This window comes from Bubalus kerabau, chromosome 4 (genome assembly GCF_029407905.1).
Source record: "Bubalus kerabau isolate K-KA32 ecotype Philippines breed swamp buffalo chromosome 4, PCC_UOA_SB_1v2, whole genome shotgun sequence".
Lineage (NCBI taxonomy): Eukaryota > Metazoa > Chordata > Mammalia > Artiodactyla > Bovidae > Bubalus > Bubalus kerabau.
In genome coordinates, this window is record NC_073627.1 from 78,502,298 (window position 1) to 78,646,476 (window position 144,179).

A 144,179-nucleotide genomic window follows, 5' to 3' on the forward strand; every position below is an offset into this window, starting at 1 on the left:
TGAATTAAACTAATTCCAGCCAAGTTTGACAACTATATTATAAAGCTTCTATATCATGTGTGTGTTTAAAAGTGATATGACGAAAGAATAACATCTGTGTTTAGATTTAGAATGCACAACACAGGATAAGCTTTTTATATTTTCAATCAACAGTAGAATATTTCCTGTACTATTTATATTGACAAAACTAAGCATTGCAAATTGTTTTTATTTCTGACCCTTAACTCACCAGTCTGGGAAATAAGTCTGGGTTGAAACATACAGAACTGGAGGAAAGTCAGGACGAAGAAAATACAGAGCTCAGCTTTGTGCTATGGGAACAAGTAGCATGCTATAAAAGCATTTTTACTTGAAAATAAAACATACTGAAAATGCCAACTACTGAATGAAATATTTAGCAACAATATTTTTTAAAAATTTCTGGTTAGAGTGCAAATGATGAAACCACTTGGAAAAACTGCTTCTCAAGTTCTCATTTGTTTTTACATATATTTATTCTAACTCTATATTTATACTCTTAAAATATATCTAAAAAGTGTGCTTAAGTGCATAAAACATTTTGTGCAAAAATGTTTATAGCAGTTTTATTTTTCATATTCAAGTCAAAAAAAAATAAACAATTCCATGTACTTTTCAGTGGGGGAATAAATACAATGTGATATGTCAGTATAACGCAGCACTACATGGCAATCACAGCAAGCAAATTTCTGGTACAATGACAGTGCAGATAGGTCACAAAAGCATGTTGAGTGGAACAGATAGAAACAGGAATGCAAACACTGTGGATTCGCTAACATGTAACCTGAGACCCGAACACATTAATTTATAATAAAACAAGTATGAACAAGATTACCTCTGTGAGGAGGGCACTGACTCAGAAAAGACACAAGAAAACCATCAAGAGGGTACGCAAATGCTCATTATTGATTTGATTAGAACTGTGGTGTTGGAGAAGACTCCTGAGAGTCCCTTGGACTGCAAGGAGATCCAACCAGTCCATTCTAAAGGAGATCAGCCCTGGGATTTCTTTGGAAGGAATGATGCTAAAGCTGAAACTCCAGTACTTTGGCCACCTCATGTGAACAGTTGACTCATTGGAAAAGACTCTGATGCTGGGAGGGATTGGGAGCAGGAGGAGAAGGGGACGACAGAGGATGAGATGGCTGGATGGCATCATGACTCGATGGACGTCAGTCTGAGTGAATTCCGGGAGTTGGTGATGGACAGGATGGCCTGGTGTGCTGCGGTTCATGGGGTCACAAAGAGTCAGACACAACTGAGTGACTGAACTGAACTGAACTGAAGCATATTGATATGAAAAATGTTAAAAAAAAATGAACTGATTCAAATCATAATTAAAATATTTTCAAATACATGGTAGCACATATTCCATTGAAATACCTAAGTCTTCATTTGTTTTCTCACTGATTTATTCTCTCAACAGACATTAAATATTTGTGAAGGATCTAGTAGGTACCAACTAAACTCAACGATAGGAATTTGAAATGAGTAAAATATTAACTCTGCTTTCAAGAACCTCCCAGTCTAGTAAATAAAATGAGCACAAGAATCCATAATATATGAATAAATTCTTCCTCTATCAAGTTATTTAATTGCATGTTGTATATGAGATATATGATTATTGTGAGGAGGCACCTGAAAAAGCTAGGAAGCATACCTAAAATATTCCATCATTAGTCGTATGTTAATGTAATTACCATTACCAAAAATGCTCTCCCACCCCACATGCAAAGCACAAATAAGAACAAGCAATTTGGCTCATCAATCATGTGCTTAGCAGTTCGATTCCTTTTGTCTTAACCAATAGTCTCAAAATTAATCGCAGTTCATTTTAGGTGTACGGGGCTTCCGTGGTGGCTCAGATGGTGGAGATTGTGCCTGCAATGCAGGAGGCTAGCATTCGATCCCTGGGTTGGGAAGATCCCTGGAGAAGGGACTGGACACCTCAGGCTGAAGGGCTACCCACTCCAGAATTCTTGCCTGGAGAATTCTATGGACAGAGGAACCTGGCGGGCTACCTTCCATGGGGTCACAAAGTGTCAGACACAACTGAGCAACTAACACACACTAATTCTAACTCCAGCCACCAGGAAAGATGAGTTGCTATAGAATGGAAATTAGTGAAACTTTGTTTTTAGATCCATCATCCCAAATTCTTCATTGGAAATATTAAAAGGACATATAATGAAAAACATCCCCAACTGAGTTGTAACTTGAAAATTTAAGAGAAACTTGCATAAAAATTATCTAAAAAAATTTTTTTTCGTTTCATACATGATATTTTACATGTTTCAATGCCATTCTCCCAAATCTTCCCACCCTCTCCCTCTCCTACAGAATCCATAAGACTGTTCTATACATCAGTGTCTCTTTTGCTGTCTCGTACACAGGGGTATTGTTACCATCTTTCTAAATTCCATATATATGCCTTAGTATATTGTATTGGTGTTTTTCTTTCTGGCTTACTTCACTCTGTATAATAGGCTCCAGTTTCATCCACCTCATTAGAACTGATTCAAATGTATTCTTTTTAATGGCTGAGTAATACTCCATTGTGTATATGTACCACTGCTTTCTTATCCATTCATCTGCTGATGGGCATCTAGGTTGCTTCCATGTCCTGGCTATTATAAACAATGCTGCGATGAACATTGGGGTACACCTGTCTCTTTCCCTTCTGGTTTCCTCAGTGTGTATGCCCAGCAGTGGGATTGCTGGCTCAAAAGGCAGTTTTATTTCCAGTTTTTTAAGGAATCTCCACACAGTTCTCCATAGTGGCTGTACTAGTTTGCATTCCCACCAACAGTGTAAGAGGGTTCCCTTTTCTCCACACCCTCTCCAGCATTTATTACTTGTAGACTTTTGGATCACAGCCATTCTGACTGGTGTGAAATGGTACCTCATAGTGGTTTTGATTAGCATTTATCTGATAATGAGTGATGTTGAGCATCTTTTCATGTGTTTGTTAGCCATCTGTATGTCTTCTTTGGAGAAATGTCTATTTAGTTCTTTGGCCCATTTTTTGATTGGGTCATTTATTTTTCTGGAGTTGAGCTGTAGGAGTTGCTTGTATGTTTTTGAGATTAGTTGTTTGTCAGTTGCTTCATTTGCTATTATTTTCTCCCATTCTGAAGGCTGTCTTTTCACCTTGCTAATAGTTTCCTTTGATGTGCAGAAGCTTTTAAGTTTAATTAGGTCCCATTTGTTTATTTTTGTTTTTATTTCCAATATTCTGGGAGGTGGGTCATAGAGGATCCTGCTGTGATGTATGTCAGAGAGTGTTTTGCCTATGTTCTCCTCTAGGAGTTTTATAGTTTCTGGTCTTACATTGAGATCTTTAATCCATTTTGAGTTTATTTTTGTATATGGTGTTAGAAAGTGTTCTAGTTTCATTCATTTACAAGTGGTTGACCAGTTTTCCCAGCACCACTTGTTAAAGAGATTGTCTTTAATCCATTGTATATTCTTGCTTCCTTTGTCAAAGATAAGGTGTCCATATGTGCATGGATTTATCTATGGGCTTTCTATTTTGTTCCATTGATCTGTATTTCTGTCTTTGTGCCAGTACCATACTGTCTTGATGACTGTGGCTTTGTAGTAGAGCCTGAAGTCAGGTAGGTTGATTCCTCCAGTTCCATTCTTCTTTCTCAAGATCGCTTTGGCTATTCGAAGTTTTTTGTATTTCCATACAAATTGTGAAATTATTTGTTCTAGCTCTGTGAAGAATACTGTTGGTAGCTTGATAGGGATTGCATTGAATCTATAAATTGCTTTGGGTAGTATACTCATTTTCACTATATTGATTCTTCCAATCCATGAACATGGTATATTTCTCCATCTGTTAGTGTCCTCTTTGATTTCTTTCACCAGTGTTTTATAGTTTTCTATATATAGGTCTTTAGTTTCTTTAGGTAGATATATTCCTAAGTATTTTATTCTTTCCGTTGCAATGGTGAATGGAATTGTTTCCTTAATTTCTCTTTCTGTTTTCTCATTATTAGTGTATAGGAATGCAAGGGATTTCTGTGTGTTGATTTTATATCCTGCAACTTTACTATAGTCATTGATTAGTTGTAGTAATTTTCTGGTGGAGTCTTTAGGGTTTTCTATGTAGAGGATCATGTCATCTGCAAATAATGAGAGCTTTACTTCTTCTTTTCCAATTTGGATTCCTTTTATTTCTTTTTCTGCTCTGATTGCTGTGGCCAAAACTTCCAAAACTATGTTGAATAGTAATGGTGAACGTAGGCAGCCTTGTCTTGTTCCTGACTTTAGAGGAAATGCTTTCAATTTTTCACCATTGAGGATAATGTTTGCTGTGGGTTTGTCATATATAGCTTTGATTATGTTGAGGTATGTTCCTTCTATTCCTGCTTTCTGGAGAGTTGTGATCATAAATGGATGTTGAATTTTGTCAAAGGCTTTCTCTGCATCTATTGAGATAATCATATGGTTTTTATTTTTCAATTTGTTAATGTGGTGTATTACATTGATTGATTTGCGGATTTTGAAGAATCCTTGCATCCCTGGGATAAAGCCCACTTGGTCATGGTGTATGATCTTTTTAATGTGTTGTTGGATTCTGATTGCTAGAATTTTGTTAAGGATTTTTGCATCTATGTTCATCAGTGATATTGGCCTGTAGTTTTCTTTTTTTGTGGGATCTTTGTCAGCTTTTGGTATTAGGGTGATGGTGGCCTCATAGAATGAGTTTGGAAGTTTACCTTCCTAAAGGTATCTAAAATTTTGATGTAACTTTTATACCTTGAGAAACTGTCCCTTCCTGGCCTCTGAAGAAAGGTTTCTTTCTTGAGCTTGTATTTCTTCTTTCCAATCTAGAGTATAAAGCCCACCTTAAAATTGTTTTCTGTCCTACCCTCTACTAAAAGCACCCACTTAGTCTATTCTTCTCTTCTTAACGTAGACTTCTTCCATGCATATTGCTCTTATTTAATTATTTTCAATCCCAATAGTAGTTCCCTCATACTGAGTTATCGGAGAAGGCGATGGCACTCCACTCCAGTACTCTTGCCTGGAAAATCCCATGGATGGAGGAGCTGGTAGGCTGCAGTCCATGGGGTCCCTAAGAGTCGGAAACGACTGAGCGACTTCACTTTCACTTTTCACTTTCAAGCATTGGAGAAGGAAATGGCAACCCACTCCAGTGTTCTTGCCTGGAGAATCCCAGGGACGGGGAGCCTGGTGGGCTGCCATCTCTGGGGTCGCACAGAGTCGGACACGACTGAAGCGACTTAGCGGCAGCAGCAGCAGCATACTGAGTTATAGTGAAAGCTGGCTGGGTGCAAACCTGAATATTTCATGGGTCCTTTCCAACCTACCTATGAAATATGTGTAATATTTTCCATTTATTTTCCAAAAAGTAGTTTTAATGCTATATTGTTTTGAAATAAAATGAGAATAAGTTGTTTATGCAAACTATGAGCTCCTTCTGTTTAATTGCAGCATCAATAGCTTCCATGAAAAATCATTGAGCTTAGAATTCTAGCAGAGTAAGGGTTAGGCATTATTTTGAAATTTCTTTCTTAAAAGTCCAAAGCATTAAATTGCATGGTTATAAACTCACAGCTCAAATTAAAAAAATCAAGTCATGCAAAGCAAATATTATTCCTATTAAAAAAATGTCACATAAATAGAGAAAAGCTGAATCAAGTGGAAAGCTTGGCAAATACATAAATATGATAACAAAAGTATTTCCTCAGCAAAGCCAGATTGATGCTTCCTGTTCTTATAAAACAAATCATATTACCTCCTAGAAATCTCAAGCTTTATAAAAATGTATGGTTTAAGAAAGAATGATCTAGGTAAATGCACATGATGTAACATATGCTGAACTTTACCTAGTGATAAAAATTGAAAACTGTAAAATCAACAACGGTGGATTTGATAGAGTCTTTAGAAACAGTGCTGAGTAGGTTCTCTTTATATTGCTGTCATCACACGTACCAAGAAAACCAGATTCTGCAGAAACTACCACTCCTTCTCCCACCAGAATCTTTCATAGGCATACACACCTATAACTTGTCAGGAAGCAATTCCTGTAAAGGTGTGCATGAGTGATGGAACTTAAACACAACTCAAGAAGGGGCTCATCTCTCAAATTGTTCTTTTGGAAGAGGATGTAAATTAGCACGTTACATATGGGCAGGGATGCAAAGTTGATCATAACTGTAGACCACTACATTCTGTCTTTGGGACATTATTGTGGGAATAAAGCCCTCAACCTGAAGTGTTTGTTTTACCTTGGTCTTCTATTTTAAATTGAAGTATAGTTAATTTAAAAAGTATAGTTAGTTTTATGTAAAGTTTAAAAATAAAATAAAATAAAAAAAATAAAGTTAAACCAATCATCAAAAAAAAAAAAGTATAGTTAATTTATGCTAGTTTCTGGTGTACAGCAAAGTGATTCAGTCATGTTTTTGTTCTGTCGCTAAGTCATGTCTGAGTCTTTGTAACTCCATGGACTGCAGCATGCCAGGCTTCCTGAACTTTGTTATGTCCCAAAGTTTGCTTTAATTCATTTCCATTGAGTCAGTGATGCTGTTTAACCATTTCAAACTCTTCCATCCTCTTCTCCGTTTGCTTTTTTTTTTTTTTAATTTTATTTTATTTTTAAACTTTATATAATTGTATTCTTTCCCAGCATATATACACATACAGACACACACACACACACACACACACACACACACATATATATATACACACATATACATACACACACACACATATATATATATATTATTTTTCAGATTCTTTTCCATTATAGGTTATTTTGAGATATCAAATATATTTCCCATCTTATACAACAGGACCTTGTTGTTTATTTATTTCATATATGTGTATCTGTTACTCCCAAACTCCTAATGTATTCTTCCTCTACTTTTTCCCTTTGGTAGCCATAAGTTTGTTTTCTATGTCTGTGAGTCTGTTTCTGATTGTAAATAAGTTCATCTGTATCATTTTTCTTAGATTCCATGTATAAATAATATATGGTATCTGTCTTTGCTGACTTCATTTATATGATAACCTCTAAGTCCATCCATGTTGCTACAGATGACATTATTTCATTCTTTTCTATGGTTAAGTAACACTCATGTGTGTATGTGTGTGTGTGTATCTTCATAGAGTAGACACTAGACACTTAGATTGCTTCCATGTCTTAGGTTTTCTCTTTTGTTCATCATTCAGTCACTAAGTCATGTATGACACTTTGCAACCCCATGGACTGAAGCATGCCCAGGCTTCCCCATTCTTCACTATCTCCCAGAATTTCCTCAGAAACGTGTCCATTGAGTCAGTGATGCTATGTAATGTTTTCATCTTCTGCTGTTCCATTCTCCTCTTGCCCTCAATCTATCCCAGGATCAGATATTTTTCCAATGAGTCAGCTCTTACCATCAGATAGCCGAAGTATATTGGAGCTTCAGTGTCAACATCAGTCCTTCCAATGAACATTCAGGGTCAATTTCCTTTAGGATTGACTGGTTTGATCTCCTTGCTGTCCAAGGGACTCTGAAGAGTCTTCTCCAGCACTGCAATTCGAAAGCAACACTTCTTCAGTGCTCAGCCTCTTTTATAGTCCAATTCTCACATGCATGACTATTGGAAAGAAACATAGCTTTGCTTATAAGGACCTTTTTCAGCAAAGTGACACCTGTGCTTTTTAACACACTGTCTAGATTATTCATTTCTTTCATTTTTCATTCTTCTTTCTTTCTTTTCTTTCAAGGAGCAAATGTCTTTTAATTTCATGGGTACAGTCACCATCCGAAGAGATTTGGGAGCCCAAGAAAATAAAATCTATCCCTTTTTCTATTTTTTCCTCATCTATTTGCCATGAAGTGATGGGTCTAGATGCTATGATTTTAGTTTTATGAATGTTGAGTTTTAAGCCAGCTTTTACACTCTTGTCTTTCACCCTCATCAAGAGGCTCTTTAATTCTTCTTCACTTTCTGCCATTAGAGTAGTATCATCTGTGTGTCTGAGGTTGTTGATATTTCTCCCAACAATCTTGATTCCAACATGTGGTTCATCCAGCCTGGCATTTTGCATGATGTGCTCCACATAGAATACATGCAAGGTGACAATATATGGCCTTGATGTACTTCTTTCCCAATTTCCAACCAGTCCATTGTTCCATTTTCTGTTCTAACTGTTGCTTCTTCTCCTGCATACAGGTTTCTCAGGAGACATCTAAGGTGGTCTGGTATTCCCATCTCTTTAGGAATTTTCCACATTTTGCCATGATACACACAGTCAAAGGCTTTTTTATAGTCAATGAAGTAGCAGTAGATAATTTTTGGAATTATCTTGCTTTATCTATGATCCAACAAATATTCACAATTTGATATCTGCTTCCTCTGCCTTTTCTAAATCCAGCTTGTGCATCTGGAGGTTCATGGTTCACATACAATTGAAGCCTAGCTTGAAGGATTTTGAGCATTACCTTGCTAGCATGTGAAATGTGTGGAATCGTGTGGTAGTTTGAGAATTCTTTGGCATTGGAATGGCAGCTGACTTTTTCCAGTACTATACCCACTGCTGAGTTTTCCAAATTTGCTGGCATATTGAGTGCATCACTTTAACTGCATTAACTTTTAGTATTAAAAATAGCTCAGGTGGAATTCTGTCACCTCCACCAGCTTTGTTCATAGTAAAGCTTCCTAAGGCCCACTTGACTTCATGCTCTAGAATATCTGACTCTAGGTGAGGAGTTACACCATTATGCTTACCTGGGTCATTATGTTCTTTTTGTGTAATTCTCGACACCTCTTTTTATTCTTTTCTGCTTCTGTTACATCTTTGCTTTTTCTGTCCTTTATTGTGCCCATCTTTGCATGAAATATTCCCTTGGTATCTCCAATTTTATTGAAGGGATCCTTAGTCTTTCCCATTGTATTGTTTTCCTCTGTTTCTTTGTATTGTTCACTTAAGAAGCCTTTCTATGTCTCCTTGCTATTCCTGGGAACTCTGCATTCAGATGGGTATATCTTTCCCTTTATCCTTTGCCTTTCATTTCTCTTCTTTTCTCAGCTATTTGTAAGCCCTGCTCAGACAACCACTTTTCCTTCTTGCTTTTCTTTTTCTTGGGGATGGTTTTGGTCACCGCCTCCTGTACGATGTTATGAACCTCTGTCCATAGTTCTTCAGGCAGTCTATCAAATCTAATCCCTTGAATGCATTTGTCACTTCTACTGTGTAACCATAAGGGATTTGATTTATGTCATACCCAAATGGCCTAGTGGTTTTCCCTACTTTCTTCAATTTAATTCTGAATTTTTCAGTAATGAGCTCATGATCTGAGCCACAGTCAGCTTCGGGTCTTATTTTTGCTAACTGTATAGAGCTTCTCCATCTTCGGTTGCAAAACATATAATCAATCTGATTTCAGTATTGACCATCTGGTGATTTCCATGTGTAGAGTCATCTCTAGTGTTGTTGGAAGAGGATGTTTGCTATGACCAGTGCATTCTCTTGGCTTAGGTTTTAACTCTTTCTTAAAGAGAAAACATTCAGTTTTTTCCCACCATCCACATATACAGGCCGATCTACTGACTTTGACTGGGATGGTGATATCTTTGTAATCAATGTGGGTGAATTTATAGGAGGATTAGCATGAGGATATGGAGGTTTTTGTTTTTCCATTTGTTGCCTGCTTCTCTAGAAGTGAAGAAAGCTGTTCCAATGATTTCTTAACACAAAGAAGCAACAGGTAATATCTCACTGATACTGAATTAATTCTTAACATTAAAGAAATTTTCTAAACATTGAAAGAAAGGGCCTTTCTTTCAAATTAATTACCTTTTTATCCTGGGGAAAGCTTCTTTCATTTGACAGTATGGAATAAAAGGATAGGCCCTGGAATGAAAGTGAGGGCCAGGAATTTTCTCATCTTCTTCCATCTTATCTAGTCAAAATACTTCCTTTTACCTTAGCAGTCTCAGAGAAGGAATGGATGGAAGCGCCCATTTGGCCTTTTTCAAATAAACACACAACATGGTATAACTCTTAAATATAAAAAGCAAAGTTTGTGTCCTCGCCAATACCCTTATCATTGTAGCACACATTAACATTAAAGCAAAAGCTTTCACTAAGGTTTCAAATCTACTCCATTTATTTTCTTATCTCAGGAGACTTTCTTTTTTCTCTTTCTTCAACTCTCTGCTGAAAAATTTCACTTCCGAAGAAAACAAATTTATACCGCAGCAGTGAAATACTGCTGTAATTCAGGCTGTCCTTTTGCCATGACAGGCCAAGGTTCTCTTTAAAATGTGTTATTAGGGAGGGTATGGGGAGGGAGGAGGGTTCAGGATGGGGAGCACGGGTATACCTGTGGCGGATTCATTTCGATGTTTGGCAAAACGAATACAATATTGTAAAGTTTAAAAATAAAATAAAATTTAAAAAAATAAATAAATAAAAAATAAAATAAAATGTGTTATTAAAACTGACCATCAAGTAATTACTTTTCCTATGTTCAATTTAGTAGAAATTATAAACTCTTTCACTTACTTTCAGTATAAGTATTATCTGTATTTCTTCAGTATCGCTTACATAAATATTTATTCTTTCTTTATTTTAATATTTTCTCTTCCCGTTTTAGATGTTTTTTTTTTTTTTGCCTTGAAAGCAGAAGTTTCCTGATAAGCTACAGATTCATCCTTCTTTATCATCTCTTGTACTTAATAAAAAGATAATATTTAAAATTACTTCAAGCATGAATAGTAATTACTCTGACTTTTAAGGATGTGTGTTGATATTCTAAATCTATTAAATATTCTTTTTTTAATCATATAACTATTTCAAATAGATTATTTTCATGAGAGTAGCTAGGTGTTTCATTGGCTTCCATCTACTGAATTTTGGTATAGTTGGACAATAAAATTGGTGATATTTCCAAATCAGTGTGCATAACTATCATACATTATTAAGTAGGGACAGTACTAAAATTAGAGACTTGGTTAGAATTTTTTTTAATAAGAAATGGCTGGGGGAATCATTATATGACTGCTAAGTTTGGATGAAATACCAATAAACACTAAAATCTATAACTTAAATCATTGATCTCAGCGCATTACCTTCTCTCTTTTAACTGTTGATTTTTAGCATGAATTGATGTGTATATCATTTCTTTTTTTTCCTAGATGAGTAGAAAATCCATTACTTCTAAATTTATAAATTCCAGCATTATTTACTACATTTCTCCCTTCAAATCACTTATTTGTCATTGACCCTGCAAATCCATAAGTAAATTTCTATCCATAAGTGCATTTCCCATTTTGATCCTTTTCCTGTTTTTCTAGTATATAGTCAGTACTTCATCATTATAAGTGCTCTTTTCCAAAATCCCCCATCTCTCTTCTCTGTTTATCCTGACATATTTTCCTAATTTAGCAGCACATTTGTTTTCTCTGTATGTTCAGTCATGCAGTTGAGCATTGATGTGTAAAATTCCACCACTGCAAAAATTGACAATTAGGGTAAGAGTCATAAATAAAATGCAACAGGCAAACAAGTGTCTGCCCATCTTACTAACATTAATATGACTCTCCGGATTACAAAGAAGATTACTTGGCATTTTTTTATATCTAAATCTCATAGTTACCTTTTTTTAGCCAGTTCTAGCCTTACAATTTTATATACAGTATAGAAGTTATCAGGTTTAGTCTCCCCATTCTTTCCATCAGTGATCCCAAACTTTCCAGGAACAATGCCATGCTAATTAAAACATAACCCTTTCATTTCTTGAGAACTCCATAACTTTCTACCCTGTGCATTTGGAGGCCAGAAGTTTGCTAGACACCTTGAATTCGAAAACAAAACACAATAATGGAGGGTCTGCTAGTGTTAAAATCAAACTAGTGTCAGAATCAAACTATGAGGTCTACAGTGGAAGAGACAATAGATGTTTGTTGAATGAATAAATGAATGAATGACTCCCATGATTAATGAAGGTTCAAGTCATAGTGAGAGTTTACAAAACTGTTGAAGAAATATGATCATGCTACAGTAACATGAGTTACTAATTTATGTCTATTTACCCTTACAGATTACTCATTGATCTTTATTCATTTTTAATAAAAACAAGGTACTTTAATCAATTACACAGTTAAATGAAAATTTTGACATATTTTTCACTTAATGAGGAGCTACATAAAGAATTAAGCCATCAATAAAACCAAGAGCTATATTTCTATTATTTACTATATTTTATTATTATTATGTTTTACTTAAGTGTTTACTTGATGTCTAGAACTATGCTAAGTGTTTTAGAAGTATTATTAAATCTTTACTCCACTTTAAGTTGGTCACTCTCATTAAAATTAAACATTACACCACCATTTTAGAATTGAAATAGCTGATGCTTACAGGCAGTATGCAATGTCAGATTTCTATTTCCTGAATTCAGGGCCTTAGAATCCAGAGTCCAAATTATTGGCAATCAGAGTCTTCCTTACCTAGTAATCAAATCTGAAAAATATCACTTCAATCACATGGAGAAAGAAGTTTGCACTTTTATGTCATATGGAAAAGACTTACACTCAGGTTAGATAGCAATGACCACTATCTAACATCAGTTGATATATTCTTAATATATCCCATGAAAGTTACTGCTTAAATACTACTTTAAATAATCTATTGTCCTAAGACAAAAAAAAAAGTCTAAACACAAATATCCACGTTCAGTGTTATCACAATGGATAGATTTCATTTTAATCTGCTTCATTTATCTATTAAATACCTAGGGATCCCTGTCTCAGTCAATAATCTGCTCTGCTCTGTTCAAAATAAATTAACCTCCTTTAGGGAGATTGTATGATAAAAATAATTTAAATAGCTTAGACAGTTTGGGTTCATTTCCCTTCCTAGTTAGAATCCTTTAAAATAAGTGCCTTTTTTTAATTTTGCAATTGAATTACTGATAACTGTTGACATTGCAGTAAATGACTAAATACTAAAATTAGAAAAACTATTTATATAGTTACCTTTCTTTTTTAAATTAATATTTGTTCCTTAAGGATTCCTAGTGATTTTTTTATCCTATCTTTACTTACCATTTTACTACATTTACTTCAAATTTTGTAAAGTCATGTTCTAAATAAAATATTGCAAATTAAATCCTATTTATAGTTTACCACATTTTGATTGATATTTGAAATTCTCTTGAACTCTTTCCAGAAGTGGAAAATACCTTATTATAAAAATAATTATCACCTGTAGGTGGTAAACTCAGATATCCTGGTTTAGTTAGTTGAGACTATGTCAGATTTCTATTTCCTGGATTCACTTAAATAAAGACAATTTAATTTATTTAATGTCAAATGACAGAATAGTAATGGATGCAGTTTTTTTTCTCTTTCACCAAAAATTTTTACAATTAGCTTTTAATTATAAAAATGTTAGATGAGTAATATTGAAAGGAAGCTCATCATGAGAACAGATATAATTAGAGGGAAATAATTCCTGTCTAGATATGACTCACTAATAGCTTTGCTCCAGAGTATTATTTCTGCTGTTTAACACTGGCCATCAAGGAAAGAATTGCTGGTTTGAAACAAAAGCACGAAAACATGCGGAAATTATATATGTGCACAAATTAAATTTGGGAATGAATTGTATGTTAAAGACTTAGATTGTGTTAAAGATTAAATTGGCTTTGTGCAGTTACTCATGTATCCCTTTAATGGATATATAAATAAATAATTTGTTTCAATTAAAACTTGCAGTTCAGTTCATTTACTAATCTATTTCCCAAGAAAGGAATACTCCAATGAACAATTGAACTCTTAACATATTGACTCATATGTCACAAATCCTTTCTTATTACAAAAAATAACTCTAAATGAATATCAGTATAAACTATAATATTATTTCCTACTTAAATCTTGAAGGTTATACTTTAGAGCAAATGCAAATCTCTATAATTATACTAGGATAAATTGAATTAATAAAACTATCACTATTTGTCTTAAAATTTAGCAGTGCTTTTGAATCTTTAAACTATGGATATGGATGATTATGAACATACATTTCTTATAAATACATAATAATTGGATACTTTCTACTGAATTAACTGTGATCTCCCACATGAATTTTGCAGTTGATTAAAAAATTTTGAAATAGACTATCTCTGAAGGAAGAAACTTCAATTTCAAGATGATTATATTTACCTTATTTTATGTGTTTTATTATGTCTCTCTGAGCAAGGTGTGTGTGTGTGTGTGTTTTAAGCCAAAACTTTGGATTATCAAATTGATATATACTTGTTTTTTTTTTTTCCTGTATAGTCCAGTAAATGGGCAACACAGACAGTAGTAAATTTGTGCCCAACCTAAAGGAGTTGTTGATTTTCCATCCATTTAGTAGGTAATTGAAAGAAAGTGAAAGTCATTCAGTCCGGTCAGACCCTTTGCGACCCAGGGCAGAATACTGGAGTAGGTAGCCTTTCCCTTCTCGGGATCTTCCCAAACAAGGGATCAAACCCAGGTCTCCAGCATTGCAGGCAGATTCTTTACGAGCTGAGCCACAAGGGAACCCCAGAATACTGGAGTGGGTAGCCTATCCCTTCTCCAGCGGATCTTCCCTACCCAGGAATAGCACTGGGGTCTCCTGCACTGCAGGCAGATTCTTAACCAACTGAGCTATTTAAATCCTCAGGAATTTTTTTTAATGAGTTTGTAAACTGGCTTTTTGTAAGAAATAAGAAAACAAACCCATTATAATCTAGAAATGTGTCATCATGTTTACTAAATAATTATTTTTACCAAAAAATAAATCACATGTATTCCCTCATATTTGTATGGCTTAGTCCTACTGATATACTTTCTAATTTCTGTTGAATCTCTCCCTTCCTTTTATTCCCACTGTTATTGCCTCAGTTTATGATCCCATCACAAATGTCGCTGTCCATTGTATTTTGTACTGACTTCTTTCTCTAAATTAGAATTCTCTGTCCTTTATTTCTCTTCTGTTCCATTCTCCTATTCATCTTTGTAACAGTCTTTTAAAAACACCATTCTTTGTGAGGAAAATATAAGAACAAAAATCTGCCCTGGCTTAAATTCTTATACAGTTGACCTCTTTTTAGTTCCTTTAGTTCCTCAATTCCCATAACTCAAAAAGATCATGGGAGAACAAGATGGCAAAGGAGTAGGTGAATGTGGAGTACATCTCTCTCCATGGATACATCAGTAATATACCTTCAGACACAGAAGTGCATGCAGAACACCAGCTAACAGTGGAGAGGAGGGCCTGACCAGTGGAAAAGAATGTATACAACCATACAAAAGTCGGTAGAATGAAGGAACTAGGGGGAAAAACAGGAGTGTTAGTAGGACTGGACCTGCCCTCTGCAGGTGGGGGAACTGAAGCAGGGGTCCAATCCCCACAGCGGGATAATTGTCTGAGTCAGAGGAGAAACATTTAAGGCTGAGAGTGAAACAGCTGACCTGTGGCAGCCTAAAGGGAATGAAAATCAGACAGTCCTTGCTGCAGCCATACACATGCCAGAAAGGAACGTGGGTCTCCCAGAAGGGGCAGCGGCTGGGAGCTGGAGTTTAGGGATTGTGGAGCAGTCCCAATGCGAGGGCTGCTGTTGACCGCAGAGAAATGGATCAAGGGGATATGAGGGAGATCGTGGTGGGAAATGCCTGTAGAGGGAAGTCAGGCAGCTATGGAAGCAAGGCAATACTGCTGAGTAACGCATAGAGGTGGAGCCTTTACCATTGCCTCTCTCCACATGCCAGCATCCGCAGCTGAACAATAGAGAGGCTGGCCCATCAAAGGACCTGAGGCACTGAACTACAGAGTAGGACCCACCCAGGGTGCCCCTTTAAGTGCCTGAATCACTGATCTACAGAGTAGGACCCCACCCAGGGTGCCCCTTTAAGTGCCTGAATCACTGATCTACAGACTAGGACCCCAGTCAGGGGCGTCTTCTATGTACCTGACGCGCTGAACAACAGAGAAGGACCCCAGGCAACGGATCCCTCTAAGTGTCTGAATGGGTACAGCTATGGAGAAAGACTGGCCAAAGAGGACATCTGATCGTCAGCTACAAGATGTTCGAAAAAGGTTATGATAGGGCCATAACTCTTGACAGGAAAGAAGTTTTTGTCCCTGAACACTTGGCGCCGCCAGGGTCCCCGCAAGCCAAGCAGCTTCACCACCTTCATGCTCAGCTGTCACTGCAGCAGAGCTGCCACAGGCAAAAAAACAAAAGTCCTCTGTTTCTGTGCTCAGGGTCACATTTGTCCTGGCCTCTTCGTGACCCTGTAGACTGTGGCCCGTCAGGCTTATCTGTCTGAGAAGGGGTTCTCCAGGCAAGAATACTGGAGTGTATTGACCAATACTGGTTGCCATACTCTTCTAGAGCACTATATTTCCTACTACCCTAGCTGCCACCCCCTTGAGTAACTGGTGCTGCCAGAATCCTTGTGACCCAAGAAGCTGCAGCACTTCCACACCTGGCCCTCACATGGACAAATCCAAGCCCTCCACAGCAGCCTCAGGAGCTAAACCCCAGTGAACACCCCACATGTACAGGTAGAAATAAAACCACAATTGAAACCCAGGGGCAGTGTGGCTAAGAAAGAAGACCCAAAACCGTTCCACCAGCTGTACAAGCTGCAGATTAAATCTACACAGTCGACTAAGCAGACTCTGTGTCTATGGACTATATAAAAGGCCATTGAGAGCATGCACAAAGAAAACACAGTAGCTCTGATAGCTGTGGACAGTGGAGGCAAGAAAACACAGGAATAGGACCAGATTAGAATCTGAGCTGCTCCCACAGCAGGTCCAGAGATCAGTACAGTGTTGGAGGACATCTTAGGGATCTAAGGTGGACTGTGATTCCCAGCGTGGGAAAGGATTCTAACAGCAGTGACTCAAGAAAAACATTTATTGTTCTTATCTCTTGACTTGTTCCAAAGCCGTTGACTGTGTGGATCACAATAAACTGTGGAAAATTCTGAAAGAGATGGGAATACCAGACCACCTGACCTGTCTCTTGAGAAAACTGTATGCAGGTCAGGAAGCAACAGTTAGAACTGGACATGGAACAACAGACTGGTTCCAAATAGGACAAGGAGTACGTCAAGGCTGTGTATTGTCACCCTGCTTATTTAACTTACGTGCAGAGTACATCATGAGAAACGCTGGGCTGGAAGAAGCACAAGCTGGAATCAAGACTGCAGGGAGAAATATCAATAACCTCAGATATGCAGATGCCATCACCCTTATGGCAGAAAGTGAAGAGGAACTAAAAAGCCTCTTGATGAAAGTGAAAATGGAGAGTGAAAAAGTTGGCTTAAAGCTCAACATTCAGAAAATGAAGATCATGGCATCTGGTCCCATCACTTCATGGGAAATAGATGGGGAAACAGTGGAAACAGTGTCAGACTTTATTTGTTTGGGCTCCAAAATCACTGCAGATGGTGACTGCAGCCATGAAATTAAAAGACGCTTACTCCTTGGAAGGAAAGTTATGACCAACCTAGATAGCATATTGAAAAGCAGAGCCATTACTTTGCCAACAAAGTCCATCTAGTCAAGGCTACAGTTTTTCCAGTGGTCATGTATGGATGTGAGAGTTGGTCTGTGAAGAAAGCTGAGCGCTGAAGAATTGATGCTTTTGAACTGTGGTGTTGGAGAAAACTCTTGAGAGTCCCTTGGACTGCAAGGAGATCCAACCAGTCCATTCTGAAGGAGATCAGCCCTGGGATTTCTTTGGAAGAAATGATTTTAAAGCTGAAACTCCAGTACTTTGGCCACCTCATGTGAAGAGTTGACTCATTGGAAAAGACTCTGATGCTGGGAGGGATTGGAGGCAGGAGGAGAAGGGGACGACAGAGGATGAGATGGCTGGATGGCATCAGTGACTCTATGGACATGAGTCTTAGTGAACTCCGGGAGTTGGTGATGGACAGGGAGGCCTGGCATGCTGCGATTCATGGAGTCGCAAAGAGTTGGACAGGACTGAGTGACTGAACTGAACTGAACTTGACTTGTTCTGTAGATTCTTTGTGATTTTTTTCTTTTTTCCTTTTTTCTCCCTCTGTTGTAGTTGTTGATTTTATTGGCACTATGAAATCCAATTAAGCTATTGAGTTTTTTTTTTTTTTCTTTTTCCTCAGTCACATTTTTTATTGTTGACATAAACCGCTGTCTCTACATTGGGCTTTTGTGTTCCATGGAGTTTTCCTCTTTTTTTCTTTTCTGTTTTTAATTTTAATTTTTTAAACCTATTATTATTTTTATACATTTATTCCTTTTATTTTTGTATAATTTTCCTTTGTTTTTCATACTCTTCTTTTCCTCTTGCAGTTTATCTTTCACATATATAAATCTTCTTTATCTACCTCTTTTTAACTTTGCATAGCTATTCTTTCTTTTTTATTTCTCTCCTTTCCTCTCAACAAATATGTTGAGAGGACTACTGTACCCAGCAAGGATCTCATTCAAAATTGATGGATAAGTAAAAAGCTTTTCAGACAAGCAAAAGTTAAGAGAATTCAATACCACCAAACCAGCTTGACAACAAGTGTTAAACGGACTTATATAGTCAAGAAATTAAACAGAAGAAAAAATATCTACAAAATCAACCCCAAACAATTAGAAAATGGCAATAGGAACATATATATCAATAATTACTTTAAATGTAAATGGATTAAATGCTCCAACCAAAAGACATAGACTGGCTGAATGGATACAAAAACAAGACCCATACATATGCTGTCTACAAGAAACCCTCTTCTGACCTCAAGACACATATAGACTGAAAGTGAGAGGATGGAAAAATATATTTCATGCAAATGGGAAGCAAAAGAAAGCTGGAGTAGCAATCCTCATCTCAGACAAAATAGACCTTAAACTAAAGAAGATTACAAGAGATAAGGAAGGACACTACAGAATGATCAAGGGATCAGTCCAAGAGGAAGGCATAATGATTGTAAATATCTATGCACCCAGCATAGAAGCAACTCAATACATAAGACAAACACTAACACACATGAAAGGAGAAACTGACAGTAATACAATCATGGTAGGAGACGTTAACACCCCCTCATACCAATGGACAGATCATTCAAACAGAAAATTAATAAGGAAACACAAGTCTTAAATGATACATTAGATGACATGGAGCTTATTGCTATCTTCAGGACATTCCATCCAAATGCAAAAGAATACACCTTTTCAAGTGCACATGGAACATTCTCCAGGATAGACCACATCTTGGGTCACAAGTCAAACCTCAGTAAATTTAAGAAAATTGAAATTGTATCAAGCATCTTCTCTGACCACAATGCTATGAGACTAGATATCAATTATAAGGAAAAAAGTATAAGAAACACAAACACGTGGAGATAAAACAACACATTTCTAAATAATCAACAGGATACTGAAGAACTCAAAGGGGAAGTCAGAAAATTTCTAGAAACAAACACAATGAAAACACGACAACTGAAAACCTACTACTGCAGCAAAAGCAGTTCTAAGAGGGAAGTTTATAGCAATACAATCCTACCTCAAGAAACAAGAAAAACATCGAATAGACAACCTAACTTTACACCTAAAGCAACTGGAAATAGAAGAAGAAAAAAAAACAAAATTAATTGAAAGAAAGAGATCATAAAGTTCCAAGCAGAAATAAATGAAAAAGAAATGAAAGAAACAATAGTAAAGATAGTAAAGATTAACAAAACTAAAAGCTGGCTCTTTGAGAAGATAAATAAACTTGACAAAACCTTAGTCAGATTCATCAAGAAAAAACGAGAGAAGAATCAAATCAACAAAATTAGAAATGAAAAAGGAGAGGTTACAACAGACAATGCAGAAATACAAAGGATTGTAAGATACTATTATGAACAACTATATGACATAAAAATAGATAACCTGGAAGAAATGGACAAATCTTAGAAAATTTCAATCTTCCAAGACTGAACCAAGAAAAAATAGAAATTATGAATAACGCAAATACAAGCTTTGAGATTAAAGCTATGATCAAAAATTTCCCAAAAAACAAAAGTCGAGGACCTGATGGTTTCACAGGAGTATTCTATCAAACATTTCAGTTCAGTTTAGTTCAGTCGCTCAGTCGTGTCCGACTCTGCCACCCCATGAATTGAAGCACGCCAGGCCTCCCTGTCCATCACCAGCTCCTGGAGTTTACCCAAACTCATCTCCATTGAGTCGGTGATGCCATCCAGCCATCTCATCCTCTGTCGTCCCCTTCTCCTCCTGCCCCCAATCCCTCCCAGCATCAGAGTCTTTTCCAATGAGTCAACTCTTCGCATGAGATGGCCAAAGTATTGGAGTTTCAGCCTTAGCATCAGTCCTTCCAATGAACACCCAGGGCTGATCTCCTTTAGAATGGACTGGTTGGATCTCCTTGCAGTCCAAGGGACTCTCCAGAGTCCTCTCCAACACCATAGTTCAAAAGCATCAATTCTTCTGTGCTCAGCTTTCCTCACAGTCCAACTCTCACAGACGGACCTTTGTTGGCAAAGTAATGTCTCTGCTTTTGAATACGCTATCTAGGTTTATAGAAGAGCTAATGACTATCCTTCTAAAACTCTTTCAAAAAATTGCAGAGTAAGGAACACTTCCAAACTAATTCTATAAGGCCATAGACCAAAGACAACACACAAAAAGAAAACTACAGGCCAATATCACTGATGAACATAGATGCAAAAATCAACAAAATTTTAGCAAACAGGATTCAACAACACATCAAAAAGTTCATACACCATGATCAAATTTGGTTTATTCCAGGAGTGCAAGTATTCTTCAATATACAGAAATCAATCAATGTGATTCACCATATTCACAAATTGAAAGATAAAAAAACATATTATCATCTCAATAAATGCAGGAAAAGCCTTTGACAAATTCAGCACCTATTTATGATTAAAACGCTTCAAAAATTGGGCATACAAGGAATCTACCTCAACATAGTAAAGGCCATATATTATAAGCCTACAGCAAACATTTTTCTCAATGGTGAAAAACTGAAAGGATTCTACTTAAGATCAGGAACAAGACAAGGGTGTTCACTCTTGCTGATATTATTCAACATAGTTCTGGAAGTCCTAGCTACAACAATCAGAGAAGAAAAAGGAATAAAAGGAATCTAGATTGGAAAAGAAGTAAAGTTCTCACTGTTTGCAGAAAATATGATACTATACATAGAAAGCCCTAAAGATGGTATCAGAAAATTACTAGAGCTAATCAGTGAATTTAGCAAAGCTGCAGGATACAAAGTCAATACACAGAAATCACTGGCATTCCTATATACTAACAATGAAAATTCATAAAGAGAAAATAAGGAATCGGTCCCATTCACCACTGCCACAAAAGGAATTAAATATCTAGGAATAAACTTACCTAAAGAGACAAAAGAATTGTACACAGACGATTATAAAACACTAATGAAAGAAAGATGACATAAACAAATGGAGAGATATTCCATGTTCCTTGGTGGAAGAATCAATATTGAGAAAATGATTATACTACCAAATGCAATCTATGGATTTAATGCAATCCCTATCAAATTACCAATGGCATTTTTCACAGAACTAGAACAAAAAGTTTCACAATTCATATGGAAACACAAAAGAACCCAAATAGCCAAAGTATTGTTGAGAAAGAAGAATGGAGCTGGAGGAATCAAGCTTCCTGACTAGGTTATACTACAAAGCTACAGTCATTAAGACAGTATGGTACTGGCACAAACAGAAATATGGACCAGTGGAACAAGGTGAAAAACTCAGAAATAAACCCGTGCACCTATATGTACCTTATAATTGACAAAGGAGGCAAGAATATACAATGGGGCAAAGGGAGCCTCTTCAATACATGGTGCTAGGAAAACTGGACAGCTACATGTAAAAGAATGAAATTAGAATACTTCCTAACCCTGTACACAAAGATAAACTTAAAATGAATTAAAGACCTAAATGTAAGATCAGAAACTATAAAACTCTTGGAGGAAAACATAGGCAGAACATTCAACGACATAAATCAAAGCAAGATCCTCTATGACCCACCTCGTAGAGTAATGGAAATAGAAACAAAAGTAAACAAGTGGGACCTGAATAAACTTAAAAGCTTTTGCACAGCAAAGGAAATTATAAGCAGGATGAAATGACAACCCTCAGAATGGGAGAAAATAATAGCAAATGAAACAACTGATAAAGGATTAATTTCCAAAATATACAAGCAACTCAGGCAATTCAATACCAGAAAAACAAGCAACCCAATCAAAAAGTTGGGCGGGTGGGGAAGATCTAAACAGACATTTCACCAGAGAAGACATACAGATGGCTAACAAACACATCAAAAGATGCTTAGCATCGCCCTTTATTGGGGAAATGCAAATCAAAACTTCAGTGAGATATCACCTCACACTGGTCAGAATGGCCCTCATGAAAATGTCTACAAAGAGTAAATTCTGGAAAGGGTATGGAGAAAAGGAACACTCTTGCACTGTTGGTGGGAATGTAAATTGATACAGCCACTATGGAAGACGGTATGGAGATTCCTTAAAAAACTAGAAATAAAACCACCATATGACCCAGCAATCCCACTCCTAGGCACATACCCAGAGGAAATCAAAATTGAAAGAGACACATGTATCCAATTGTTCATTGCAGCACTATTTACGATAGTTAGAATATGGAAGCAACCTAGATGTCCATCGACAGATGAATAGATAAAGAAGTTGTGGAATATATACACAATCATATATTAGTCATCCATAAAAATGAACACATTTGAGTCAGTTTTAATGAGGTGGATGAACCTAGAACCTATTATAGAGAGTGAAGTGAGTCAGAAAGAGAAAGTTAAATAAGTATTCTAATACATCTATATGAAATCTAGAGAAATGGTACTGAAGAATTTATTTACAGGGTAACTATGGAGAAACAGACATAAAGAATTAGGCTTATGGACATGGGGAGAGGGGAGGAGAGAATGAGATGTATGGAAAGAGTAACATGGAAATGTACAGTACCATATGTAAAATAGATAGCCAATGGGAATTTGCTGTATAGCTCAGGAAACTTAAACAGGGGCTCTGTATCAATCTGGAGGGGATGGTATGGGAGGGAAATGGAAGAGAGTTTCAAAAGGAAGGGGATATATGTATACCTATGGCTGATTCATGTTGAGGTTTGATAGAAAACAGCAAAATTCTGTAAAGCAATTATCCTTCAATAAAAAAATAATAAAAAAAAGAATGGAGGACCCCCACCCCAAAAAAGATCATACTATTTTATTTGATATTCCCCAAATATACCTCTATATGTTTTAATGTCTTGCCCCTTTTTCAGAAAAGTCTTTCCCCTTTATGTAGATAACAAACACTCTTTTAGATACTTCTTACCTTACATTTTTCTGGAAAACTTTTCTAGTGACTGTTCCCCTAATAAGAACATTCTCTGAGTTTCAGCAACCTTTGCACATTACTCTGTTGTGTTGACTATGATGTGAAAGAATATTTTGTCTGGTATCTTCATCACTATATCTGCAACAAAGTACATTGAACCCATGGTCTTAAGTATTGAAAAATATTTTCAGAATGAAAGATTTTAATAAAACTATGTTGACATATCTGTCTACTTTATTAGTGTGAGTTCTTTGAGGATTAGTGCCAAATCTTATTCACCATTACCAGTGATAAATCTTAAAATAAAAGATGGTCATTTTCTCTAACTTAAGCAATATATAATTATTTAGCTTAGCAGTAAAAATACTCCATTTTCCCAATTTAGTTTCGTTCAACTTCTCTATCACTTACTCAATCATCATCAGAAATAATTTCTATTAACAGGTGGCAGATCATTCTGAAGTCTTCTCTCCTTTTTCAAATCAATATTTATGTGCATATGTAAATAAGGTATTTGACTTATTTAAAATATTATATATATGTGTATATGTGTATATGTATACAGATTCAAATATATATGCATGTGTATAATTTTGTAGCACACACCTTAAACTTATGTTTTTATTATTGTTATTTAATGATGCTGGATATATTTTTGCCATTCTATGCAAATCTACCTCATTTTCAGTGGCTTTCTTGCATTGTATTTGGATATGCCACATTGTACTTGACCTGAGTGATGATGGGGATCAAACAGTTTTTCAATCATTTCTTTAAGATTGTTGGATTCAAGTTTATTTGAAGTTTTTTTTTTTCTTTTTTTTTATCATTTTATTTTATTTTTTTTAATTTTAATTTTATTTTTAAACTTTACAATATTGTATTGGTTTTGCCAAATATCGAAATGAATCCGCCACAGGTATACAAGTTATTTTTTAAAATGTGTTTTAAAGTTAGATCATATCACATGGATACCAAAATGAAAGATCAAATCATTATTGTTTCATATTTTTCTCTACCTTCTGTTTATCATAATGTATAGTATTCAATTTAATTTGCAGCCATAATCTCTGACAGTTTTGTTTTTTTTTTTTTTTTAATTTACCCAATGCTCCTTTTATTCCCTTCTGGTAAGAAATTACTTATAGGTTTAATTTCACCACTACGTACATTCAGTTCGGTTCAGTCACTCAGTCGTGTCCGACTCTCTATGACCCCATGAATCGCAGCACGCCAGGCCTCCGGGTCCATCACCAACTCCCGGAGTTCACCCAGACTCATGCCCATTGAGTCAGTGATGCCATCCAGCCATCTCATCCTCTGTCGTCCCCTTCTCCTCCTGCCCACAATCCCTCCCAGCATCAGAGTCTCTTCCAATGAGTCAACTCTTCGCATGAGGTGGTCCCAGGGCTGATCTCCTTCAGAATGGACTAGTTGGATCTCCTTGCAGTCTAAGGGACTCTCAAGAGTCTTCTCCAACACCACAGATCAAAAGCATCAATTCTTCGGTGCTCAGCCTTCTTCACAGTCCAACTCTCACATCCATACATTAGACAAGAACATTCCATGCGTATATTCAGGTTTGGAAGCATCTCCCCATTATAACAACCTTCTTCAGGCTTGTTGCAATATATATAGGTCATATTTTCATCCTCCAGAACTTACCAAAATGATTTAATTGTGTTTAACCTTTGAATAATGCTTATATCAGAGGCCAACCCCATAAGTTGTTTGACAAACTGGATGACTAAAAAATCTTTTCCTTATTCAAATGTGACTTCATCCAAAGCACATACAGCATGAAACTAAGGGAAAATAAGTTTCAATTTAATTGATTAACGGTATATCACCTAGATCTAACATTTTATATTCAGTGAGTTAAGACCTGTGTCTTTTTCCACTGACTTTCACTGTGACGTATAAAGAGAGGTTGGTGTGGCTTTAGGTGTTAGAGGAATTGGACTAAGTAAAAATTCAGTTTGTTTTAGTTTTAGTGATTTGTGTGTGTGTGTGTGTGTGTGTGTGATTCATGGTCATTGTTATAAGTAGGTAAATTATTTTCATCTATCCTGGTGTCAAAGTCACTTTCAAGAATAACCCTACTTCTTTTTGTGCTACTAATTAGCCATCAAGCATTAAAATATAGATGCAATGATCATGGTACATTTGAGTATGTTCCATGGCACCCAGCAACCAAATTACAGAGTGAGAAAAAAAGCAGCTTGAAAAGTGTGGAGCTAGAAGCTACACCATGGAAGATCAAATGCTGAAGCGAGGAGCTACAAACGTGAATAGAAGTTTTCCTGAAATTGCCAACAAATGCTAAAAATATACATGATATTATTAATAGCATGTTTTAAAGCTGAAATACATTATCTAAAGTCTAAATATTAAATAGTAACCTATACTAAAGGAAATAATTACCATTATGTCTCTTTGAGAAAACTAAGCAAAAAACAAAGAAAACAAAGCAAAAACTCTTTGATACAGTTCCTTATCAAAAGCAATGAAAATTGTAAGTGTAAAACAGTTTATAATGATGAAGTTAATTAATGGAAATATACTTTGTTTTTCTTACTAGTCAATAAAATTGAATTTGTAATTTGCTGTGTTTTTTTTCCTTACAATTTATTATACTCTCATACTTAATTTTGTATTTAAAATCTTGTATTATTTTTCTTGGAAGGAGACACTGAATTTAATAAGATTTAAGTCAGCCCCCATCTATGTCTTTATATCTTTCATGCTGTTTTCCATTTTAAGGTTTGACTCTACAATAAAGACACACTTTTTCTTTCACTTCAGTGAAATTTTAAGTCTTTCTAACACTCTGATTTTTGTTTAATGTAGTGGGTCCTCTGCTTTGGGAATTACTTTTACGGTCTTTTCCCTTCACATATTTTTATTTTTCTCTTAAGTGCATTTGCTATATGTTTCTTACATGAGTTTATCGTGTTATATCTATTTTTTCCTCTGTGTCAGATACTGAATATTTCACCATTTCTAATATAATCCCAGGCAGTATTGCCAAATCAATGACTCCAGGAAGCACAAAAAAATTGGTAAACTTTACCGGATCTCTTGCTTTAGCTCAAGCTTTGTTGTTTTGCTACCCAAGACTGTAAACAACGTTACCTCTAATTAAAATATGTCAATGGGAATCTCAGAATTTTATTGTCTTACTTTCTTTTTTAAGAACACCTTTGTGGTATCCAGGAAGATGTTAGAAACTTGTTATGCCAGAATTTGTTTCTCATATGGCCACCCATCTTCCAGTTTTAAAAAGTACATTGTTTAGGGTTTTTGTGTATGTGTGTTTTAGGTTATTAAGAAATAGAAAGTTATTGATGACATTAGACTTCATTGGTAGCGTTAATATTTTGATGATGTTGTTCAGTTGCCCAGTCATGTCCAACTCTTTGCGACCCCATGGCAGGCCTCTCTGTCCCTCATCATCTCACAAAGTTTGCCCATTCATGTCCATTATCTTGATAAAAAGCAATTATTTTCACTGTTAGTGGGACAATATAACCTCCTTGTCAAATGGTTAGTTATATTTTAACAGTTAATAACTTTAATCCCCAAAGACATTGAGGTTAACTGTTTGATTAATATCTAAAGTTTCATAGTAAAGTAAATGTGTGAATTTACTGATCATAAACATTTGCCATGGTACATGGAGGATGCATAAATAAGTGTTGTGATTTCACAGTAGACCAAAAAGAAAACAGAAAATATTTGGTAAAAATATATTCCATGAAAAAAATTTTGGTTGTTTTTTGTTTGTTACCTTTTTCATGTGTTTATGTTATCATATAACTATATAGAATGTATTTCATGTGTATGGATTAGTGTAAAGGAAAATCCAGAAAATAAAATTGTTAAGTTTACTTAATTAGCCAATTTGTGAGTTTTCTGTGTTGTTGTTCATTAGCTAAGTTGTATCTGACTCTTTGCAACCTCATGGACTGCAGCGCACCAGGGTTCTCTGTCCTTCATTATTTCCCAGAGTTTGCTCAAACTCACATACCTTGTGTCCATGATGCTATCCAATCATCTCATCATCTGTTGCCCGCTTCTTCTCCTGACCACAATCTTTCCCAGCATCAGTGTCTTTTCCAACAAGTTGGCTCTTTGCATCAGGTGGCCAAAGGATTGGAGCTCCAGCATCAGTCCTTCCAATGAATATTCAGAGTTATTTTCCTTTAGGATTGACTGGTTTGATCTTCTTTCTGTCCAAGGGACACTCAAGAGTCTTCTCCAGCACTACAATTCCAAAGCGTCAATTCTTCAGTGCTCAGCCTTCTTTATGGTCCAACTCTCACATCCATACATGACTACTGGGAAAACCATAGCTCTGATTATATGAACTGTTGTCAACAAAGTGATGTCTCTGCATTTTAATATGCTGTCTAGGTAGTCATAGCTTTTTATTCCAAAGAGCAAGTATATTTAATTTTATGTCCAGAGTGATTTTGGAACCCCAAAATAAAATCTTTCACTGTTTCCACTTTTCTATCTATTTACTGTGAAGTGATCAGACCAGATGCCATGATCTTAGTTTTGTGAATGTTGAGAGTCAAGCCAGCTTTTTCCTCTCTCCTCTTTTACCATCATCAAGAGGCTCTTTCGTCCCTCTTCTCTTTCTGTCATTAAGAGTGGTATCATCTGTGCAGATGGTTTTTGACAATGCTGAGGTTGTTATTTCACCCAGTTCTTGATTCCACCTGGGGATTCATCCAGCCTGGCATTTCTCACGATGTACTCTGCATAGAAGTTAAACAAGCAATGTGACGTACTCCTTTCCCGATTTTGAGCCATTCTGTTGTTGTTTCATGTCTGGGTATAACTCTTGCTTCATGACCTTTGCGTAAGTTTCTCAGAAGACAGGAAAGGTGGTCTGGTTTTCCCATCTTTAAGAATTTTCCAGTTTCTTGTGATCCATACAGTCAAAGGCTTTAGTGTATCCCATGAAACAGTAGTAGATTTTTTTTTTTTTAATCCCTTGCTTTTTCTATGATCCAATGGATGTTGGCAAGTTGATTTCTGGTCCTATTCCTTTTCTAAATCCAGCTTGTACATCTAGAAGTTCCTGGTTGACACACTGCTGAAGCCTAACTTCAAGGGTTTTGAGCATTTACAATGTTTTTAGTATTTTTTATCTTTCAAATATAAAAGCACATTAAACACATATGGAAGATTCTGCCCCTATTTTTCCAATAGTTATATATGTTCTTTTTTCTTCTTATCTTAGTACATAGGTAAAAAGAGTGATATTTCAAGTATTTTCTAGTAAGCCCATGGGTGAGAAGGTGATGGAGCTTTAGATTCATGTGCTTATTAAATCCAAAGCAGTCTTATGTCTGTGTGATTCACCTGTTACTTTTCTGCAAACAGTTTAATGTGACACAAGTATTAAGCTATTGAATTGTGTATTTATCATAAAGTAAATTAAAAAATGATCTAAACAGTAGGTTCACAGCAAGTATTTTCTTTTCCATCTATGTAATTAGCATACATGTCAGATACCTCTGTATTTTTTTTAAATCTTATTCTTGATTTGTTTTCTTTACAATAATTTTCATATACAATTATTTTTACTCTGGTTCATGAACTCTTTTAAATGACCTGAATTCAGTTTAATGACAAGGAGGGCACTAAATGCTTATATTGCATGTTTATTGGTATGAAATTTTAATCAAACACATATAAAATAAACAATTATGAGTAAGCAACTGTCTTCCATTATGAGCATATATCCTTCATGTTTCCCAAATTAAAATCCCTCCTGCTATTTAGTTAGAATATATTTCTAATATTCTCTGCTTGAAAAATTATAATTTTCTGTACTTATTATTGACAGGAAACATTTTACTTATAGTTTAGCTCTTTGTCTGTTATAAGTAAGACCAGTCCAGTCTCAGTTGGTAGCAACTTCCATATTATCGAAGATGCCCTTTGAAATATGTGGAAACTGAGTACCTAGTGTTATACAGAGGTTGAGTTGGTCAAACAACCATTATGTGATGTGTTTAGTGAATTAACTTTATTATTTCAACTCTGTAATGTGGTGGCTTTCAATGGCAGATACAGTTCACTACTGGTAGCTTTTTTGACCTAGGGTTTTTGTATGCTCATTTTGAAGGAAAGTTTTCAACATTCTGATTTTCTTCACTTATCTTCTGTAATTTTAGAGAAATAAATTGCCTCAGTAGGTTTTATGAGATCGTTTTGGTGTCTGCATTATTTGAAAGACTTAATGGTTCACCGAAAATCAGAGATACATTTTGTGTTTCTGAATTTAAAATATTCACTCCATTGGAAATGAGGCCAGAGAGAAACTGAGATCTTATTATATTAGTGACAACAGTAACTGTGATAGTATAATTTAGATTCATTAATGTATCAGTTATATAAGACATTTACTGAGAGCATACCATTTTGTCAGGCATTTGAAGTAACGTAGTGAACAAGTAGATGAAAACACATATCCTGCTATAATGTTATAATGGAGACTGTATTTTATAAAATGAATACAAACTCTGTGTTTGTGTGTGTGTGTGTGTGTGTGTGAACACACTGTGTTCATGCATTGGGTGAGGGTACAATAAGTGCTGTAGGAATAAAAATGAAGTAGGGAAATGAAGAGTCTTTATTGCAGAAGGAAGTTCATGTTTAAATAGGTTATTTAGGGAGATCTCACTGAAAAAGCTAGAGTGGAATACAAACGAATAACATGAATGAGGTAGCAGTGAAGGTACGTGATAGAAATTCCAGCCAAAGTGAACAGTCAATTCAAAAACAATGACATTGCAATACATTGGGGAAATGCCTTTCAAATTATTACAAATGCAATGGAGAAAGTTAGGAAAAAATAGGGGGATCTGATTGTGTGTGTCTTGAAAAAAATAAAAGCAGTGGCATAATATGAATCACTGTTTGCTGATGTGGTAAAAAATTGACTGATACAGATAAGAACCAAAGTAAGGAGATGAGTTAGGAGATTATCTTAATAATCCAGGAAAGAAACATGAGGCTTAGATCATCAGCTTTGTTTTAATAATGTTATTGAGAAGTCCTTGGATTCTATATATTTTAAAGTTAGTCAAAATAATTTCTGGGAGATTCAATATGAGATTTCTCAGAGAGGGATCAGAGATGACTCCAAGAATATTTTAATAAGAGTAACTAAGAGCTGTAAGAACTTCAACAGAAAAAGGTTTTTAGGTTCCATTTGTCTAATTTTGCTTTTATTTATTTAACCTTAAATTTAAAAACTTTTGCATAGCAAAAGAAGTCATTGATGAAACAAAAAGACAATTAATTTAATGGTAGAAAATATTTGCAAATAATATAACTGATAAAAGATTAATATCCAAAATAGCAACATTATCTACAATAGTCAAGATATGGAAGCAACTAAGTACACATCAACAGATGAATGAATAGAGAAGATGTGATATATATCTAATCTCACAGTGGAATATTACTCAGCCATAAAAAAGGAAATTTCCCTATTTGCAACAACATGGATAGATCCAGTGGGTATTATGCTTAGTGATATAAGCCTGACAAAGAAAGACACATACTGTATGTGATGATGTTAAAAAAAACTTATCGATACATGCATCATCATGGAAGTATCAAAAGTATTTTGAAAGTGAAAGAAGGCAAACAAAAGATCACATGTTACACTTGGCCTTTGAATAACACAGGGGGTTAGGAATGTTGACCCTCCATGTAATTGAATATCCAGGTAAAGCTTTATATTTGCTCTCTGTCTCCATAGTTCTCCATGCACAGATTCAACCAATCACAAATTGTGTGGTAACTTAGTACACATTTTTTGGAATAAAATCTGCATATAATGGATCCATGCAATCCCATTCCATGTTTTTCAAGGCCAACCATTTCTTTTAAATTCTGTAAAGGGCACAATTATCATAAAAGAAAGCAGATTAAGCATTTCATGAAGCAAAGAGATAGACCATGGGCTTCCCTGGTACCTCAGCTGGTAAAGACTCCACCTGCAATGTAGGAGACCCTAGTTTGATTCCTAGCTTGGAAAGATCTGGTAGAGAAGGGATAGGCTACCAACTCCAGTATTTTGGGGCTACCCACTCCAGTGTTTTTGGGCTTCCCTGGTGGCTCAGCTGATAAAGAATCCATCTGCAATGTGGAAGACTCAATTCGATCCCTGGCTTGGAAAGATCCCCTGGAGAAGTGAACAACTACTCACTCCAGTATTCTGGCCTGGAGAATTCCTTGGAATACCAACTGAATATGGTACAATTTCTTTTAAATTCTAGAAAGGGCAATATTATAATAAAAGAAAGCAGATTAAGAGTTTCATGGAGTAAAGAGATAGATCAAGGTAGTTGCCTGCAAAAAGTTATGAGAACAATATTTGGGGCAGTGGGAACATTCTGTATTTTCATTGTGGTTGTGCCTATATGACTGTATATATTTTAAAATACCCATCAGTGGATTTTGAATGTTTATAAACTATTTCTCATATAAACTATTTCTCATTTTTGCCCTTGGTCAAAAATGTAGTACACTGTATATTTAAAATGGATGAAATGCATTATATGAAATTAATCATCACTATTACTGTTTAAAATAAAGACAGTAAAATACATAATGAACAAGCTTATGTCATAATTGGCAGTTTGCATAAAATGGATAAAATCCATAGAAAACACGATTAACCAAAAATAACTCATGAGGAAATAGAGAAATCTAAATAATCTTATACCTCCTGAGAAAGCTGAATTCTAAACAAAGCTTTCCAACAGAAAACCTACAATCTTAAATACTTCATAGATGAGGTTGCACAAATTATTAAGGTAGAAATATTGGTAACCTCACACAAATTCAAATATAACAAAGAGGAATACTTGCCAACTCATTTTATGAGAACAACATAGTCTTGATACCAAGACTTGACAAACTCTGCGGAAAAATTACAGGATAATTACTAAATAGACAATCCTATAAATTGAATCAAATAATTGGTCATTCAGAATCTGTCTCATTCAACAAACCATTAAATATCCTCCATTATAAAGTGAGTCAGATACTCTGAATGTTGATGATCAGCAGAGGGAAAGAGGTGAAGGTCAGCAGGTGGCACCAGTGGTGAAGTGTTCGCTTGCCAATGCAGGAGACACAAGAGGCATGGCTTCCCTCCCTGAGTCAGGAAGCTACCATGGAGGAGGAAATGGCAACTAACTCCAGTATTCTTGCCAGGAGAATTCCATGGAGCCTAGAGGCTACAGTCCATGGAGTTGCAAAGAATTGGACAGACCAAGTGTCTGAGCACACTTAGCACAGAGGAAATTAAGCCTCAGGATTCCAGGTTCGTGTAATTGAACAAATATTCAGTGAGTTCTTAAGTATGTGTGCTAGGATATATGGGATTCCCTGGTGGCTCAGACAGTAAATAATCTGCCTGTAATGTGGGAGACCTGAGTTTGATCCCTGGTTTTGGAAGATCCCTTGGAGGAGGGAATGGCAACCCATGCCAGTGTTCTTGCCTGGAGAATCCCCATGGACAGATGAACCTGGCTGGCTACAGTCCATGGGATCACAAAGAGTCAGACATGATATATAAAGGAGAAATAAGATTTATTGTCTTCAAGGCATTTACACTCTAGTGTGGAGAATATTCACAAGTATAATTACTGTAAATTGTGACTTTTGTAGTTACCATAGTTGAAGCAAAATCATGGTTTCAGAGGATTGCTGAGAAGGGAGGAGGCAATTACCTCCAGATTTTCTCTCAAGGGGAAATCTCATGAAGTAAAGAGGGTTTATGAAAACTGAGAGAGGAAGGGAAGGAGTGTGGAAAGTGCTGCTCTTCCTTTGATAACAGTGCTGACTTCACTGTTTCTATTTCACTGTAAGCATCCCTTCCCTGATGCATTTTGCTTTGTTAAGTAAATGTGATTAGTAAGAAAGAAAGTCTGAAATCAGGTGGAAAAAATTACTAATGGTAGACTTGGGGTGTAACCCAAATCTTTATTGCCATTGGAAAATTGTACTATCCATGAATGCCATATTAATCCTAATCAGGCAAAATAAACTCTGGACTATTCGTTTTACCTGGGAACATTTTTTTTTTTCAAACTCAATGGGAAAAAACAGCCAGATAAAGGCTGAAAGCCAATTCATAGAAAAAGTCTTTTCTTGTTAAGTTAAAAAACCTTTTTGACCTAAAATTCCCCAGTTTTTTTTGACAGAATTAGTGTAACATAGGAAAATTTGCATATTTGCATAATTTATTGCATAATTTATTAATATGATACTGAACATATTCAAAACTGTGTCCAAAGCAAACAATGCTAAAATGTGTCACCTCTCAGCATCTCAGCTGAGTGTGTCAGTTTTTTAAATCACCACATTTAGAGCATGATTGCTTGGTTGGATTAAACAATCCCAAGATATAAAATTATGTTGAGTGTAGTAACATCATCTGTATTATTCTGATATGTCAGGGACTTGACAAGCTAATTTACAGATTGGAAGATTGGAGAGGTACTGCAGCCAATCTTTTACAACCATATCTCATTAGAGATTAGGGAATTGAGTAGCAGGGAAATTAAATTACTTTCTCAGAGATGTAGAGATAGTCATGTAGCCAGCCTTATATCTTTTAATATCAGTGTCATTTCACCATACCTCAGGTTTAGATGTATTGTGTTTTATCATAAACCTAACTAGTTACAGGGCATCTCTGGGAGGTGAACTCTGACTCAAATGGCTTGGAGAAGTTCTGTATTTTGTAGTGCTCCCAATATCTTCCCTGATGGCTCAGATGGTAAAGTGTTTGCCTACAATACAGGAGACCAGGGTTCGATCCCTGGGTTGGGAAGATCCCCTGGAGAAAGAAATGGCAACCCATTCCAGTACTCTTGCCTGGAAAATCCCATAGATGGAGGAGCCTGGTGGTCTACAATCCATGGGGTCACAAAGAGTTGGACACAACTGAGTGACTTCACTTTCACTTTCAGGATCTTCAGGCCCATGTCTGTCCTCTAGATTGGAAGAAAATTATTCCAGAATATTTCTATACCTCATAAAAAGAGAAAGCAATCTCAGAGTTCACCATACCAATTTGGATTGAAATATTTTATGCCTATGTATTTAAAAGACGGATGACCATAGTTTGTACTTTCTCAAGCATATGTGCATAATTTTATGCATGACTCTTTAGTGTAGAAAATGCTAACATGTAATGGCCTTGCTTTTGTGGGGCAAAATGACATTTTGGACTTTCAAAGAGCAACCAAGGCTTGGCCTACCAAGGCATGGAAATATGACTATGCTATGCCATCTTAGCTCTGACCTTTATTTTGAACACTGTGGAAAATGATGAAATTATATATGTTAGTTGAGCTCTTAGTGTTTTAGGAAACAGAAACTTATTTCCTTCAAGGATAAGGGCTCATTGCAAGTATATGCAAACACTATGGCCTGACCAAGAAGTGAAATATAACTTATCAGATCAGATCAGATCAGATCAGTCGCTCAGTCATGTCCGACTCTTTGTGACCCCATGAATCGCAAGCACGCCAGGCCTCCCTGTCCATCACCAACTCCCTGAGTTCACTGAGACTCATATTAAGAATTAAATAATAGATCTGATGGGCTAACATTATCTTTAGTTACTCTCATCTCTTATCATCTCCTCTGAAATAGGTATTAATTCCTTTATACTCTCTTAACTTATCTGATGTATGTTTCAGCTTCTCATTCTGCTTTTCTTCCTGTTTCGGTAAGTCTAACTTTGCTGCACTCTCTATGTGAATGTTACTCTTCAAACCCTTGGGACACTGAGGCTGGCTAGAGTGTCACCATGTTTTTGGGAAGATTCATTTTCCTAGACACCTTAGTAAAAACAGAGATTATTTCCCTAGTCTGTTTTGGTTGTCTTTAGATTGATGATGGTTTCTGGTTTCCAATCCCATATGGCAGAGATAACAGGACTAAATTATAGCCAAATAAAATAACTATGGTGATAGTAATGATGATAGCTAAATGTTATTAAATGCTTACTATATGACAGCCACTTTTCCATTTTTATATATCTGTGCATATCAGCTTAATGACATATTTGTGAATTTGGAACTATTATATTACCCAGTTTTTGAATTAAGCAGTATGAGTTTAAACAATTTATATAAGATGACATAAATAGTAAGGAATTACTTTTGATTTATTCTTTTACTTTTAAACAGGAAGTTGGAACACACTGTGTATTTAGTGTTCTCCTAAATTCTCAAGTATATAAGGCCAATTAAATCACTGAAAATTAAGTGATATTTTAATGTAGTTTATTAGTAGTAGTACAGTGCTGCTGTGCTGTGCTTAGTCAATCAGTAGTGCCGACTCTTTGCAACGCTATGGACTGTAGCCCACGAGGCTTCTCTGTCCACGGGGATTCTCCAGGCAAGATTACTGGAGCGGGTAACCTGTTCCTTTCCCAGGAGAACTTCCTGACCCAGGAATAGAAGGGGGTCTCCTGCATTGCAGGTGGATTCTTTACCAGCTGTCAGTTCAGTCAATCAGTTCAGTCACTCAGTCATGTCCGACTCTTTGCGACCCCATGACGCAGCACACCAGGCCACCCTGTCCATCACCAACTCCCAGAGTTCACTCAGACTCACATCCATCAAGTCAGGGATGCCATCCAGCCATCTCATCCTCTGTCGTCCCCTTCTCCTCCTGCCCCAAATGCCTCCCAGCATCAGAGTCTTTTCCAATGAGTCAGCTCTTCACATGAGGTGGCCAAAGTACTGGAGTTTCAGCTTTAACATCATTCCTTCCAAAGAAATCCCAGGGCTGATCTCCTTCAAAATGGACTGGTTGGATCTCCTTGCAGTCCAAGGGATTCTCAAGAGTCTTCTCCAACACCACAGTTCAAAAGCATCAATTCTTTGGTGCTCAGCTTTCTTCACAGTCTAAATCTCACATCCATACATGACCACTGGAAAAACCATAGCCTTGACTAGACGGACCTTTGTTGGCAAAATAATGTCTCTGCTTTTCAATATGCTATCTAGGTTGGTCATAACTTTCCTTCCAAGGAGTAAGCATCTTTTAATTTCATGGCTGCAGTCACCATCTGCAGTGATTTTGGAGCCCAGAAAAATAAAGTCTGACACTGTTTCCACTGTTTCCCCATCTATTTCCCATGAAGTGATGGAACCAGATGCCATGATCTTCATCTTCTGAATGTTGAGCTTTAAGCCAACTTTTTCACTCTCCACTTTCACTTTCATCAAGAGGCTCTTTATTTCCTCTTCACTTTCTGCCATAAGGGTGGTGTCATCTGCATATCTGAGCTACCAGGTAAGCCCAGCATCATGTTACTCTACTGCTAATATATGCTTTCCTAAATTGTTTATTATCTGTGATCACACAGCTGCTGAGAACTTCTAATAGAGAAAAATAGTAAGAAAATTTGGAGATATAATGGCTATCCATTGCTTTATTTCCTTGTATCTCTTCTCTTTTCTATACTCCACAGCACTACTTGTAAAGAATAATCTATATACTGTCCAGTGTGGTCTTGTTACACTGAAACTTACATAGCTACAGTAATCGTCTTGTAATCCCATCCTTGACAATGACATTGTTTAATTGTTTTCAGTACCATAATATAAAATGCAAAGTTACAGAGTAAAGAATCATTTGTTCAGTCATTCTTTCACTTAGATGGTGTCTCATGCAGTTGTGAAGAACAATGAACATTTAAACAGATGTGCTACAAAAGAAACTATTACTAAAAAACACAACTCATACATACCAGTCAGCTAACTAATAATGGGATATCAAGAAAATGCATATGCACCTAGGATTTGTGAAGTAGGACTACAAAATAATGCAAAGTATCTTTCTGATTCTCAATGAAGCATTTCAAGTAGTTTTTTTCCTCTCCAGTGTTTTATCATAAAGAACAATCTTATCTAATTAGTGTTCATTTACTGTGTAAAAGCCAATAACCATCTATGGAACTGGGATTAAAGGAATCCCTAGATTCATTTCCAGAGTACATGATCAAAGAATACAAAGATGGGAATTTGAGAATTCCTCTTCTTGGAAAATGAAACTTTATCGTATGTAACTCATCCACCAGAAGCTCATACCCCTAAGCCCTTGACGGATTAAATGTTTATTGTCTAAAATTGATTGGGCCTGCTTTGAAAATTTAATCTAAATCATCTTCTAATTTGATTTTAGAAACACTGGGTTTTGTTATATTTTTCTTAATTTCAGGATATGACATATTTAGTTCCCAATAGTATTTTTTCAGAGATATCAATAAGTGCCATATGATGGAATGGAATATATTAAGCCTGGTCCTTTAAGTTAGAATAAATGGAGTCTTTCCCATTTTTATTATGTTAACCCTTTTATAGTAATAAAGAAATAGATATTGTTGAAAAATAATCATCATAAGTTTGTCAGATCAGGAATCAGTTAACTCCAGTTGATAATCTTGATCCCAAACTTGCCGTAGCATATGGCATATTTTTTACAAATATTTTTCCCTCCTGTGAAAATCTACACATGAACCAATGATTACTAAAGTCAATGACTTTAGTTTTCAAATGAAATGATAAAAAAAACATGTAGCCGTTGTTTACATGGAGCTTTGCATCAATCAAATATTCACTGACGTGTTTGCTTTGAAATGAGTTTCACATTTACTCCTATGCCCAAGGGTTTGTCATAAATCCATTTTTATTCATGTAAATGTAGGTTACCTCTCTGCTTTCTTGGCAACAACACCAATCAATACTGCCAACTCTTGATTGTTTGTGTTAATGAAGTGTAATATTAATGCAGATAATCCAAAACAGTGTAAAAATATCATGCAGAATGCTTTGGAAGCCTATTCCCACAGTATTTCTCTCATGGATCCTACTTCACACAGATGATTATATAAATTAAGCTACATTCCCTTGACATAGAGCAATGGCATGTAATATTAGGAATGCTCCGTATAATTAAGACATTCCATATGAAATTGCAGTGTTTGCATACATATTTGTTAAAAAAGTAAAACATTAAGATGTCCCATTTCTATATGATAAACTTGGCATAAAATGTAAACTTTTTGCAGTATGTGCCGCAAAAGAAAGAGGAAGCCATGTAGAGTGCTGAACTGCTTGACCTTTTCAGTACATCTCTGTTATATCCCTGTGATGGTCTAGGGCTCCAGAACACCTGTATCTAAGCATTTACTCACTGTGAACTGTCTTGCCCTAGAAACCCAGATTGCATTAAATACCAGCATAATACACATAATTCTCTGCTACAAGAGTACTATTTATATTTTATTAAAACTGACACTCTCAACAGGCCTACAGTTGGGGATGAATACAGAAGTGCTACTCCATATGAGTGTCCCTTATTGTATTTCTGCCATGTTTAGGAGAGAGACTGTTCTCGTCCCCAGTTGGCCACCTACCGAAAAATAATTGGAATTTATTGCTCAGATATGCATTGCCTCCTTGTGTCCTGTAACAGGCAAATGTTTGAGATTAATGTGCCTGAGTCTGTGGCAAATTATCAACTGAATTCGACTCTGAGGGTAGCTGGTGAGCTGGTTATCCTTCCTCAGTTAGCACCTGTCTCTAAATGTATGATATACCTGTTGCACTGAGAGTTTGAAGTACTATATAAATTAATCATGCTGTTATGCATTTTATTTTGTACTGAGAAGGAACATAAAATATCAAAGCATTTAAAATTAATTTCCCTTAAAATTATACTATATAACATGGAATTAGTCTTTCTTTGCATATAATTGACCTTCTACAAGTAATTCAGAGTCATGGGCATTTGAGAATTTAGATAATTCAAATTATACTACAAGCTATTTATCACAGTGTAAATCAGTATCTTCATAATGAACAGCTTAAGAATACCTATGCTTTTTGGCCATTTAATCTTTAGATAGTAATTTTTAGGGGAAAAAGTATATAGAGTGATTTATCTATAAGAATGTTGATGCTTGGGGCTGGTGCGCTGGGACAACCCAGAGGGATGGTACAGGGAGGAGGGAGGAGGGCTCAGGATGGGGATCACGTGTATATCTGTGGCGGATTCATGTTGATATATGGCAAAACCAATACAATACTGTAAAGTTAAAAAATAAAATAAAAAAAAAACAGAATTCTAAAAAAAAAAAAAAGAATGTTCAACATAGTAAAGTTTAAAATAACAAAATTTTAGGAAAAAAAATACTGTTCATCAAAAAAATCTGGATTGAATAAATTGTGGTTCAAGGAAATACTTTTAACAATGTTTTTGCTCAGTCACTAAATTTATGACCCGATTAACTGCAGCATGCCAGGCTTCTCTGTCTTCCACTATCTCCCTGAGTTTGCTCATATTGAGTCAGTAATGCCATCTAACAATGTCATCCTCTGTCGTCCTCGTCTCCTCTTTCCCTCAATCTTTCTCAGCATCAGGGTCTTTTCCAATAAGCCAGATCTTTGCATCAGGTAGCCAAAGTATTGGAGCTTCAGCTTCAGCATCAGTTCTTCCAATGAATCTTCAGGGTTGATTTCCTTTAGTATTGACAGGTTTGATTTCCTTGCTGTCCAAGGGACTCTCAAAAGTCTTCTTCAGCACCACAGTTCAATGGCCTCAATTCTTTGGCCATCAACCTTCTTTATGTCCAGATCTCACGTCCATACATGACTACCGGAAAAGCCATAGCTTTTACTATACAGACCTTTGTCAGAAAAGTGATGCCTGCTTTTTAATACACTGCCTAGGTTTGTCAAAACTGTTCTTCCAAGGAGCAAGAATCTTTGAATTTTGTGGCTGCAGTCACTGTCTGCATTGTTTTGGAGCCCAAGGAAATGAAATCTGACATTGTTTCCACATTTTCCCCATCTGTTTGCCATTAAGTGATAGCACCAGATGCCACGATCTTCATTTTTTGAATGCTGAGTTATAAGTTAGCTTTTTCACTCTCCTCTTTCATCAAGAGGCTCTTTAATTCCTCTTTACTTCCTGACATTAGAGTGGTATCAACTGCATATCTGAAGTTGTTGATATTTTTGCCAGCGATCTTGATTCCAGCTTGTGATTCATCCAGCCCAGCATTTCGCATGATGTACTCTGCACATAAGTAAAGCAGGTAACAATATACAACACTGATGTACTCCTCTCCCAATTTTGAACCAGTCCATTCTTCTATGTCTAGTTCTTTCTTGACCTGTTGCTTCTTGACCTGCATCAAATTTTCTCAGGAGGCATATAATATGGTCTGGTATTATCATCTCATTAAGAATATTCCACAGTTTGTTGTGATCTACACAATATTTAATAATAAAATAATGAAATTAAATTGTTATACATTTTTGTATATGAAATATAATTTGATATTTAATAATGAGTTTCCAAAAGTAATTTTGGAAACAGTGTATATGTTGTGGACTGGTTCTATATAAGGTATGAATATGTACATAAAAAGTTCAAGAATGAAAAATAATGTAATGAATGATCATTTCTAGATGCTATCTTTCATTTTAGTTATTTAATGTTTGTATAATGTGTGTTTTTGATTTTTTTAAAATGGAACCACACTGCATCTGCATTTAACTAAAATACATTTGTTATACTTATCCCTCCAAGATGGTCTAATTTCCACTTTTGAACTGAGCCTGTCACAGTATAAATCTTAACCAAAGTTGACTTGCTAAATCTACCACCCTTGACATCCGTTTACCATTGCAGTACTAGTTATATGAAGTAACATGTATTCTGAAACCTGGGGCAGGGGGTGAGATATAGCTGTTCAAGTGAAGGACAATATGGGTACTGTGAACTAGGGGATGTTATGTGTAAGACCAGTCAGGTGATAAGGGGCTTGGCCCTTTCAGTAGCTGGAAGAAAATTTCAGAACAGCAGCATATAAAATAAGTCAAGTTGGAGTCCTTACAAGGTGGCAGATTCTACAGGACTACAGCATGCACGTTAAGCACTTCAGTCATGTTCAAGTGTTTGAACCCCATGGACTGTAGCCCACCAGGCTCCTCTGTCAATGGGATTCTCCAGGCAAGAATACTGGAGTGGGTCACCATGCCCTCCTAAATGGGATCTTCCTGACCTAGGAACCAAACCTGCATCTCTTATGTCTCCTTCCTTGGCAGGTGGGTTCTTTACCACTAGCACCACCTGGGAAGCCCCACATGGCTACAGAGACAAAGTTAATTAATTGGGCTTTTACTCCAAAGAGAATCTAAAACTTCAAAATGGTTTTTAAAAATGGAGACCAAAAGCGAGATGGATTAATTGAATATGTTTTTGCTCCCTTCTATGTAGAAAATGAATTGGAAAACAAGACAGTATATGCAGCAAGAGACATTTTCTGTGGTATAAACAGGAGACAATGCTGAAGCAAAAAAAAAAAAAAAAATTGGTACTATGAGTGATTTGGATACATGGCTAGATTTGAGATATATGTAGAAAGAAGAATGTAATTAGAGATATTTTATTATAGTATTTTAATATATAACATTTCAACTTATCAAAATCATATTCTCAATCAAAAGGTTATTTCAAACAAGTGCCAAAAATCTGTGTTAGCCAGTATACTTGAGTTTACAATTTTGAGTTCGGATTCAAAACAGAGTTTGTTTTATCATTCATTTATTAAAATTTACTAAGTAGGCTTTGGGATATAGATTCAGTAATCTAGTAAATTCAAAGCTTTATAATATTTTAAATCTATGATAAGTTACATGTTTTAATTCTTTATTTCTATCTATTGTTATGTGAGATTGCTAATTTAATCTAGAAGATTTCTGCTATGTAATAGAGGCATTGGTATTCATTTAAGTTTTCTTCTTTGAAAGTTAGATTGATAAATGTTTTCAAGGTGATTGTCACTTAAGAATTGTCTTCCACCTCTGTCTGAGTAAATTTAACTGAAGTTCAGTATATAGAATGTGGGGTAGTAATATTTTCTGAGTTTTTCTTTGATTATAAAAGAATAAATATAACATGGACATATTATGTTAGGCTTCAATTAGTTATATTGCATGGCATAGCCAGATGCATTTTTCCTAGACTGTGAATATGATTAGAAGGTTGCCAGGTGACGTGACTGGCTGACTCTGTGATGGTTGCCATTGTCCTGACTCTTGATGTCCTTACTCTTGTATCAGTTCCTTCCTTTAAGGATGTGGGAGTCCTGTGGTTTACCTCTAACCAGTAGATGACAGTATATATGTGAATATATCTATATGATTATGGGAGTAAATTACATGAGATTGTAGCACTCATTTTTCTGGAGTCTCCTACTCTCCTTTGGTTAATTAGAAAGGAAGTGATCCTGTTGGGAACTCCAGTGTGGAAAGGAGCTGTGTGGGTTGTATGTAGTACCTGAATGAATTCTAGGCCAAAACCAGTCAAAAAGTGGGGTAGATGGGGGCTAGTGGTTCAGACAATAAAGAATCTGCTGCAATGCGGGAGACCTGGGTTCAATCCCTGGGTCAGGAAGATCCCCTGGACCTTGGAGAAGGGAATGGCAACCCACTTCATCCTTGTCATGGACAGAGGAGCCTCTTGGGCTAAAGTCCATGGGGTCACAAAGAGTTGGATATGACTGAGTGACTAATATTTTCACTTCACTTTCCTTAAGTACCCATAAGGAAATGGGGAAATGTATTTTGCCAACATCCTGTGTGAACTTGGAAGCAGATCTTCTCTCAGTTGAGTTTCAGATGAAACTACATCCTGACCAACACCTTGAGTACAGATTTTCGTTAACTTATGACTCAGCTAGGCTGGGCTCAGACTCTTGACCCACAGAAACTATGAGGAATAAAGATGAGTTGCCTTAAGCAGTTAAATTGGGGACAATGTTTTGCACTGTAATGGAAACCAATAGAGATGGCTTGTGAATTTCCTCAAGAACAGTGAATATAATGGTAATCTGTCCTCCAGCCCAGTGAATCTACCTGACAACAAGATAACATTAGGCTGCCAGGTTGGAGAACACGTCAAACTTGCCAATTTAGCATCACCAAAGAAAATGTTGTTGCCAGTTATTTTTTATTATAATTACTTACAAGGAAAGAAGAAAAATATATAAGTGTAGGCAGATGAGAATACTCTTTTTTTGGTAACATTTCAGCTTGCACTGAGAAGAAAAGTAAATCTAGCATATGAAATCAATAGGAAACCCTGTGCCATGTGTTAATTGTAGCTTGTTCGTTATGTCTGTGTGTTCAGAAATATCTTCTCTCTTTCCTTTATTTGTATGTTTTCTCATTTGACTCGGATAATCAGAATGCAACCCATGCTTCTTGGGTTTGGCATCTAGTTCCTCTTGTTATCACACTGAAACAGAGCCCTTTAACTGATTACTGACACCTAAAATGGATAATAAGCATTAGATTGATGTCATTACATAGTCAAGGCAGGGAGCAAGTCTGTGCTAATCCCTACAGTACAGAAGGCAGCATAAGATTTTAGGACACACAGGGCAGGCATATTTATCAAATACTGGAGAATAGGTGGGCTGTGTGAAGAGCTTAAGGAAGTATGATGTATGGTACTTTGTTTGCAAACACCTTTGTTCTCTTAAACATGCTCTTTTCTGCTTCCGGGAATCCTTTCTGCTCAGTAATTCATCTGATAAACAGATTAAAAAATTAAAGAAGTTTTTGGGAAGATCACCTGGAGAAGGGAATGACAGCCTACTCTAGTATTCTTGCCTGGAGAATCCCATGGACAAGGGAACCTGGTGGGCTATAGTCCATGGGGTCGAAAACAGTTGGACATGACTGAATGACTAAGACTTTCACTTTCCTGTTGTAATCAGGTATAGTTCATATGTGATGTCTTGGGTATCCACAGAACTTTAAACCTAAACTCATTCCAATATTTGTAAGAAAATTGCTGCTTTGTCTCCCTTTAGTGTAGGGAATAGGAAGCTTCATGATTTTTTAATTCTCTGCTTTTAACATGGTACCTGACACTCAGTAGACAGGCAATAGATACTTCTTTAAAAGTTATTATTATTGCTGATTGGAAATCTGCAGTGCAGGAAGCTTGAGTTCCTAGTAACTCAGACTCGGCCATATCATATTAGGTATTCTTGAAAGAAATAAATATTTAATACTTATGTATACACACGCACATAAACACACACACACACGCACACATTATTGCACCCTTCATTATATATTCAAATTGGTACTTTAAAAAATCATTTTTCAAAGCCACATGGTTACATGCAATTTTTTTTAAACTGACTTTCTTTGAAAATTAAAAGGAACATTGAATTTTTTAAAAATGCTGGGAGGATCATTAAGAAGTAAATAAAGTCCCTATCACTAATTCTTGGTAACAGAAAAAGATTTCCTCAGGGAAATCAACATAGTAAACCAATGTTTTTTAAAAAAGTTGCTAACAAAAGGAAAAATATTAAACTATAGCTTACTTATGCTTCTGAAAAATAAGCAAAATTAGATTTTTTCAGCCCTATCCCTGGTGTAGAAGTGCATACCCATTTACTAATTGTATACTAAGATTATTTTATTTGATTTTAAGATAAAATAATGTTTGCATTTTCTCATTATCAGTAAAATCCATACTTAGTTCAAATTTTTGAAAATATATAGAATAATTTTAAAAAGCAAAAGAAAAGTTCCGTAACCCATGGATACACCATCTAGATATAAATGTTGTTACATTCTCTTGTATTATTTTCATATATCATCTGATCACATGCCTTTAAGTAGTACAGATAATATTAACAAACATTGCTTCTGTATATTACAATATACTGTGAATATTTACCTATCATTTAATTAAAATATTATATTTACTTATTATATAATTTAGATATTACCTGTGTAGTAATAGATTTAAATTATATTGTTTTCTAGGGGATTGCCTTTTTTTAATCTCAAAATGTTACAACAATTTAAAAAAACACCATACATGCATAAAGATAAAGAAATGATATAAATGACAAATGTGTGGGAAAATATGCTTATACATTTTATTAATTATGACTATTTATATAACTAAAAATGATAATCAATGTATACAGAATCTTAAAGTATATTGCTAAATTTTCATAGATCTCAATATTTGTTTTCATTTTTTCTTATCATATGAATTCCTAGTTAGTATACCATTTATATCACAATAATATATATATGTATGTATGTATATATATGGGATTTCCCTGGTAGCTCAGACGGTAAAGCATCTGCCTGCAATGCAGGAGACCTGGGTTCAATCCCTGGGTCAGGAAGATCCCCTTGAGAAGGAAATGGCAACCCACTCCAGTATTCTTGCCTGGAGAATTCCATGGACAGGGAAGCCTGGTAGGTTACAGTCCATGGGATCGCAAAGAGTCGGACACAACTGAGCGACTTCACTTCACTTCATTTCACATGTATATATATATATATATACATATATATATATATACACACACACACATGCATATATATATTTATAAAGGATTACTTATCATCAGTAATCAAATTTTGGATTACTTGCCTATGACAAGATTGATTTATATTAAAACATTACTCTAAGTCAGTTTTTTCCTTAATATTTTAAAATATGTTTATTTACGTATTCAGTTAAAAATTGTCCTGGTATGCCTGAGACTGAGGACATGAGAATTTCAGTGTTAAGATCAAGACAGTCTCAGGAAAAATGGATCTGTGGATCAACTTATTCTTATATGAATGCTTTATTCTTCTCAATGTGTTGTGGCAGAGACTGTTTCTTATTCTGTCACTTCCTGTTTCCTCTCCTGTCACTTCCTGTTTCCTCCCCCTGCTGGTCACAGTACTAGAAAATTTTTCCTGGTTCCGGTGTAGTTAAATGCAACCATGTGTGCAATGTAAGTGGAAGTACCTGTATTCAGGCCTGGCCCATCGAAACCTCTCACACATGCTCTGTAAGTCATGTTTTCCTCTTGGCTGACAGGGGTGAGCAAGGCCATGACAACCTTGAAGTCACATGCTGAGTAGCACCCAAGTCACCCTGGTTCCTTAATGACCATGTGGAACAGAGCCTTCCTTGACAGGAACACCTACTCTGGAGTGTGAAATATGAGGAATAAACTTTTAGGTTTATACCAGTATCAATTCTGAGTCAAAATATTATGGTCTGAAAGTGTTAGTCGCTCAGTTGTGTCCAGCTTTGTGACCCCACAGACCGGGGCCTGCCAGGCTCCTCTGTCCATGGGATTTTTCAAGCAAGAATACTGGAATGGGTAGCCATTCCCTTCTCCAGAGGATCTTCCTGACCCAGGGATTGAACCAGCTTCTCTGGCATTGCTGGCAGATTCTTTAACATCTAAGTCATCTGGATTTAAAATGTTTCTCAATCTGGAGTTTCACTGTTTCACTATTTACTCGGTTACAAAGAATATCACTGAGCTCTTTGTGAGGTTTACGTCTGGGGAAAGATGATCTGAGATTGTCATAGCAATTTTTGGACTTTTATCTTTTTAAAGAAATCACAGTATATTGAAAAAGTAGTAAATAGAATGGAAAAGAATCTAGTTAAATAATTGGAATTAGGCCAGAATCCCAAGGTTAAGAGCTCAGGTCATCTATGGAAGAGAGAGGAAAAAAATAAAAAATTACAAGTGAGTTTTTGATTAGTAGTTCTAAGAATAAGAGCAATTTAATAGCCAGAAATCATCAGGGTCTCAGATTTATATATTTAGTTTAAGATCACCCTTCACCATTCCATCTGTACATTTTACAACTTAGCTATAAAATTAGATTTAAATTCAGTCATTCAAAAGAGAAATTCACTTTTTTAGTCTGTTGCTAAAAGTAAAAGCTTGTTCTCAAAGGCCATTGCTGAATACCACAGCCATACTATAGCCATGGAAATAGGAAGTTCAGAGAAAAAACTGCTTTCAGAAAGGCATATCCAAGATGGATGAATCAGAAAGTTTATTTTCACATTATTGGTAGAAAATATTGTCTTAAGATAAATCAATAGGATATTTATCAATTAAGATGAACAATCCAGATATAATTAATTTATTCCACATGAAATTAAAGGAATGGAGGAAGTGGCTATTTTGTGTTAACCTTCCATCTTTACTCTTCATTAAATACAAGATACAAAATTAACATTTAAGGATATAACTTCAAAATTAAGTAAAATTTACTGTATTTAAGAATAATAATTTCAAAAGCAGCTCAATAAATTAAACTGATATTTTATACTATGTTTTCAGTAGTGTCAATTTTCCTATAAATCTTTAATTTAATGATGATTAGAAGTATACATTTATGATTAAAAGTATAAATTTAACTTTTACTTTAATATCCTTTGAAAGTACAATATTTGCTATTATGTACTTCTGTGTATTAGCAATCCAGTGGGATTAGTTTCTGAAAGATTCTTCTATTTTATTTTTATTTCTCTCACTCCAAGGGTGTAACTCTTTTCCTACATGGTTCATCACCAAATCTTAATTCCAAAAACTTGTGAAAAATAAAAAAAGGAGGAAAGGATCATTCAAAGGTAAACAAAAATCACAATTTGATATTTGCAAAATAAGTATTTGGATATTTGTTTCTTCATTTAAAATGAATGAGCAACAAAAAGAATAATAAAGCAAATGAAAATTATACTGTAGCAGAGTTCATGGTGCACTAGGGAAAACCACTAGATCTAGGAAAAATTTAAGAAACTAATACCTCTGGATAAGAACTGAGACGGAAAATAAAAAGTTTTAAGAGAAGGTCTGCTTTAAATTCCCAAAGTATCCAAGGTGATATTGCTTCTATAAAAATAAAACTATGTAACATAGGAAGAAAACAAGCAGAAATGCAAAGATATAAATCTAAGAAGCAGGTTACAAAAAGAAAAGGAACTCAATTAAGAACACAGTGCAGAGAAGTGAAAATGCAATAAAGATTATAATTCTCATTGGAGGCCATAAAATCTTAAATGAAGATTGAAGAAATGGGAATAGAAATTTTAGAAGGTAAAGTTTATTAATTCCCTTAGAATTCATTACAGTAAGAAAAGAGACAAAAAGGGGAAACTAAACAAAACCAAGGATTAGTAAGAAAAGATCCTAAGGACACAAAATAACCTAATAAATGCATAAAACATAAAATAAACGAAAGCTAAAAGTAAAATTAAAGTATCTATATCCTAATTTAAATCTGAAGGTATAGGTTTAAATTGCTCATCTTATTCTTGGTAAAATTCATACACATTAATGGACTTTAGAAAGATGCTTAAGTTTTAACAAATAGTTTAACAAATAGTTTAAATTTTGTTTAAGAAATAGTTTCAAATAATCACTCAAGCAGAAAGAGATTTAACAAACTAACCAAAATATAATAAAATTAATTGCTCTTTTTCTATAAAATACCAAATGCCAGTCATTAATATCCATGAAAGCTGCTTTTAAAGTTTGTTTACAAGATATGGACACTCAAATATAGATATCTAGCTGTGACTTCTACCTTACCTCTGTTGTCCAAGTGCTCCCTATGTTTAGCAATACTGAATTCCATGTAGTTGAACATGCCAGGCATCTTCTTCTTGCATTATCTTTGAGCCTTTTTTTTTTTCTTTTTCTTTTAAGCTGAGTTATTCTTCCAACAAATAGGCATATGGTTCATTTGGGCCAATCATTCAAATCTCAGCGTAAATGTCATGTTTTGGAGAAGTTTTCCAAGAATATCTGTCTAAAGAATATTTAGATTCACTCAACATCCATTAACTCTGGTTTCTTTTTCTTCTTAGTACTTCTTAACTACTATTCTATTTAATACAGTATTTATTTCTGTCTTTTGCAGACACAGACTTTGAATGTTCACCATTATATCACCAACACATAAAACATACATTGGGAAATACTAGGCTTCAAAAAATCTTGGCTGAATAAATAACTGAACAAGAAAGTCATGTCCGACTCTTTGCAACCCCATGGACTGTAGCCCACAAGGCTCCTCCATCCATGGGATTCTCCAGGCAAGAATACTGGAGTGGGTTGCCATTTCCTTCTCCAGGGGATCTTCCTGACCCAGGAATCAAACACAGATCTCCCACAATGCAGGCAGACACTTTAACCTCTGAACCACCAGGGAAGCCCCCCAATATAGATGGGAGAATAAAGCAAATGGTTTTAAACACACTTTGACTCATAAGATTTCTGTTTTACATAAAGAGCAAACAGATGACTTTAAATTATGCCAGCATGCAGAATAAAAACTAGTAAAGAACTAGTAGAATTGTGAATAAAAGTGCAAATCTGGAATAAACCATTGTGCTAGCACCGTAATGAGAAACGTGAAGAAGATTGAAATGAAGTGAAAGTAGGAAAACTAGGGGTTAAATGGTCTTTAAAGCAAGATCAAACTCTGAGACCTTGAGGTTCTAATGAAATATATTCAGTTCAGTTCAGTTCAGTCACTCAGTCATATCTAACTCATTGCAACCCCGTGGACTGCAGCACACCAGGCTTCCCGGTCCATCACCAACTCCTGGAGCTTGCTCAAACTCATGACCATCCAGTCGGTGATGCCATCCAACCAACTCATCCTCTGTCGTCCCCTTTTCTCCTGCCTTCAATCTTTCCCACTATCAGGGTCTTTTCCAGTGAGTCAGTTTTTCACATCAGGTGGCCAAAATATTGGAGTTTCAACTTCAGCATCAGTCCTTCCAGTGAACATTCAGGACTGATTTCCTTTAGGATGGACTGGTTGGATCTCCTTGCAGTCCAAGGAACTCTCAAGAGTCTTCTCCAACACCACAGTTCAAAAGCATCAATTCTTCGACACTCAGCTTTCTTTATAGTCTAACTCTCACATCCATACATGACCACTGGAAAAACCATAGCTTTTATTTCTCTTCTAATAACAATGCTGCATAGAAATGACAGATCCTGGAATTCTTTGAAATAGTATTGACTATAGTGAAAGGGAAAAGCTTAATTATTTCAACATTATGTGTGACGTATGTGTAGATTTATTTTAAATGCTATGTTTTTTAAGTTGGAAACAATACCCACTGCTTTTTTTTTTAATGTGAGGTTAGAATTGCATTTTAAAATTTCTATTATAGTTAAGATTGAAATGAAGTGAAAGTAGGAAAACTAGGGTTAAATGACCTTCAAAACAAGGTCAAACTCTGAGACCTTGAGGTTCTACTGAAATATGTTCAGATCAAATCAGCTCATTCACTCAGTCGTGCCTGACTCTTTGTGATACTTAAACATTGATTTTCATACAGACAACATTTTCTGAATGAAGGCAAATAGATTCATTTTTAAAGCAACTGAAAAATATATTTTTGAAACTTAAAATTGCAATTCTAGCCTCAAATGAAAAACCATATTGGAAATTAAGTATTAAAGATGAATAATAATTAAAGCATTATATAAATGTCTAAGAGGTAAAGTTGTATTCAGAAATATATAGCTTTCCTTTGAGACAAAATATAAAATATTCAATGGAGACTACAATGATATTAATTAAAGGAAAATAGAATAAAATCAAGAGTGTCAAAAGAAGGAAATGTCAAAGATGGGATCTATAATTAATGAAATTGTAAGGAAAAGAAATCAACAAAGCCAAAACAGTTTCTCTGAAATGCATAATAACATGAACCTGTATTTCTTCAGGCTCACTGAAATCAAAAGAGAAAGCAAAGATAAACAATAATATAAATGGAAAAAGGAGACAGAGCCACACAGCTAATAAAAAATATAATTTTATGAAGACATTTAGGCCAATAAGTTTGAACTTTTCAAAAATAAGTGCTTTGAAAAATAAGACCTCCTGAAAATGGAGATAGTAACAAAATGAGATGCTATATAGCCATTAAATAAAAAAGTATGAATTAAAAGTCTTCCTATAACAAAATGCTAGTTTCAGCATTTTCACAGGAAAATTTTATATTTTTTATCAAATAATAAATGTTTTCTGTCTCTCTTTAGTACAGTAGTTTTGTTAGTTTTTAATGAGCGGATTTTTAATTTCATCAATTTTTTTCTGCATCTATTTATATGCTTACATGACTTTTATCTTTATACTGTTAACATTGTTCATTATTTGTCTTTGTTTTCTATTTTAAAACTCTTTCGTTAAGTAGTAAAGGTGAACATTTGATTCAGTAATAGCACTTTGAAATATATCTTGGAAAATGATTGTATATCTGTCCCTGAAGATGTGAACAGAAATGTTCACTGCAGTATTGGTCATAATTACTCCCCCCACCAAACTGGAAAACAATTCATCATCTGTCAAAATCACAATAGGAAACCATAATGTTGCTGTACAATGAAACACTAAAAATGTATGAACTTCTGCTCTATATGTAGAAATGGAGAAACTGCAAAAACATTAAGCTTAGGAAATCACTGAAGAATATATATATATATATACTGTAATTCCCAGCATAATTTTTAACAGTAGTTAGGTTAACTGGGTAGTAAAATTATGAAGAGATTCAATAGAATTAGCAAACTGTTTGTGACAGCTATTAGCATTGGGGAGGTAGGGGAGGGAGGCTTTGGGGGCAGCACACAGAGGAGCCAACACCTGTATTCATGATATGCTACTTCTTAAGCTGGATGTACAAGTGTTAATTTTATCATAAATCTTTTAAGTTTTCTTATAATTATACACTTTTGTGTATTAATGATAATATCAAAAAATACTTTAAAATTATAAATATATTAATAGATAGCTGACTAAACCATGGTAAATTTGTACCTCTATTAGAATATGTGGAAACAGACACTGTAGAAAACATTTTAAAATATATATACATCCTCTCTGAAATAATTCACTCTTTTTCTCTGACATTACAGATTTTCATTATGTCTTATTTATTTTTAACTTGCTTTTGCTGGTCTTGTCCCCTGATTTTGGACTCTTTGATGGCAAAGAACCCAACTGTTATTCAATCAAGTATACACTGCCTATTTTATTTTGCCTGGCAAACAATCTTTGCTGACTATATATTTGTGACTGCAGCCATGAAATTAAAATATGCTTGCTCCTTTGATGGAAAGCTATGGAAAAATAAGTTCTGCTTTTTATGCACATTAAAAAGCAGAGACATCACTTTGCTGATAAAGATCCATACAGTCAAAGCTATGGTTTTTCCATTAGTTATGTATGGATGTCAGAGTTGGACCATAAAGAAGGCTGAGCACCAAAGAATTGATGCTTTTGAACTGTAGTGCTGGATAAGACTCTTGAGAGTCCCTTGGACAGCAAGAAGATCAAACCAGTCAATCCTCAAGGAAATCAACCGTGAATATTCACTGGAAGGACTAATGCTGAAGCTGAAGCTCCAATACTTTGGCCACTGATGTGAAGAGCCAATTCACTGAAAAAGACCCTGATTGAAGACAAAATAAGGGGACAGCAGAGGATGAGCTGGTTAGATAGCATCACTGACTCAATGGATATGAATTTGAGCAAACTCTGGGAGACAGTGATGGACAGGGAAACCTGGTGTGCTGCAGTCAGTGGGGTTGCAAAGAGTCAGACATGACTTAGTGACTGAAAATTATTTTTACATCAGTGAATGGGCTAACGCCTAAAAAATAGTGAAAACAAGTGGAAAAGTTACCAAATATCAACTTGCTCTCTTTATGTTGAGCCTTACACCTCATTTTTTAGGGATGCTAATTTTTCTCTAAGGACTCTAATGATATAAACAAATTCTAAGATTTGTGACTACAGCATCCTATAGCCACAAAATGAGCCACAAAAACAAAAATCAAGAATACTATACGGATAAACTAGAAAGTATAGACTTAGTTATTTGGCTGACTTTTTGCAGCTGCATTTCATAGTTCTATTTGAATTATAGCCTAATTTAAAGGAGACATTAGCTTTCTGCAATGTCTGCAAAAATGTCTTTCTGCCATAAAACATTAAAGCATCCCACATTTTCCTGGGGGAAATATTATTTCTCAATTTGTTATTGCAATAATGGAGACCATAGCAGTGAGTGATAATCTCAGAATGGGGAATAAAATTACTGATACTTTTTTTCTTGCAGTGATAAATGCCTCACCACTAGAGTGGTTTTATCCCCTTTCAACAGAAGCATCAACTCGATTCATAGCTTATCTTTGTCAGAGATATTCATATGCCCTCTGAACATGTACTATAATTTCTGTTTAGATCCTCAGTAAAAAACTTGAAACTTTATTTAGTTCTTCCAGTGCTTAAACAGCAATAATACAATTTCAGATTGTTATCTCACAATGTGTTCTTTAGTTTTGCATTGGGGTTCTTCATTCCTGCTCATTAATTCTGTAAAGTAGAAACCACTGCCTCGTATACTTTCAACCTTCCTCTGCGCCTTATATCATATAGTGAATTTAGGCGTAGGGCGCTGGCTTGCCAAAAGTTGTAAAGTGTGTGCAACTGCTACATTAATATCAATGTTGTTAAAAATAAAGATGGAACCACACTATGCTAATTATGTATATCCTGAATATACTAAAAAGTTGGAGTTATGTTAGTACTTTTATATTTCAACGGAATGCCTACAAGTTGAAACCCACCTTTAGGAAATACAGATAAAGTTAAGGCCACAGTTGATAATACTAGGAATTGAGTGGTGACCAAGGAAGTGGATAATGGACATCTAATGAACTGGTAATGCACAGTCCCTCCTCCCCTAGTCATCTCTTGCTTCTGTTGACACAATGTATAAATTTGCAAGTATGTTTTGAGACAAGGAAGGAGAGCATGGGGGAAGCATGTTTCTAAGTAACTGTTTCTTCTGTTTCTAAGCAACTCATCAAAATATGTCTTGACTGTGTAAATAAAGGCTGAGAGAGCTTTTAGTAAAAGAAGAGAATTGGAGAGTCCAGTGGGTAGGATGAAGAGAACTCAGTAACAGCTCAGCATTCTGAAGGGTTTTCTTTCTTTCTTTTTTTTTTTAGGGTTTTCTATTTTTGGCTCACCTAAGTAAATACTGACATTTCCCCCCAATTGCTTCAAAGGTATCTTACAACAATAACAAAATGGTCAGAGACAGAAAGAGGACAAGAGCAAACTTTGCCTGGGAGTTTCTATGATGTCAACATGGAGCCTCCCGAGAAATAGCTACTGTGGTAGGCATCATGCATACCTGGTTAGAACCACAGATCTTGGATAAGTAAGATAGGAGTTAGTAACTTTGAGCATTGGCAATTAAATGAGCTCTTTGTACCCACAACTTGCAATGGTTTAAGGAAGTTTGTGTTGTACTTTATTGTTTTTTACCATATTCATATTCAAATATTGTAAATTCAGGCTATTGTCATTTAAATTGTAGAATAATGGATTACAGTTAAACTTTAAATATATTGTTTCTCTAAATTATACAGATTGATAATGCAATTCAAATTTTGTTGGTTGTTAGAATTTAAGCAAATTTCCCTCATCACACTCAACATTTCATTTTATTTTTTTTAATAAATTGCAAATCTTTTATTATGGAGTCATTATACATTTCTAATACATTTCATTTTATTTTATACATTTTGAAAATTCTAGCATATTTCAAACATAAAGAAGAACAGAAAATATTTTTTAAGAAATCTATGCTCTCAAATATACAATTTTGAAAATATTTGTTTATATGTGTGTGTGTGTATTACCTCTATTTTTAAAACAAAAAAATAGGAATTCAGTTAAAGCAAATACAATCCTCCCCTCCATCATTTCTCCCCATAGTACCTACTATATTAAAATTAGTAAGTTTCTTTGTGGTCTGTGTTTTTATGCAATCCATATTCCAAGGGATGATATACAGATGATATACAGTACTGCCAGATACTTTTACATTTTTTACCTAGATGATATATACATTTATCTTCCTGCTTTTTAATCTGAAGACATTTTTTGTCTATGAGAAAGCACTCTCTTCATCTATTGAGAGAATATCACTCAGTTATATCTGACTCTTTGCGACCCCAGGCTTCTCTGTCAGTGGAATTCTCCAGACAACAATACTAGAGTGGGTAGCCTTTCCCTTCTCCAGGGGATCTTTCCAACCCAGGGATCAAACCTGGGTCTCCTGCACTGCAGACAGGTTCTTTATTATCTGAGCCACCTGGAAAGCCCCAGTTCATCCATAATAGGCCAGAAATACTGAGTAATTAATATCCATGGACAACCTTAAACAAGTGAGAGATTGCTAGAAAATAGATTAATGCCTCTGATAGGGATATCATGGTCATTATGGCTCAACAGTAGAGTAATTAGTGAATCGGTTTAAAGAAAAAATTTAAGTGAATAATGTACCGGAAGATCACACTTCTGGGAAAGCTCACAAAGGTGGCCAGTATGCAAAATCTAGGAGTCCAAGAAGGAGTGTGAGATTTGAAGGGGAAACCTGGCTGTCACCCACATGCCTATTTCTTTGCTGATGTTAATACCTCTTGCCTGAAATTCCATTTTATCACTGTACTTGAAGGCCTACTGCTCCTTCAAGATTCTGCTCAAAACTTTAGCTTTTCCTAAAACTTACCCTTGACACCTCAAGTTGAATTACTAGCTCTTCAAAAATATTTATAACACTTTTCCAATTTTAGGACTCTCCACAGTGTTTTACTCAATATACTGTCGCTCTTATTGACATATCTGTGCTTCCCAGTCAGTTTGTGAATTCCCTGGTAGCATGAGCTTTGCCTTGGTGCTACCACATTGTAAACTTTGTTTGTTTGTTTTCATATGTTAATATCAGAATCTGTTTAGTAAACCAGTGAGATTAAATGAGTTTTAAATATTTTAAAAATAATTTTATAAGCTATATTTCTTACTAAATGGACCTACAAAATACATTGTAATTAAAGTTTATAACTTTGTCACTTTTCTTAATTCTGGAAAAGTGCTAAAATGTAAATCATATTGTCTACATAGCAGCTAAGTATGGTATTGGTTTGGCCAAAAAGTGCATTGGGATTTTTGCATAAAGCTTACAGAAAACGCAAATGAACTTTTTGGCCAACTTGATATATTGAAAATTTGTTTGCAATTATTCAACTTTTTGTAAACTTTTTATTTTCTGTTGGGTATAGCCCATTAACCTTGTTGAGATAGTTTCAGATGAACAGCGAAGGGACTCAGCTCTACATATGCATGTACCTATTCTCCCCCAAACTACCCCCCCATCAATGCTGTCATATATTACTGCTCACAGTCCAATGTGCTATACAATAGGACCTTATTGATTATCCATTTTAAATATAGCAGTGTGTACATGTCCATCCTAAATTCCCTAACTATCATTTCTCCCCTTCCTTACCCCTGGCAACTATCAGTTTGTTTTCAAAGTCTGTGAATCTTTTGATCTTTACCAATATTTACACTGTTTTTGCTTTATGATGTAGAGAACAGTCTCTCCCATCCCTAGACTGTGAGTTTAGCTGTGTTATGTGCTTTGGACAAAGAAGTGCTTAGTCGCTTACTCGGCACCAATTCATATGGCCCCATGTACTACAGCCTGCCAGGCTCCTCTGTCCATGGAGATTCTCCAGATGAGAATACTGGATATAGGTTTCCATGCCCTCTTCCAGGGCATCTTCCCAAACCAGGGATCAAACCAGTTTTCCTGCATTGCAGGAAATTCTTTACCGTTTGAGCCATCAGAAAAGCTTGGACAATGATATATCTATGAAAATGATAGTAACGTAGTTACAGGTTAAGGCCATTAGGAGGCTCACATGATTCTGTTTTGCTCCTGTGTAGACCTAGATAGCATATTGAAAAGCAGAGACATTACTTTGCCAACAAAGGTCCGTCTAATCAAGGCTATGGTTTTTCCAGTGGTCATGTATGGATGTGAGAGTTGGACTGTGAAGAAAGCTGAGCGCTGAAGAATTGATGCTTTTGAACTGTGGTGTTGAAGAAGACTCTTGAGAGTCCCTTGGACTGCAAGGAGATTCAACCAGTCCATTCTGAAGGAGATCAGCCCTGGGATTTCTTTGGAAGGAATGATGCTGAAGCTGAAACTCCAGTACTTTGGCCACCTCACGCGAAGAGTTGACTCATTGGAAAAGACTCTGATGCTGGGAGGGATTGAGGGCAGGAGAAGAAGGGGACGATAGAGGATGAGATGGCTGGATGGCATCACTGACTCGATGGACGTGGGTTTGAGTGAACTCTGGGAGTTAGTGATGGACAGGGAGGCCTGGCGTGCTGCGATTCATGGGGTCGCAAAGAGTCGGACATGACTGAGCTACTGAACTGAACTGAATTGAACTGATGCCTCTAACACTGCCATGCAACACAGTCCCTTGGGGAATGACTATCCCCTCTACCCCATCCCCAGGATGACACAGATGGAGACCAAAGCCATCTAGAAGGGAAATCTCTATTGAGAACGGAATATGACACTTTTCCTCCAATAGAAATTCTAAGAGAATGTTCTGTCATGTAAAACAAAGCATGATACACTAAGTTCATTATTAATGCCACTTTTCATAATTTTTTTTACCAATTTTGCTTGTTTAATTAAATTATATAGGTTCAAGTAAGTGCCAGCCATGTCATGTTTTTGCATAGAAATTCCAAAAAAAAAAAAAAAAAATGAATGGTTAGTTTTAATAGCCTCACCTTATAATTAAAATCAACAATATTAAAAAAAATCTTAAGATATTAGAAGAGAGAATATCAATTATTTTCCATCAACTCATGGTTAGAGGTTTATCAAGTAACTGGCTATATCACACTCAAATAATTCGGACATGCCTCTGGCACTAGAAAACTAATTACACTCTTTTTTTACACTTAATAAGTCCCATAAATCATAATGTTTAATTTTGCAGCACAATAATTCATCTCATACAAGGTTTAAAAATGTAGCTTTTCTTGGCAGGAAAATAACAGAACCTTTATTCGTATATGAAAAGTTACTGGTCTATAAATTTATAGTATTATATTATTTTATTTTTTTGGTCACTTGAGAGTCATGTTTATAAATTGTCCATCTTTCTTCACAGGTACACTTCTTTATTAAAGCTAAATGTAAACATAATTCAAAAGTGGCTCCATGGCAATGCCACCGATTTCAGTTCCATGGCAATGCCACTCCATGACAGTTCCACCCATTTCAAACCAAACAGTTCTGCTAAGTTGATCTCTGTAGGTTCATTCCTGCATTTCACATTAAGACAACTGAAGACCTTTGAAATGTAGTTATGAGAGAAAGACAGCAAAGCTTCTGAAATCCTCTATTTAGGAAGCTTAGAATATATTTTGTTGCTGTTTGGATTTCATTTGGTTTGAGGGATACACATTCATATCTTTATGATTATTGAGGAGTTTCAACATATTTCCAGTAGAAATTTAGGAGTATTTTAATTTTTGTGCCTTCTGTTAGTATCCATATACACTACTTCAGAAAATATTTATATGTCCCACAATTTAAAAAAAAATTGCTGAAATATGTATAATTTAGACTCATTGTGTCTCAGGATTCAAGAACATGCAATGAGTTGTATTATAAGCCTTTCCTTTATTCCTCTGTTCCAGTGCTTGGAAAACTACACATCCTGATGACCAAATCAGGGCTACCATCTGGTCAGCCTGTTGATTTGTGAAATGTCTCTGGCTGCTCTCATGCTACAGTGGCAGAGGTGAGTACTTGCGAAAGACACTGGGTATCTTGAAAAGTCTAAAAGATTTCCTAAGTGGCTCTTTAGAGAACATGTTTACTGACTCTTGCTCTATTAAATGCCATTTAATATACATGGTTACTGGAGTGGAATTGTACAGTTTAATGTATAAAATGAGAGAATTGGATTCTAGAAAACAAATGGTTGCTTAACATCGTATAGTAAACTGAAGTTAATTCTGGTACTCAGCTGATGTTATGTTATTCTGAATTCAGTGTGCTTCCTCTACTGCAAGAATGTGAGAACTGCTAGTTAAGCTGTGCAAACTAGACATCATTTAAAATTAGGACATGTAGGGAGTGGGGGGTGATTTGGGAGAATGGCATTGAAACATGTATAATATCATATAAGAAACGAATCGCCAGTCCAGGTTTGATACAGGATACAGGATGCTTGGGGCTGGTGCACTGGGATGACCCAGAGGGATGGTATGGGGAGGGAGGTGGGAAGAGGGTTCAGGATTGGGAACACGTGTACACCCATGGCAGATTCATGTTGATGTATGGCAAAACCAATACAATATTGTAAAGTGATTAGCCTCTAATTAAAATAAATTAAAAGAAAGAAAATATATTTAAAAAAACAGAGATTAAAAAACAAAACAAAACATTAACCTCTATTTGTTATGGGAATAAAAAGAACTTTATCTGGTTAAAAAAAAAAAAAAAAAAAAAACTGAAAAGTATTAATCAGCCACTCATCAAACTGAGAGTTTCATTTGTATGAAGTCTATTTTATCATTCTATATAATGAAGTATACTTTAGGTCTTGAATAAGTTTGGCTACACGATAATCCTCATCGTGTTTTTAGTTAAAAGGAGCAGCCAGAGCACATCTCATTCAATACCCTACTGTGGAATTTTCCTGACTACCATCTTCTGTTCTTGACCACACTTACTATCAGGAGCTAGAAAATCTACTGTCGTTCAGCAACACTCACTTGTAAATGGTGAAGTTATAGATTTCTCTCTGAGCTGTTACATATTTCCACTGCTCTAACTTCATTTCCCTAAAAAAAAAAAAATGATCCTTGTGTATCAAAAATGCATATTCCTTTTGATTTAGAAATTTACTTCAAAGCATTTATATGATGTTATCCTTATACTTGTCTATGTAAATTTATTTTGTAATAGGGGAAAAGTCTGACAGTTACCTAAATGCCAATAGAAAAATTACATAAATCTTAGTATCACCAGCTACTAAAATCATTAATTAACCTTCTATAAAATGGTATCTATAATATGTATTATGAAATGAAAAGTGCAAGATTCGCAAATGTGAGTAGATTCTCCCCACTCAGTGTGCTGTCTTCCTCTGTTTAGCTTCATTTCACTGCCATGGGCCAGGTGCCCATGACAGAAACCGAGTCTCCCTGGCACTGGCGTATCCCTTGTTTATTATTGGTCAGGAAGTTTGACATATATTATCTCCAAAATAACTCTCCAGCTCATTCCCTTCTGCCTCATTCCAACTGTCACAGCTCTAGGTCAAGTTCTTATTTCTCTATGCTGAACTTCTAAACTTCTGAAATAAAATCCTAACCCTATCCTGGGAAGCCATACTTCAAGTCTTGCAATGAGTTTTCCCCACTGCCTTCCAGCCTTATTTTTTAAAGAGACACTTGATTACATCAATCTTCTTTTTCAAAACTTTGAATGATCCTATTGCTCTTGCTGCTGCTGCTAAGTCGCTTCAATCGCAGTGAAGCCTAAACTCCTGTCAGAATTTTTTTTTTTTCTTTCATGATTTGGCAATAGCTGCCGTTTTTAGTAGGGGTCAGAAATCTCTTACCAAGAAAGAGATTTCAATTAACAAAAATGAACCTAATGGAGTGTGTGTCCAGTTTCATCTTTGAGCAAGCATTGGCATCTGAGATTATGTCCAGTCTCTGCCTTTATCACCACAGTAACTCCCATTACTAAATAGGCAAGGCCAGCTCTAATATCACTTTCTTTTCAGAGCTATTTCTGACCAACTCTTCCTCCATCTCCCACCAAATTTCAGATTAAATATTGTCTTATCTGTTCCAAGGACACTCCATCTGTATTCTCATAATGTTCTTTATCACCTTATATTTTAATTGCCATCTGACATGTGTCTCTTTCTTCCCAAAATGTGATACCCATATAGGTAGGGAGTATACCATTTATCTTGTATAATTCTCAAGGCTGAGGTGTTGCATCTATGAGAAATGAATTGCATCAAAGAGTAAGACTGCAAATAAGATGCTTCATGGGCTGAAAAGCAAAGTATGGTTCAGACAGTCTTAACACTGAGGAGGGTAATAAATGATTCACTAAAGGAATTGCATTTCAAATGAATGTTGAAGAGCAAATAGGAATTTCCAGATAGAAGATGAAGGTGTGAAGAATGAGGAGAAGAGTGAGAGAGAGGATTCTGTGTACTGAAAACAAATGTTTGCACACTCAAAGAGTGTGGCTGAGCTAAGAACAGAAGGCTGTCAACAGCTAAGAGTGACTCACATGGAATAAGGACAGGTGGGGCCAGCCAAGTTCTAGCACTGTAGATTGAGTTCAAAGTGATATGTCTTCTGCCCATTTTTTTTTTTCAATTGGGTTGTTTTTTACTTTTTTGATATAGAGTCCATCATACAGAGTGGTATCAAGCAGAAATAAAAATAAATATTGTATATTAATGCATATATGTAGAATCTAAAACACAAAAGTTACGGATGAACCTATTTGCAGAGTAGGAATAGAGATGCAGACAGAGAATGGACGTGTGGACATGGGAGGGTGAGATGAATTGGGAGATTGAGACTGATGTGTGTCACTGCCATGTGTAACACAGATAGCTAGGGGAAGCTGCTGCATAGTGCAGGGAGCTCAGCCCGGTGCACTGTGGTGACCTAGAGGAGTGAGATCGGAGAAGGCAATGGCACCCCACTCCAGTACTCTTGCCTGGAAAATCCATGGATGGAGGAGCCTGGTGGGCTGCAGTCCATGTGGTCGTGAAGAATTGGACACGACTGAGTGACTTCACTTTCACTTTTCATTTTCATACATTGGAGAAGGAAATGGCAACCCACTCCAGTATTCTTGCCTGGAGAATCCCAGGGGCGGGGGAGCCTGGTGGGCTGCTGTCTGTGGGGTTGCACAGAGTCAGATAAGACTGAAGTGACTTAGCAGCATCAGAAGAGTGAGATAGAGTGGGGAGGGAGCTCCACCAGGGAGGGGATATATGTATACATATAGCCATTTCATTTTGTTGTGCATTGTAGAGCAACTATACCCCAATATTTTTTTAAAGGCATACGCATATCCAGATGTTATTATAAGGTTTAGGAATTTTTATCTTATAGGTTCTGGGAAGTCAGGGACAATTTTTAAGTGGATTATTTCCATGATTTATATCTGTTACTTGAAAATATATATATATATATATATAGTTCTTTCAGCTTCACAGAGAACAGTTTGGAAAACAGAAAGACTGGCTGGAGAAAGTACTTGAAAATGTTGCTGAAAATATACACAGAAGAAGGGATGAGGCACTGAGGTTGAGGAGTGAGAGATAGAAGAGCCACCGATGGTGGACATGCAGAACTTGGAGTTTATGAATTCTACTTTATTTCCAGAGCAGGACCCTTTAACTGGAAGACTCATTGTTTACCCAACATACTCTCTTCCGACGTATTCTTCAACACACGTCAGGGAGGAAGACCTCTTTATTAAAACTCATGCTTCTCACCCTCAGTCCGAGTTCTCAGGTTCTCTTAGCCCTTGTCCCATGCTCTAGAAGCCCATGCATTTACAGGATGTCTCTTTGTTAATCTTTTGTTTTATACTAACTCAGAGGTGAACATCTTGAGGAAAGTGCCGGTGAGTTGCCTTGTAGCCATCTCTTTTTAACCAAGCGTGGTAGACTGACGTAGAAGACAGTCAAATTCATAAATAAAAGAAAGACTGATAAAGTAATTTTGGAAAATACAAAATGCCAGATAGTTAATCTTAACTGTGCTTATTACCTTCTTTTAAGTCTTTCTAGCTTTGACCAACATTCTACTCTTGCCTCAATAATTTGAGATAATGCTTTCCTTAACGACTAAGTATACAAAATGGATTGTTAGTTTTTGTTTAATAAACTGCATATTGTACTTTAAGTGCTATATCATCAAAAGCCTGATATAGATTCAGCTATGAAAATTTAATTAAATTTTATCTCATAAAAGCTGTCTAAAAATTAATCTATACAATGTAGCTGTGCTATAAGAGAGCTTCTATTGAAATGGCTAAAGATTTCAGTCAATTCAAGTATAACGGAGAACAAATGAAAATTTAAGAAAACAATTCATTCCTTTATTAGTGAATTAAAATTAGGGAAAATTTGCATTATATTCCACATAGCTCAGCTTATATTATTTAATGCTTTAAAATATAAAACTCTGAAATAATATTTCACTCACTGTATGCCCTTATCTAAAATTGCTTAACTTTGTGAATTTTTGTCTATTTAAGGCGAGCTAGTTGTGTCAATTTCAAAAATTTCTTGGCTTGCATTAGCATCTATTCTCTGTGGTTCTTTTACAGTAATGGGGGTGGAATGAACATCGTGTCTAATATATCTGTTTCATACATCTCTCAGTGTTTCACAGCTAAAGACCATTAAGGTCAATTTAATAATATCAAGATCTAATAATTACAAAATTAATTACTAGAGGATATTTATAACTAAAGTTCAAACAATGCAATACAAAGTCAGCCTCTCTTTTGGAGGATGGGTAAATTGTTAGTGTTTTAGAAAATGTGGCAGTATGTAACAAAAGACAAGAATTCTCCCTGTTGTTGGTGGGGGTTAAAATGAGTAAGCAATAACACAAAGTAATGTTAGGGCAGTGAAAATACTTTATATGATACTGTAATGGAGGATACAAGTCATTAGGAAAGTAAAAGTGTTAGTCGCTCAGTCATGTCCAACTCTTTGAACCCCATGGTAGGCCATCAAGATCTTCTGTCCATGGAATTCTCCAGGCAAGATTACTGAAGTGGGTAGCGATTCCCTTCTCCAGGGGATCTTCCTGGCCCAGGGACTGAACCCAGGTCTCCAGCATTGTAGGCAGACTCTATGGTCTGAGCCACAAGGGAAGCCCACATGCATTTGTCCAAATCTATAGAATTCATAATACCAAGACTGAAGTCTAGGTTAACTGTCAACTTAACGGTGACTACGAAATGTCAATGTAAATTTATTTTTGGTAAGAAATGAACCATTCTAGTGAGCAATGTTGATAATGGGGGAGGCCTTACATATGTGAGGGTAGGAGTACATGGGAAAACTCTATACCACCTTCTCAATTTTGTTATAAATCTAAAACGGCTCTACAAATTACTGTCTCACAAATATTGATGGGATTATCTTTTATCATGCCAGAGCTTAGAACATGTGTTTGTTTTCCCATCTACCCAGAATAGCTTTAAAGTAACTGTAACTTAGAGCTGTGTAATGATACTTAAAAAATAAAAACCCAAAGCAAGAGCGTTCGTGCCCTATGGAGGAGGGCTTAACAGTCTTTGAAAGACAGGGGGGAGCATATGATGTCATTTTAATATTTAAACCAAATCCCCAAGTCAAAGATTACACAGAAGACCATTTCCAAGAAGATGAGGACTGTTTCACTCAGTTTATTGATTCCATTAGGAAATCTTGTTGACTTCAGAACAAGATAAAGACGTGCAGGATCCAGTTACTTCCCACTCCTCCAATGCAGCCTCCCCGATATAAATCACCACTCTCCTCATCTGGGTGAATGCAATAAATAGGTCTCCCCAATTTCCTGTTGAACTCAAGAGTCAACTCATCACAGCTTCACTGTGATGTTTTTAAATCCAGATTGTGGGACTTCCCTGGCAGCACAGTGGCTAAAACTTTGCCTTCCAATGCAGGGGGCACAGGTTTGATCCCTGGCCATGGCCAAAAAAAAAAAAAAGAAACATAAAACAGAAATGGTGTTCTATGTAACAAATTTGACTCTTTGTGACACCATGGACTGTAGCCTGCCAGCCTGCTCTGTCCAAGGGGTTTCTCCAGGCAAGAATACTGGCGTGGGTTGCCAAGCCCTCCTCAAGGGGATCTTTTCAACCCAGGGATTAAATCCAGGTAAACCGCATTCCAGGCAGATTCTTTACCAACTGAGCTACCAGGGAGGTCCAACAAACTTGGTAAAGACTTTAAAAGTGATCCACATCAAAATAAATCTTTTTTAAAATATATCAAAAACAGATTGTGATGCTTCTGCGTTCATAACCCATGAATCCCTGTTTCTTTCACACTTGAAGCTATGTTCTTTGAGTGACCTCTGAGGTCCTAACTGACCAACAAAGCCCCATCTTTCTGACTTCCTTTTCTATTACTGTCCTCCTTGCTTCAGCCTGCTGGCCACCAGCCTTTGGTCATACCTTAGACGTGCTGGGGATGTTCCAACTGCTGCTGTTTCTACGGGAACTTCCTTTGGAACATAATGCTTTTTCTATAGACATAGGATTGTCTAACTGCCTCACTGCCTTCAAGTCTGTACAAACATTAACCTGTTGGACTTAACAGAAACCTTTATCTTTCTTTAAGCTCCTCAGGTACCATTGATCTACTTAACATACCATGTTCCCTTACTATTTCCTTATCTTAAATATCAATGTCCTTAGTAATATACTTTTTATTTTTCATTTTTTTGCCTGTCTCTCCTCAATGTAATATAACCTCCATAGTGGTAGTAATATTGATCATCCTTAATCAAGAGTGAATGCCCCAGAGTCTAGAATATTCTTTAGAACATCAGCCAGTCAGTCCAGTCCTTCAGTCATGTCTGACTCTGTGCAACCCCATGGACTACAGCACGCCAGTCTTCCCTAACCATCAGTGACTCCTGCAACTTGCTCAAACTCATGTCGATCAAGTTGGCGATGCCACCCGACCATCTCATCCGCTGTCGTCCCCTTCTCCTCCTGTGTTTAATCTTTCCCAGCATCAGGGTCTTTTCTAATGAGTCAGTTCTTTGCAGTAGGTGGCCAGAGTATGGAATTTCAGCTTCAACATCAGTCCTTACAATGAATATTCAGGATTGATTTCCTTTAGGATTGACTGGTTTGGTCTTCATGCTGTCCAAGGGACTCTCAAGAGTCTTCTTCAACAGCACAGTTCAAAAGCATCAATTCTTCGGTGCTCAGGATTCTTTTCTTTCAAGACCTGATAGAAAAGAGGAACAAAAGAGCCTCTTGATGAAAGTGAAAGAGGAGAGTGAAAAAGCTGGCTTAATATTCAACATTCAAAAAACTAAGATCATGGCATCTGGTCCCATGACTTCATGGCAAATAAATGGGGAAACAATGGAAGCAGTGAGAGACTTTATTTTGGGGGGCTCCAAAATCACTGCATATGGTGACTGCAGTCATGAAATTAAAAGATGCTTTCTACTTGGAAGAAAAGCTATGACCAAACTAAACAGCATATTAAAAAGCAGAGATATTACTTTGCCAACAAACGTCCATGTAGTCAAAACTATGGTTTTTCCAGTAGTCATATGTGGATGTGAGCGTTGGACCATGAAGAAAGCTGAGCACCAAAGAATTGATACTTTTGAACTGTGGTGTTGGAGAAGACTCTTGAGAGTCCCTTGGACTGTAAGGAAATCCAACCAGTCAGGCCTAAAGGAAATCAGTCCTGAATATTTATTGGAAGGACTGATGTTGAAGCTGAAACTCCAATACTTTGGCCACATGATGCGAAGAACTGACTGATTGGAAAAGATCCTGATGCTGGGAAAGATTGAAGGCAGGAGGAGAAGGGGAGGAAAGAGGATGAAGTGGCTGGATGACATCACCAAGTCGATGGACATGAGTTTGAGTAAGCTCCAGGAGTTGGTGATGGAGAGGGAAGCCTGGCATGCTGCAGTCCATGGGAAAGAATAGGACATTACCAAGTGACTGAACTGAACTAAACAGACTTCTTTATAGTCCAACTCTCACATCCATACATGACTACTGGAAAAACCATAGCTTTGACTAGACGGACCTTTGTCGGCAAAGTTTTACTTCCAAGCTTTACTTCCAAGGGGCAAGCATCTTTAAATTTCATGCCTGCAGTCACCATCTGCAATGATTTTGGAGCCCAGGAAAATAAAGCCTGTCACTGTTTATACTGTTCCCCTATCTGTTTGCCATAAAGTGATGGGACCGAATGCCATGACCTTCATTTTTGAATGTTGAGTTTTAAGCCAACTTTTTCACTCTCTTTCACTTTCATCAAGAGGCTCTTCAGTTCCTCTTCACATTCTGTCATAAAGGTAGTGTCATCTGCATGTCTGAGGTTATTGATATTTTTCCTGGCAATCTTATCATCAGCTTGTGCTTCATGCAGCTTGGCATTTTGCATGATGTACTCTGCATCTAAGCTAAATAAGCAGGGTGACAACATACAGCCTTGACATACTTATTTCCTAATTTGGAACCAGCCTGTTGTCTCATGTCTGGTTCTAATTGTTGTTCCTTGACCTGCATATAGATCTCTCAGGAGGCAGGTGAGGTGGTCTGCTATTCCCATCCCTTTAAGAGTTTTCCACAGTCTGTTGTGATCCACACAGTCAAAGGCTTTAGCCTAGTCAATTAAGCAGAAGTAGATTTTTTTTTTTCTGGAATTCTCTTGCTTTTTCTATGATCCAAGGGATGTTGACAATTTAGAACTTTAAATGTTCTATTTAGAACATAAAATTTATTTATTTTTCTATTTAGAATTATTTATTCTATTTAGAACACAAAATTTAGAATACATTGGCAATTTAAAACATTCTTCAGAATCTAGGTATGGTATGAAAAACTTGTCAAATCAATTAGTAGATTAAGAATAGAGGTTTTAGATTTAAAATAAAAGTTTAACAGAATGAATGAAAGAAAAAGGAAACAAGAAATCTATGGATCCTAGTAAAATTAAATCTAAGGATAAATAGAAAGGTTTAAAATATTTTTAAGTGAAAAGTTTTACAAAATAACATTAACTTTTTGCCCAGATATCTTTTCAACAGGATGAGTTTTTATGAAACAATTTATGTATGCTCTCAAAGTTGAGTCAAAGTGCTTTTAAATCTATATTTCTATACTTAGCCAGTTAGCAGTCATATCTGTGTGCAGGATAAAGATATTTTTAAGTTTCTTAGGCTTCCCTGATAGCTCAGTTGGTTAAGGATCTGCCTGCAATAAAGGAGACCCCAGTTCCATTCCTAGGTTGGGAAGATCCACTAGAGAAGGGATAGACTGACCACTCCAGTATTCTTGGTCTTACCTTGTGGCTCAGCTGGTAAAAAATCTGCCTGCAATGTGAGAGACCTGGGTTCAGTCCCTGGGTTGGGAAGATCCCCTGAAGAAGGAAAAGGCTACCCACTCCAGTATTTTGACCTAGAGAATTCCATGGATGATATAGTCCATGAAGTTGCAAAGAGTCAGACACAACTAAGCAACTTTCACTTCAGGTATAGGTAAGTTTTTCTGTCTCAAAAACTTTCTGAAATATTATACAAATATGTGCGGTATCAAAATGAAACTGAAATAAAAGAATAACTAATAATTGTGATTCAGAAAAAAGCAAGTCACAACTTGCTTTTTATTATAGAATATAATGCAAAGGAAACCAATGGTGAGAGAGTGCAGTGGACCTACAAAAGGGCTGGTTCAAATTAGCATGAAAAAGAGGATAACCCCAACAGATTTCATGACAAAGACATTCCTTAACATTATATGTAAATTTTGTCACTGAAAAATGCAACCCTTAAAAACTCCAATGAAGACAACCACACCATACAGAGAAAACTGCAAATGAAGCAAAATCATGACACATTTTTGAGCTATTTCATGTGTTTGAGAAAGTATTTGCATGTTCCCTCATCATTTCTGCATAGGCCCCTTTAATGGGTCACAGATACAGTTACATAAAATTCTCCACCTTGCCCTGTTCACATTAAGCTGTTCAGTACAAAGATGTATTTAAATTGCCATATTATTGGGGCATCTATTTATACCATTTTTGTTTAATCAGCATTTATACAGGCACACTAAACATACAGGTGAGTTAGGGCATTTTCTCAAATAAAATACTGCAAAACTGATATATCAGTTTTTAACCTGAGTGATAGATAGGAAGATACAGTCTTACATAGAGATGATAATTTCTTTCTCCTTTATAGTACTATGGAGTTAGCATATTTGTTTAAAGATAATGATTCTAGGTGGAAATGTTTAACTGTATATTTAAAGGGAACTATTAGATCTAAAAAAAACAAAATAACATAAAATGGGAAATAGAGGAGCACCTTGATCAAGTGATTAAATTCACTGGTAGTTCTCTTATAATCTAGGGTTAACTGAATCCATCTAACTTTTATGAATTGAGAACATGAGTCACAGCTATAAAATGTAAAGCTATAATTGCTAATTAGCAGAATAACTAAAAAATAGTAACACTTGATGTGAAATATATGTATAGCATATGAAAAATACATTAATATCAAATGTTTTATTTCTGGTTTGTAGAATTTCAAATTATTTTATTGAAATTTAAAAGTTCATATATGTGTATATATATATTATAATTTAGTGTCTCAAGTATAAAAACAATGGTGTGTGTGTATATATATATATACATATACATGTATATATATTTAGATACAAAAAAAAAGAAAAAAATCTAATGCTGAAAAGCAATTATAGCAACCAGATGTAATCGGGAGAGGCATCACAAAGAATATGAGCATTTGCTTATGTTTTAAAGATAGAAAGGAATTTCATTATTCAAAGAGCATCACACACTAATAGATGTTTAAAAGCATAATTTACAACATGAAAGGAAGGGTATCAGTTAATTAACTATAGGTTACTAAGGTATTTTCCCCTTATATTGAAAGTAAATTCACTTAAAGTGAAATTGCTCAGTAGTGTCCGACTCTTTGCGACCCCATGGACTGTAGCCCACCAGGCTCCTCCATCCATGGGATTCTCCAGGCAAGTGTACTGGAGTGGGTTGCCATTTCCTTCTCCAGGCGATCTTCCTGACCCAGGGAATGAATCTGGGTCTCCTGCATGCGTTGTAGGCAGACACTTTAACGTCTGAGCCACAAGGGAAATCTAAATTTAGGTTTAATAACCTACTGGGAAACAAATCTAGTTGGTATGCCTTAATAAAACACACACACACACACACACACACAATACCCGAGGACTGCAGAGACCTACCACTCCCCACCTAAATGAATAGACTACTGGATAAAATAGTATATATATTAACCAAATTATTAAAAAAAAATCTGTCTTTACCAACTGTTGATGTAGAGGAACTAGACTTTCACATATGGCTTGTGAGAGTATAAAACAATACAGCCACTTTAGAAAACATCCTTTTGAAATAAAATTAGACCATGCTGTTGAACATTTTTTCATGAAAATTCATGCGATTTACTCTTCCCTAATAATCAGGAATAGGAAATTTTTGCATGTTCCGTTCTTTATACTGTTCTTATATTTCAATAATATACAAATTGTTTATCTTCTACATGTTAAATTTTATACATAAATGGTAAGATGTTCCACAGCATATTTTGTCTGAAGACCTCCTATGTATGGCAACGTTAATTTAAAAACCCTCAATAATCTGATAATATTATTTGAATAACTCACTTCATCAAGGCTCAAAGCAGTTAAAATATTTCACCATCTGGCTAAATGTGAGTAGTGAGTAACTTCAGATTTGAAAAATAGAAATTACTGTGTGATCTTAATGTCACTTACTTAACCTTAGTGCTAGTGAGTTAAGGATTATACAGTAGAGTGACTTCATAAGTCTCCAAAGAATGGAAAGGACTCTGCCCTCAATGTATCAGAAAACCCATCCAAGAGAGAGACAAATATCAGCATCCAACCCAGCTGCACCAACATCTGTTTGCCTGTCCATTGGGGAAGAATAAATGTCCAAGAGAAGATGATAGTTAATAGAAATGATGATAAGAGAATTGTGAAATATAAATAGAAAGCAGCATTAATAGAAATCCTCTTTTGCTGAGGGTTGCAATACTTTAGAGATGAATATTATTTACTGATTTAAACTGATCTCAAATGTTTAAAAATATTTTATAAATTTACCATATTTTATGATATATACCAACCTGTAAAATGTTTGCTTAACCCAAACTTTATGTTAATGACAAGTTACATACCATTTTATACAATTGGATATTTTTAAAGTAGCATGAATATTATACACAAGTAAGATAAGTTGTGTATAATAGTGTATTTCTTATTAATAAATAAGCAAACTTTCTTTTTAAAAATGTGTTTGCTTGTGAAAAAATAATATTTAAACAAGTAAAAATAATAAAGGCTTCCTTTGTGGCTCAGTGGTAAAGAATCTGCCTGCCAATGCAGAAGATGCAGGTTCAGTCCCTGGGTTGGGATCCACAAGATCTCCTGGAGAAGGAAATGGCAGCCCACTCCAGTATTCTTGTCTAGGAAACCCCATGGACAGAGGAGCCTGGAGGCTAGAGTCCATGGGGTCACAAAAGAGTTGGACATGACTTAGTGACTAAACAAAACAACAAAAATAATATATCACAAATTATAATCATTCCAAAAAATGTTGAATCTGAGTTAGCATTAATAGTTTCAAATAATCTGAATTTTTAAATACATGTAGTCATGTATGAATACAACACATGATTAACTGTATAAGAGGAAGTAGAAAGAAGAAAAAAAAAATGTTGCTTCCATGATGAGTAATTGTGGATTTTATTCTTAAATTTATCATTAACTCAGAGTAATTTTCATCTTCCTTCACATTTGTAGGTTTCTGATAATCTTAACATTCCTTTAAGGTCAGCTGTAATGATTTAGTCTTTAAATATATACTGAAATTCAATGTAATATTTAATACATACTTAGATAATTAAAAAAAATAAATCAGTTATTAAACCACATAATCAACCTAAAACTTGTCTTAATGCTAAGGACCAATGAAGCTTGCTGCCTTAAACTCTCTCTTACAATGTGAAATGCAGACAAGGTTGGAACCATTCTTATCTGTTATAAAAGCCTCATTGTGTCCTTATATCCCGGTTGACCATTTATAGTTTTCAATATATAAGAAAACGCACTATCCATGGACACTCTGTACACCTAATCCAAGGGCCTGAATTCTTGCTGTTGGCCATGCCTCTAGTTTCCTGTTTTTCAGAAGGAGGTTTAAAATTAATATAAAAGAAGTTCTGCAGATTTTTATTTTTTTGTGATTTCCTGGGTCATTACCATGGTCTGTGTATTGATAGATTAATGGACCAACTCTGATCAATGGCAAGGACCACAGTATGTCACATCATAAAATGCAATTCGGAGGTTTCTTGCCGCATATTTATTTTAAATTAATATTTATTAGCTTCTGAATCCTTGGCACCCATAAAATGTGAATGCAAAAGTCAGCTGCAAATAAATGCTGTTATGTCCTTATTAGCATACTCATATTCACGAATGCAAAAAAAGGTGATGAGAAATATACCAGGTTCTAGCCAGTCTCAGCTGGATATTATTCTTAGAAATAAGTTAGTTTATGCAAATAAGGTATAGCTTCTAATCATAAATAGGAGATAAAATGCCCAAAGAAAGAAAATATGGATGCATAATCATTCTTGTTTAGTCTAGCAAAAGCTCACTAACTCACACCTCTTGAAGGGACTCCTAATCAATAATGGTGAAAAATATATATATAAATAGTGTAATTCTGATACTCATTTTTATTGAAGGTATATAAATAAATAAAATAAATTGAATTAACATTATATGCTATATATAAGCATAAACGTGTTTGTGTGTGTGTGTGTGTATATATATATATTTTATGTATAGCACATAAACATTTTTTCAGTAAATTTTCCCACATGTGCACTGAAAACCCCTACATAAACACAGTTGTAAATTATGAGAAATTTTTAATGGATAAAGTAAGAACTTTTGAGACTTCCCCTCTACAAAAATGCCAAACTAGAGAGATATTAAGGCTTAGAATATAGTGTTCTAAAGTCTCTATGTATCTCAGTTGAGAAAGAGGGGGGTTTTTCAAAGTAAACTATATCATAGTAATTATTTAATCTTAAAGACTCAGGCTTCCTTTGTGGTTCAGCTAGTAAAGAATCTACCTGTGATGTGGGAGACCTGAGTTCAATCCCTTGGTTGGGAAGATCCCCTGGAGAAGGGATCCACTCCAGTATCCTGGCCTGGAGAATCCCACGGACTACAGTCCACGGGGTGACAACGAGTTGGACAATACTGAGCAACTTTCACTTTCACTCTTGAGTTCTTAAGTAAAAATTTTTTTCCACAAGCAATCATTCTTCTCTTCATCTCCCTCACATATGGGAATGATGATATAAGTTTTTGTTAAGATTATGAATTTCAAGGATAATTATTCAATATCATTTAATAATAAAATAGCCTCTAAGTATATAGCATATGTCTTGCAAATAGAAGACACTAAACATTGTGTAACAAATATTGCTTTTGCTAACATAATAATACTCAATACTATAAAAGTGACAATAATTGTGTGCTTATAATTCCATTTTCTTTGACTTGGAAGATTATAATAGTCTGACTCCCTTTTTGATGTTTGACTACTGACTCTTAAGTCTCTCCTTTCCTTTCCCTTTGGCACCACATGTAGAGAGACAGATTAAAAAAAAAAAAAAAAAAAAAAAAAGTCCTTGCATGTTGCATCCCCTCCTTTAGCACTGACAGGACATTTCTCTCGCCCATGCATGTGTTCCCAGTCCAACCTCTTTGACACTGTGAAGGCCCAACTCATTCCCCCTAGTTTGTTCTAATGGGTCCAAACCAGCTTGCACCTGACTAGCTCTCACCAAGCACCCTTTTTTTGAGTCATAAACTGTCAAGATTCTCTTGGTAATGGAGTGTCACCAACCTTGACAACTGAGCCATTTCACATGTTGCTTCATTCAACTTTGATAAAGTGACCAAAAATGATGATGGGCATACTCAGAAGATGCTCTGAGCTGTGATCACCACACCTTTGAGATCTTTCTCCTCTGGCTCTTGGCTTCCTCTGCACATAGAGTCTGGGACAGCCTCACTGCTGGCAAGCTTGCATTTTGAATTGTGCTCCTTTTGTGGAGTCCTCTTGAGCTTCTATTAAAATTGCGCTGACTTGAATCAGTTTTGATATACGCATATAAGGACATGAGCACAGGATTGGGGTTGTCCCTCAAGTTAGCCGTGAATCATGCATCTAAGCCCAGACCTACATGGAACACTGAATGGATTGTGTGTCTGAGACTGATGCTAGGCCAAGGGAAAATACTCTTACTCTATAACCATTTGCCTGTGTGTCTCAGCCAGGTAATGGTCTCCATTCTATACAGTGCTCAGGGAAAAAAACTGTTATGCCTTTTGTGATATATGAGCCCATCAAATTCAACATGAAAAAAGAAAGAGAGAGAGCCAGGCATAAAAATGAGAGAGAGAGAGAGAAAAAAAAAATCTCTTTCTAGGCACCCAAGTATAACACTACATTAATGACATGTTCCTGCCAGAATGTTCACTCACAGGAAGAAACACATGCTCCTTACTCTTCTTACTCAGTAGATGTGGCTGTTGCCCGACTGATCATTCAGGAATCTGACTTCTCTGTAAAGTTCTTAGGCATCATGTGATCCACTGATATCTGCTTCCTTCCTAAGCAGTTAAGTCACCTCCTACACTGTCAGCACCAACTACTATCAATAAGGCCCCACACCTCTGAGGTCATTTTGGCTTTTGGATGTATTTCAGTTCAGTTCAGTTCAGTCACTCAGTCGTGTCTGACTCTTTGTGACCCCATGAACCGCAGCACGCCAAGCCTCCCTGTCCATCACCAACTCCTGGAGTCCACCCAAACCCATGTCCATTGAGGCAGTGATGCCATCCAACCGTCTCATCCTCTGTTGTCCCCTTCTCTTCCTGCCCTCAATCTTTCCCAGAATCAGGGTCTTTTCAAATGAGTCAGCTCTTCACATCAGGTGGCGAAAGTATTTTAGTTTCAGCTTTAGCATAACTCCTTCCAATGAACACCCAGGACTGATCTCCTTTAGGATGGACTGGTTGGATCTCCTTGCAGTCCAAGGGACTCTCAAGAGTCTTCTCCAACACCACAGTTCAAAAGCACCAATTCTTTGGTGCTCAACTTTCTTTACAGTCCAACTCTCACATCCATACATGACCACTGGAAAAACTATAGCCTTGACTAGACGGACCTTTCTTGATAAAATAATGTCTCTGCTTTTTAATATGCTGTCTAAGTTGGTCATAACTTTCCCTCTAAGTAGTAAGCATCTTTTAATTTTATTGCTTCAATCACCATCTGCAGTGATTTTGGAGCCTAGGAAAATAAAGTCTCTCACTGTTTCCATTGTTTCCCCATCTATTTCCCATGAGGTGATGGGACCAGAAGCCATGATCTTCGTTTTCTGAATGTTGAGCTTTAAGCCAACTTTTTCACTCTCCTCTTTCACTTTCATCAAGAGGCTCTTTAGTTCCTCTTCACTTTCTGCCATAAGGGTGGTGTCATCTGCATATCTGAGATTATTGACATCTTTCACAGCAATCTTGATTCCAGCTTGTGCTTCATCCAGCCCAGCATTTCTCATGATGTACTCTGCAAATAAGTTAAATAAGCAGGGTGACAATATACAGCCTTGACATACTCCTTTTCCTATTTGGAACCAGTCTGTTGTTCCATGTCCAGTTCTAACTGTTGCTTCCTGACCTGCATACAGGTTTCTCAAGAAGCAGATCAGGTGGTCTGGTATTCCCATCTCTTTCAGAATTTTCCACAGTTTATTGTGATCCACACAGTCAAAGGCTTTGGCATAGTCAATAAAGCAGAAATAGATGTTTTTCTGGAACTCTCTTGCTTTGTCCATGATCCAGCAGATGTTGGCAATTTGATCTCTGGTTCCTATGCCTTTTCTAAAACCAGATTAAACCCTGGAAGTTCATGGTTCACATATTGCTGAAGCCTGGCTTGGAGAATTTTAAGCATTACTTTATTAGCGTGTGAGATGAATGCAATTGTGCAGTAGTTTGAGCATTCTTTGGCATTGCCTTTCTTTGGAATTGGAATGAAAACTGACCTTTTCTAGTCCTGTGGCCACTGCTGAGTTTTCCAAATTTGCTGGCATATTGAATGCAGCACTTTCGCAGCATCATCTTTCACATGCTTACATTTACATATATTGGAATACATATGTATTCACTCACAAATCATCCCAGTTCAAACAGAGCCCTTTATAACAGAAAGCCCAAGAGTCAATATAGATATTCATACTGCAGGCTTATCTTTTAGTACCTGCTGGAGTTTATTCAGTGGAGGGAGTTCTTGCAACTACCTACCTCCTATGATTTGTAGGGGCTTCCCTAGTGGCTCAGATGATAAACAATCTGCCTGCAATGCAGGAGATGCAGGTTTGGCCTCTGGATGGGGAAGAAATCCTGGAGAAGGGAATGGCAGCCCCTGCCAATATTCTGGCCTGGAGATACTGCTAAGAGTCTCTGAATAACTCCTGATGGCTGAAAATTGCTTCTCATGCAAAAGACTGCACTCCATGATATGAGAGTTGCAATTCATAGTTATATATCAAAGCTGCTTAGAAACTGAGGTTCTCACAGGACTTCAGTCCGCTGTTCTCTGTGTAATGGGTTATGGTAACAACAGCCCACAAGCTCAGCATAGTCACTGAAGCCTCCTTGCTCAAATGATGATTGGGTTCACAGGATAGAGTCAAACTTGGGCTTTCTGACATAGTCTACTTAGAGGAGGAGATGCTCTCTCTTGTCCTCCTTTCCTTGCCAGGTACCACAGTGCTAGAAGAGGTCAGCTCTCTCCTAAACTCCTTGGCTCCCTGGTGAGCCTGCTAGGTTTAACTGAGTGAGCAGTTTGTAGATTCATGCACTGCCAGGACAGAAGTTCCACCATCACACATGACAGAGCTCATTAGAGAACTTCTGCTTTTGATCCCTAAACTAGAACATCCTTGGTAAAGGATGGAACCCAAGATTAAGCACATTAGAACAAACTCTATACAGTCATGTTGGAATCAGATGATTTACTAGGCAACAACAGACCCAAACTACCCATCTTTAGGGCTTCCCTGGTGGCTCATATGGTAAAGAATCCACCTGCAATGAGGGAGAGCTGGGTTTGACCCCTGGGTTGGGAGGATCCCCTGGAGGAGGGAACAGCTACCCACTCCAGTATTTTGGCCTGGAGAATTCCATGGACTATACAGTCCATAGGATCACAAAAAGTCAGACATGACTGACTGACTTTCATACACACACACACACAAATTCTCTTGGGCTCTTGCCCCTAAACAAACTACACCAGTCTTGTTCCTATATGTTCCATATTGTTGCCAATTGCCCTGTCTAATAAAGACTTTGTGGGACACTGAAACTGTGCTTGGAATCCACAATGTTAAGCAATTAATTTTTTTCTTAAGATGGACCACTCAAGAACTGTCCAAAAAAATCCAAATATATGGTTTAAATCACTACCACTCTCAAAGTCCTTAATAAGGGGCAGTACTCTCAGGCAGTAATGGATGCTGACAATATTTTGCACGTGTGCTAAGCTGCTTCAGTCATGTCTGACTCTTCGTGACACAGTGGACCAGATCATAGCCTGACACACTTCTCTGTTCATGGGGATTCTCCAGGCAAGGATACTAGAGTGGGTTTATTAGCCCTCCTCCAGGGGATCTTCCTGAGCCAGAGATCAAACCAACGTCTCTTACACCCCCTACACTGGCAGGCGGGTTCTCTAACACTAGCACTACTTGGGAAACCTGATCATAGCTTAGCATGCATCTACTAGCCAACGAAACCTGGAAATAAAAATACTAAAATTAAATTTTCTATTGATTGAGTACATGGAATTTTGATTCACTAACCTTTTTGATGCTTGTGAATGATCAGTACTGGAAAAGTTACTCACATATCCCAACAAATGAGACAACAGGTAAAAGTCAATGGCGTCACTTGGATATTTGAACAAACGCCGTGGGCACTTGTGGACATCCTTTCCTGGCTGCCCTCAAGTATCTTGGATGAGTGAATGCATGTGCTCTTTCAGAGCTTTTCATTTTCTTTACAGATGGTTACATATGTTGCCACAATTTGGACTAAATTCAGCTTCAAATAAGAGATCTTTCCTTTCTTAAAAAATAATTTATTTTAATTTTAATTGGAAGATAATTACTTTAAAATACTGTAGTGGTTTTTGCCATACATCAATATGAATCAGCCTTGGGTGCACACGTGTCCCCATCCTGAAACCCCCTCACACCTCCCTGCATACCCTATCAGGGTGCACTCTGAGCACCAGCCTTGAGTGCCATGTTTCATGCATCAAACTTGCACTGGTCATCTATTTTACATATAGATGTTTCAATGCTATTCTCTCAAATCATCCCACGCTCACTTTCTCCCACATAGTCCAAATGTCTGTGTCTCTTTTGCCATCTTGCATACAGCGCCGTTGTTACCATCTTTCTAAATTCCATATATCTATGCATTAATATACTATATTGGTGTTTCTCTTTCTGAACTTACTTCACTCTATAGAATAGGCTTCAGTTTCATCCACCCCATTAGCACTGACTCAAATATTTTTTATAGCTGAGTAATATTCCATTATAATATGTACTGCAACTTCCTTATCCATTCAGCTGCAGATGGACATCTAGGTTGCTTCCATGTCCTAGATGGTACATTTCAGTTACCAATCAGACTTCAGGGGTGAAATGTAATTATGCCTATGACTTCATTACTGAAACTTGACTGCTGACTTCTTTTCATGCTTCACACTATTTCTCCTCTGGCCCCATATCTGGACATACTAATAATTAAGTCCAAGCACAAGAACCTCCTCTTTTGGTGCATAGAGGAAATATAAACTTCCCACACTTGGGAACTTTTCCACAATCTCACCTTCTCACCCGTATTAAGACCCATACCCACTGTTTTGCCCAAGCCATCCCGGATCTGCTAGCCTCTCTCCTTAGGTTTGTCCACAAATCCCTTATGTGAGAAATATACTTCATCTCACATTATCTTGATGTGAGGAGTGTCATCAATCTTTATATCTGAGCCAAATTTCAAATAATGCCCACGCTGATTCTGCTGAGTAACTACAAAGTATAGGTCCAGTGAGGGTGAGAACATTACCATCTGCTGGAAATACCATTAAAAATCAGTAGTTTCCAAAGAGAATGTCATAGAGCATAGAGTTTTAAAATGTTTCTCAGGATAGGTGAGTTGAATATTTTTCATAAATACAAAGGTAAATGGAATTACACATATTTCATAAATTTGGGTCTTCTAGAATCATATTGACTCTAATGTCACTTATCTATTGGGAAGACAATTATATATAACACAAGATTCCACAGATGCATTTGTTAATTAAATTGGAATCAATGCTCAGCTGAACCTTCTACTATCACCGTAAGGTTTTTATGATATCTATTTTGATTGCTAGTGGCTATGCTATAACAAAAGTGTTTTATGTGTGTATTTAAATATGTATTACAATGTCCCAAATGATAGTCAACACTCTCTTTTTAATGAATTAAAACACTGCTACATTAAATATCTTGAGAGATTTCAAAACATACATCTTTCCACAGAAACTCATATCCTGTTAACTTCTGTCCCCCTCTCTATAATCCCACAGCACATTATCCAAATACATATTAAAACTAAAAATATCACTTCAGATTTCTAAATAATGTTTGCTACATATCCTTCCTACATCATGACTACCTTTTTTAACATCTTAACTTTCCTCCTAGTGTGTAATAGGGCACAAAGATAGGTGTCTTGCTCTAAAATTACAAGTTACTTTGTAATTTGACAGCCTGAAAGTTCAGTGCACCTTGCATACATGCAATCAATATAACACTTCGTTTTAGTATTTTTATTTCCATGGCTCAATATTATAGTATTCTTTATTTTTAGAGTATATACCCTAAAAATACACACACACACACACACACACATGCACACATTACATATATATATATATATGAATTGGGTTGGCCAAAGAGTTTGCTCTTTGGTTTTTCCATAAAATCTTATGGAAAAAATCTGAATGAACTTTTTGGTCAATCCAATAATATATCTGTGTGTGTGTGTGTGTGTGTGTGTGTGTGTGTGTATGTACTTCATGTTGCCTGGTACTTAAAAGACATTAGAAAGTTTGTAAAAGTTAGTGCCTTTTTTTTTAACAATTTATATTTACATTATTTAACATTTCTGGGGGTCCCTAGTGGCTCAGTGGGCAAAGAATCTGCCTGCAATGCAGGAGACTTCAATGCCTGGCTAGGGAAGAAGGAGATGGCAACACACTCCAGTAGAGATGGCAACACACTCCAGTATTCTTGCCTAGAAAATCCTCACGAACAGAGAAGCCTGACGGGTTATAGTCCATGGGGTCTCAAGAGTGGGACATGATTTAGCAACTAAACCACCAAACCATTTAACATTTAGAGATACAAAAGATATTGGAGAAAACTATCACCCAATATATAATTCTAAATTAGCACTATCAAGAGATTATCTCAAATAACTCATTTTCTATTAGTTTTACAGGAAAAACCTGGGCTCTCTGTTAGAACTTATCAGCCAAAATTCCCATTCCTATTTGTGCTTTTCATGTCTTTTCCCTTTACCTTTTCCATCAAGCATTAATCTATTAATTTTCTTCATTATATTTTGCCCTTTTAATTTTCCTCATCACATAGATTTAAAAATGCTGTGAATAAGTTTCTCCCCGTTAAAATCAATGAGAAACTGCAAAAAAGATTTTCCCTTTCCTCTTCAGTTTGTTTGCTTGTTTGATTCCCTAAAGAGTCAACATCTATTAATGCAAACATTCCCTTGTTTTACATTGATTTATTTGTTCCCTGCAATCTGGCTTTTAATTTCAACATTTTCTCAGAATCGTTGTACTGAATAGAGTCTGTAAACTCAGTACCACGGCCCACTTCAGCATCCTCCTTTGCATCAGGGAGAAACCTGAAACTATACTTCCCAGAAATTTGGCCCTTAGATTCAGCCAGTAAGAGGCATTTTATCAACTACTGAAAAGTGGAAGAGAAATAAATAGAAATTCTGTGATGGCAAATTCATATAGATAGTTTAGAACATCAAGAAGTATATGTTCCATTACTATTGAATTGCTTAGCATGTAATGCTAACATATATTTTTAATAACATATATTTCTTCTTACTTATATTTAACCTTCTTGCTAGCTTTCAAATAGCATTAAAATAACCTTCTTGCTAGTTTCCATATTTATGTTTGAATGAAGAAAGAACAAAATATATTTCTGACAATCCCCTTTATAAATATCTTTCTTTTTTCATAGTTAAATTTTTAAGTCTTTCCACACCTATTGATTTGCCATCTGAAGAAGGATGTGACACACATATGGAGTGTTAGTTCTGTTGCTCTACCCTTGTAGTTAAGGTTGAAAAGGCATCAATGGAACAAAATAGAAAGCCCAGAGATAAATCCATGCACATATGGACACCTTATCTTTGACAAAGAAGGCAAGAATATACAATGGATTAAAGACAATCTCTTTAACAAGTGGTGCTGGGAAATCTGGTCAACCACTTGTAAAAGAATGAAACTAGAACACTTTCTAACACCATACACAAAAATAAACTCAAAATGGATTAAAGGTCTAAACCTAAGACCAGAAACTATAAAACTCCTAGAGGAGAACATAGGCAAAACACTCTCTGACATACATCACAGCAGGATCCTCTATGACTCACCTCCCAGAATAGTGGAAATAAAAGCAAAAATAAACAAATGGGACCTAATTAAACTTAAAAGCTTCTGCACATCAAAGGAAACTATTAGCAAGGTGAAAAGACAGCCTTCAGAATGGGAGAGAATAATAGCAAATGAAGCAACTGACAAAGGACTAATCTCAAAAATATACAAGCAACTCCTACAGCTCAACTCCAGAAAAATAAATGACCCAATCAAAAAATGGGCCAAAGAACTAGACATTTCTCCAAAGAAGACATACAGATGGCTAACAAACACATGAAAAGATGCTCAACATCACTCATTATCAGAGAAATGCAAATCAAAACCACTATGAGGTACTATTTCACGCCAGTCAGAATGGCTGCGATCCTAAAGTCTACAAGTAATAAATGCTGGAGAGGGTGTGGAGAAAAGGGAACCCTCTTACACTGTTGGTGGGAATGCAAACTAGTACAGCCACTATGGAGAGCAGTGTGGAGATTCCTTAAAAAACTGGAAATAGAACTGCCTTATGAGCCAGCAATCCCACTGCTGGGCATACACACTGAGGAAACCAGAAGGGAAAGAGACACTTGCACCCCAATGTTCATTGCAGCACTGTTTATAATAGCCAGGACATGGAAGCAACCTAGATGTCCATCAGCAGATGAATGGATAAGAAAGCAGTGGTACATATACACAATGGAGTATTACTCGGCCATTAAAAAGAATGCATTTGAATCATTTCTAATGAGGTGGATGAAACTGGAGCCTATTATACAGAGTGAAGTAAGCCAGAAAGAAAAACACCAATACAGTATACTAAGGCATATATATGGAATTCAGAAAGATGGTAACAATAACCCTGTGTACAAGACAGCAAAAGAGACACTGATGTATAGATCAGTCTTATGGACTCTGTGGGAGAGGGACAGGGTGGGAAGATTTGGGAGAATGGCATTGAAACATGTATAATATCATGTATGAAACGAGTTGCCAGTCCAGGTTCGATGCATGATACTGGATGCTTTGGGGCTGGTGCACTGGGACGACCCAGAGGGATGGTATGGGGAGGGAGGAGGGAAGAGGGTTCAGGATGGGGAACACATGTATACCTGTGGTGGATTCATTTTGATATTTGGCAAAACTAATACAATTTTGTAAAGTTTAAAAATAAAATTAAATTAAAAAAAAAAGAAATAAAAGGCATTTGCAATATACTTTAATTAGCTACTCATGGTTTGTTGTTAAATTTCCCAAATTATAATATCAAAGATTCTAATGTCATATTTTTCACTATAATAATGTATAAATTTAGCAAAAGTCATCAAAAACAATTGCAGCTCTTTTTCTATGAATCTGAAATCTTAATTAAATTAGATTACAGTCAGATGGTTTACAATTGAACTTGGAACTTGTTAATTAGTAATACATTTTTAAAATCCATATTATGGATATAAGGCATAATTTTGACTGACATGATTATATTTATTCTTCATAAAGTTTCAAATCTCAAAAATGATGACAACAAGAGTACCCACCAATCCAATTTAGATTAAACCTATATCCCAGATACTTCTAGTCATCTCTCATAGGCATAACACAGGAAAGTTATTTTTGAACTTTATAAGTAATTTTTGATTTTATTGACACGTACTCTATTTATTTTAAGTTTATTTCAAAAGATAAAAGCATCCAATTAATATTAGGGTGAACAATGTCGCAACAGTAATTAGTATACTATAATTAGTAGCTTTGTTAGTTATGCATAACCATTGTTCTGCAATGGTCTATTACATTTAAAAGCTAATGTTATAATGAACTGAGATAATGACACAGCAGATGCATAAATGAAACCTGAGATGAATAACTGATGAAATTAGGGTAAATTGCTAGTGAGTCAACATTTGTTGGATAATTTGTCTAGTGAACACCTGTGCTAACAGGATTTCAAAATGAAGATTAATTAAGTCTGCTTGAAAGTTTTAAGCCTGTTTATTAATCAAATAGTGTCAATAAAATGACTTTTATAGGAAATGGAGATCCATGAGTCTCATCTCATCTTAGTATAATATGGTGATACTTAGGTCTCAGCAGACATTCCCTCTTCTCCCCTCCATGTCCCAGCTTCCTTTTCATTTGAAGTGAGACCATGTGACTAGTTTTGTCCATGGACGGAGAGCAAAAATCATATGCATCTTTGGTTTGAGGCATTTAAAAATAAGTAAGCATCCTCCTCCATTCTGTTCTCTTGCTGCAATAAAAGAGGAATCCTCAAGCTTAGGTGACAACATAAAAGGTTGAAATGAGCCTGGATCCTGAGTGACTAGATAGACAGAGCATCCCTGTGGACTCACATTGGAATCTGAGGATATATGGCATTAATTTTTATTGTTTTAGTTAACTGATGTAGAGATTTGCATTTTGTGGCAATTTTTGTCCTTATTTTTGTGAGTACAGATGATTACCATCAAGAAAGAATATATGACTAAAATCTAAGCTATACCCAGGAAAATTAAGGGAATTTTGTTACTGAGTCTATACTTTAAAAGAGTTGAAACCAGTTAGAACCAAAAATAATCATAACATGAACATTTGGTAGCATTCATTAAATACCGACTGTGCTGCTTGCTTTACAGCTAATCCTAATTTGTTTGCTAGTTAAGAGATAAAAAATGGAGAATTTTCTCAACTCAAAAGTCCTCACAGAAACATGGAAATATAGATTCCCAGGAATCTGTTGTACTTTAAATTTTATTTTCAATATTCCTGAAATACAAAAGAGCAGGACAGTGTATATGAGGTAACATCTCACATGATCATAGAGGAGACTTCAGCTTTGTTTGAACTGTAGGATTTTAATGACAAAAATTGTGTATGACTAATTCCCATTGCTATCCACATAAACCTATCCCAGGTGGCTATACTCCAAAATAGAATAGATTTTTTTTAAATGCACAATGTGATTTATTCTAGGCTAGTACATATGGACTGCAGCCCTGCCAGGCTTCTCTGCCTATGGTGTTCTCCAGGCAATAATACTGGAGTGGGTTTCCATTTCCTCTTCTTGGGGATCTTGCCAACCCAGAGATCAAGCCCACGACTTTTATGTGTCCTGTTGACAAATGGGTTCTTTAAACTAATGCCACCTGGGAAGCACATTTAATATGTTGCTGCTGCTGCTGCTAAGTTGTGTCAGTTGTGTCGGACTCTGTGCAACCCCAGAGACAGCAGCCCACCAGGCTCCGCTGTCCCTGGGATTCTCCAGGCAAGAACACTGGAGTGGGTTGCCATTTCCTTCTCCAATGCATGAAAGTGAAAAGTGAAAGTGAAGTTGCTCAGTCCTGTCCGACTCTTCGCGACCCCAAGGACTGCAGCCTACCAGGCTCCTCCGCCCATGGGATTTTCCAGGCAAGAGTACTGGAGTGGGGTGCCATTGCCTTCTCCGATTTAATATGTTAGTAGTACTCAAATGAAAAAACAAAAACATGAATACAGGGAGTCATATGGTAGTTCTATTCCTAGCAGTCTAGATGTCCACTGACAGATGAATAGATATGGAAATTGTGGCATATGTAAACAATGGAATGTTACTCAGCTTAAAAAAAAAAAAAAACAAAGAAATATGCATTTGAGTCAGTCTTAACAAGGTGGATGAACCTGGAGCCTATTGTACAGAGTGAAGTAAGTCAGAAGAGAAAGACAAATTCTGTATATTAATGTATATGTATGGAATCTTAAAAGGTGGTACTGATGAACTTATAGCAGTGGAGATGCAGACAGAGAACAGATTTGTGGACACAGTGTGGGAGGGAAAGAGAGAGTAGCATGGAAAATTATACATTACCATATGTAAAATAGGTAGCCGGTGGGAATTTGCTGTATGATGCAGGGGACTCAACCCAGTTCTCTGTGACAACCTAGAAGGGTGGGATTGGGAGGATGGGAGGGAGGTTCAAGAGGGAGGGGACATGTGTACACCTTTGGCTAATTCGTGTTGATGTATGGCAAAACCCAGCACAACATTGTAAAGCAATTATTTTCCAGTTAAAAAATAATAGAGGACAGTGTGAACAGTTTCCCCTGAAGATGTTCAGTATGATGGCGCTCACTTCGGATCCTCTGTTTTTAACAAGTTCCTATATAGTAGTGCTATTGAAGTGTCATCTACTAGGTGAATGACTAATGCTTTAATTAGTTTAATTCTCTCATTAAAACAGTATTAGTGACCTCTTAGCTTATTAACTTCTGTCTAAATTTTATTTTCTGTATAAATACATCCTCAGTGATAACATCAACTTCTACGCCAAAGACTTTGTAACCTGCATTTCAAACTAGATCTCTCTGTAGAACTCTAGACTTATTTTTCTAACTGCTACTTAAATATTTTCATTAGACTGAACTATTAGATAAAAAAGACAAACTCAATTATATCTACCTTATCAACATACATTTTTTGCAAATGGCAGAGTTTATTAGTTGACATTCGTTCATTGGCAGTAGAATACTTCTAATAGAATTCTAATATACGTCTTAGGTATCTAGTCAGAGTTTTCTTTTTGTCATTCTCCAGCATAGCAAGTTTTAAGTGTTTCTGCTTTTCACTTTATTGCATTGGAGAAGGAAATGGCAACCCACTCCAGTGTTCTTGCCTGGAGAATCCCAGGGATGGCGGAGCCTGGTGGGCTGCTGTCTATGGGGTCGCACAGAGTCAGACACGACTGAACGACTTAGCAGCAGCAGCAGCAGCAGCGTGTATATGTTAATCCCAAACTTCTAATTTATCCCTCCTCTCCTTTTCTCTTTTGGTAAACATAAATTTGTTTTCTTTGTTTGTAATTTCATTTGTGTAATTTTGTTGTGTGTAATTTTGTTCCACATAAAAATTATGTCATATATTTGTCTTTGTCTGGCTTTTTTTACTTAGATAATATTTAGGTCCATCCATATTGCTGGACGTGAGTCTCAGTGAACTCCCGGAGTTGGTGTTGGACAGGGAGGCCTGGCGTGCTGCGATTCATGGGGTTGCAAAGAGTCGGACACGACTGAGCGACTGATCTGATCTGATCTGATCTGATATTGCTGCAAATGGCATAATTTCATTGTCTTTTATAGGTTAATACAAAATAATAACTGAGTAATATTCAGTTACTATTTTGACTGCGTAATATTCCATTGTATAAATATATGCAGTTCTCTATGGTTAAGCAAAGTAAGTAGAAGTTGACTTCTGAAAGGCCACAGCAATCGATTATCGAGTAGGGAATCTACTAACCTACATAAAGTTCAAACAAGACTCAAGCAGTAAGACAGAAGTACTCTCTTCTCTCTCCAAACTACCCTACAGAGAGGTAGGGAAACTTCCTGGGAAATCAATCTGGATTTATGGCTGCTGCATGTAACCTAACAGAGTATGCTTGGAAACAAGGTCCTCTACAATCTATCGGATCAGTCGCTTAGTTGTGTCCGACTCTTTGGAGTTTCAGCTTCAGCATCATTCCTTCCAAAGAAATCTCAGGGCTGATCTCCCTCAGAATGGACTGGTTGGATCTCCTTGCAGTCCCAGGGACTCTCAGGAGTCTTCTCTAACACCACAGTTCAAAAGCATCAATTCTTCGGCGCTCAGCCTTCTTCACAGTCCAACTCTCACATCCATACATGACCACAGGTAAAACCATAGCCTTGACTAGACGAATCTTTGTTGGCAAAGTAATGTCTCTGCTTTTTAATATGCTATCTAGGTTGGTCATAACTTTCCTTCCAAGGAGTAAGCGTCTTTTAATTTCATGGCTGCAGTCACCATCTGTAGTGATTTTGGAGCCCAGAAAAATAAAGATCTATAATCTATAGAGAGTCCAAAGGAGCCTGTTTCTTCCAAGCTGTAAAATTCCCCTAGTAACTTTAAGCCTATATTCCAGCTACCTTTGGCCTATTGTGTCCACTAGCTCCAAGTGTCAATTGGTAAGACATTTGTTGTAAAAATGAGATTTCTTCAAGAATAACAGGTACCATGCCTATGATATGGTACTCATAAGCTTATTTTTCTGGTCCAATAAGGCCTATTTTTCTGGTTGAAATTGCTTTCTTGAATGGTTAAACTAAGAAAAGTACAAACATTTAATATAATAAAATAAGACTCATGACTTATAAGCTCTTGCTTTGGAAGCCATTGTCTCATCAAATAATGGGAGCCTCCTATCTTACCTGTGTTTCTCTTCCCCCATTACATTAATTTCTTGAACATTCTGCATATAAACAATCCCTGGAGAACTTATTAATAATATATATCAGAGAAAAAACAAATTAGATGCTTGATAGGACTTTGAGGAATCTGTATTCCTATGAAGCTACAAATTATTTTGATGATCAACAAATACTGAAAATCATGCCTTGTAGGTTTTTACATTCTGATGCTCTCTGTCCCAGCTGGATCCTAACTTCCCCTTACCCAAGGGTAGAATTCTTCTTTAATTCTGAATAAAGTTACAAATAACAGAGACAACAGCCATTCTATTGCCTCATCTTAGAATATTATGTAGACTGAATTTTCCTGAAAACATTATCATGGAAGGGAAATAGAAGAGACAGAAATCATAACTTGTTACAATGCACAGGTTTGATTCACAGAGCATCTCTACCTCTGTCTCAGCCCCTTTATAATTCCCCATTCTGTTTGAACTTTCATGTTCTATTTACAAGAAGGCAACCTCAAATCGCTGCTCAGATATTCTCTTACTGACCAGAGGATCTGGTTCTCTGGACTCCTGACTCTGTATTTAGTGCCCAAAGGGAGTCAGGGCTTTATTGAGACCTTCCATTTTAGTTTTACTTTTTTGTTAAAGGGACAGGTTTTTTGGTGTGTGTTTTACTTTGTTTTCGAGAAATGTGCAAAAAGACATATTAAAATGATCTCAGACATGAGAGAAGCTTTTTCTCTTGAAATAGTCTGTCCTTTAGAAAGAGAAACATTTAAATAAAGTATCCAAAATTATGCATCATATCTGATCTCTGGTTTATCTGTTAATGTTACTTAGAAAGACTTACCAAATAAAATAAATTTTAAAAATATAAAAATAATTAAAAATAAAAATTAGGTTATCATACTTATATACTTAAAGAATATGTATTAGAAAAACCTGGAAATTATATAATAAAGTGAGGATTTTTAGGTAGCTACTGAAGATCTGTATAATTTGTAAGCATTTATAGAAATATTATGACACAATTTCATTCAATATAAGGATACAGAATTAAAATATAAACTATGTAGTATATTGAAGACATATGATTATATAAAAGTTTAAATATAAAGTCAAAAGAAGTTCCCACTAAATGGAAATAACCTGTGTTCTTACATGGAAAAATTACTAAATGTAAATTTAACTCATTTATGTACAAAATTGCAAAAATCCAAACCTCATTCTGAAGTTTATAAATGTTTAAAAATATCTGGAAAAAAATTTTAGAAAGTGAAATAGCTGGAAACAATTTTTTTTAAGTAGTAAGGAAAAAATTGTCTCATGAAAATATAAAATATAATATTATTTTAACTTAATAATGCTTCTGATTCAGGAATAGTTCAAGTCATCAATCAGTTATATAGAAGCATTTTTCATCTGATAAACATTGCATCTAGAACCAAAGGAAATATGCTAACTTTGATATCATGCAAAGTAAAGTCATGTTTTCAGTCCCCTGAATATACAAAGCATGACAACAGTGGCAGCTACTACAAGAAAATTAGAAGCAAAGGAAGAAATTTAGATTACAAATATGAAATAAATTTATAACATCTTTATAGATAAAAATTAATATATAAAATCATTAAAAATATCAGTTAGGACAACATACCAATACATAGGCAAAGGATATAAGCAAATGATTTATGAAAGTTTAAATGAGAAATTAACAATAGGAATGAAATTTTTAATTAAAATAAAAAATGATAAAAAATATAATATGTGGCTTTATGGTGATATGAAGGAAAAACTCTCATAAGCATATTGTATATCTTGTTATATTAGCCAAGCAGGAAAATAAAAATAAGATAGAACCAAACAAAAATACAATTGGAAACATATCAAATATTAAACATTTTCTGTCTCTTAGTTACTATTATGTACTCTAGGACTCTGTTAGCAACTTAAATATGGTATCTTTTTCAAGGATCTCACCATCTCTCTTGGGAGACTGGTAGATAAAATTAAATATACTTAATAAATTGGCATGTGGGACAAAAATGACCACTGATGACATGAAACACATTATTGATGTAATTTCTCTTCTCCATCTCATTCTACAAAGAGTATTTGATGACTCTGAACTTAAAGTAATAATTATTTTAATGAACTTATAGGAGGTGACGTGTATTGTTAAACAAATTCATTTGTATAGGGAGTAATTATTTCTTATCTCACAGGACACTCATTCCTATTAAATGACATAAGGTATATATAATAGCCAATAGACTACCTTACAATACAACTATGACAATTAGAGCATTGTACTTATGTACTGAAGTTTGGCAAATAAGATAATATATTTGGCATTTGTGTTGTTCCTGCTGTTATTCTTTGTTCACAGGAGAGGAAAATGAATCTTTCTGAGTTTTACTATTCCCCAAGTTTACATATCTAATAATGTACAAAGCCAGAATTGCAGCGGATTAACTTCCCTGGTGGCTCAGATGGTTAAGTGTCTGTCTACAATGTGGGAGACCTGGGTTCGATCCCTGGGTCGGGAAGATCTCCTGGAGAAGGAAATGGCAATCCACTCCAGTACTATTACCTGGAAAATCCCATGGACACAGGAGCCTGGTAGGCTACAGTCCATAGGGTCGCAAAGAGTCGGACATGACTGAGCAACTTCACTTCACATTCTTTTTTAATTATTATTATAGCTGGTTATTTTAAATGCCAGTCCAGTCTGATAGTCTAGTACCCTTTTCATTCCAGTTATCTAATTAATCAAATAAATATTTCTATAGATTTTAACTTTACCCTGGTAATATGATATTTCTTAAACATACCTCAAGCTTTAAGGTAAAGGAGAACACAGTTTCTCAGTTATTGTATTCTAATTCTTAAAATATAAAACCTACAGATTTTTATAGTTTCATTCTGTCTTTTTTTTTTTCTTTTTTTAATCTTTTGGTCACATTGCATAGCTTGGGGGATATTAGATCCCCAGTCAGGGATCACATGTATGCCCCTTGCATTGGCAGTGTGGAGTGTTAACCGCTTAATTGCTGGGAGAGTTCCTGCTTCATTCTGCTTTTGTTAGCATGCACTGTTTGTCCAGTTGCAATTCTCATCTATCTTTTTCAATGAAGTGACATAGTTTTCATCATTGTTATGATTTTAGAGATCCTCCCCCATAGATATCTGTACTTTCATATAAATGGAAAGCAGCCTTTAATAAAATAATATAAATAACACCACACACACACACAGGGATTTTGTTCTGTTAATCATTCACTGAAAGCTAACTTGTCTGACCAATGGCATTTTTGTTATAAGGTCCTTAATAATGTCTAACAAATACGTAGAAATAATGTATGATAAAAAAAGCATGAAAGTATATTATTTAGTAGGTATTCACTCATTCAATATATGTATTGAACACTCACACTTGTTATTTCATACAAATCATAAAAAAAATTCAGTTCAGTTCAGTCACTCAGTCATGTCCGACTCTTTGTGACCCCATGAATCACAGCACACCAGGCCTCCCTGTCCATGACCAACTCCCAGAGTTCACTCAGACTCATGTCCATCAAGTCAGTGATGCCATCCAGCCATCTCATCCTCTGTCGTCCCCTTAGGAACAGCTAAAAGCCCTAGTTTATTTTAAGCAAATATAAAACTATTCATTGGAAAAATTTAAGTTTGGTATAAGCATGAATCCAGCCTCAATTACAAAATATTAATCAGAATATAAGAGATAAATAGCCTTACATTTTCCAAAAGAAAAGTATATTTATTTTTATATACTTTTCTTTTGGAAAATGTAAGGCATGAAACTTGAGCCTATTATACAGAGTGAAGTAAGCCAGAAAGAAAAACACCAATACAGTATACTAATGCATATATATGGAATTTAGAAAGATGGTAACAATAACCCTGTATACGAGACAGCAAAAGAGACACTGATGTATAGAACAGTCTTTTGGACTCTGTGGGAGAGGGAGAGGGTGGGATGATTTGGGAGAATGACACTGAAACATGTATAATATCATATATGAAACGAGTCGCCAGTCCAGGTTCAATGCATGATACTGGATGCTTGGGGCTGGTGCACTGGGACTACCCAGAGGGATGGTATGGGGAGGGAGGAGGGAAGGGGGTTCAGGATGGGGAACACATGTATACCGGTGGCGGATTCATTTTGATATATGGCAAAACCAATACAATATTGTAAAGTTAAAAAATAAAATATAATTTAAAAAAGAAAAAAGAAAAGAAAAAAAAACAAAAAACAGAGACATTACTTTGTCAACAAACATCAAAAAAAAAAAGAAAAGTATATTTATTTTTAGAAGATAACTATAATTAGAAACTGAAAAACATTTAAATATTATATTTGGTTTATTCTATGATCTTGCAAATTAATAGGAACCAAGTACATATAGTACCTGATTCAAAGCTTCAACCACAACTACTTTGGTTTTCTAATTTGCAATTTGATTGGGTTCTAAGTATATTTTCCAAATACAATAACACTAAACTAAAACGTGTTGGCACAAAATTTAAAAGTTAGAGTTTATGAAGTCAGTACTTGTTAAATTTACCATAGCATTAAACTACATTTTTACTTAATTAAAATGGTTTGTATTAGCAGAAGAGAGTCAGGTGACCCCTCTTCCTTGGGCCTCAATTCTTGATAAGGATGCAAAGAAGAATATGAAGAACCTGCTTACAAGTTACAAGCAAGTTTACTGAAGATAAAGAGAGAGAACAGAGAGAGCGCCTCAAGAGAGAGATGGGCCAGGCCAGGGAAGGCTATGACACTGGAGGGCTGGGGTGTAGAGTTCATAGGGCGAGGTTGTTTGCATCATCCAGTAGGGTGTTGATTGATAGTCTTAATGGACAGCTGCAGGTTATATAACAAGAGGATTTGCTATGCATGTCCTTCCCATAATTCAGTCTGATATAATTAGATCTATGTATTCATAGAATATTTGTAAACATTTAATGAGTCCAATGGCTACCCAAGGTTACCTAAGTACATGATACCCTAAGGTTATGTGCATGTGCCTGAGTGGGGAAAACCCCTCCAGTCGGCCAATGGGGGATTTTTCTGATCTCCTAATCACTTCGGAGTACTGAGGGGGACATGGTTGGACTGAGGTTGGCAAATAGTTTGGCGGAATTAGGCAGCCATTGGACATTCGCCAATGGGGCCACCTCTTGTTGCTCATAGATGGCTTCCTGCCTAACAGATAGTCTTAGAACCTACTTTGCACTTTTAATTTTGTATCTACAAGTTTATAAATGAAGCAAAACAAATATATGTGGGCAGATCCTCCCATTTAGGTGTCTGATTTGAATTTTCAAAACACAAGATAATATGGTTATGTCAGAAAGAAAATCAGATGTCCTTGTTACTAGAACCTAAGATAATGGTTATAAACTTTGATTCCTGATAGATGTGTCGGGAGAGTGTGTAATTTCCTACGTTCTGTCTTGCCACAGCAAAAATTTGAAGCGATGGACTGACCAGTGTTATAGCTCAGTTTTATTAGCAAGCAAAGGAAAATACATCCTCCAGGCATGAAGGCAGGCCAACACAAAGGACACGAAGAGAAGAGAAGTGCCCCCCCCCACCCCCCATTCAATTTGGGTTCTTCTTTTTTTATGTTTTTTCTCCTCCCCCTGAGCCTGCCCTATGTAAATTGGGCTAGCCAGGAGGGCTCCTTGTTTTACCTGAGGTTCTCACTCTCATCCTCCGACCGTCCTTTATTCTGTTTTCACAGGCTTTTCCCTTCTTTGTCTTTTAGCCATTGCCATTCTAGACTCCTTTTTTTCTATTCTAACTACCGAACCGATGCCAATATAAAAATTACATATTTAGAATTTTTTCAGAGAGAAAATTGTTGACCAAATAATTTTTCCTTAAATCAATGACTGATATTATGTTTTGTTTTAATGATTTTGTGATTGTTGTACATTGTAGAAATATCTTCTATTAAGTATCAGCTTTTTATTCCCTGATGTTTTCTAAATATTTTAAAAGATAATTCATTTCCTAGGAAATTAATACAGTTAATAGTATTGTAATGGAGTCTTTCTTAGCATTATTTCATCATTATAATGAAATATATTAATAATTTTGTTTCATTAATTATTATTTCATCATCTCATTATTCATGGTTCCTTGCTTCCTTGTGATGGAAAAAATCAACTCAAATTGGTTTAAGCAATAATGGGTATGATAGCCTTTGAAAATTTAAAATTTCATTTGCTGACTGGCATTTTCATTTGGATTAAAGCTGAAGCTCAACACTGTCAACTGAATCTCTCTACATTTCCTGTTTTGTGATTCCTCTGAGTAGATTCATTGTCATGTAAGCCTTCCTACTCAATAGCCCTCAGCAACTCAAAATGCATATTACTTTTATAGTTAACTGTTTCAAAGGAAATAAAGATTTTCTGTCTCAGTGATTCTAACCAAATTCTTTTATTAAGTATCTTTCAATCTGACTTGGACAAGGCAATTATTCTTCAACCAGTAAAAGAGAGCAGAGGCTTGTAAAATCTCCGAATATCCATGATTGGCCAGGAAAGATTTACTTACCCACTTTGGTAGCTATGGGTAGACTCAACCTCAGTCAAAATTCTTGAATCACAAGTGATATTAGAATAAAAACTAAGAATAATAATAATAAAAATTTCTGTCAACATTTTATGAGATTATCTTGTGGGGGAGGTATAATTGTTAAAATTCATTTTGAGATAGCACTTAAGACTTTCTGAATATATACCTTGTTCATTGTCACCGTATTTAGTTATCAAAGGCTTTCAGAATTAAAGGAAAAATGAATCGTTCCAGGGCTCTACACATATTTATGTATACATGACTATGAATTAAGTGTCTCTGTAAATCTCATTCCCAACATCTTTCTTTTAAAAACAGTATGCAGATACCTAACCCCTTCTGTTATTATAACAATGATGAAAGTAGGGATGGACCTGATCACTAAGAATTAGACAAAATATATTTGACCCCCTCTTTTGATGGTAAGTTCCACCTTGGAGTCAAGTCATGTTTATTATGTCTTCCAAACAGGTAGTCCAGTGAACAGCACAGTCTTTCCTCCAAAAAATAAACGGTAACTTATGTTTACTTTTCAAGTTACTTAATTTTCTCATATCATAGTATAGCAAGAAAAGAAAAACTACTCTTTTCAAAGGGATATCCAAGTCTAAATACTCTACTAGTTCTTCCTATACTTTTAATCATTTAATTGTCATCAGATAATTGTCAGATAATGTTCCTCATCTCCCTCATTAGGGAAGAAGATAAAGGAATATTTTAATATCTGGTTTTTCTTTTTCTTTCAGCTTAGTACTTTTTCACTTTAATATTTAAACAAAAAGGTCTGTTTGACACAAGTCAAGATGGGGTGACTAGAAGACCCTCGAGAAGTAAGATCTGAGAGGAGAAACAATGCTTTAGAAAGGTATGTTTACTCAAACATAAACATGGAGGAACATACCTGCACACATTAGATGGAATGTTTTCAAGAAGTTGTAAATATACAATATGCCATAGATATTGCTAGTTAACCAACCATGTTGCTTTCTACATCTAAAAGCAAATAAATTGGTAATAGTAAAATTATACTCTATGGCAAGATGTATGAATATTATTATACTGGTCGTAAAGTTGTATTGCAAAGCCTAATAACTGAAGAGTATTACTTATAAAACTTAATTCTGATTTCAGAGGCTCAAATATTTCTTAGCTAACTATAGAAAAGTGTATCTTGTTCCTTTTCTTTTGTTAGAAAGCTGTTTTAGGCATAGAGGAAAAAATATTGATCCAGAGAGTTTGATAGACTTCTAAGATCATGTAGGATTTTAAGTTAAGCTATAACTTATAGAAATTTTGTCTAAAACTTATTCTCTAAAATTATATTCTATTTACTTATAATCTCCTTTCAATTTTTCAATAAAAAAGAAGATAACCAGTCTTACATTCAAGCTTATCCAGATTTCCCTATATATTTTCACACTTAATTCTGATTTTCTCCATATGAAAAGTATATATTTTACTAAATGCACAATCATATTATCTCAATATGTGATTTTAAGAGTGAAAATTATTTTAAATATATTTAGAATTACATCCAATATTTATTTTGTCTGTTCTAACATAACACAGACATATCAATAAGATATGATTTATACTCATATAAAACTACCTTGACAGTTACCAATATGTTCATTTTTCCTAGTCAGATAATATTTCACTTTACTATTCATTTGATGGTTAGTGATAGGAAATACCATTCCCATGTAAAAGTCAGGTCACAGGCTGTCTCATGAAAAAAATCCAAGTGGCTAACCCAGTGCTGTGATTCTTTCAGGGCTGAGTCTGGAAATCTGTTTCTATGTGTTTCAGCAGCCCAGTCATGGATACTTTGTTATTTTGAGGATTTCTCATTCTGGGTTATTCTCTGCATTCAGATTCATGAGCTTTATATCTTCCCCAATGTTTCAGAATCGTTTATCAGTCAGTGACATCATTGTTAGTCAAGGATCTCCAGATAAAACATAAGGAATAGACCCAATAGCCTACTTGGGGTTTTATACATCCTATTTCTGCACCGTCATCCCTTTATGTCTGGAGGTCCGTGTGGAGAGAGATGCTTTTAGTTGAAGACAAAATAAGAGAGGGTCACTTTGGGTTCCTCATGCCAATAGATTAAAAACACAGAAAGTGGTGATCATGCCTTCAGGGTTATTTGGGAGGTGATGTTTCTTCTCCATAATGAGAACAGGAAAGAGGATGTGCAACTCACAGTTGATCAAATGAAGCATCTTTCTAGTCTCCCATTCCCAGTATTTTAACTGTAAATTGGCTAGTAGAGCAACTGTAGCCTGATAAATTCATGGTAATGGGCTGGTGGGCTACAGTCCATAGGGTCACAAAGAGTCAGACAGTAGAGAACCATGCACGCAAAAGGTTCCCTGGTGGCTCAGGTGGTAAAAAATCGGCCTGCATTGCAGGGCACTTGGGTTTGATGTCTTCAGGAAGATCCACTGAAGAAGGAAATGGCAATCCACTACAGTATTCTTGCCTAGAGAATCCCATGGACAGAGGAGCCTGTCGGACTACAGTCCATGGGGTCTCAAAGAGTCAGACTTGGCTAAGCGACTAATACCCATAGTAGGACCTTAGATCACTCAGGAACAACCCATTAAGAAAATAACCTGGGCAGCAGAAGTAAGCATTGAATGTAATGAAAATTTTGAATGGATGATAAAGGAAAAATGTAGTCTCAGGATCAACTGGAACATAAAGTTATATAGTTTACCACACTAAGTCTTATCATTTTCCCCACAATAACAACCAACTAGAACCATGTAGTAGCTGAGGCTAAGAATGACAAATTAATTTGGGATTATCTGCATTCAAGTGTTATGTGTAGATTTTAAACTAGCATACATCTTGGTATAGAGGATGGGGAGATTAACAGTGATACAACTCCCTATTTTATAAATATGTATTGATTGAGAGGAGAGATAATGAATTTTCTGAGCATTTATAATGCTCAGATATAATGAATTTTCCACTGCATTTAAAAATAAGTACAGATTTTAGAAAAATTGGGTTTGTCAATGAAATATTTGTAGTACAACAAAAATCAGAAAAAAATCAACTGTATTTACAAATACTAAATCACGTTTCATAAAGTATTTACTTTTATATCACTGATACACAAATAACTTTAATAAAAAGGATGACAGTAATGTTTCATGAGAAATTATTTTCAGGATAATCCTGATTAATTTCAAAAAAAAGTACAAAGAACAATACAACTGGCAGGAAAAAATTAAAAATGCATTTAAGGTCATAAATGATGTGTATGAAATACAAACCTGGTTCTTTAAATAGAAAATCCAAGTCCCTGTTTATCTAAATTGTTAAGATCATGTCACACATGAGAAAACAGAAGAGATGTTAAAAGTATTCCTCTTAGTCTAGTGGGAAATATACACCCACCCTGCTGGGAATAGAGTGGGCTATGATAAACCTATATTCTTTGAAAGTTTTCAAGAGCTGTCAGTCAGACTAAAGAAAACAATCATTGAGAAGTGATACTCATAGCTTCCATGTATTTCTCAAATTTTATCAATAACATAATGTGATTTGAGGCTCTCTGAAGGGCAGATTTTGACAGCATAGTGTTAGAGAGATTCAACCTTAATACTGTAAATTTAGCATTTCCAAAATTTCCCATACTTTGCTTTCGATGATCTGGATTTCATTGTTCAAAAAGTTTTCTTGTTTGTTTGATTTCTGTTTTTGTATGTATGTTAATATAACTGCAAGTAAGTAACTGTAAGTAAGAAGTATAGCTATAGAAGATAAATGGTTTTATTCTTCTTGGCCCAGAAATGGGACTCAAACAGGAAAATTCATGAGACTGCTGCTCATATATGACTGTGATTTTCTTAATATCCCTGCTTGTGTGTCAAATGGAACTTTTTATTGATGTTATCAATAATAATTTCATTGGGAAGAACATGTCTCCTAGGGCTGCATATAATGAAACAGTGGATAAAGCACAGTTTCTGTACTTCATCTTCTTTTCTGCAAGAGACTTAAGTTGTTGACACAAGAAGATAGAAGATCTAGGAACACTGTGATATAGAATACTATAATGAATGATTGATTGCCTTAATTAGGTGGCTAGTTGAGTGGTTAAGTGTTTAAGTAAATAATTTAGTAAGTTGTCATTCTAATAATGAGGCCAAAATAGATGTTCATTTTTCAAATCTTATTTGTCCCTCTAGAAGAAACTGAAGTGTTAAAAAATCTCTGCAGTTGCATTAGTTTCTTGAGACAGGTGTTTAAGAATAGTTTCTTAGAGTGAGGCTCATCATTACATAGAATTTCACTGAGAATGTTAGAAATAAAAACCTTTTATTAGAGTCAGTCAAAGTTCTTGATGAAAATGACTTATTATTTCTATTGAATCAAGTAAAGAAATTCAAACTTTATTTTTTCCCAAGTAGCAGAAGATGCCCATATGCCCCTTTACTGTGAAGAAAGCTTTGACTGATTCCAATATTTAGAAATCTCCTTTTTAAGAAAATGCCAAGGAGCTCTCTCTGTTGAGATGAAAAAAAATTTCCTCTACAAATATTAGTAATTCCTTGATAAAAGCATCTACAGTAGTGGAAACTTTTTTAATTTTTCTCATGAGTTATTAATAGAATGTACAAAATTTTAAATTCATTAGCTATAATAGCAATAATATGTCAAGTTTCTCTCATAGTTGAGATCTGGAAAGTCACAGTAGATGCTCTTATTTATACCTCTTACAGTGAGAGCCCATGCTTCCCCATGGTGTGCAGCCTTCTTTGTCTCAGTAGACACTGATTACAAGTGTGTTTTTGAAAATGTTTGAGTCATGATTATCAACATTTTCAAAATTCTGAAAAGAAAAAAAAAAGAGAATCCTGGTGTTCTACATCCAAGTAATATGCCATTTAGATATGAAAACAAAGTAAGAGCATATACACTCAAAAATAATTTTCTCTCCAGAAAATTGTAGAAAGTGCAAAAATAATTTTATGTGAAGATGTAAAGGACTGAATAGGGAAAGTATTCTCTAAGGAAAAAAAGTCAAGATACTTATACTATATGAATTATGTAAATTTTAAAAATAAAATAAAATTAAAAAAAATAAAATGTAGTAAAAACTACAATAATTAACAGGATGTGATACATTTTTAAGTATAGAAAATAGAACAATGGACTAGAATAGGTTGTGCAGAAATAGACTCAAGTATATGTTATTTGTTGATATTTGGCTAAAGAACAAATTAATTTAGTAGAGAAGAAAAGAGGAAGGACTGGAATGAGATTTAAAAAGATGGATGAAAGATGGAAAAGTGAATTGAAATGTTGATAAAATTTATCATCACTAATGCAATGAAGTTGAAATCAACAGAAGATATCTTTAGTCATATATACTAGAAAGGCTAACATAGAAAAATAAAGAGAATGTCAAATGTTTTTCAATATGGAAAATGCAGAAAACTTTTACTCACTGATAGTGGGTAAAAAGTGGTATAACCACCTAGGGAACTAACTGGCAATTTCTTAGAAAGTTAAATATGTACCTGTTTTCAGTTCAGTTCAGTAAAGTTTCTCAGTTGTGTTTGACTCTCTGCGACCCCATGGACTGAAGCACGCCAGGCTTTCTTGTCCATCACCAACTCTCGAATCTTGCTCAAACTCATGTCTGTTGAGTTGGTGATGCCTTCCAACCATCCTATCCTCTGCTGTCCTCTTCTCCTGCTGCTGTCAATCTTTCCCAGCATCAGGGTCTTTTCCAAGGAGTCAGTTCTTCGCATCAGGTGGCCAAAGTATTGCAGTTTCAGCTTTAGCAACAGTCCTTCCAATGAATATTCAAGACTGATTTCCTTTAGGGATGGACTGGTTGGATGTCCTTGTAGTCCAAGGGACTGTCAAGAGTCTTCTCCCACACCACAGTTCAAAAGCATCAATTCTTCGGTTGCTCAGCTTTCTTTATAGTCCAACTCTCATATCCAAACATGACTACTGGAAAAACCATAACTTCGACTAGTCAGATATAAGTTGGCAAAGTAATGTCTCTGCTTTTTAATAAGCTATCTAGGTCGGTCATAACTTTTCTGCCAAGGAACAAGCATCTTTTAATTTCCTGGCTGCAGTCACCATCTGCAATGATTTTAGAACCCAAGAAAATAAAGTCTGCCACTGTTTTCCACCTTTTTGCCATGAAGTGATGGGATCATATGACATGATCTTAGTTTTCTGAATGTCGAGTTTTAGGCCAACTTTTTCACTCTCCTTCTCCTTTTCACTTGCAAGAGGTTCTTTACTTCTTCTTCACTTTCTGTCATAAGGGTAGTGTCATCTGCATATCTGAGGTTATTCATATTTCTCCCAGCAATCTTGATTCCAGCTTGTGCTTCATCCAGTCCGGCATTCCAGCAATTAAATAATCTGCTCATTTATTTGAGATAAATTAAAATACACAAACACAAACATATTCAAGAATGTATTCACATTGACATAAAGAAATTATAGATAAACTTCTGTGTTTGAACGTTGTTGTTGTTTAGTCACTAAGTCCTCTCTGACTCTTTGGGACCCCATGAACTGTAGACCACCAACCTTCTCTTTCCATGGTATTTCCCAGCAAAAATACTGGAGTGAGTTGCCATTTCCTTCCCCAGGAAATCTTCCTGATCCAGGAATCAAACCTGCATTTCCTGCCTTGGCAGGTGAATTCTTGACCACTGAGCCACCAGAAAGCCCATGTTTGAATACCTTGTATCAGCTGAAAGAACACTGGATCAAATGCAACTTCAATTAATTTAAAAATCTATATGTGGGTGAAAGGTAAACAGAAAACTAGCTATTGTATGATTTCATTTGTTGTTTATAACATCAGCCTATATTGAGGTGACAGATCAGAAAGATGGTGGAATTTGGTTGACTGGGTAGACTTGGCTGGACATTGTCAGAAGGGGATTCTCTGTAGTGATTACCTTGCTTTGTAGCCTGTTTTAGGGTGGATGAAACAGTATAAAGTTTTCAAATCATATTGAACTCAACATTTAAGATATTTACATTTCATTATATTTATGCTGATTCCCTGGTGGCTCAGCCAGTAAAGCATCTGCCTACAATGAGGGAGACCCGGGTTCAATCCCTGGGTCGGGAAGATCTCCTGGAGAAGGGAATGGCAACCTACTCCAGTATTCTTGCCTTGAAAACCCCATGGGCTGAGGAGCCTGGTAGGCTACAGACCATGGTGTCACAAAGAGTTGGATACGACTGAGTGACTTCACGTTCATACTATTAACAAATAATAAAATGTTTAAAAATAAAAGAGAAAATTGTAAATCTTGTTGAGTGAGTTTAACATACATTTTAAAAATACCAGCTCATATGATAAGAAAGATTATCAGTCTTTAAAATATGTCTTTCCAAATCTGATAGTAGTTTTATATAATTCACCTGAGATGTTCCAGGAAAAGTCTATCAGTTATTACAGTATTATATTGTATACCATCATGTGAAACCAAACCCAAGTGGTTTCCCATTACATCTTATTTATATCTAATGTATTTATTTTTAAATTTTTTACAAAAGTGATTTAGTGAGAAAAATGTAAACAAATTAAAAAATCAGTAGGAAATCCCATGCTCTGAGAGAGACTCACCTATGAATAATCATCAATTTTTTCTACAGGCATCTAGCAACTGTTTTATTAGTTTTGGCCACCTCATGCGAAGAGTTGACTCATTGGAAAAGACTCTGATGCTGGGAGGGATTGGGGGCAGGAGGAGAAGGGGACGACAGAGGATGAGATGGCTGGATGGCATCACTGACTCAATGGACGTGAGTCTTAGTGAACTCCTTGAGTTGGTGATGGACAGGGAGGCCCGGCGTGCTGCGATTCATGGGGTCACAAAGAGTCGGACACGACTGAGTGACTGATCTGATCTGATTATTACTATAGGTCTTTTCTTTTTAGCAGTAATTGGGATAATTAAATAGCTGAGTCATGTCTTACAGCCTAACCCTTTAATTACACAGAGGATCCTTATAATTTCACTCTTCACCCTTCACTGCATTTTACAGAATATTTTCCTCAACTCTTCTCTGGAGATAGAAACCATTGCTTACCTGCTAGCTCAAAGACTGCAGGTGCTACAAGTGAGTAATTGAAAGTGATTTGTGAGCACTTTCTGACACATAATTTATGTTGTCTCTTCGGTCTGTCGTCTCAGTGTCTCACTCTTTCCTATCCTTAGTCTTGTCTCACTCCTCCCTATCGTAGTCTTAGTCTATAATAAAATTTGATCATGTAGTTCTGCTTTGTAACCTTTATATTTATATATAAATATAAATAAATAAATATATATATATATATATATATATATATATATATATATCTGTGGTCCTAGAAGAAATAGGTATGTATAAAATGGCAAACACTTACTAAGATAGTCTATAATTACAATGGATATTATGAAGAACATTTCAGTTATACAAGATTGTTTATTTAAGAAATACATTTGAACCTAAAAAATGGTACAAACAAACTTATTTACAAAACAGAAATAGAGTCAAAGATGTAGAAAACAAATTTATGATTATCAAGGTAGAAAGCGGAGGATAAATTGGGAGATTGGGATTGACTTGTACATATGACTATATATGAAATAGATAACTGAGAACCTACTGTAAAGCACAGGGAACTCTACTCAATACTCTGTAATGACCTATATGGGAAAAGAATCTAAAATATCCATCTATGTATATGTATGTACGTGTCTCTGTGTAACAGTTGATGGGATCACTAAGAATCAGACATCCAGTTCAGTTCAGTCGCTCAGTCATGTCTGCCTCTTTGCGACCCCATGGACCGCAGCACGCCAGGCCTTTCTATCCATTGCCAACTCCCAGAGTTTACTCAAACTCATGTCCATTGAGTAGGTATTGCCATCGAACCATCTCATCCTCTGTCGTCCCCTACTCCTGCCTTCAATCTTTCCCAGCATCAGGGTCTTTTTATATGAGTCAGCTCTTCGCATCAGGTGGCCAAAGTATTGGAGTTTCAGCTTCAACATCAGTCCTTCCAATGAATATTAGGACTGATTTCCTTTAGGATGGACTGGGTGGATCTCCTTGCAGTCCAAGGGACTCTCAAGAGTCTTCTCCAACACCACAGTTCAAAAGCATCAATTCTTCGGTGCTCACCTTTCTTCATAGTCCAACTCTCACATCCATAGATGACTACTGGAAAAACCATAGTCTTGACTAGTCGGACCTTTGTTGACAAAGTAATGTCTCTGCTTTTTAATATGCTATCTGGGTTGGTCATAACTTTCCTTCCAAGGAGTAAGCGTGTTTTAATTTACTGGCTGCAGTCACCATCTGCAGTGATTTTGGAGCCCCCCAAAATAAAGTCTGCCACTGTTTCCATTGTCTCCCCATCCATTTGACATTAAGTGATGGGACCAGATGCCATGATCTTAGTTTCTTGAATGTTGAGCTTTAAGCCAATTTTTTCACTCTCCTCTTTCACTTTCATCAGGAGGCTTTTTAGTTCCTCTTCACTTTCTGCCATAAGGGTGGTGTCATCAGCATATCTGAGGTTATTGATATTTCTCCCACCAAACTTGATTCCAGCTTGCGCTTCTTCCAGCCCAGCGTTTCTCATGATGTACTCTGCATATAAGTTAAATAAGCAGGGTGTCAATATACAGCCTTGACATACTCCCTTTCCTATTCTAACCAGTCTGTTGTTCCATGTCCAGTCCTAACTGGTGCTTCCTGACCTAGATACAGATTTCTCAGGAGGCAGGTCAGACTGCCTGACTGACCAGACTTGCCTGTGAGTTCCTGGGAGTCTCTAGCAGAGGCGTGGGTCGGTGGTGGCCTGCTGCTGGGTTAGGGGCACTTAGTGCAGCAGTACAATGCATGGGCTCTTTTGAAGGAGGTCACCATTATCTTCATTACCTCCACCATAGTTTGTCCCCAGGTAAATAGCAGGGAGGGAACACAGCTCTACCTATCAATAAAAATTGCTTTAAAGATTTACTGAGCATGGCCCTGCCCATCAGAACAAGACCCAGTTTTCCCCTCAGTCAATCTCTCCCATCAGGAAGCTTCCATAAACCTCTTATCCTTCTCCATCTGAGGGCAGGCAGACTGAAAACCACAATCACAGAAAACTAACCAATCTATTCATATGGACCACAGCCTTGTCTAACTCAATGAATCTATGAGCCATGCAGTGTAGGACCACCCAAGACGCACAGATCATGGTGGAGAGTTCTGACAAAATGTGATCCACTGGAGAAGGCAATGGAAAACCACTTCAGTATTCTTGCTTTGAGAACCCTATGAACAGTGTGAGTCAGATATTACTTCACAAATGAACAACAATGACTGATTCACTTCATTGTCCACCTGAAACTAAGACATCATGAATCAACTATACGCCAAGAAAAATTAATCAAAAATAAGTAAAATTTGCTTAAAAGAAGTGCACTTGAAAGCAAGGTTTCCCAAATCAAGCAAATGGGATACCTATTTTAATTGTCATGAAGAAGGCTCCAAAGGACTTCCAAAATAGCTTCCTTGAAAAATTCATTACAAAAAGCTAGTGAAAAATTAGACACGTGAAGTGAAGTGAAATGAAAGTCACTCAGGTGTGTCTGACTCTTTGCTACCCCATGGACTATAATAGTCCATATTCTCCAGGCCAGAATACTGGAGTGGGTAGCCGTTCCCTTCTCTAGGGGATCTTCCCACTCCAGGGATCGAACCCAGGTCTCCCACATTGCAGGTGTATTCTTTACTGTCTGACCACTGGGGAAGCCCCAAAACACATGAGGTACCTAAAACAAAAGACCATAAGACTGACATGACTTCTACTCCTCCACTCTATCCTTCTTTAGCTGAGTACTCCATCTATAAATCTTCTGTCTGAATTACCTTTACACTTTCTGCACCATATGAACAATGACTTGGCAATTAACTTGATGCACAAGCAGCGATTCTTGAAATTATTTACTTTCTTTTTCATGAAAAATGACTTTGTCAAAAGTCAAGTGTGTATAAATTTTGGAATCCATAAGGTAATATTGGTAGATTTATTTACCCTAACATGAATACCACACTCTTTTTCCTCTGCAGCACTTTTGTAGCCTTAAAATCAGGTTGTATACATCTCTAATCATATTTTTTTTTATTTTAAGTAATGCATTTCCTACCTGTTTTCTTCTTTATTTCTTCTTTGTTTCTGGGGATTACTTTTCTTAACATTTAAAAGATCAACTTTGAATTTGTTAAGTTTAATATCATTTTCCATTTCTTTTATTCAGTATGTCCTTTCTCCTGATTATTTTGGATTTAATTTGTTTCATTTCCTGGCATCTTAAGACAAAAACTTATATCAAAGCTTGGATCTAACTTAGGTTGAAATTATATTACATCTAGATTGGAACAGTTTTATGCTTATTTATAGTAGTACCTGGATATCTGTCTTTGGCTTGGTCAAGAAAAATTCTGTGGACTATCTAACCAGTGTGCTGAGTAAAATCCAAAACTTTTCAGTTGACATCCTGGGTCATTTTGTTTGATGAGGACTTTGACTATGTGTAGCTGATTTGTCAGCCTGGCTTGACTACATGACCAGAAAGGCATAAAAAGACATATTGATATTTTTCTCATTTTCCCTCTGGGAAAGTTCTACATTGAGCTTTTCCAAAATCAATATTTATCAGAACACATTTTGGCAGTTTAATCTTGAGATAAATTGCCCTTTATGAATGATAATGAATAATAAATTTTTAAGGACACAGCATAGTGCTGTATCTCAAATGGTCAACAGAGATATAGATCATCCATCTTATTGTAAATTTTATTTTGTACATTCTGGTTTTCTTCATTTTTATTGAGAAGAAATTTTTAATAATGTCTTACATACATTCCATGCTTGGAAAAAAATTAACATTTGATCATTTTAGCAGTATTTTTGAAATCGGTATTTTCTAATAGATTTCTTATCTTAAAATAACTTGCAGGATTTAAATGTGCTAAGATTTAATCTGAAACATTTTTTAAGAATAAGAATTCCTGTGAATAAATTTAATTATTATTTCTTAAATTTAATATACAATAACCTCTTATCTTGTAAAATATGTCAGTTTCAAAGCTGGTCTGGAATACTTTTACACCAGAAAGCTATTATATGAATTAATTAGGTTGCAAAAATTGTACAAATCAAAAATATTTTAAATATTCTTATGACAATAGTGAAGATACTCTAAGATTTCAACAAAGTAGTTTTATTCTCTATTTTTTTGTAGATCTGTGGGCTAAAATAAGTTAATGAAGACAGACTTTCACTGCATTTCAGCTTTAAACCTTTCAGATTTGCTCCTGCCTCTGAGTCTCAAGGGGCTTCCCTGGTGGCTCAGATGGTAAAGCATCTGTCTACAACTCGGGAGACCGGGGTTCGATCCCTGGGTTGGGAAGATCCCCTGGAGAAGGAAATAGCAATCCACTCCAGTACTATTGCCTGGAAAATCCCATGGACAGAGGAGCCTGGTAGGCTACAGTCCATGGGGTCGCAAAGAGTCGGACACGACTGAGGTAAGACAGTGAACAGCCCTTCATTCTAATCTCAAAGGAGAAATGTTAATAGGTGCTGTTTCCAGAGTCAACTTCACATACAATCCTTTGAAGTCTTTATAGGTACCCTTCAGGGACCTTGGATCAAAAGATTAAAGGAAAAAAAAAATATAAAAGCAAAGAAGCTCCCTTTTACCCTAGATTTTGTGAAAATGATATTTCCTGTTTGAGGTCAAAATGTGTCTTCTTTTTTTAAATCTTCGTTGTTATGTTTGTACAGACTGAACAGTTCTTAAAAGAACTATTTCTAGATGGCTTTCTTTTTTGCCAGAGACAAACTTTGGACTAGAGATATAATTGTTTATAAGCACGATTGTTAATTTTACTCTTCAAGGGTATGGGGATTACAGTTTGATAAGTTGCAGGTAGTCATGTTTAAACACATATCCTTGTGATAAAATAGAGTCAGATTTGAATCTAAAGTTAATCTTGGGTTCATTAACTTATTGCCAGTGCTTTAAGTATAGGAGAAGGCTCTTGAGAGTCCCTTGGACTGCAAGGAGATCCAACCAGTCCATCCTAAAGAAAATCAGCCCTAATATTCATTGGAATGACTGATGTTGAAGCTGAAACTCCAATATTTTGGCCACCTGATGCGAAGAGCTGACTCATTTGAAAAGACCCTGATGCTGGGAAAGATTAAAGGCTGGAGGAACAGGGGATGACAGAGGATGAGATGGTTGGATGGCATCACCGACTCAATGGACATGAGTTTGAGTAAACTCTGAGAGTTAGTGATGGACAAGGAGGCCTGGTGTGCTGCAGTACATGGGATCTCAAAGAGTCAGACACGACTAAGCAACTGAACTGAACTGAACTTATATTTTGGGGCATCAGTTTTCTCCACTTTAAAGGTAGATAATAACATTTCCATTAAAATGTTACATTGGCAGTTTGATTATATAATGTAGAAAAGGTAGAGTAAATGTGGAATTCTTGCCACATAGTAAGTTATCAGAAGAGCAGCTTTAAATGTATCATTCTTCTTTTTCATTGTCATCATCATTAGTTGTCTCAGTTTTGTAGTTTACAGTAGTTTATCTGTAACAGTTTAGAATTGGGACTTAGTACTAGATATGAGATATGTGTTACTATTATTGCAATAATTTGATGACCTTAGCATAAAACAAATACATAGAAATTTTGATTATTCACATTTCAATTTTATAGGAAGTTTTATATCTCTCTCTCTATATATATATATCTCTAATTAGATCAATTTAATATTTTCTACATAAACATATAAAGATGTTAGTCAAATAATACAAAGATACTTATCATTAATTTTGTATTTTATCTTTCTTCTTGCATTTGATCTATGGTAACTTTTAAGACTTTCATTTTTTTTGTTTCTCACGTTAAGATATTATTTCACTTTTTAATAGGTTAAAGCTGAGGGACACTGAGAGAGTAAACTAAATGAATATCAAGATCTCTGATCTGAAAAGTCTTAAGTCAGAAAGTCACATATACTCTAATAGCACATACTTTTGTCTTTAGCACTTACATAGCATTGTCCTCTGGTAAATTACAATCTGTTTATGGGATATACAGCAGAAGGAATGGTACAAACTGTTAGCTGTAGAAGGAAGAGATTTGCTTTCTTTTTTACTATTGTATATTTAAAGTTCACATTCTTTTTCTTATATCATATTTTATAAAGTTCTTACATATATTTTTAATTTAAATTTATTCATTTTAATTGGAGGCTAATTACTTTACAATATTGTATTGGTTTTGCCATACATCAACATGAATCCACCACGTGTGTACACGTGGTCCCAATCCTGAACCCCCCTCCCACCTCCCTCCCCATACCATCCCTCTGGGTCATCCCAGTGCACCAGCCCCAAGCTTCCTTCCTCCTGCATCGAACGTGGACTGGCGACTCGTTTCATATATGATATTATACATATTTCAATGCCATTCTCCCAAAGCATGCCCCCCCTCCCTCTCCCACAGAGTCCAAAAGACTGTTCTATACATCTGTGTCTCTTTTGCTGTCTCACATACAGGGTTATCATTACCGTCTTTCTAAATTCCATATATATGTGTTAGTATACTGTATTGGTGTTTTTCTTTCTGGCTTACTTCACTCTGTATAATAGGCTCCAGTTTCATCCACCTCATTAGAACTGATTCAAATGTATTGTTTTTAATGGCTGAGTAATACTCCATTGTGTATATGTACCGCTGCTTTCTTATCCATTCATCTGCTGATGGACATCTAGGTTGCTTCCTAACAACTAATCTCGAGAATATACAAGCAACTCCTACAGCTCAACTCCAGAAAAATAAATGACCCAATCAAAAAATGGGCCAAAGAACTAAATGGACATTTCTCCAAAGAAGACATACAGATGGCTAACAAACACATGAAAAGCTGCTCAACATCACTCATTATCAGAGAAATGCAAATCAAAACCACAATGAGGTACCATTTCATGCCAGTCAGAATGGCTGCAATCCAAAAGTCTACAAGCAATAAATGCTGGAGAGGATGTGGAGAAAAGGGAACCCTCTTACACTGTTGGTGGGAATGCAAACTAGCACAGCCACTATGGAGAACAGTGTGGAGATTCCTTAAAAAACTGGAAATAGAACTGCCTTATGACCCAGCAATCCCACTGCTTGGCATACACACTGAGGAAACCAGAAGGGAAAGAGACACGTGTACCCCAATGTTCATCGCAGCACTGTTTATAATAGCCAGGACATGGAAGCAACCTAGATGTCCATTAGCAGATGAATAGATAAAGTTCACATTCTTGATCACTTTCTTGTTAGCACTATTTGGAGCTCATATGTAAAGTCAAGCTTCCATTTCTTCCACCTTTCCTGAAATCATTTTAATGAGTATTTTTTAAAATAATACATTGCACATATATTTCAGAACTACTATCTTTTTTTTATTGTGGCATACTTTATATAATATGAAATGTTCAAATATTAAGGGCATCACTTTATTAAATTTGAAGACTAAATAGCAAAGCACAGAATATTTTTACAACCCTATAGAGTTCCCAGGTGCCCCTATGCAGTCAAGCAAAGAGCCCTACCAAGAAGAAATTATTGAACTAATCCCTATCACTATAGTTTAGTTTTGTCTTTTGCATAATTTTATTTAAATGGAATCATACAGTGTGTACTATCTTTTACTCCCAGCCTCATTTGCTCTCAATAATATTTTTGAGATTATTGATATTTTTATAATATCAGTAGCTCAGTGTTTCTCATTCTGAGTAGCATTCCCCTGTGTTAATATACCATAAGTCATTTGTCCAGTCTAGATTGTTTCCAGTCTTTGGATCTGATAAATAATTTAAACCTATAATAAGCATTCTTTAAAAGGCTTTTAGTAGACCTGCGTTTTCATTCTGTCGAATAAATATCTAAGAGTAGAATCATTTAACTGATTAAAAAACTAGAGAATAGTTCCAGTATATATATGTTCCCACATATATTTTGTGTTTCCACCGGCCTTGAGTTCTGGTTGCTCCACTTTCCTTTTATATGGTGTTGTGAATTGTTCTATTTTAGATGTTTTGGAAGGTATCTGGCCTATCTTGTCCTGGATTAATTTGTCTTTTTACAATGACCCTGAGGTTGAGTTTGGACTACTGAGGTTGAGTTTAAATTTTCCACGTCCTCATGGATTTCTTCTACTGTTTTATTTATTATTGAAAAGTGTCTGCTAATGTCTTCAGTTATAATCGGGGGATTCATCTCTGTTCCATTTAGTTTCGTCAAGTTTTCTCCTAAATTTGAAAACTTGGTTACATGTACATAAATATTTTGAGTTATATTTTCTTGATTAACTTACCATTCATTTGTTGAGAAATGACCCTTTTTATCTCTGGTAGCACTCTTTACCTTGTATAACATGAGTGAGTCACACTAGCTTTATGCTGTTTAATGTCTGCAAGACATTTTCTCCCATCCCTTACTTTCAGCTTATTTATATATTTTTGTTTAAGTTTCCATAGGGAAACATATAATTCACCTTGATTTTTATGTATTATGACACTCTTTGCCTTTTAATTGGAGTCTTTTATCAATTTCATTTAATTATTAATATGTTCGGATTTTAAGTCTTGGTTTTTGATTTCTATATTTTCCATATTCTCATTTCCTCTAGGTCTAATTTTCTGTCTTATTTTTTGTTTAATCATCTATGTTATAACATGCATTGTCATCTTCTCTACTAAATTGTTAACAATTCTTCCTCTTTAAGAATATCTTTAATATTATTTTAAAGAAGACCCTGATAAAGTGTTTGTTCATTTACTATCATTTAGAATATCTAAATTCTATTTTCATGAACATCGTGTATTTTTAATGTTCAAATTAATATAATTTCTTCAAGAATATGGGAATGGTATTTGGTTAGCAAACAATTTGTTGTATCCATCGTGGTGCTGCTGCTGCTGATGTTGCTAAGTCGCTTCAGTCGTGTCCGACTCTGTGCGACCCCAGAGCAGCAGCCCACCAGATTCCCTCCTCCCTGGGATTCTCCAGGCAAGAACACTGGAGTGGGGTGCCATTTCCTTCTCCAATGCATGAAAGTGAAAGGTAAAAGTGAAGTTGCTCAGTCGTGTCCGACTGTTCATGACCCCATGGACCGCAGCCTACCTGGCTCCTCCGCCGAAGGGATTTTCCAGGCATGAGTACTGGAGTGGGTTGCCATTGCCTTCTCCCCATCGTGGTGTAGGCCTGTTCAAAAACTACTGAGACATATACAATGGTACTTTTTCCCCTACAGTACAGAGGATTACAAACTCTACACATTTGAGAGAGGTTTTAGGAAAGATTCCTGGGAGTACATGACATCTGAGTCTACAGATATTTTAAATTAAATAAATAGCTATGTTTTGCCTTCAAATTGTCTCATCTGAAGCTTCCAAAATATTCTGTATGTCTGAAATGCCAATGAGATTTAGAGCCAACATTTAACACATAAAGGGAACTTTAAAACATAATTCACCTGTCAAGGCAAGATACCTGAATATTAAAATCAAGATCATCTTTCTGTCTTCTCCTAACATAGAAGAGAATTCTGCTTGAATTCTACCGGCTCTAACCATGTGCTGATACAAGAAACAGTTCTCTGAGGAGCATGTCTCTAAGTGTTGTACAAGAGTTCTTTAGGACAGCTTTCATTATTTTGCTCAGCAATTTTTCGAGAGAGTAGAGAGACTGGAAATAAATTTTCCTGCAAGATAAGTGTCAGGAAAAAAAAAGTTAATATCTTCTGGTGAGCGGCGATTCTTTTTTCTTTCCACTGAAAATTGAAAATTATATAATTCATTACATTTCTCTCTCAGTGTATGTTACTCAAACATTTCAGCTTGTGCCCAAAGAATAAAGTTTTCTTTTTTTTCTCCCCCTTTACTTTGTTACTTTTGCCCTTATTTTGTTCTCAGTAAATTATTTCTTGATCTTCTCTCATCATAGTTTTATTAGAATCTTTAAGAAACTCATATTTTAGTGAGAATCATTGAAATACATGTATATAACAACATGCATTTATATTGTAACTATACATCTGTATGTGATTTTTATAGTTAAAAATATATGATCCATTTCTTATTGTTACAAAGCAGTTTATGTGCTTTCTCCTTACTTTATATATTTTTAACTAAACTTACATCTTTGATTCAAAGTCTTAACACTTAGTAATGAAAATTCAGATGGAGAAGAGTGAAACTAAAATTTGAGCACAGAAAAAACAAATAAAAAAAATAAATGGAAGAGAACGTTTAATGATTTGATTAATCTCTAGCCCCACCTAATGCCTAGAAAAAAGGAAACACATCATAGCAGTGTTTGAGAACAGTTCTGCTCTCCTGAAGTTCTAGACTTCCCTGGTGGTTCAGCAGTAAAGAATCCACCTGCAAATGCAGAAGGTGTGGGATTGATCCCAGGGTCTGGAAGACCCCCTGGAACAGGAAATGACAGCCCAATCTACTATTCTTGCCTGGGAAACCCCACATTCAGAGGAGAGTGGTAGGCTACAATCCATGGAGTTGCAAAAGGCTGCAAAGAGTCTGACATGACTTAGCGACTGAGCACAAATGCATGCTCTCAGTTCTGTGACATTAGAAACTTTGGGGCCACACGTGAGAAGATGCAAACTGCTCAGATTTTTGCCATCTTCCTTAAAAGGTTAACTCTATCATTTTGAGAAATGTTAACAAAATAACATCCATATTGCTTATTTTCTGCTTTGGGAAAAGGTCAGCTTTCCTAGAAGTACTATTTCTTATGCAACACCCAATTTATTTCTTTTTAACGATCCTATTAAAAACATTTCAATTTAATTAGACAAAAGGATGATTAGAAATATAATAGAAGCCTAAAATGAGGCATACAAATACCATCCTTCCCTCCTTCCCTCCCTCCCTCCCTCTCTCTCTCTCTCTCTGCCTCCTTCTCTCTCTCACATGCACACACTATTTTGGACACAATATTTGAATCTTCAAATGTGAGGACATTACAAAACTTACATTGATGTGGGAGTTGAGTAATGAAGCATGTCACAGTGTCAATTCATAGTTAATATGAGGTAGTGAGAACTTTTATATCCCTGTTACAAAGAAATGATCTACAAAGGCAAACTTTAGAATGTTCAGACTAATATAGGTGATTCAAATTCTGGCTCTATTTCCATACTTTACCACATTATAGCTAAATGTATGTAAGAAACATTTCCAGAAGTCAGAAGATGATGAGCAAAATAATGATAACTATTATTATTTAATTAACATTATCTATTAGTATTGAACATTATCCTTATGACACATAGTTATATGTGCTTGCAAGATTATTTGTTTCTATTGGTTTTTGGATCCTGGAATTTTCTGTCATGGGCTTCTAAGGTCTTAGAAATAAATTTTATCCACAATAGAGGCTAATTTTGTGTGTCAGTATTTTTGCTGCAAATTATTGACAAGGAGACTTCTATTGATATTTACAGTAGAGCTAATGATTTTGAAATTAATATTTGTTTTATTTTCTTATATTCTGAAACTTTTGCTGCAGTTAGGAGAGAGCTTTATGTGTTTTGCTTCATTTTTTGCATGTGAATCAGACAGGACTGAACCCCTTAGAGATTTCTGAATATACCAAAATAGCCCCCTTGGAGTGAAATTCTACTGTTTTTACATCTTACAAAGTATGCATATCCTCTAAACGTACATTTAACTTTGAGGTCCTTGACTGATGTGGAGAGGGACAGAGGAAAGAAATGCCAGAATCAGTTTTGTACCTATTCTGTGGAATCTATTACCAGGGCCCCAGACATACTATTTCTGAATTTCCAGGTATATGGATCTATAGAGAGGGTGAATTAAGATATGAGAGTCTCTCATCATGGTCTATATAAAGACTGGCAAATTTCCTATCAAGGGTCACATGGGACATACAGTCTCTGTTGCAATCCTCAACTCTGGTAATATAGCACTAACATATTAATAAAATAAATAGTACATAAATGAATGGGTAGTGCCCCCATGGTTGCTGAAATCATCTTATTTATCCTTCCTATCTCAAGCTGATAGTACCTGATAACTGGTATGGAAAAGACTCTGATGCTGGGAGGGATTGGGGGCAGGAGGAGAAGGGGACAACAGAGGATGAGATGGCTGGATGGCATCACTGACTCAATGGACGTGAGTCTGAGTGAACTCCGGGAGTTGGTGATGGACAGGGAGGACTGGCGTGCTGCGATTCATGGGGTCGCAAAGAGTCAGACATGACTGAGCGACTGAACTGAACTGAACTGAATCAAAATAGTATCAATTAACAAAACCACAAGGAGATATCACTTCATACCTGTCAGAATGACTATTATCAAATAGTCTACATCAGTTCAGTTCAGTTCAGTCACTCAGTCGTGTTCAACTCTTTGCGACCCCATGAGTCGCAGCACGCCAGGCCTCCCTGTCCATCACCAACTCCTGGAGTTCACTCAGACTCACGTCCATCGAGTCAGTGATGCCATCCAGTCATCTCATCCTCTGTCGTCCCCTTCTCCTCTTGCCCCCAATTCCTCCCAGCATCAGAGTCTTTTCCAATGAGTCAACTCTTCGCATGAGGTGGCCAAAGTACTGGAGTTTCAGCTTTAGCATCCTTCCTTCCAAAGAAATCCCAGGGCTGATCTCCTTCAGAATGGACTGGTTGGATCTCCTTGCAGTCCAAGGGACTCTCAAGAGTCTTCTCCAACACCACAGTTCAAAAGCATCAATTCTTCGGCGCTCAGCCTTCTTCACAGTCCAAGTCTCACATCCATACATGACCACAGGAAAAACCATAGCCTTGACTAGATGGACCTTTGTTGGCAAAGTAATGTCTCTGCTTTTCAATATGCTATCTAGGTTGGACATAACTTTCCTTCCAAGGAGTAAGCGTCTTTTAATTTCATGGCTGCAATCACCATCTGCAGTGATTTTGGAGCCGCAAAAAATAAATCTGACACTCTTTCCCCATCTATTTCCCATGAAGTGATGAGACCAGATGCCATGATCTTACTTTTCTGAATGTTGAGCCTTAAGCCAACTTTTTCAATCTCCTCTTTCACTTTCATCAAGAGGCTCTTTACTTCTTCTTCACTTTCTGCCATAAGGGTGGTGTCATCTGCATATCTGAGGTCATTGATATTTCTCCCAGCAATCTTGATTCCTGCTTGTGGGAGGGATGTAGATTTGAAATTAATCATAGAGAACTATTCCAGGTTGAAACAAAATATTAAAGGAAATGCTAAAGTTTCCTGTTTCACCATACTCTTTAATAATTACGCTAGAATAAGCAAATCTTGAAAAAAAATATTGAGAATGTGTATATTTACATATTAATTAAATAATCTATTTTGGATGCTCATTTAACACATATACATTGCATTTATTTTAAGTCTTATGACAATTACCTGGTTTATGATAGGAAGTGAAACAGACACAGGCCTTTGCTCTCATAGAGGTAATAGTCTACAGGTAGGAAAAAATAAAACAAAATTACATTTTCTTTAATGCTTATCATGTGCATGTCGGTATGTTTTATCAACATTATGCAGTTTTATTTGATATTGATAATACAATGGCACCCCACTCCAGTACTCTTGCCTGGAGGGTCCCATGGACGGAGGAGCCTGGTGGGCTGCAGTCCATGGGGTCGTGGAGATTCGGACACTACTGAGCGTCTTCACTTTCACTTTTCACTTTCATGCATTGGGGAAGGAAATGGCAACCCACTCCAGTGTTCTTGCCTGGAGAATCCCGGGGACGGGGGAGCCTGTGGGCTGCCGTCTATGGGGTCTCCCAGAGTCAGACACAACTGAAGCGACTTAGCAGCAGCAGCGGGTTTAAATTTATAATAATATTGAATACCTACTCATTTAAAGCACTGAATGAAAAGTACATGTACATGCACACATATGGATATGGGACTTATAAATATTTAATATAAGGATATAATATATAGGGCTTATACTTAGTATTTTGACATTAAGCAATATGCATATGTGTACTGTTTTATATTCTCTTTAATTTATAAAATAAAGCATTTGAATTATGACAAGTAAAATGTGTAGAAATGGTTTCTATCTATTTATGTGCCTATTGGATCATATTTCTTTCTACCTGGCTAAGTTTTGGCGGGAGAGAGCAATATGATTTATATTTTTACCTCAAGATGCACATTTACCAGTTTCCTTTTTAATACTTTACTCTGATGAATATTGAATGTCTTATCCTCTACTAAGAATTTGATCCATAATCTCATATCACTTGGAAAACACAGGTTTTGAAATTTGGATTTTTTTCACTTAGTGAGTAAAGGATATCCATTGACAAAATTTGTATCATAATTAATGCATATCTTTAAATTACTTGACATGGCTATTGATACAGATTTTAAGCATGACCTTACTAGCATGGGAGATGAGTACAGTTGTCCAATAGTTAGGACATTCTTTAGCACTACCCTTCTTGGAAACTGGGATGAGGATTGACCTTTTCCAGTCTTGTGGCCACTGCTGGGTCTTCCAGATTTGCTGACATATTGAATGTAACACCTTGATGACCTCATCCTTTAGGGTTTTAAATAGCTCTACTGGAATCCCATCATGTCCACTAGCTTTATTAACAGCAGTGCTTCCTAAGGCCCACTTGACTTTGCTTTCCACAATGTCTGGCTCTGGTTGGCTAACTACACCATCATAGTAATCTGATTCATTTGTATCTTTTTTATACAGTTACTCTGTGTATTATTTCCATCTCTTCTTGATCTCTTCAGCATCTACTAGGTCTCTACTGTTTATGTCCTTTATTGTGCCCATCTTTGGGCAAAATGTCCCCTTGATGTCTCCAATTTTCCTGAAGAGCTCTTTAGTCTTTCTCCTTCTGCTGCTTTGTCTAGTTGTATACACTGTTCATAGAAGAAGACCTTTTTGGCTCTCCTTGTTGTTCTTTGGAAATCTGCTTTTAGTTGGATATACCTTTCCCTTTCTTCCTTGTGTTTCACTTCTCTTCTTTCTTTAGCTGTTTGTAAAGCCTCCTGAGATAACCACTTTGCCTTCTTGCTTTTCTTTTCCTTTGGGATGGTTTTGTTCGCTGCCTCCTATACAATATTATGGAACTCTGCCCATAGTTTTTCGGGTACTCTGTTTATGAGATCTAATCCATTGAATCTATTTGTTACCTCTACTGCATATTCATAGGGGATTTGATTTAAGTTGTATCTGGCTGGCTTTGTGGTTTAGTTTAAGCCCGAATTTTTCTATGAGAAGCTGATGATCTGAGCCACATTCAGCTCCAGGTCTTGTGACTGTATACAGCTTCTCCATCTTCAGCTGACAGTATACAGATTATCCATCTTCAGCTACAAAGAATGTAATCATTTTGATTTCAGTATTGGCCGTTTGGTGATGTCCATGTGTAAAGTTGTCTCATGTTGTTAAAAAAGAGTATTTGCTATGACCAATGCATTCTCTTGGCAGAATTCAGTTAGCCTTTGCCCTGTTGCATTTTGTTCTCTAAGGCCAAACTTGCCGGTAACTTCAGGTATCTCTTGACTTCCTACTTCGCATTCCAATCCCCAGTGATAAGTAGAATATCTGTTTTTGATGTTAGTTTTAGGAGGCCTTCTATGTCTTCATAGAACTGATCAACCTCAGCTTCTTCAGCATCGGTGGTAGGGTCATAAACTTGGATTACTGTGATGTTGAATAGCTTGCCTAGGAAACCAAAATAATTCTTTCATTTTTGAGGTTGCACCCAAGTACTGCATTTTGGGCTCTTTTGTTGATTATGAGGAGTACTCCATTTCTTCTAAGGGATTCTTTCCCACAGTAGTAGATATAATGGTCATCTGAATTAAATTTGCCCTTTCCTGTCCATTTTAGTTCATGGATTCCTAAGATGTTGATATTTATTTTTACCATCTCCTGATTGACCACATCCATTTTACCTTGCTTTATGAATCTGACATTGCATGTTCCCATGCAATGCTATTCTTTGCAGTATCAGATTTTACTTTCATCACCACACACATCCACAGCTGAGCATTGTTTCTGCTTTGGCCCAGCTGCTTTATTCTTTCTGGTGCTATTTGTAGTTCTCTTCTGCTCTTCTCCAGTAGCATTTTGAACACTTTGAGACCTGGTGGACTCATCTTTTGGTGTGATATTTTCTTTTGTCCTTTTATAGAGTTTATGAGACTCTCATGGCAATGGCACCCCACTCCAGTACTCTTGCCTGGAAAATCCCATGGACAGAGGAGCTTGGTAGGCTGCAGGCCATGGGGTCATGAAGAGTCGGACACGACTGAGCAACTTCACTTTCACTTTTCACTTCATGCATTGGAGAAGGAAATGGCAACCACTCCAGTGTTCTTGCCTGGAGAATCCCAGGGATGGCGGAGCCTGGTGGGCTGCCATCTATGGGGTCGCACAGAGTCGGACACGACTGTAGTGACTTAGCAGCAGCAGCAGCAGCATGGCAAGTATACTTGGGTGGTTTGCCATTACCTCCCCCAGTGGGAGGAGACTAGTATGGAAAGTTAAAGGTCTGTGGTACAAGTATTGAGCATTGTGCACTTTGTCCTGTGAAGTATATGCCTGGTCACTCTCATTGATGACCTGGAAATGGAGGGATATAGAGTGTCTTGATGATGCCTTGTATTATTATTGATTTAGAATCTGCAGAGATGTATTTGACCTTGATATGGAGGAGACAGTTAAGACAAGAAATTGACAAAATTATTTACCCCAAAGAAGCAACTTAAAGAAGTGTTTATTGATGCACCAGATTGTACACCATTGGCAATGGTCCATGAGTCTTCAAAAATGTGCACATGGGTCTGTTGTTGGCTACTGAATCCTCAAGTGCCAAGGTAACTGCCTAAAATCCAGCCAATTTTGCTGGATCCAATCTTGAGTCATTGGATTAAAGCTGAAAAGGAAGGTTGGTAGTTGGTTCAATTCAGTTCAGTTCAGTCACTCAGTAGTGTCCGACTCTTTGTGACCCCATGAACGGCAGTACACCGTGACCCCTGTCCATCACCAACTCCCGGATTTTACCCAAACTCATGTCCATTGAGTCAGTGATGCCATCCAACCATCTCATCCTCTGTCCTCCCCTTCTCCTCCTTCCCTAAATCTTTCCCAGCATCATGGTCTTTTCAAATGAGTCAGTTCTTAGCATCAGGTGGCCAAAGTATTGGAGTTTCAGCTTCAACAGCAATCCTTCCAATGAACACCTAGGACTGATCTCCTTTAGGATGGACTGGTTCGATCTCCTTGCAGTCCAAGGGACTCTCAAGAGTCATCTCCAACACCACAGTTCAAAACCATCAATTCTTTGATGCTCATCTTTTTTTATGGTCCAACTCTCACATCCCTACATGACCACTGGAAAAACCATAGCCTTGACTAGACAGACCTTTGTTGACAAAGTAATGTCTCTGCTTTTGAATATGCTGTTTATGTTGGTCAAAATGAAAGTGAAAGTGGACTTCCCTGGTGGCTCAGACACTAAAACGTCTGTCTACAATGCGGGAGACCTGGGTTCGATCCCTGGGTTGGGAACATCCACTGGAGAAGGAAATGGCAATCCACTCCAGTACCATTACCTGGAAAATGCCATTGTCTGAGGAGCCTGGTAGGCTACAGTCCATGGGATCGCAAAGAGTCAGACACGATTGAGCAACTTCACTTCACTATGTTGGTCATAACTTTCCTTCCAAGGAGTAAGCATCTTTTAATTTCATGGCTGCAGTCACCATCTGCAGCGATTTTGGAGCCCCCCAAAATTAAAGTCTGCCACTGTTTCCACTGTTTCCCTATCTATTTCCCATAAAGTGATGGGACCAGATGCCATGATCTTAGTTTTCTGAATGTTGAGCTTTAAGCCAACTTTTTCACTCTCCTCTTTCACTTTCATCAAGAGGCTCTTTAATTCTTCTTCACTTTCTGCCATAAGGGTGGTGTCATATGTATATCTGAGGTGATTGATATTTCTCCCAGCAGTCTTGATTTCAGCTTGTGCTTCCTCCAGCCCAGCGTTTTTCATGATGTACTCTGCATATAAGTTAAACAAGCAGGGTGACAATATATAGTTTTGACGTACTCCTTTCTCAATTTGGAACCAGTCTGTGGTTCCATGTCCAGTTCTAACGGTTGCTTCTGACCTGCATACAGATTTCTCAAGAGGTAAGGTGAGCAAATAGGGCACAACACCAACAGTGCTAAAAGCACAGGATAGTCAATAGGAAGCAACTCAAAATAGAAACATGCAAAAAGACAGGTGAGCCATGTAGACAGCCAGAGCAATAGAAGTAAGACCACTGGTGGTGGTCCTTGCTTCAGACACCCTACTTGCTGTGCCAACAGCCTTGAGCTTGCCTATTGAGTGATGGCTCAGATGGTAAAGAATCTGTCCTCAATATGGGAGACCAGGTTTCAATTCCTGGGTTGGGAAGATCCCCTGGAGGAGGGCATGGCAACCCACTCCAGCATTTTTGCCTGGAGAAGTGGAGCCTGGAAGGCCATGGTCCCTGGGGTTGCAAAGAGTCACACAAGACTGAGTAACTAAGCATAACACAATTGAGTGTGGACCATTTTCCACCCAAAATCAGTTCAGATGTTGAGACGGATAGTACAGCACAAGCATCAAGAGAGTATGAAGATATCCATTACTCATATATTGAAATTTTCTGAGTAGAAGAAGGCAGAAAAACAACCAGTGTGAAAAAGTTTCTTAGAAGGGAAGTGGCTTTGTTTATGTGTTGATTTTGGAGGCTGCAATTAGCATAGGGTCACTGTTGCAGACTGGCTCTTGTAAACTTTAAACTTCCAAACTAATACCAAAGTAGGTTATAATCCAGGTTTTCTATCACTTTACACAGATATTCATAAAATAAAAAAGGGACATGGTGGGGCTTGAGAGATGTCTCAGTCAAACATCCTAAAGGAATCAGATTCCATTTAATTACCTACTCTTTAAAAATGGTTCGCACAGCTACATACTAGAAACAGTTCAATATCATTCTAATATATGCATGGAAATAACAACCTTATCAATTACCAATAGTAGTCATTCTCAGATACTCCAGAAAGTAAAGTAATGTGGCCAAGACCTCGGTTTCAGCTTTGTGAAACATCAAGAGAACCCAGACATGGGTTACTCATACTTCCACTCTATAGAATTGTGAGATAATAATTGGAAGATATTTAAAACTACTCAGGTTTTGGTAATTTGTTACACAGTGATAGAAAACTAACACAAGCTGCATGTACATTTTTGGGCATGACTTTTTGTAAACACGTGTTTTCTTTTTTTCTGGGCCAAGTGCCTGGTAGTGGAATTGCTAAGAACTGTGTCTAACTTCATCAGATAGTGCCTGAAAAATGTTTCCCAAAGTTATTATTTAAGTTTATACAGACACCATAAATGTGAAACTAACAGTTGAATTTTTTCATCTCTTTGAATTTTTTCAAAGTTTTTTATTAGCTTAAGTCATTTTAGATATTAAAGCAAAACTATTTTATTCTGACTTTAATTTGAATGTTCCCAATGACTAAGGAGACTAAACCTCTTTACATGTGTTTATTGGTTTTTCATTCTTTTGTAATTATATGTTCAACATAGCTTGCCCATTTTCAGTTGAGTTGTGTGTGTTTCTTATACTGATTTGAGTTATTTATATCTTTAAATAGTTTAGGAAAATGTTCACAGATATATGACCAACATGCAATTTACATTTTCATTTGTTTAATAATGGTTTTGAATAACAAAACTTTTACATTTTATTTTTCAGTTGTTGTGGGTTTTGTGTTCTGTGTACAGAATCATTCCTCTTCTATTTCTTGAAGTTATTACTTGAAAAAACTTTATAATAATGATTTTGTAGGTATATCATAGCCCTTTTACTTCAAGTGGCTTCAAATATGCAAGGTCATAGTTTTAAGCAAAATCATGCTTCATGTATATGTGTGTGTATGCTAAGTCACTTTAGTCTTGTCCAATTCTTTGCAACCCTGTGGACCTTAGCCTGCCAAGATCCTCTGTCCATGGGATTCTCCAGGCAAGACTACTGCAATGGGTTGCCGTGCCTTTCTCCAGGGGATCTTCCTAACCAAGGAATCAAGCCCACATCTCTGAAATCTCCTGCATTGGCAAGCAATTTCTTTACCATTAGCGCCAGCTAGGAAGCCTGCTTGGTACATACGATATTATTTAACATCTTTAAGTGATCAGTATAATTTCAATTAGTTATTTTCATGTTTCTAATTAAATGTAACCTTTTCAAAATAGAAAAGTATTACCAAGATGATATTCTCTGAATCTCATTAAACTCAAATCAGCTTGCAAAAATGTCATAGTCTTTATATCAGATTAATATACCAATAAAACAATACCATATAATTTCGGTTTTCCTTGTTTTCGGATTCCCTAGTTTCATACAAAGTGTTAAATAAGGACTAAGAATTTTTCAGCTTAATTCACACCCTTCTTACTATAATTCATCTCAGACCATATTAGTTATCTGTTTTACTCTCTCCATCCCCTAAAAATGTTCTAACTACCAATAAGAAAGGGACTAAGGGTGCTTCCCTGGTGGTTCAGTTGTAAAGAATACACTTGCCGATACAGAAGACATGGGTTCAATTCCTGATCCCGAATGATCCCACATGATGTGGAGCAATTGAGCCTGTGTGCCACAACTACCGAGTACCACAGCTCCAAAGCCTTGGAGCCACAAGTACTGAGCCTATGTGATGCAACTACCTAATCCCACAGGGCTTAGAGCCTGTGCTCTGTGACAAGAGTAGCCCACACATTGCAACCCCTGTTTGCCACAACCAGAGAAAAGCCCGCACAGCAACAAAGATTCAGCACAGCCAAAGATAAATAAATGAACAAGTAAAATTTTTAAAAGAGCAACTAAGCATAATCATTTAAGAGACACAATGATATCGACATCCTACATGTCATGGTCATGGGCACATATTCAGAACTGCTGCATTCTAGATTTAAACTCTGATCGTCTCTACTAAAAATATTTCAATCTGTATTGAACAGTGTGCATCATCTTGTCTTGGCCATTTTGGATGGAAGCAGCCAGAGAACTAAGCTTCAGGCTAATGTACGCTTGCCTAAGATATCCTAAGTACCCTATGCTGTGTGCAATGGCTTTCGTTGCAGTTGATTCATAGGATTGATCTATCACTCTTGTTCCTTGTTTCTTTTTGTCTTTCTCTTTTTATGCCTTCTCTTGTTTTAATTGAGCATTTTATATATGATTCTTTTTTCCGCCCTAAATTAGCATGTCAATTATACCTTTAAATTAGTGCACTTTGGCTCATCTAAATCTGTGTTCTAGTGGAGCAGCCAAATCTGTGTGTGTGTGCGATCAGTCCATCTGTTCTGTTGCTATTTGTTTCAAGCGTCCTGTACAGCATGTCCCATGTTGACCAGCTTGCCTTTCCCCTTTCATTCTCTCAGTCCTTCACTTTTTGACCATAGAGTAGGAGTTTGTGTGGTTTTTTATTTGTTTGTTTGTTTCTCCTTTCAGGGTGTGAAATCTATTCTCCTTTTCTCTGTTTACCAGGACCTGTCGAGCTGGAAAAGTGCAGTAAATTCACCTCTCTTGCAATTGCCTGCTTGTTTTAGATCTTTGGTGGTAGATACAAACCTGTGCTGACAGTATTTTAGAATCTAAAGCAGACATCTATGAGGCACCCCCAGGTTCCTGGCAGAGTGGAGCATGTGGCCACCTCATCCGCTTATTAACAAGCACATACAGTGACCATTTTATAAAGTTCTATATAACAGTCTTGGTGGAACTAATTCTAAAGAAAGACAAATTTAAGGAAAGGTATATTTAGAGTTTCTTCTAGCATGGGAGCAGTGTCATGATGGTAGACAAACATAAACAGCTGAGAAAATAGATCCAAAAGAGTACCATGAAGAAAATTAGGATATATTTTGAAAAATTAAAAAGATACATATATACATATATGTTCATGAGATGTCACAGTGCTATATTTATCCGAGAGAAATGTACGGAAAATACCAGTTACAAAAATTCAAGAAATAAGCACAGACATGCCTTCTTCCACGTTGGCTGAGATCCTAGACATGAGTATTAGGAGGAATGTGAAGAAATTTGAAGAACATTACATGTTTATTTTTCCCCCAAGGGGAAGAAGAAACTCCTCTTTATAAAATCTCTGTTGTTAGATGGGTAGTTCATTTTTTGCCTACTTTGACTTCAGTAGATTTTTGAATAATGTATGTAACCTCAGTGAATGGATTGACAGCTTATGTTACTTAGATCAAAGATAGTAACCATGAAATTGGACATTAACTTAGCCTTGAGTAGTTACTTGGCCATGATTCTCAGTCCTTGTTATTGTTGTTCAGTCACCAAGTGGTTTCGGATTCTTCATAACCCCATGGACTTCAGCATGCCAGGCTTCCCTGTCCCTAACCATCTCTGGAAGTTTGCCCAAGTTTATATCTATTGAATCAATGAGGCCATCTGATTATCTCATCCTCTGCTGCCCTTTTCTCCCTCTGCCTTCAATCTTTCCCAGCATCAGGGTCTTTTCCAATGAGTCAGCTCTTCGCATCAGCTGGCCAAAATATTGGAACTTCAGCTTCAGCATCAGTCCTTCCAATGAGTATTCAGTTTTGATTTCCTTTAAGATTAACTGGTTTTGTCTCTGCCCATAGAGGTTGTTTATGATGACAAAATGGAGATCCTAGTAACCCTGTAGAACTGATTGTTCTTGTAAAACAAATACTACTATAATTCATCCTAACTCAAGTTGTAAAGTCGAAAACGTTTGATGCACATTAACATATACATGTAGCCTCAGAAGACTTGTTTATGGCCATAGGGTTTGAATAACTTTTCATTGTTCTATCACAAATATTGACAAAAGCTCGTAAAACATGTTGACAAGTGTCTTGGCATGGTGTTAAAATTTTTACATTTCATACCAACCAGGAAAGTGGGATCTTGTGCATGTTTCATTCCCAGACATCACTGGAAAAGTCAATGACTTATCACTAAGCAGAGCCAGTAGAGACATTTAAGTGCTCCTGGACCAAAAGTAGACAGAGGAGATACAAATGTATAGAGCTGGAGGTGCATTTATTATATATATTCTTTTAATAACTCGGCAGATCGGACTCATCAAATCTGAGTTAACTCATGAGAAGTAAAAGTGAACTATCTCTGGGTTCTGAAGTCTGGTTCCTTTTAACTAGACCAGTTTCCAGATTAAGAAGCTTCTATTGTCGTACAGATATTCTGTAGTAGATTGATATTAATGACCCCAGTTTTTCACTCCTCTCTCTGTAGATACCCTTTGCCAGATAATTTTACAGAGTCCTGGTTCTCTAATATTGTATGGAACCATGTACCTGTTTTTGCTCAAATTGTAAGAAGCTTACAAGCTTTGTCTCATGGCTGTTTCTTGTGTTTTTATCTTTTCCAACTAGAATAGAAGATGATGTTATGCATAAACTAGGCCTCTAGAAGAAGAGAGACACATGGCCCAATTACCTCTTTTATCCCAGATGATAGCCAACCAAGTGCAAGTACCAGATGTGAGTGATACTAAAACAGCCAGAAAAGCTATCCCACCAAACCAAGAGTAATCGTCTACTTGCAGATTTATGGTACAAAATCATATCATTTTAAGCTGATTTCATTGGCAACATTATGTGCAGAGTATAATCCGTGTGGGTTACCTCTCAGTCACAGTATTGGCCGCTGTGTGTGCAGGCTGTCTGAACCTAACTTAACTTGTGATACATTGAGGAGTATGGGTATTGTCATGCTCTGTAGAACTCCTCTGCTTTTAAGGTTTGCCTTAGAAAGCTTCATTTGCATCTAATTTTTATAGCAGCTCAGCTGGTAAAGAATCCACTTGCACCTGGGTTTGATTCCTGGGTTGGGAAGATACCCTGCAGAAGAGATAGGCTACTCACTCCAGTATTCCTGGGCTTCCCTGGTGTCTCAGATGGTAAAGAATCTCCCAGCAGTGCAGGAGACCTGGGTTCAGTCCCTGGGTTGGAAAGATCCCCTGGAGAAATGAACAGCTACCAATTCCAGTATTCTGGCCTGGAAAATTTCATGGACTGTATTGTCCATGAGATCACAAAGAGTTGGACGTGACAGAGTGATTTGCACTTTCCATGGCACACCCCTCTATTCATAGTCCTCAGTTGACAGCATTTGATTATGTGTGTGTGTGAAGATAGAAAAAGTAAATATAATCAATGAAAATTATTAATGTAATTATAGAAAATTAGGATAACATAAAAACTCTAGGGACAATAAACCGTAGATTCACCTAGAGTCTAACCACTCAGAGAAGACTTATTGTTATTCTGCTGTTTTGCTTTTCCTTATTTAATGAACAGATGAAGCTAGATAAATAAATGGAAGGTTTTCTTTTACCAATCTTTGGTTAAAATATTTATTGATTCAAGTAATTTGTATTGAGTAGCTACCATGAATTATACATTTTAGTAGATGCTCAGTTCAAATGAAGCTGTATATATGTGCAGTTTTATAACATTTTCTGTTTACCATGATTTCAGAAACAGTTTTCAATTTAAAAAATGTATGCACATATTGTTTTCAAGTTTGCATCATTTATGTATGAATATATCATACTTTTAGCAAATATTACTTTTGTATCATTTATTTTTAATGTAGTTTGTTTTATATATAATATATATACACATTCATATATATGTTATATATATATACACCCATTTATTTATATATACACATATACCCATTCATATATATATCTATATATACGTGCATACCAATATATATATATATATATATATATATATATATAAATATACATGCATTCATGTCATCCCTGGTTTGCGACGATCCCTTGGAGGAGGGCATGGCAATGGCAACCCACTTCAGTATTCCTGCCTGGAGAATCCCCATGGTTGGAGGAGCCTGGCAAGCTGCATTCCATAAAGTCACAGAGTTGGACATGACTTAGCACACATATTAACTTATATAATAAAACAATGAACAAAATATGCATATATAATAGGCTATTATTTATTGTGGTTTTGTTGGTCAGAAGTACATCCCTCCTGGTGGATCTGACCAGACTGGTCATTTTCAATAGAACATCGGGAGCTTGAGTTCTCTCAGTGGGTTTACTCAAAGCATCCAAGATTGATTTAAAACCAAAATAATTGGGAACCATTCAGACTCAATGTAATGGCATTAAGAATGGTCTTCAGATCCAAAGGCTTTCAAAGACCCAAGTCTGGACATTAGAACATGAAGATAATAAGGTTGGGGTTAAAATAAAGAGGATCTTACTGAAGATTCCGTTCACACACATAGTGCCCGTTCCTATCTCTGCACTGATCAGAATATTGGATCAAGCATGTATATATTCATCAAGGAAAAAGCCACCCATATGCCAGAGTTCTCCTTTCTCCCTATGAAAGCTGAACAAAATCCAACTGGGCTGTTTTTCATGTCTATCTTGATGAATGTCCAGCTGATTAGAGTTAATCTAAGGTTGTGGTGATTAATTATAGCATTAACAATTCAACAGGGGCTCCTGGATATATGACTTAAATAAAAGAGTTAATTTTTTAGTGGAGTTCCATGGCTGAGGAAAGTAAATACAAGACAAATCAGCCCTCAAATGCCTACTGACACTTACTACTAATTTTCCTACTTGGATGCAGAATCTTTTGATTGACATTACAGGGAATTCAATCACAAAATAGCTGTCAGCTGTTTTATGTTCCTGTTCATTCGTGTAACCACTTCCCTTTGGCATTTATAGCAAATAGATTTCCTGAGCATTCAGATCCTTATGATCACTGAGAAGATAGCAGTTGGATTTTAGTAATCGGTGGTTAACAAAACTATTACAAACCATTTAAGATATACTTTGCTTATTTTTATGTGCTACAATTTTCTCTTTCCTTCTGTACTTTCATTTAAAAGAGGTTGAAGGGAAAGCTAATGGCAGATTTCTGATAGTTTACCTCTATTGACATTACAAATCCTGCTGTCTGACAGTAATCCTCCTTAGCATGAATGATTCAGGGAATTGCTTGGGACTATAATAAATCGCAGAAAGCATTTAAACTATAACACTAGCATAAAAACCTTTGTTTTTTCTCAATGAGTAAGGACATTTTAAAAGATGAAAATTAATGTGCTGAAGTCTGAGGCAAAGCATAAGGGGTAAAGATAGCCCATAACATTTTGAGAAAGGACAAGGTCAGCCATATGAATTAACAAGGTAGAGATTTATGATGAAGCATTAAACTTGGCAGGCAAATACTACCTGGAATCTATGATGGTCAAAGGTAGCACTATCAGGACTGATTCAAGACTGAAGGTCTTAGTAACTGAATTATTGAATCTAAATCAATTCTGAAAATTCCAGCACGTTACTGTGAAATTACTTTTCTAAAGTTATTGGAGGCAAGTTTCTCTCTGTTAAAATTTAAGCATCGCTTTCAGAAAAAAGAAAATGAAAACTATTTCCTAAGTTTAATCCCTTACATAAGAAACATCCAGAAATCATAATTCTAGGTGGTTAAGGGCCATGGAAAAACAAGTAATTTATATTATAATATTACAAAATATTTCAGAGTAGAAAAACACTAATAAACTGTACTCAATATTATTCAGCTGAAAATATTTGTGAGTTAGCCAACAATAAAATTATTAAAATGGAATGAAGAGTGGAATATTCAGTATTCAAGTAAAAAGCTAGTAGGAAAATAAAATGATTCATAAATGTGTTTCAAGTGTGAAGATGCAGAAAGTGAGCATCACGTTCAACAGTACCAGCACCCAACATATGTAATGGAACACAGGGCAAGAGAGTCATATTAAGTTCCTCGGAGCAGCAAAATGCCACTGCCACTATAATTTTACTTAAGAGTGTGTGTGTGTGTGTGCTCTCAGTCACTCAGTCATGTCTGACTGTTTGGAACTCCAGGGACTGGCCTGCTTGGCTCCTCTGTCCATGGGATTCTCCAGGCAAGAAAACTGGAATGGGTGGCCATGTCCTCCTTCAGGGGATCTTCCCAACCCAGGATTGAACCCAGGTTTCTGGCATCTCCTGCATTGGCAGGCAGATTCTTTACAACTGTGCCACCTGGGAAGCCCTAAATTTGAGACCCTGTGACTAATTTCCAAACTAGGCTTTTTCAATAATCTCACATATTTATTCATGATAGGTAATTTTCAGTGTCAACTTGGTTGGGCTAAGGGATATCTCAATTGCTGGTAAAACATTATTACTGGGTAGGTCTGTGAGGGATGAGGACCCAGAAGAGATGAGGATCTGAATCTGTAGACTTAGTGAAGAAGATCACCCTCCCCTGTGTGGGGGATTATCATCCAGTTCATTGAGAGCCTGAGTACAATAGGTAGAGGAGGAGTGAATCCACTCCCTTTTTGAGCAGGGAGCTCTGTCTTCTTCTGCCCTCAGACACCCAGCTCTCCTGGTTCTCAGGCCTTTGGATTGATTAGGATTTGGACTATTGACTCCACTATTCTCTCTGGTTCTGGTCAGAATTAGAGATTTATTATTAGCCAATCAGGGATTTATCCTAAGAGATTAGCTCACATAGTTATGGAGGATAAATTCATGATCTACTGTCTGTAAAGTGAAAAAACAAATGAAGCCCAGGAAGCTGTTGGTGTGGTTCTAAAGCTTCCCTAGTGGTTCAGACAATGAAGGGTCTGCCTGCAATGCAGACCTGAGTTCAGTCCCTGGGTAGGGAAGATCCCCTGGAGAAGGGAATGGCTACCCACTCCAGTGTTCTTGCCTGGAGAATTCCATGGACAGAGGGGCCTGGCAGGCTTCAGTCCATGGGGTCAAAAGATGCACACTCGTCACTCTATGTGACAATTTCTTCAGCCCCTGTCTTCTCTTTTAACCATAGCCTCATAAATGAAAACAACTCTGTCAATAGCTCTCACCAAAATCTAAACCCAGTTGGTTAGGTGAGCCTGGAATTTGCTGTCATCAGGCAAACATACTGAAATCTTTTACTGGTTTGTAATTACTTTTTATTGACCACAGAGCACTCATGTCTTCAATATTTTTGGCCTCACAGTTGCTTCACTAAAATTTAAAGCTATGTTTCCAGACAATACTACCTCTCTCAGCTCCTGGAAACTGAAGAACAACATTTATCACTTGTCTATCTTATGAATCCTAGAGAAACCACCATTAACCCTGGGATTCTAACTAATCTCCCTCAATAAACCTTCACAGTATTTCTACTGGGAAATTTTTATAGTCATTTTACTGAATTTTGTAAATTATATATTAAAGATATGAACACATTTTTCATCCTTGTAAAAATTTTCAAATTCTGTTGAATTTTTCTGTGCATGGTAATTTTGCTTGTTTTAAAACTACCAGCAGATTCTTTTAAATGTTCTGGTCATAATATCTATTTATATATTTTTTTTCATGAATCTTAAGGCTTAAAAGCTTTCCCAAAGATTAATTTTTTTCTACCTTTGTACTACATGTATACAATGATACTTATCACTATGACTTGTGTGCCTCTTTTTACATTATTTAAAGATTTTCCTACACTAAACAAAGTACTTTAAACACCTTATGCTTAGTAAATTTATTTGATATTGAATTAAACTGACTTGCTATTAAAAGTAACTGGAAATGAAAATGATGTGTTTGTTTTTTCACAAATTTCTTATATATTAAAATTGGTTTATGCTGGTACTCTTTCATATATAGGTTAAATATACCACTAAAATGAAATAAAATAGGATATTAAAGATACTTTCCAATTTTTTAAAGCATTAGTAGTAATTATACTTGTGTACAGAATCTGATAATTTCTTACATTTTTTAATAAAAGTTATGAAATTCCCTCCAATAACAAAAACAATGGAATAACTTATTGTTAGAAAATTATATAATTCATAGCAAATTAACAAATTATTAAGGACATTACTTTTAATTATAAGTTTTTACTTATGGATGAATAATTATGAAATATTACCTAAAGCATATATAGTAATACAGTGGAAAAATTCTTCTCTTAGTTAAAAATTATTGCTGCATATTATGAATATAGAACCAAGAAATAGAAAACATCTCCAAAATTCTAATTACCAGTTTAAGAGTGGGCTATATGCTTATATTGGCAAACTTGTCTTATTTTTGTATATTTCTCTTTGTAGCACATCCTTGATTTCCTATATATTCTATTTTCTTTAAATAATATATTTGTGAGCCTTTGTGAAATTGACAGCTCTTATGGGATGAAATAATAACATTTGTAAACTCATGTTATCTAGTTTTATCTGCACTGAAGAGATGTTATCTGACACCCATGTGCAATATTTTTGAATGAGCAAAAAAGAAAGAATAGCATTTTCAATGTGCATACTAAAAAGACTATTTTGAAACTGTTTTTCCATAGGATATAGACATGTCAATAAATTGCAGTATGGCAATCCATATACAAATGAAGCCCTTAACTAGCTCAGCAAATGAAAAAAATGAAATTTAACATTCATTATTTTATTGAATATTTTCAGGAAATCACTTTCTGTGAATTTAGGAATCATCTTGTAAATGATCTACAGAGACAATAATTTTAATAATCTAGAACTCCACACCCCTGAGGTTATTTTTTCCTAGCATTCATCATCTTATTTTATGAATATGTTGTAGGCTTACCCATTAAAAAACTGAAACCTTTCTATATTAAATATCCAACACTGAGTTTTCTAAATACCACCCCATACATTTCCAATCACTTTCTTTAATGTCCTGATTCTATCAGTACCTCAAATTTTCCAGAATATTGAACTGTGTATCCAACCACTTTTCACTGTCTTTCAATCATGTCTTCACTTCTGCCCTCCTTCAGTTGAAATTTCATGATCAATCATGATCAAAACTGGCATTCATTCACCAAACTCTTGCCCCTCAATCATTTAGTTTTAGGGTCTTAAAAAATATAGCCTCCAGTCACTGCAGCTCTCCATTTATGTCTTCACTGCCTGAATGCTACTGAAAGTGTCTGGATGTAACCCTTCTACTATATACTCACAGCACTACTAACTGGTTTCACTTTAAACTCACAATTTGCAAACTACGAGTGGATCTGTTGTTTATTTCTCTTTTCTGTGTACTCTCCCCCTCTCCTGCTAGAATATTATATTCTTTCTCCTATCTCTTTAAACCCCCAACATTCACTGCGTTCTCCTCTTTCTCAGACGATGACCTTATTTTCTATTCTACCAGTAAAGAAAATATAATCAGAAGGGAACATAGGTTTCCACTACTACATCTTCTTCTATGCCTTCCTGCTATCTTCTCTTTCACTACTATGAAATAAATATTCAGTGCCTTTGGCTAGAGACAACCCCTAATCTTATTCAGTAGAGTCTATGTGTCTGAACCACTCAAGAATATCACTATAGCAATTCTCCTCTGTCTCTTTCATGTGTCACTGATTTTTCCTTCTCCAATAAAATATTCCACAAAATATATAATTCTATCCCATTAAAAAAGAAAATCTAACTTGAAAAACTCCTCAAAAAGTTATACGTGTTACCAGTGCAAAATCTCTCCTCTTACTCTCTTTTACACTCATTTTAAAATTAATTTTTATTGGACTATCTCTGCCCTAAATATGGTGTTAGTTTCTACTGTACAGTAAAGTGAGTCAGCTATATATATACACGCATCCCCTATTTTTGGGATTTCCTTTCTATGAAAGTCACCATAGAACACCAGCTTCTCATTAGTTGTCTTTTTTATATATTGTATCAATAGTGTATATACATAGGCTTTTGCATTTACTGTTCTACTTAAAGTACTCATGTCAATTTAACAATGACTTCAAATTGCAAAATCCTATGACTTTGTCTTAACTCTCATATGATTTGACATATAAATAGAATTTGTTGCTGCTGCTGCTGCTAAGTCGCTTCAGTCGTGTCCGACTCTGTGAAACCCCACAGACGGCAACTCACCAGGCTCCCCTGTCCCTGGGATTCTCCAGGCAAGAACACTGGAGTGGGTTGCCATTTCCTTCTCCAATGCATGAAAGTGAAAAGTGAGAGTGAAGTCACTCAGTCATGTCCGACTCTTAGCAACCCCATGGACTGCAGGCTACCAGGCTCCTCCGTCCATGGGATCTTCCAGGCAAGAGTACTGAAGTGGGCTATCCATTCTTTTCTCCCTTGACCTTAATGCTAGATCCGTGTTCTATGTCAAAATTTTGTTCAATTTTCAGCTTTCTGGTTTCTTATGTCTCTCTTAATTTGGAATGATGGAAATATCCCAGAACTCAATCCTTTGAACTGTTCCATGGCAAGAATATTGGAGTGGGTAGCCATTCCCTTCTCCAGGGGATCTTCCCTACCCAGGGATCAAACCTAGGTCTCCTGCATTTCAAGCAGCTGTTTTGTTTTTTTTTGTTTGTTTGTTTTTTTTTTTTTTACATATAAGCACAAGGGAAACCCACATATTTAATATAAACATAAACTTAACTAGTTAAAAATTAAACACCAGATATTTTCCTCCAAACCTGCTTATCTCACATGCTACATCATTATGATATAAAGTAACATAATTTTATCAGTTGTTAGTGCTGAAGCTCTAGAGTCAACCTTGAAATCTCCTTTCTAACATGTTCCATTTGATCTCTCAGTGAATCTTATTTTTCCTACCTAAAAATTATATCTAGAATGTGGCAGACTACTACTAAGTTGAACCAAGTCATCACCAATGGTTGATGGTTTGATTGCCATAGATTATTTTCTGGATCTACCTGGTAGGAAATGGCAAGCCACTCCAGTATTCTTGCCTGGGAAATGCCATGGACAGAGGAGCCTAGTGGGCTATAGTCCATGGCGTCACAAAATAGTTGGACCTCACTTAGCAACTAAACAAAAACACCTGCTTCTATTTTTACTTCTCTATTAAGTTAGACTTTAAAATGCTACCAGAGAGATATGATACCTTTTAATCACTTAAATGTATTGATTAAAGAAAATATCAATTATATAATTCACAGTCCAATTAGGAGACAGAAACCACACAGTAATTTAAAGAGAACAATTTAATACAAAGGATATTTATGTCTGAAAGAGTAATAAAGATATAAAAAGCAGCCACTATTCCTAGGTCTGAGATAAATCACCAAGTGGAGATTGACACCACTGATTTCCATCCAGACATCGTTGGACAGGACATGGCTATGGCTCACTGGATAGTAGAGAGTTGCTGCAATTGAAATGTAGATGAAGGAAGGATGAAATGCCAGTATAAACTGAAATACCTCAAAATTTCCCTCAAAGATAGGGAATAAATGTCCAGATCTCTGTTACAATATTTACTCTGTCATAAAGACCAGCTAGTGTTGAAGCAACTGCTTAGCACTCTTTGATAATGTCTATTTGAGGTTCTTTGTTTAATTCTATTAATTGAATTGACCATTAATTTTAGTAAATTATTTTATAATTAACTCCTTTGATTAAATATATAATTATCAGTGTATTGTTTTGAGGACTTTGTCTAACCCCCGCCCGACTTTGTGATGATGTGTGTATTTCTGGGGAAAAAAAAATCAGCAAGCAAATGATGTAACTGGTAAAAGTCTAAGCAGAAGAATCAAGTAGTAAATTGATACAAGTAAATATATATGTATGATTACATGGAATATACATATATATATATGCATTGCATATATATTGTAAATATGTGTGTATAGAAATATGTTTATATAGAAGTCTTTTAGAATGACACTTTAAAAATGGAATTTAAAAAACTAGTAATATATAATCAAAATAACAATTTAGCAAATATTTGCATGTTTACTTTTACAGTCAGTTCTTACTAAGAAAAATACTATGTAAAATGCATAATATAAATGAGGAAAAAGTACACAGAAAAAAGAACCTGTGTAGTAATAGATTCAGAGTAGTATGACTATGTGATTCATTTTGTTTATATGGTTAGAAAATGAAAGTGTTTCTTGTAAAGCTATTTACAAAATAACCATTTATAATAAAGTATGCAATTTTAAGTGCCAAATCCATTTTGTTAACTATGAATCTATGCATTTATGAATACAGATATTACTGAATTTATTAATCATGAAAGCAAACCCTCCCAAGATAAATTTATATATTTTCATGGTGATTGTCAGCATGATGCTAATCCTTGAAACAAAAAGAAATCAGAAAAATATACACATATATCTAATATACCTTTATTTATATTGTGTATGAAAGTGAAAGCGAAAGTGAAGTCGCTTAGTCATGTCCGACTCTTTGCGACCCCATGGACTATGGCCTACCAGTTTCCTCCACCCATAGAATTTTCCAGGCAAGAGTACTGGAGTGGGTTGCCATTTCCTTCTCCAGACGATCTTCCCAACCCAGGGACTGAAGCCGGGTATCCTGTTTTGTAGGCAGATGCTTTACCGTCTGAGGGATTTATAATTGAGATAAAAGCTTTGTCAAGTAATATGTCAAGGCATATTTATATAATGTACATTTTACAGATAATACAATCTTAGACTAAGATATATAAAATTTTTAGTGTTGTTATTAGTCTATTGTAAGCAAAAGTCTAAAATCTAGTTCAAAAACAGTCATATTTAAATAATATTATTAAATTTGATGAATATATGTATCAAAAATAATTACTACTACAAAATATGAGCTAAAATACATTTTAAAATGGAATTCTAAAAATATAGAGACAAAAGATATATTCTAAAGGCTAACATATTATGCATTTTATCAACCTCCTCCAAAATTCATGCTAAACAATTGCATTTTCCTCCAGCTTTGCTTGTAATTTTTTACAGTTGCTCCAAATCCTCACTCATTTTTACCCCGATAGACAAAGATTATTCAATGTTACCTTTCAAAGAAGCAATGAAAGTGTCAGCAAATCCCAAATCCTCAGTTTTCTGGCTCTTTTTAAGGGAAATCCCTTCATATTTCTTAGAATCATTTTTTTCACCTCATGAATAGAGTATAGATAATGATATATCATTTGTAGAACTTTGCATCAGTAATGTATATGCAAGATACGTTGCATGGCAAGCACTCAGTTGTTCCTATTGTTAATTTTAATGTTACTTTTTGTATGTTACACTTAAATACACACACACATATAATTTTACTTCATAGATCAAATGTAACAGTTTGCAATTATTTTGTTTTTACATTTTTTTAGTATAGTTGATTTACAATGTTGTGTTAGTTTCAAGTTTATAAAAAGTGAATCAATTATACATATGCGTATATATATATGCAGTTGGAATTCTTGTTCAGAATTTTGAACTAGTGAAATGTACTCTTGTTAGAGGTTATCTTATAAAACAAAATGAAAAAGAATTGAATCATGATACTAAATAAATTTTCCAGTGGTTCATCAATCAAGGTGCTTTTTAAAAACAAGCACTAAACTATATCTTGGCTAGTGGCTGTGTGGAGATAGAATACTGTGAGTTCTACTTTGGGGATTAATCACTACCCTAAAAAATATAAGTGTACATTTGAGATTTGTGGCAATGTTTTTGTTAAATAAAATTTGTTTATATCAATATGATGATAGCATTAGCAGATAAAATAATAAAGCTTAGACATTCCATACTTTTATCTCCTCATAACACACAAAGCAAAACATACATACAATAAATTTCTGATAGTTACAGAATGGCTAAGTACCAGTTCAGTGCAGTTCAGTCACTCAGTCGTGTCCAGCTCTTTGTGACCCCAAGGACTGCAGCATGCCAGGCCTCCCTGTCCATCACCAACTCCCAGAGTTTACTCAAACTCATGTCCATTGAATCAGTGATGCCATCCAATCATCTCATCCTCTGTTATCCCCTTCTCCTCCAGCCTTCACTCTTTCCCAGCATCAGGGTCTTTTCAAATGAGTCAGTTCTTCACATCAAGTGGCCAAAGTATTAGAGTTTCAGCTTCAGCATCAGTCCTTCCAATGAATATTCATGACTGATTTCCTTTAAGATGGACTGGTTGGATCTCCTTGCAGTCCAAGGGACTCTCAAGAGTCTTCTCCAACACCACAGTTCAAAAGCATCAATTCTTTGACGCTCAGCTTTCTTTATAGTCCAACTCTCACATCCATACATGAGTACTGGAAAAACCATAGTTTTGACTAGATGGACCTTTGTTGGCAAAGTAATGTCTCTGCTTTTTCTATTCTAAATTTTTCAGTTAGAATGTACTTTTCATGCAACTCAGTGTACAATGAAAACTAACATGCATATTTTACAGATGAAGGTATTAAGTCAAAGATCAGATCAGATCAGATCAGTCGCTCAGTCGTGTCCGACTCTTTGCGACCCCATGAATCACAGCACACCAGGCCTCCCTGTCCATCACCAACTCCCGGAGTTCACTGAGACTCATGTCCATCGAGTCAGTGATGCCATCCAGCCATCTCATCCTCTGTCGTCCCCTTCTCCTCCTGCCCCCAATCCCTCCCAGCATCAGAGTCTTTTCCAATGTGTCAACTCTTCGCATGAGGTGGCCAAAGTACTGGAGTTTCAGCTTTAGCATCCTTCCTTCCAAAGAAATCCCAGGGCTGATTTCCTTTAGAATGGACTGGTTGGATCTCCCTTGCAGTCCAAGGGATTCTCAAGAGTCCTCTCCAAAAGTGAAAGCCAAAGTTCACACAGATAGGACATGATCAAACGAGAGGCTACTCAACCATTCACATCTTGCCTCTCAAGAAAAATGCTAGCTCTTCCAAGGGTCATATAGTAGTTCTCTTTCTCTCCCTTCTTTCTCTTTTTATAAATTTTTATATTAATCCCTCAGGCTTTCAATTAAAGTAATGCCTACTTGGTTGGCATTCAAATATTCTTATTCATTTCAGTTTTATCTGGGAAAAGGCAGATAGGACTATCAAATTAAGTAGTATCATTAATGAATCTATTTGAAAAGCAATTCAATGACCCTGTTTTTTATGTAGTAACTATTCATGGCAATGTCCTTCATTCTCTAAATGTTGTAACTGGGGACAAAACCCAATAAACGGGAAAACAGAATGAGGCTCTTACGGCAAACACTCCAGTACAACTTTATAATGAAGTTTGAGCCAATCATTTAGACTTGCTTTGTTTCTGTTTCCCCAACTACTACACACAGAAGCCCTTTTTAATTCATATATGTTCCACATACATATTAGGTATAATTTGGATTATGTATTATGTGTTCTACCATATTTAAGTTGGAGGTAACTTACGGTTAAGTATAGAGTGTGGTTTTAGTGTTGTAAGCTTTGTATATAAAACATCTTGCCATAATATCATGTTTGCTGCAAGTATGCTCATTGAAAGTCAGACATCCACTTAAATATAAATTATCTATTCATTTGCTTCAGAAAACTTCACATAGACTACAGTTTTGCTATTCAATATTTCTTTTTTGATGGTAATAAGCGATAATAATAAGCTTAAGTAGGAAAACAAGTATTAGGCAGGAATCACAGCCCTAGAGAAAATGATGGAGCATTTCTGTGCACCAGTGATAAAAATCTGTTCTGTAGGGATGCTCATTTGACAAGTTGCAGAAGAAATTATTGCTTCAATATTTATATCTCTATTTCTCTGTGTCTAATTTAATGACTCATTTAACATGCTTGTAATTCCTGAGATAATATTAGAAATCTGTTGCATAATTATGCCTCAGTTCTTACATGGTATTTAAATTCCAGGCCATTATATATTATTGATCTACTAAGATTATAATTTGAAACTTAACTCCTTACTGTCTGAAATTAACTAATGCTGAAAGTATGTTTGTCCTCATAATAAATTATCTTTTCATTTGATCAGGGTATAAAATTGTTAGTAAAGAAGCTTTATGTTATAGAAGCAAGATGGTAATAAAATGCCAATAAATTTTAGAAACACAATTATCTCTGAAAGCAAGTTCTTGTCTGGTGTTAAGTTGCTTCAGTCATGTCTGACTCTTTGTGACTCCATGGCCTATAGCCCGCCAGGCTTCCCTGTCCTTGGGATATTACAGGCAAGAATACAGGAGTGGGTTGTCATTTCCTCCTCCAGGAGACCTTCCAGACCCAAGATTCGGACAAGCTTCTTTTAGGTCTCCTATACTGGCAAGCTGGTTCTTTAACACTAGTGCCATCTGGGAAGCCTCTAAGTTCTTGTCTAGGGCACATCTTATTAGATTGCTACATTTCAGAAGCTCCTGCAGCTGCATGCATCTTTGTTGATATAAGGTACCTAAAATAGCATTATCTCCATGACCCAGAAAGTCAGTTAAAAGGCAGCCTTGGTTGTAATGATATCATCCACATTTCATGTCTGCACCTTGGAAGTAAAGAGGAAATAAAAGCTTCCCCAATAACCCTAAATACTAGGTTTAACAGCAGTGTTATACATCAGAGAAAAAATACAACAATACAGTTTTGCCTTATCTCCTGTCATTCAATATTTCTACAGATTACTTTTTAAAGTTCTAAATATGTTACTTACAAAATACTTTTAAAATGTGTTGTTTGGCTCAAAATTTATGTTCAGAGCCTTTTTCAGAGGATCAGCTTCACAGATTCCTCCATGTGGTCCCATAGAGGTTTAAAAATGCCTGCTTCAGAAGAACTACTTAACATGGTCCTCCAGTAGTATTTAACATAAATGAGCTTACCTAAATCTACTTTGAACTTTTGAGGTAAGCCTACTTGCATATAGGTGAATAAAAAAAAAAAAAAAATTTTTTTAAAGTCTGAATTAATTAAGCTAGTGTGATGAATGGCAAGGTATTATAGTACAGAAAGTCACAAAGCAGGCCCTAATTCCTTCAGAAGACAAAAGGGAAGAGATTGGCCAAGGTATATATTAATAGTTCTATAAAACAAAGTCTGAAATGTTTTGTTTTTCTCTGGGTTAGGTTTTATGCTTTATTGGAGCTCAAATTTCCTTGTGTATCATTTATATTTTAAATTAGGTTATTTAATTTAGAAAAATATATTCTGGGTTTGGAGATGCGATACATAGTACCATCAGATCTTTTCCTTCTCAAATTACTGTATTTGATCTTCTCTCCTTTGTTCTTTGTCTGCCTGCCTTCCTCTCTTCTGTCCTTTCTCTCTCTCTCTCCTTTTTTGACATGCTGTTTTTTCCTTGTGAAATACAGATATTTATTTTCTTCATTCCCACTGACATAGATTTCATGGTCATTTATAAAGAGAAATTTCCTGCAACTTTTTTAATGAGGTTAGTGCAGATCTTAATAGCTGTTTAAAATTCAGTGTTCTGTTGCAGGAAGGGGGACCCCTTCCAGAGCCTGAAACTTGGCTCTTGTCTAAGACTCAGAAATGAATTGTCCAACAACACATATGTGCTGACAAAGCAAGAGATTCTATTGGGAAAGGGCACCCAGGTGGAGAGGAGTAGGGTAAGGGAACCCAGGAGAACAGCTCTGTCAACATGGCTTGCAGTGTTGGGTTTTATGGTAATGGGATTAGTTTCCAGGTTGTCTTTCACCAATTAGTCTAACTCAGAGTCCTTCCTGGTGGTGCACGCCTTGTTCAGCCAAGATGGATGCCAGAGAGAAGGATTCTGGGAGGTGGCCAGACACATGGTGTCTCCTTTTGACCTTTCCCACTCTTCCCATTGGTGGAGGCTTATTAGTTCCATGTTTCTTACCTGGAACTTCTGTTGTAAAGCAACTCGTGCAAATGGTTTCTATGGTGCCTGGCCAGGGTGGGCGGTTTCAGTCAGTGTGCTTCCCCTAACAACTCCATCCTAATTTTTTTTTTTTTTTGTAACTGAGTATGGGCAATGAGATGCTTTATCTAATTATAAATTAATAATAGATTTTCCATGACTGAGTCACATTTCGGAGGACTCAGTTGTAGTAAGCCTATTATTATTTTATAGTTACTAAGTGGTGTGTGTTGCTTTTGTTATTTGGCTGTCTTTTACTGTATCTAATAAGATGATTATACTACCACTTAAAACATGTTTTAATGGCTACATAGAAATACTACATAGAAATTTTAGAAACTAAAGCAATGATATCCATTATTCTACCAAAAGATAGAATTATTTATGACTTACCAAGCTTATTTCTCTATTCCATGCTTTCAATGAGCTCAAAGGATGGAAACAATGTAGATATATGCTGTCAGATATCAAAGATGTCTTGACAATAAATTTGATCATCAAAAATTTTCAAATTAAAATAAAAGATGCAAGAAGGAGGCACTTATACTTTATCAATTTAAGTTTGGGTAGAGCAATGAGTTTCTTTTTTTAAATTCTCACTTCTTAGTTCTTTTCAACTATTTAAATAAGGATGTTATTTTTGTAATTCAAAAAAAGATTAAACACTATGTGTTGGTCAAAATTAAAATATATATGGTGTTAAAACTAGTTTAAATATATTTATTTGCCACATGCATCTATTACACACAGTATTCTATGTAGAGTCAACAGGTCTAGTTGCAGTTCCTTACTCAATCTACTTAATATAACTAGTACAGAATAAAACATTTAATGTACTCTTTTATTTATTTATTTATTTTTCCTGGTTGCCTAGAATTGTTAAAAATGAAAGTTCTGGGGTTTTCATGGCCCATATAATGTAGAATTGGCACTTAATATTTTCTGATTTCTTCTTGATTGAACATAAAACTTAACTATGACTACACTTTATATGTTAACAGTGAAAGATCAATAATTCAGTTTCTGCCTTTTTTAATAGTAGATGACATACATTTAAGCTCTTGACTTGTCCCAAACTGAAGCTGCAGAAAGGACATCTGTAACCCACAGCATCCAATGATACAATTGAGGAGTTGTTCTAAGTTTTTATTAAAAAAAAAAAAAAAGTTGCAAGTTGTATTATAGGTTAAAATTAAAACAATATCAAATTACAGTTTTTCTCATCATTTTTTTATACACCTTATGTTGTTTAAAAAAGAAGGCTAAAGAAAGAAAAAGTGTATAGAGAAAAGGCTGCAGGAGATAAAATACTTGTGTGGACCTGGATCATCAGTTTTGCTACCTGGTTGGTCACAGGTAGCGCCATGTTTAGGAAGGCCCTGCTGTTGGTTTAATGCTTTGTTATTGCCATTTTGAAATCCTTAATATCTGGACAAAATATTTTCATTTTGCACTTTGGCTCACAAATTATGGAGCCAGCCCTGCATTTAGGTTCAAAGTTTCATTTTCTATCAATGGGAGGTCCTTGGAAATAGGGGTGGGGCCCCTTATAAATGGTCTGTGATACCTCTCAGTCTAATACATACAAATTTTTCTTGGATTAATGGGTTGTAAGTGGGCTGAACATATTAGTGTTCTCTCATGATATTAAGAAAGATAACTTATTGAGATAACATGGGCTGTATGCAGAGAGGAATAGAGAATTACATTGTGTCAAAATTTATTTTTAATAATTGATTCACCTGAAGATCCCTCATCTAAATTCTCTGTTAGGAATCAGGTCTGCCTGAAAGTTAAAAAAAAAAGAAAGTTTGCATTACAAATTCATTAAGGAGCGATTTGGATATCAAACAATGACTAGTAGAAATTATGTGTCTATAATTCATACACCTGGATAATGCATTATTTTGCTGCTTAGTCATCTAAGTGTGATTAAAACAGGGACAGCTATGTGTAGTAACCAAATGTATTCATCATTTGAATACATCTATAGTTTTAAGAAGGGTGCAAGGTAATTTCCCTTGATTGCAAATTGATTTGTTTAGTGAAAAATATTATTTGAAGTGTCTTGAGAATCATTTATACTATATCATGGGACCAAAGTTGCTAATTTCACAATTTACATTTATTGTCACTATACTTTTGGAGTACAGCATGTGTATAAAAATGTACAGATCATAAGTAAAATCGTAATGCATTTTCAAAAAATGAAAACATACACAGAAAAAAAGAATATTACAACTAACCCAGAAGCCCCCTTTTCCTCCTTCTAATCATTAACCCCCAAGCAGGGGTAACCTCTATCCTGACTTCTAACAGTATAGATCTATTTGCTAGAGGTGAAACTTATAATTGAAAGCATATATATACTCTTGTGACTGAATTCCTTTGTTCAGTGTTATGCTCATTCATGTTGTCTTAAGTGGCAATAGTTCATCCCACTTTTATTGTTCAATAATAATCTACTGTGTGAATATACGGGTTCCCTGGTAGCTCAGCTGGTAAAGA